General features: G+C 34.1%; 4 protein-coding genes across 15 annotated transcripts; 2 read left to right on the forward strand and 2 right to left on the reverse strand.

Moving 5' to 3' along the window:
• Nucleotides 1-32,767: 32,767 nt before the first annotated feature.
• Nucleotides 32,768-51,069, reverse strand: LOC131940446 (DNA repair protein RAD51 homolog 1). 6 transcript variants are annotated; one of them, XM_059299100.1, is made up of 10 exons: nt 51,017-51,069; nt 43,991-44,097; nt 43,161-43,298; nt 38,469-38,586; nt 37,529-37,620; nt 37,255-37,349; nt 36,774-36,887; nt 36,544-36,673; nt 33,649-33,770; nt 32,768-33,084 (listed from the first exon to the last, which is right to left on the reverse strand). In XM_059299100.1, exons 2-10 carry the CDS (start codon nt 44,081-44,083, stop codon nt 32,961-32,963), a joined length of 1,026 nt encoding a protein of 341 aa, XP_059155083.1. In that variant the 5' UTR covers nt 44,084-44,097; nt 51,017-51,069; the 3' UTR covers nt 32,768-32,960. The 6 variants fall into 6 exon arrangements, with proteins under 6 accessions (XP_059155083.1, XP_059155101.1, XP_059155074.1 ...); XM_059299118.1 differs by lacking the exon at nt 51,017-51,069 and adding an exon at nt 47,557-47,562; XM_059299091.1 differs by lacking the exon at nt 51,017-51,069 and adding an exon at nt 47,016-47,091.
• A 2,152-nt stretch (nt 51,070-53,221) lies between these two features.
• LOC131940431 (acid phosphatase type 7) lies at nt 53,222-68,608 on the forward strand. The gene is made up of 12 exons (XM_059299056.1): nt 53,222-53,447; nt 59,522-59,719; nt 60,872-61,054; nt 61,210-61,235; nt 61,479-61,576; nt 62,004-62,066; nt 62,344-62,458; nt 62,696-62,809; nt 62,970-63,098; nt 66,981-67,052; nt 67,296-67,433; nt 68,334-68,608. The coding sequence occupies exons 1-12, from the start codon at nt 53,345-53,347 to the stop codon at nt 68,403-68,405; spliced, it is 1,311 nt and encodes a 436-aa protein (XP_059155039.1). The 5' UTR covers nt 53,222-53,344; the 3' UTR covers nt 68,406-68,608.
• A 213-nt stretch (nt 68,609-68,821) lies between these two features.
• LOC131940385 (acid phosphatase type 7) lies at nt 68,822-90,800 on the reverse strand. Of its 3 annotated transcripts, none has more exons than XM_059298997.1 (13): nt 90,712-90,800; nt 84,918-85,042; nt 84,211-84,405; nt 73,704-73,886; nt 73,479-73,504; nt 73,129-73,226; nt 72,702-72,764; nt 71,924-72,038; nt 71,407-71,520; nt 70,759-70,887; nt 70,293-70,364; nt 70,057-70,194; nt 68,822-69,622 (listed from the first exon to the last, which is right to left on the reverse strand). In XM_059298997.1, exons 2-13 carry the CDS (start codon nt 85,033-85,035, stop codon nt 69,479-69,481), a joined length of 1,395 nt encoding a protein of 464 aa, XP_059154980.1. In that variant the 5' UTR covers nt 85,036-85,042; nt 90,712-90,800; the 3' UTR covers nt 68,822-69,478. The 3 variants fall into 3 exon arrangements, with proteins under 3 accessions (XP_059154980.1, XP_059154962.1, XP_059154970.1); XM_059298979.1 differs by lacking the exon at nt 90,712-90,800 and adding an exon at nt 90,547-90,703; XM_059298987.1 differs by lacking the exon at nt 90,712-90,800 and adding an exon at nt 90,499-90,702.
• Nucleotides 90,801-90,849: 49 nt separating this feature from the next.
• On the forward strand, nt 90,850-116,202 carry LOC131940402 (acid phosphatase type 7). 5 transcript variants are annotated; one of them, XM_059299035.1, is made up of 13 exons: nt 90,850-90,972; nt 91,315-91,490; nt 96,111-96,308; nt 99,690-99,875; nt 100,290-100,315; nt 100,473-100,570; nt 104,149-104,214; nt 105,179-105,293; nt 105,544-105,657; nt 105,912-106,040; nt 109,023-109,094; nt 114,704-114,841; nt 115,460-116,201. In XM_059299035.1, exons 2-13 carry the CDS (start codon nt 91,388-91,390, stop codon nt 115,613-115,615), a joined length of 1,401 nt encoding a protein of 466 aa, XP_059155018.1. In that variant the 5' UTR covers nt 90,850-90,972; nt 91,315-91,387; the 3' UTR covers nt 115,616-116,201. The 5 variants fall into 5 exon arrangements, with proteins under 5 accessions (XP_059155018.1, XP_059155008.1, XP_059154992.1 ...); XM_059299025.1 differs by having other exon boundaries at nt 90,854-90,972; nt 91,297-91,490; XM_059299009.1 differs by having other exon boundaries at nt 90,865-91,023; nt 91,297-91,490.
• The last annotated feature ends 27,977 nt before the right edge of the window (nt 116,203-144,179 follow it).

The following is a 144,179-nucleotide window of genomic DNA, read 5'->3' on the forward strand; positions in this document are numbered from 1 at the left end:
CATTGGGGGGGGGGTTCAATTTTTTCCATATATGTGTGTCTATGTGTTTGTCTGTTTGTTTGTCTTTTATGCATTACTACATCTTTCATCCTATTGCCATGAAACTTTAGGAAGTTGTTGAGAATACTCCTGGGGGGGGGGGGTATCTGCGGGAAAAAAATTCAAATTCGCAGGGGTTCTGATTCGTTATTTCTCTATATACAGTATATAAAAATAAAAGTCGATTGCTGCTTGATACCTTACATCCGATCGCCATGAAAACTTAGGGAGTTGATTAGAACATTTCTGCAAAAAATCTTTTTCAATTTCGAAAGGGCGGCGCCCCGGGAGGGTACGATTTTTCTCTATATACGGTATATTAAAAAATAAAAGTCGGATCCAGTTCGACACCGTTCATCTGTGTGCCATGAAACTTTGGGGAGTAAATGAGAATACTTCCGAGAAGATTTCTGCGGAAAAAGAAATTAAAATTTCTTATGGGGCGGAGCCCTGAAGGGTATCCGCTATTGTCTGACCCGTAGCGTCCTGGGCTCCATTCAATGTTTCTTCCAAAAAAAATGTATTTCACTCGCGTTCACTTTTTAGCCCTCTTTAAAGGCTTTGAGTGAAACCGACAGGTCTGTCCTACGGCCAAGCCATTTACCTATAAGCATGCCAAAAATTAGCCAGATGTAAAGAGGGTAAGTGCCCTAAAATCTGTTTTGAAATGACCCTCTGTTTTTCCCATAAAATACAAAGATTATATAGGGAAATACAACTGGTCAGTTTTGACCCCTTTACGAAGTTTTCCCAGATATGCCGAGTTTTTTGTGACACCCCAAGGCGTTCTCCTACCACCTCACAAAATTTCAAGAGGGGTCGTCGGAGGAAATTTTTTTTCGTAATATAGCCCATATAAGGCTCCGGTCAGTGGAAGTCAGTTTTTACCCCCTCTCCGTAGACTTTTTGCCAAACCGTCACTGGCCCACGTGTTCTATCGCCCCAAGGCACCATCGTGCCAAATTTGACGCGCCTGCGGCGCCGGGAAGTGCCCTATCGGGCACCTGACCACTTTGCTTTATATATATACTAGCGTACCCGTCCCCGCGCGTTGCCGCGGGAATAAAAGAAGGGTTTCATCCATACGTTACCAACCCTATATTCTTAGACGCGTGACCTTGTTTTCTAAAAGTTAGTTATTTAAATGAAAACAATGCCTGCGCTTGGATCATAAATACTGGGACACGGGTTTACCTACACTACCGCGTGAAAACCTTGTGTGTACATTAATCACTCACCGAAATAATATGGTAGAACACACTTCGGTGACCACCCATGTGTCAGGGACGTAGAGGGGCGCTCTCAGGGCCCCCACCCCCCGATTACACTACCGCATAGGCGCGGCGTACGACCCCTGGCTCCTTAAAACTAACAGGCGCCATCGGCCAAATAGCATCCTGTTAATAATGATGCAGATTTCGTCATTCGCTAAAGTGACACAAATGAACAGGATTTTTTTCTTTAACACGAAAAAAAATTATTTGACGTGTTTTAAATATCAGTGTGACTGATGCAATATAGGCTACTAGCGTTACTAATGGTCAATTATTAGATGCTCGATCTCAATTTCTGACTGGATGGTCTAATAATAGGTGCTTATTGCATCATTCGCAAAGTGACGAAACTCTACAGTAGGCTCCTCATATTTAAAAAGTTATTTTTTCATCTTTCGCAAGGTGACGAAACTGTACAGAAGGATTTCCTCGCGTTACAAAGTTATTTTTAGAAGCCTGTTGTAGTTTTACCGCTGAATATAGTAGTACCCCTTACTCGCTATGCAGGACGCTCGATTAACGGATGCCAAGTGCCAACATAGTCGCTCTAAAACTCTGGGCGCCAAACCGTGTATTGACGAAAGTTGTACCCTATATGGCGCCGCCCATAAGAAACTTTAGTTTTCTTTTTCGCAGAAATATTCTCGCGAGTATACTCATCTACTTCCTAAAGTTTCATGGCACTCGGATAAACCGCATCTGAGTTTTATTTTTTATATACCGTGTATAGAGAAAAAAAATCGCCCCCCCCCCGGTGGTGCGCCGCCCTTGCAATATTAAACAATATTTTTTGCAGAACCCTACCATTGAGTGATCTAATCATCTCCCCAAAGTTTCATGGTACACGGATGAACGGTGTGAAAACGAAATTTTATAAACCCTATATAGAGAAAAATCGCAGCCGCCCGTGGCGCCGCCCTTGCGAAATTAATAAAGGTTTTTTTTACAGAACCCTTCCCTGAATTGTTCTAATAAACTCCCCCAAAGTCTCATGGCTATCGGATAACGGTGTCACACCAAAATCGACTTATTTTTATAAACCGTATATAGAGAAAAATCGCACCCTCCCTTGGCGCCGCCCTTGCGAAATTAAAAATGATTTTTTTACAGAACTCTTCCCTAGAGTTTTATAATGAACTCCCCAAAGTCTCATGCCTATCGGATAAACGATGCCAAACCAAAATCGACTTTTATTTTTATATACCGTATATAGAAAAAAACAAATCGCGTCGTGTCGGGGCACCACCCCTGCGAATTTGAAATATTTTTTTTCGCAGAAATCTCCCCATGAATATTCTCAACAACTTCCTAAAGTTTCATGGCGATCGTGTGAACGGTGTCACGGCAATTCACTTTTATTATTTTTATATACGGTATATAGAGAAAAATCGCACCCTCACGTTGCGCCGCCCTTGCGAAATTAAAAATGATTTTTGTACAGAACCCTTCCCTAGAGTGTTCTAATCAACTCCCCAAAGTTTTATGCCTATCGGATAAACAGTGTGAAATCAAAATATACTTTTATTTTTATATACCCTAAATAGAGAAAAATCGGACCCTCCCATGGCGCCGCCCTTGCGAAATTAAAAATTATTTTTTTACAGAACCCTTCCCTAGAGTGGTATAATGAACTCCCCAAAGTCTCATGGCTATCGGATGAACAATGTGAAATCAAAAAAGACTTTTATTTTTATATACCGTATATAGAGAAAAACAAATCGCGCCCTGCCGGGGCGCCACCCCTGCGAATTTGAATTTTTTTTTTTTTCGCAGAAACCTCCCCAGGAATATTCTCAACAACTTCCCAAAGTTTCACGGCGATGTGATAAGAGGTGTGGTAATGCATAAAAGACACACAGACACACACACAGACACACACATACATTGCTATATATATATATATATATATATATATATATATATATATATATATATATATATATATATATTATTTATATATATATATATTATTTATATATATATATATATATATATATATATATATATATATATATATATATATATATATATATATATATATATATATATATACTAGCGTACCCGACCCCCGCGCGTTGCCGCGGGGATAGAAGAAAGTTTGATGAAATATATTAGGATTTCACCAACGCGTTATCAATTATAATTATATGTTCTTAGACGCGTGACCTTCTTTTCTAAAAATGAGTTATTTAAATGTAAACAATGCCTGTTCTTGGATCATAAATATCAGGACACGGGTTTACCTACACTACCGCATGAAAACCTTGAGTGTACATTAATCACTCACCGAAATAATATGGTAGGACACACTTCGGTGACCGCCTCTGTGTCAGAGACGTAGAGGGGGCGCTCTCAGGGCCCCCACCCCCCGATTACACTACCGCATAGGCGCGGCGTACGACCCCTGGCTCCTTAAAACTATCAGGCGCCTTCGGCCAAATAGCATCCTGTTAATAATGATGCAGATTTCGTCATTCGCTAAAGTAAAACAAATGAACAGGATTCTTTTCTTTAACACGTACAAAATTATTTGTCGTGTTTAAAATATCAGTGTGACTGATGCTATATGCTAGCGTTACTAATGGTCTATTATTAGATGCTCGGTCTCAATTTCGGCCTGGATCGTCTAATAATAGATGCTTATTGCATCATTCGCAAAGTGACGAAACTCTACAGTAGGTTCATCATATTCAAACAGTTATTTTTTCATCTTTCGCAAGGTGACGAAACTGTACAGGATTTCCTCGCGTTACAAAGTTATTTTTAGAAGCCTGTTGTAGTTTTACCGCTGAATATATTAGTACCCCTTACTCGCTATACAGGACGCTCGATTAACGGATGCCAAGTGCCAACTTAGTCGCTCTAAAACTCTGGGCGCCAAACCGTGTATTGACGAAAGTTGTACCCTATATGGCGCCGCCCGTAAGAAACTTTAGTTTTCTTTTTCGCAGAAATATTCTCGGGAGTATTCTCATCTACTTCCTAAAGTTTCATCGTACTCGGATGAACCGCATCCGAGTTTTATTTTTTATATACCGTGTATAGAGAAAAAAAATCGCTCCCCCCCCCCCCGGTGGTGCGCCGCCCTTGCAATATTAAACAATATTTTTTACAGAACCCTACCATTGAGTGATCTAATCATCTCCCCAAAGTTTCATGGTACACGGATGAACGGTGTGAAAACGAAAAAAAAACAACGAAATTTTATAAACCGTATATAGAGAAAAATCGCAGCCGCCCGTGGCGCCGCCCTTGCGAAATTAATAAAGGTTTTTTTCTTACAGAACCCTTTCCTGAATTGTTCTAATCAACTCCCCCAAAGTCTCATGGCTATCGGATAACGGTGTCACACCAAAATCGACTTATTTTATAAACCGTATTTAGAGAAAAATCGCACCCTCCCGTGGCGCCGCCCTTGCGAAATTAAAAATTATTGTTTACAGAACCCTTCCCTAGAGTTTTATAATGAACTCCCCAAAGTCTCATGCCTATCGGATAAACGGTGTCACTGCAATTCACTTTTATTCTTTTTATATACCGTAAATAGAGAAAAAGCGGACCCTCCCTGGCGCCGCCCTTGCGAAATTGAAAATTATTTTTTACAGAACCCTTCCCTAGAGTGGTATAATGAATTCCCCAAAGTCTCATGGCTATCGGATGAACAGTGAGAAATCAAAATCGACGTTTATTTTTATATACCGTATATAGAGAAAAACAAATCGCGCCCTGCCGGGGCGCCACCCCTGCGAATTTGAAATATTTTTTTTCGCAGAAACCTCCCCAGGAATATTCTCAACAACTTCCCAAAGTATCACGGCGATGTCATAAGAGGTGTGGTAATGCATAAAAGACACACACACACAGACATACATTGCTTTATATATATATATATATATATATATATATATATATATATATATATATATATATATATATATATGTATATATATATATATATATATATATATATATATATATATATATATATATATATATATATATATATATATATATATATTCTTTATATTCTAACAGTTGGGTCAAAACCCTATTTCGATGGAGGGCTGTGAAGAAATTCTGTCGGCCATCGCTAAGCCATCTTCCAAAATTAAACATCTCAGCCTCTCTGTAAGTTAAAAGGCTATTTTAGAAATAAATGTTAGTGTAATTTAAATATAGTGGGTTTTGTTTTTAATTGGAGAGAAGTAGTTTAGTCTACGTGGCGTAGAATACCAGGACTCGGTATACGCAGGTTTTTTGCGGTAGTCGGAGCAGCAGATATCAAAAGCAAAGGAAATGTATGTCCCTCTTTAATTCAAGTCCGTAAAATATTATATTTGATTAAAGAATATAACGCAAGTTTACGTAAACTAAATTGATATAAAAGCGAAGTATACAGGCCTATATTACTAATTTTGAATTGTTCATATCATTGAATATTGAGTAATTTCAAATGATCTAACCTTTTCTAGCTCAACTGAATGAAACAATCTTAATATATAAAAGCCATGTGCGCGCTCTCTCTCTCTCTCCCTCTCTCTATCTCTCTCTCTTTCTTTCTCTGTCACTCTCTCTCTCTCTCTCTGTCACTCTCTCTCTCTATCTCTCTCCCTTTCTTTCTCTGTCACTCTCTCTCTGTCTCTCTCTCTGTCATTTTTTTCGTGGCTCTAAGATCAGTACCATCAGCAATATGTATAGAACTTTAAGAAACGTACGTTTGTTGAGAAAAATATGCTGATTATACTGAACGTATAAACTAAATTTTATTTCAAGACAGAAATAAAAATAAAGGTATAGTCGAATGTAAAGACATACCTTTAAATTATACAACCTTAGAAGTGTTTATATTTGAGTTAGTCTTTATGTTATTTGTTTATTATTGTGAGAATAACACTCTAGAGAAAATATAAGTGACATAAAAACTATCACTAGCAAAGAGAATGTCGTCATATGAAATGCATAGGAAAATATAATAAAACAATGTTGATAAAAAGTTTAAACTACGGAAAGTACACAAAACGGATGACGTCATTGATTGTAGATTAAAAATGGAATTAAAAAATGAATGTCGAAAAAGATACATAATACCAATGACGTCATTGGTAATTGAGACTAACTAATTTGTCTAAAATTAGAAATTTTATTTAATTAGGGTATACCAATCAACACAAAGATCGCACTACTGGCTGCCGATGTGACGAAACTTCGTCGGTTTACAATGGAACACGGTGGAATACTTTCTACCCGTGACGTCATTGGGATTCAGCGGCGTATGTATAATGTGTCTATTGGACGTCTATTAAAAAACACGATAAAAGTCTTGCCTTTGATAGTTTTAAGTTCGGTTTTGTTTTCAAGTGGTCAAAATTTGTTACTTTTCTATCATCAATTTTTGTGTAAACTTGTCTGATTAGTGCGTTTTTTTTAAGCACAGAACATCTAATAAATCGTCCATAATATCTGCTTCCACTCACCTAATATTTTCATTGCATGTAGTTACTTTTTTCATAAGGTATAATTTTTTTCTTTATTTAAACATTGGTTCAGTTTAGTAAATATTCTTTTTTGTTATGGCTTGTCACTGGCGTTTTGTTTTTCAATTAATTATTCAAGACAAATTAGAACATCTTTAAAGTTAAATGAAAATTATTTAATAATTCTAATTCGAGCATAAATTACAAAAACAATTGTAAAATATATTTGCAATTTTACTTTTGTATGTAATTTATGAATTGGTTTTAAAAATATAAATGTTACAAATTAAAAAGATTGTTTAAATAATAAAAGGTTATGTTATGTTAGGAATCGTTTATATAAATAACACAAAGGATATATCGGGAAGGCAATCGTTTTGCCTATACGAAGTATAGAGAAAGTATTGTAATCGTGCAGAAAAAAAATCGAGATTTTTACAAATCTGGACGTTTTACACCTCACTGATACGGAAAAACATAATTTTGCAATCTTGTCCGTATGTCTGTGTGTCTGTGTGTGTGTCTGTCTGTCTGTCTGTCTGTGTGTAAACACGATTACTTGAGTACCGTTACAGCTAGGTTGATGAAATTTCATATATAAGTATTTTATCAAAATCGTAGATCCGTATCAACTTTTGAGCGATTTCCGATAACCGGAAGTGGTACTTTTTCTACTTTGAATTTTTCAAAAGCCTATAACTCGAGTACTATTTCAGATAGATAAATGTAATTTCACATGTAAGTAAAAGATCTAATTTTGTACGTTCTGTTAAATTCTGAGTAATTTGCGTTGACCCGAAGTAGTAATTTACGCTACTTCCGATTTCTCAAAAAACTAATGTAAATTTTTAAAGTACAAATAATATTGCGCACTATTATGCACTTTTTTATTTGGCATTCACTTGTTGTACAATTCTTTTGTCTACGAGATTTTATTCTATTTTAAAACTTTAAGTATTTAAAATGGATTAAAAATCATGTCTATAGCCCGAGTTCCCATCCCCTGTTATTTTATGTAAGAATATTCGAGAAAGTTTAGGGGAGATCACTCCCGGTTTATTACATATTTGAGTTTCATTATATTAAAGTTCTAAAATTGTTTTTGTGTTAATTTCTATTCATGCTAAATTTATGCAATTCTGGTCCAGTATAGTTTGCCGAATGTGACACACTTGTCGTGGACATTATTTCACCAACACATTATTAGACTTTTCGTTTATTTAACAGTAAATTAAAATAAATGTAGCGATATATAGGCCTAATAAGTGGTTAATTTTATAAGCAAACATTTTGGTTCATATTTTTATAATCTTTAGGCCAGTGCAGCTTCCCAAATGTCTTAAATGACTTATGTATAATGTCAAGTTATTCCTTAACGTTGTACTGTAGAATGAATTTAAACTGCTGGCTACTTCATACAGATGCTGGTTGTCCAGCAAAGTCGTCAGTTGGAAACTCAGTGCTAGTATTAATAAGCCGGAAGTGATCTCCCCTAAGCTTTCTCGAATATTCTTACATAACAATGCATTGCGGGGGATGGCAACGCGGGAAATAGTCATGATTTTAAAACCATTTTTAATTATTTAAACTTTATAAAATAGAATAGAATCTCGTAGAAAAAAAAAAGAATTGTGCTTCAAGTGAATGGCAAACAATATGTGTATAATAGCGTGCGGCGTCAAAACGGCCAATGACAAAACGGCCCCGTCAAAACGACCCCGACAAATCGGCCCCGACAAATAGGCACCGTCAAAATGACCCCGTCAAAAGGGCCAGCGACATATGGACCCCGTCATATAGGCTCCCGACAAATAGGCTCCCGTCATTTAGGCTACCGACAAATAGGCTCCCGTTATATAGGCTCCCGACAAAAAGGCTCTAGTCAATAAGGCTCCTGACAAATAGGCTCCCGTCATTTTGGCTCCCGACATATAGGCTCCCGTCATTTAGTTTTTTCCACAAAACGGCCCCCGTCATTACGACTCCCGACAAATAGGCTAGCGTCATTTTGGCTCACGACAGAAAGGCTCCTGTCAATTTGGCTCCAGAAAAAAGGACCACTGACACAGTGGCGTAGCTACCGTAAAGCTAGCGTAAGCAAGGCATAGGGGCCCAAGGCACATAGGGGCCCTTTTCCCTCATAAAAAATTAAAACTTTTACTATGGAATTTTAATATTTGTTACATATAAATAATTTTAAAAAAGAAAAAGGTTATAAGTTCCAAAAAGCCCCCCCCCCTCCCCCCACCGTTTCGGCATTGGGATTCAGTGTGTGTGGGGGGGGGGGGGGGGGTCAAACAGAGCCCAATCGTTATAATAACACTACAGGCGATATCACTTTGTCGTGCAAGACATTGAGAGAATCAGCCTATAAATAAACTTTTTAGCAGTAGTAGGCAAACATAATAATATTAATTATAGTATAAATACATAATCAGGACCTATAAAATACAAAATGTTGCCGTCAGAATATTTATATATTAAAAAATATCCATCGCAAGTAGAAGTTGATCTCTTCGTTTAACTCCTCTGTAGCCTAACGCAGAGGCGTAGCGAAGGCGGTGCGGGGGGTGCGGACCGCAACGGGTGACACCATTTAGGGGGGTGACACCAAATGCAAAAAATTGCAAAATTTATAGAATGAAATGCCATTTTTCCAGATCCATTAGTTAAAGTTAAATAGTCTTCTAAGTACAAATCGAAAATTATATCAAGAGGGGGGGTGACACCACGACGTAAACGTAAACTATAAAGAAAACAATGCTACATCCAACTGTATTATAAACAGACTGTAGATAAACATCATATATATATATATATATATATATATATATATATATATATATATATATATATATATATATATATATATATATATATTTATATTTATATTTTTATTTTTATATATATATATATATATATATATATATATATATATATATATATATATATATGTATGTGCTTTGTTTCCTGGGAGGGGGTGACAATACGAAGTGCCGCACCGGGTGACACCCGACCTAGCGACGCCACTGGCCTAACGGCTGACGAATGGGCCATTGATAATTTTAGCATAGGGGCCCGAAAATCCTAGCTACGCCACTGCACTGACAATACCGTTTCTGTAGAGACTAAGTCTCCCGGCAAAGCGGTCTCATTGAATATGACACCTGCCAGTGGGACCCTTCATCAATATTCTTTAGAGTTAGCTTATCCAACACTCTTATGTAATACAACGTATGCATCACTTGTTCGGCAGGCCTTATTTTTATATTAGTTTATCTATTATAAAATATAGTATGTTTTAGTTTAAGGGTCATCTATCTATGACATCCGTAATTGAAGGGTCATCTATCTATGACATCCATAATTGAGTCGGTTATAGGCTGTTCCAACTCAGTGTGTGGGGAGAAGGGTCCACGCTGTACCTTCCTAACTGCAGTATGCTTGTAGGTTATCAAAACAAAATGCTGTTATCGTGTAAGCATCATGTATATCATACATTTACATTTCTGTGATCGCTTTTAAGCAACAGATCTTTTCTGTTGTAAATTAAATATTATCGAAACTTTAGAATTGGTGGAATTTAGCTGTTAAGGGCTCGATTTGTTTGTGAATTAATGTTGATTCATGAAAAACAATTTCATTCGAACATTTAAAAGAGGTTATAGTGGTATTGGAGGTAGGACACAATGGTTACTTTTATGCCAATAGTGGTCATGCCATTCATTGGTCTGGAGCCAATATGTCGGGAGTCATTTTGTCAAAAGCCAATATGTCGGGAGCCCAATTGCCGGGAGCCAATATGTCGGGAGCCCATTTGTCGGTAGCCAATATGTCGTGAGCCCATTTGCCGGGAGCCCATTTGTCTTGAGCCCTTATGTCGGGAGCCAATATGTCGGGAGCCGCTTTGTCGGGAGCCAATATGTCCTGATCATATTTGTCAGGGGTTAATATGTCGGGAGTCCATTTGTCGGGAGCCTAAATATCGGGAGCCCATTTGTCGGGAGCCTTTATGTCGCAAGTCAATATGACGGGAGCCTATTTGACGGGAGCCAATAAGTCGGGGCCCTTTTGGCGGGTCTATTTTGACTGGGTCGTTTTGTCGGGGGTCGATTTGACGGGGCCAAATTAACGGGGCCGTTTTGACGGGCCCGATTTGTCCCGGGCCGTTTTGACAGGGCACCGTATAATAGTGCAGGATATTATTAGTCAAATATATAAAGTTGTATTATGTATGTGACCTCGGACCGCGGATTCCAAAATAATAAATAAAAATTTCATCGTCATAGTGTTATACGTCTAAAGTGCCCATCGTCTAAATTAATAATTTTAAAAATTAATATTGTAAAACAATTTTTATTTTTACTTTCTCGTATATAGGGAAACTATTGTAATGGTGCACAAAAATCACACAAAATTTTGACAGTTTTCACCGTTTTACACCTCAGTCCTTCATCACATCCGGTGTATAGAGGACTTATTTTAATCGGGCAAAAATTAATATACCAAATTTATCAAAAGTTTGGCGTTTTATGCGTAATCGAGTCAGAAAAATTTGGGTTTCACAATTATTTCCGTATGTCTGTGTGTGTGTGTGTATGTGTGTCTGTGAACACGATAACTTGAGTACCGTTACAGCTAGGTTGCTGAAATTTAGTATATAAGTATAATATCAAATTTGTAGTTCGGTATCAACTTTTCCGATAACCGGAAGTGGAACGTATACTACTTTCAATTTTTCAAAAGCCTATAACGTAAGTACTGTTTCAGATAGATAAATGAAATTTCATATGTAAATTAGAGATCTAATTCTGCCATTTGTCATATTGTGATCAATTTCGTTGACCAGAAGTAGTAATTTATGCTATTTCCGGTTTCTGAAAAAACTCATGTAAATTTATAAAGTACTTATTATATTCCGCACTATTATACACATTTTGTTGGCGTTTACTTGGTGCGCAATTCTTTTTTATACGCGATTCTATTCTATTTTTAAAAGTTTGTGTTTTCTTTGGGTTTGTGTTATGTTTGCGCTTTTTACTTTCTCGTATACTAAGTATAGAGTTAGTATTGAAATCGTGCAAAATAAACCGGGAGTGATCTCCCCTAAACTTTCTCGAATATTCTAATATAACACTACGGGGGATGGCAACTCGGGATATACACTTCTAGACATGATTTTTAATCCATTTTAAATACTCAAATTTTTTAAAATAGAATATAATCCCATAGAAAAAAGAAATGCACACCAAGTGAACGCTAAATAAAGATGTGCATAATAGTGCGCAATATTATTAGTACTTTATAAATTTACATGCGTTTTTGAGAAATCGGAAGTAGCGTAAATAAGTACTTCCGATAAACGGAAATTACTCAAAATTTGACAGAAGGTAGAGAATTAGATCTTCTACTTACATATTAAATTTCATTTATCTATCTGAAATAGAACTCAAGTTATAGGCTTTTGAAAAATTCAAAGTAGAAAAAGTACCACTTCCGGTTATCGGAAATCGCTCAAAAAATAATACGGATCTATGATTTTGATAAAATACTTATATATGAAATTTCATCAACCTAGCTGTAACGGTACTCAAGTTATCGTGTTTACACACGGACACACACACGGACAGAATTGGATAATCCAGTTTTTCCAACTCCATTACGCATAAAACGCCAAAATTTTTATATATCTGAGTTTATGATTTTTGCCCGATTAAAATAAGTCTTCTATATCCCGGATGTGATGAAGGACTGAGGAGTAAAACGGTGAAAACTGTCCAAATTTAATGTGATTTTTGTGCACGATTACAAGACTTTCTCTATACTTCGTATATACGAGAAAGTAAAAAAATCGAGAGTTTTGCAAATCTCGACGTTATACACCTCCCTGAATCGGAAAAACATAGTTTTGCAATCTTGTCCGTAAGTCTATCTCTATCTCTCTCTCTCTCTCTCTCTCTGTGTGTGTGAGTGTGTGCGTGTGCGTGCGCGTGTGCGTGTGCGTGTGCGTGTGTGTTTGTGTTTGTTTGTGTGTGCGTGTTTGTGTGTGTGTGTGTGTGTGTGTGTGTGAACACGATAACTTGAGTACCGTTACAGCTAGGTTGATGAAATTTCATATATAAGTATAAAATCAAATTTGTAGTTCTGTATCAACTTTTCAGCAATTTCCGGTAACCGTAAGTGGAACTTATTCTACTTTCAATTTTTCAAAAGCCTATAACTTGAGTACTGTTTCAGATAGACGAAAAAAAGATTTCTTGTACACATTTTATGAAACAAATCTACACCTGCAAGGCGATGAACAGAATTTAATAAACGAAAAAAAAATGTTATTCCTGCATTTGTGGCGGAAGTGTAAGACGATCTATATATATAATTCTCTTCTGGGAGCCGTTAGAAAACAAGCTGCAAGCGCACCTTAGGCCTACAGTCTCCCCTCTTCCTCTCTATCGCTATTCGCTACCACCCCCCCCCCCCACATGGTCTGGTAAGATGTGGTTCACGCTGTTTACAGTTTACAATCATAGAGACGGGTTTGGTGACGGCTATTAGGGGCAGATAATTTAGTTTGAAACGATTTTAAACTTAGAGGAGGTAACTAAGAGGAGGCTGCTTTCACGTGGGGGGGGGGGGGGGGGGGAGTTTAGTGTTTTTAAGCAAATATTTTCAGTGGCAGCATTGGTACTGTCGAATTCACAAATTATAAACTACTGAAAAGTAGAAAAAAAAACAACTAAATAGCGGCGTATGATACGCCGCGGGTCGGCTCGTATTTCTAAATAGACTATATCAAACGTGAAAAAACAAGAAATGAACTTTATCTTCCCTCCTTAGGTAAAATAACACAATTCTCATTTTGAAATAAAGTGGGAGCAGTGGCGTAGGCAGGGGGTTAGGGGGTCATAAAATATGAGTGGGGGTGTAAATCGGAAGTCTGAGAGGGGGTGCAAATCGAAAGTTTGTCCCCGGGTAAAAATTGGAAACCCCCCCCCCCCCGCTTGAGACGATCCTGGCTACGCCACTGAGTGGGAGTGATCTCTTCTAAACGTTCTCGTATAGGCCAATTTAATGTTTACAAGCGTTTACTTAACTTGCTTCTTCTGTCGTGCTTTTATCTGTCGTCATAGATTGAAACTGGCGAGTGAAATTTCGGCCACTTCTAACCGTCTCATTTCTCTCAAACTTGGCTCTTGGGTCAAGATCCGGTGACAATGCAATCTGACATAAAATGTGTCTTATTTGGGTGTTTAATCGGTATTTTTTTATAAATTAAAATTTCGGATTAAAAGTACTATTTGCCGCGTTATTATACGAATATTTTTTGTTCATTTATTGCGCAATTTTTTACAAGCTTTTATTTAACTTGCATCTTTTGTCAGTCGTGCTTCGTCATGGATCGAAACTACCGAGCGAAACTTCGATCACTTCTACCTGACCGATTCATTTCAAACTTATCACGTGGGTCAAGACCCCTTTACAATGCAATCAGACATTAAAATTGACTTAATCGTATGCTAAATAATTTTGTATGAATTAATTAAAATTAATTATATTATGTACCATTTGCCGCGCTATTATATGCGCATTTTTTTCATATTCATTTAGTGTGCAATAATTTATTAGTCATGCAACTCTGCTGTATTAAAAAAGTACTGAAAAAAAAACATTACTAAATGCATAATAACAATTTTTATTTAATCATCTCATCATCTTTTTCTCATTCGTGCCCAAGACACATGGTGCAGATAAAGTAGAGTTTATCTGCTTCAGAGACTTATGAAACAATAGTTTGGTCAGCACTATACACAGCAGCCTATGTTTCCCTAACAGGAGCAGGTACCCGTCAAAGCTGGGTGGACCTTCTAATGACTTGAACCCGATACGAACTCGAGACATTCGGGTTAGTGGTCTAGTACTCTGCCGCTAGGCCACGCCCTCCCTTTTTTATGTAGTAATGAACTAAAAATGAGAAAATAAATGACCTTCTTTTAATATATATATATATATATATATATATATATATATATATATATGTATATATATATATATATATATATATATATATATATATATATATATATGTATATATATATATATATTTATATATACATATATATATATATAGGCCTATTTATATATATATATATAGGCCTATATATATAGGCCTATATATATATATATATATATATATATATATATATATATATATATATATATATATATATCAGAGTGTATATGTGTGGGTGTTGGTTTGTTTTTTATGCATTACTACATCTTTTATCCGTTGCCATGAAACTTTGAGGAGTTAATGAGAATAGCCCAGGGTAGGTTTGTGTCAAAAATCTTTTTTTAATTTCGCAAGGGCGGCGCCCCGGGAAGGTGCAAAAGTTTCTCTATATACAGTACATAAAAAATTAAAGTTGGATGCGGTTGTTCACCATGATACTTTGGGAAACTGAAGAGAATACTCCCGAGGAGGTTTCCGTAGAAAAAAAAAGTAAAATTTCTCACGGACGTCGCCCTAGAGGGTGCGATTTTTGTCAATATACGGTTGGGTACCCAGAGCTCCGGAGCGGCTATCTTAGCACTTGGTATATGTTAATTGTGCGTCATGGTAAGGTGTACTATTATATTCAGCGGTAACATTGTAACAGACGCAGACGCTGGCGCCCAGGTGATTTTGTGACCCGAAGCGCCCGACTCCCCTATGAGCACTATGGCGCATACGTTCGTTTTTTTAAAGGCTTTGCATTAAAAACACAATCAGCGACAATAATCGTTGACTATATCGAATCAGGCGTATCCTCCGGCTCCTCGGCATAGGGCGATTTGAAGCCCCTGGTTTACCCGTGAGCACCTTGACGCTTACGTGCGTTTCAAAGGGTTCGATAGACTACTGATACATTGAGTTGCTATAATTGCTCAATAAATCTAATCAGGCGCATTCTCTGGCGCCCAATAGGGTGTTATTTGGCCTCCCCGGGCTTTCCCGCGAGCGCTATCGTTTGTAGAGTGCGATAGAAAATGGAGAAGATGTGATATTATAAACGTTCACGAAATTGAATGAGGTGCGTCCGCCGGCGATTCAGGGCCACGGTCTATCCTGTGAGCACTATGGCGCCTACATTAGTTTTGAGTAGCACCCTACAACATTGAGACGGCGGCACACAACATTCAATGATTAACTCGAGCCAGGGGCCATACGCGGCGCCCTTGTCGTAGTGGGCTCACGAGAGCGCTCCTCTACGTCCCTGACATCTGGGCGGTCACCGAAGTGTGTTCCACCTCATTAGTACGGAGCGTGATTAACGTACACTCGGCTTTCATACAGCACGCCCTGGGCGGTAGTGTATATTGCAAGAATCGTTTACGCTTGGTGCGCAGTTCTTTTTTCTACACGATTCTATTCTGTTTAAAAATGTACGAGAAAGTGTAAGAGTATGCACTTGCGCTTTATTTTTCTACTTTTTTACAAGCTTTTATTTAACTCACTTCCTCTGTCGTCGCCAGTCTGTCTGTCGTCAGTCTAGATAGAAACGCAGGAGTGAAAATTCGGACAGTTCTACTTGACCGATACGATTCACAGTTGGCACGTGGGTCAAGACATGAAGACAATGCAATCTGAAACTAAATTTGACTTAATTGGATGCCTAATTAATTTTTTATTAATTAATTAAAATTTGGACCGAATTAGTAGGCATGTCTAGCCAACCACACCACACGCGTCATCACCTTCAATAGCTGCGCCATCATGTTCAATGGCTGCGTTCAAAAACCATTGCGCGCCTACTGAACGTGATGTTCAGTAGGCGCGCAATGGTTTTTAGTCATGTAACTCTATTGTAAATAAAATATGTAGAGTACTGAAAAAAAATTCATAAAAAACGTTTTAATAACAAGCTTTTATGTAATAATGCACTAAAAAGTAGAAAATAAATTATAGACTACTATTTAAATAACTATAAAGAAAAGCGTGGGTGTCTTCCTTAACATTAGTAAAGGTATCCAATAGATACTAAAGTGAGCCACGCTTTTCTTTATAGTTATTTAAATAGTAGTCTATAATTTATTTTCTACTTTTTAGTGCATTATTACATAAAAGCTTGTTATTAAAACGTTTTTTATGAATTTTTTACAAGCTTTTATTTAACTCGCTTCCTCTGTCGTCAGTCGTCAGTCTGTCTTGATATAAATGCTGGAGTGAAAATTCGGACACTTTTACTTGACCGATACGATTCACATTTGGCACGTGGGTCAAGACATGAAGACAATGCAATCTGAAATTAAATTTGACTTAATTGGATGCCTAATTAATTTGAATTAATTAAAATTTGGACCGAATCAATAGGCATGTCTATCCAACCACACCACACGCGTCTTCACGTTCAATCAGTGTTTCTTCCAGACTTTTTTCTCCGGGGGGGGCACTTGAAATCTTCGGGGGGGGGGGGGGGCGGTAAACTTTCTTCGGGGGGGCGGACACTGTTAAAAGTATATATTTTCTATATAAATTATATAAATTTCATTTCGTTCGGGGGGGCGGTAAAAAAATTTTCGGGGGGGCTAAGCCCCCCCCCCCCCCCCGAAGAGATGCCTGGAAGAAACTCTGCGTTCAATAGCTGCGCCATCTCCTTCAGTAGGCGCGCCATCACGTTCAGTAGGCGCGCAATGGTTTTTAGTCATGTAACTCTATTGTAAATAAAACATGTAAAGTACTGAATTTTTTTTCATAAAAAACGTTTTAATAACAAGCTTTTATGTAATAATGCACTAAAAAGTAGAAAATAAATTATAGACTACTATTTAAATAACTATAAAGAAAAGCGTGGGTCACTTTAGTATCTATTGGATACCTTTACTAATGTTAAGGAAGACACCCACGCTTTTCTTTATAGTTATTTAAATAGTAGTCTATAATTTATTTTCAACTTTTTAGTGCATTATTACATAAAAGCTTGTTATTAAAACGTTTTTTATGAAAAAAAAATTTTCCTTTCTAAACGACACTTCACCTTTCGGATGTAGCAAATCACCCCAGCAGTCAGAAACCAACCTATAGCTATTTCTAGCGATTTCTATAAATAACTAATATGAAATAGCAGGTCTTCTTGATTACCTACTTAAACATGTGAAGAAAAGGGTGATTCAAATGGGAGTTATATATCGCGTTATCAATGGTTGGTTGAAAATGGCACACATCGCTTTCCTAGGTCCTGAATTAAATAGGCCTAGTTCAGGGGTCGGCAACCTGAGGCTCGCAAGCCGCATGCGGCTCTTTTGATGTTAGGATGCGGCTCTCCAGTTCCATGCACACATATTAATAATTATTTTATATTAATTTCAAAACTCATTAAAATATTATAAAGAAAAATAACTTTAAACAGGATAAAAACATCCATCAGAGAATAATGAGAGTAGGTGAGGTAGAAAGTATACGGACAGCTGACAGCAGCTTGGGCATCGTGGCGACGGTTCCTTGCTTGCAATAGCCCAAGTACCGACTTTTTCAAATATCGTTAAATGGGGAATAATATTTTTTTATTCAGAATGCATTATTTCTCTATCGGTCAGTATGTATTAGTTTTGACCTGAGTGACGTGGATTTTTAGTTATTAGCTTCCTAGAGTTGAGCCGGGTACTGGACGGCAGTGTTTCTTCCAGACTTTTTTCTCGGGGGGGGGGGGCACTTGAAATTTTCGGGGGGGGGGGGGGGCGGTGGACTTTCTTCGGGGGGCGGACACTGTTAAAAGTATATATTTTCTATATAAATTATATAAATTTCATTTCGTTCGGGGGGGGGGGGGGCGGTAAAAAAAATGTCGGGGGGGGGGGGGCCGAAGAGATGCCTGGAAGAAACTCTGCTGGACGGTGGGGTACGAGTTTACCCTGCCTTCAGTGGGGTGGAAGATAAGATAGGTGTCAACCGAAGACAGAAGCGACCGATACCCACATCAGTTTGTCGAAGTTGGTCGTGCCGACGGCTGTCTGGCTATGGGAGACCTCCTGGACCAGTGGTAAAAGAAAAACAAAGTCATTGGCTTCTAAAGTGGATTGTGGTAGTCGTATACTTATATTATTTGATTACTAATTTTATCATAGCAGAGCTAGCTAAAATACTTTAATATGTTTTGTGTGAAATATTAGTAAGTTTTTTAAGTGTAAATATTCTTTCATATTCTTTTCGTATATATATATATATATATATATATATATATATATATATATATATATATATATATAATTCGTTAAATTTCACCATTAATTTTTTGAAGACCTATATGTATATTTAGGCTTATATATTCAATGAAATACGCAAAGGTCACATATAAGAAATAATATATCTAAATTTTAGAAGATGAACTATCAGTTACAAATTTAATGTTGTCTTGTTGTGTGTCTTTTTGTTTTAAATTTTCTTTTAATAATAATATTTGACATTTTCGCCTGCCATATGATTAGCTTATATGGAATCACACGACTGATAATCTCCTCTTTATTTAAGAATACATGTAACATATGTAGTTTATTTATTAACTGAGCGATAATTAAAAAGTGCGAACTCGCCCCAATATTGACACATGATATTAACACCAATCTAATTGCAGTTCAAAAAGAAGACCCCTTGTCCCTTCTGATACGATACCTGAGTACAATGGGGATCAGGGTGATGGACTTGTTCCGTATCTTCGACAAGGACAACAAACTTTCTGTCAGTAGGGAGAAATTTATTCAAGGACTTAAGGTATCTAATGTCGTAGTGGCAAATGCATTTCACTTCCTTCTCGTACAGGGCTACATGTCGACCTGCTGAAATATAATGCACTGTGACAGATTCCCTCTAGACTAGCAGGGCATGGCGGTGAAGGGAAAAACAGTTTGTTGAGAACTTATTTAATATATGAGTTGTTTTTTCTAATACTAGAATGAAGATCAGTGAGGATGTTAAACCGAACTTAACTCGCAATTTACAGCATTTCTTTTAGATACCAGATTTTCTTTGAAATGAAGTCATCACACTGTATTTTAATTTTGTAGCTAAAAGCTTCATAAAGTTTTGTAGCTAGATATTTGCTTAGACAAAATGTGAGTGGTAGTAAAAATATATAAATACAAATCATATCTTTACTTTTTCGTATACGAAATTAAGAGGAAGCATTGTAATCGTGCAAATCGTGTGTCTGTCTGTGAACATGAATACCGTTACAGCTAGGTTGATGAAACTTCATATATATTATATCAATTTGTAGTCCTGCAACAACTTTTTAGAGATTTCCGTTAACCGCAAGTGGAACTTATTTTACTTTCAGTTTTTCAAAAGCCTATAACTTAAGTACTGTTTCTGATAGACGAAATTTCACGTTAAGTAAAAGATCTAATTCACTGTTTTCAGTCAAATTGTGAGTAATTTCCGGTGACCGAAATTGCAAAAAAACTACTACGAATTTATTTTTAACTTGATCCATCTTTGCATCATCGCGGTCGAAAAATTACGAACTAATTTCGAACACTTCTACCGGACTAAGTTATTTTAAACTTTTCACGTAGGTCAAGACTCGAAGACAATGTATTATGACTTAAAATGTTAAAATGCCGGATTGAGTCGCTACGCCTATGCCCCTCCCCCCCCCCCCCCCCCCACACACTTCCACCCTTGTCGGAATTTGTCAAATTTGCTTTTAACAGACTATTTAACTCTAATTAATCACTTAATTAAGTGAAATTATCATTTTTCTGTATAAATTTTGCTATTTTTTGCCTTGGTGTCACCCCCCAATATGGTGTCACCCGGTGCGGTCCGCACCCACGCACCCCTCGCTACGTCTCTGTATTATATATATATATATATATATATATATATATATATATATATATATATATATATATATATATATATATATATATATATATATAACGCTAGGGGGTGACACCATTAGGTGCCGCACCGGGTGACAGCCGACCTCGCTACGCCACTGCGTGCAGAGTTTCCTTCGTGCATCTCTTCAGGTAGGGGCGAGGCCCCTCCCCCAAAACGAAATATAATTTATGCAGAAAGAAACACTGTTTGCGTGAGTGAGGGTTATCGGCCAGAAGTAGGAAACTGGTCTATATTGTAGAAGTAGGCTCTACCTTTAGACTGTATGATCTACAAATGCGACCAGTATTTCTTTCAGACTTTTTCCTCCCCGAAGGGTGGGGGAGGGGGTACTTGAAATTTTCGAACGGGCTGGTGGACTAAATTTTCTGGGAGGGGGTGAACACTGGTAAACGTATATATTTTCTATTGACATTCTATTTCGTTGAATAGGTCGGTTGGCGTGCATTGGGGTAGGAAGGGGGAGGGGGGCGGAGCGGAATTAAAAGCCATTGTCCGAAATAAATGCACAATAATAATGACGTCATCGATATTTGATAATAAAGACACTAACATTACCACCTCATTTTTTTCTCTAATTTTAAAAGCGTTCTGCGTGCAGCGTTTCTTTCAGGCATCTCTTTGGGTACGGTGGCAGAGCCCCCTCCCCGAACATCTACCGCCCGCTCCCCCCGGACGAAATACGTAAAGAAAAGCTTTGGTCACTTTAGCATCTATAGGATATCGTTGCTAATATTTATGAAGAGACCCACGCTATTCTTTATAGTTATAAAAATAGTAGTTTATTATTATATATTTAAATAAAATCATTTATTTTCTACCTTTCAGTGCATTATTACATAAAAGCATGTTATTAAAACGTTTTGTATTGAAAAAATTTCAGTACTTTAAAATTTGAATAAAATAGACTTTCATGACTAAAAACTATTGCGCACCTAATAAATATTATAACGCGCATATAGTAGTGCGGAATAGTTGGATAAAGCTGCCTACTAATTTAAGAAGTTAATTAACTCATAAAAATTAATTAGGCATCCAATTAAGTCAAATTTAATGTCAGATTGCATTGTCATCGGGTCCTGACCCACGTGCTCAGTGGCGTGCAGATGGGGGGGGGGGGGGGGTCAGGCCTCGGACATCCACAACGGGGGGGGGGGCATCCAACGGAGGTGGATTTTTAAATATTTATTTTTAATTTTAAAAAGTTGCGATATGTTGTGTCATGGTGTCATCTTAATTTTTCAATCTCACCCAAAGCAAATTGTAACAATCTTCTATTACTCGTTTTGACATTACACAGTCCGCATTGCAAAACTTATATACAAAAATACTTTCAAAAAAACTTTTTAAAAACCACGTTTTTCTTGTGGACTAAAAAGTAGAAAATAAATTTTTCTTCCGACCCTAGGGGATCTACCAATGACTGCTCGTAGATTTTGTGCTTCATCGAGCTGTGCAGGTTCTTGTGATGACTGTTCATACATTTGATGACAAAAAACGTGGGTACGTTCACCATCAAATTTCCCGACCCATCTGCCCGACCCACGTTTTTTGTCATCAAATGAAGCACAAAATCTACGAGCAGTCATTGGTAGATCCCCTAGGGTCGGAAGAAAAATTTATTTTCTACTTTTTAGTCCACAAGAAAAACGTGTTTTTTTTAAAGTTTTTTTTAAGTATTTTATTTTCTCCTTTTTAGTCCGTTGCTACACATGAAAAACGTGGTTTTTAAAAAGTTTTTATATAGTTTATTTTCTACTTTATCTAATGACTTGATTAAGTATGACTTGACTAAGTGTTTTTAAATACATAAAGCTTTAGAGGATTTTTTAGGTACCCATCAGAGTTGGGTGGACTCAGGGACGGTCTACTGACTTAAACCCGGATTCGAACTCGAGACTAACGGATTAGCAGTCCAACTCTCTACCGCTAGACCACTCCGCCACTGATAAAACCTCTTAATTTTGTTTTGATAAATCTGGATTGATAATTTATTTTTGCTTTAGAAATCATGTCCTCAATTTTAGGGTCCTTGGGGCGTAATTTAATTAAGCTAATTTAGGCCTCTAATTGCTAGTTTTTATGATTGCATCTGAAATTGTTAGGCGAAAATAGCCTGCATGCCGAATTTCAGATGTCTAGAGCAATCAGAAGTGGGCTAATTTTCTTTGTCAATTTTAACAACAAACCCAAAAACAAACAAACGCGAAGCTGAGTTAAGAAAAACGTGTTAAAAAGCGGGCATCAGTGAAGGGTAGTCATATGGTAGTCATTAATGTCCTTTTAAAAAATGTGTGTGATATTTATTCAGTATAATGGAGGGACATCTTTAAGAGTACTTGTGACCAAAATTATTCCCATGCACGGTAGGGGCATCTTTACAGAAATATGCCCGTATTCGTTATACTCATTTTCAAGGACATACGTCGAGCATTTATATCCATATTTATTTTAATACACTGTATGGGCATCTTTAAATATATTATTCGTATATTCATTATAATATATGTTAAGGGCATGTAGTAATATGCCCACTTCCCTTTATAATACATTTTAAAGGCATCCATACAGTAAGTATGCCCATCTTCATTTTAAATATTGTAGGGGCATCTTGAATGTAATTATGCCCCCCTCCCCCCCCCCACGACATGTCCCCAACTATCTGCCCGCCCCGAAGTTTCACCCTTATTTTCTTGGGATTTAGAAGTAGTCAACGTTTTCATCTAGATTGAGATACGCACAATTTTTTTTTTTAAAGTAACTTTAAACACAACTTATTTGTATTTTTGTAATTAAGCTTTATATATATATATATATATATATATATATATATATATATATATATATATATATATATATATATATATATATACATAATGTATGTATGGGGGCATCTTCCCCTCCCTTGAGTTTGCCCCGGACATCTACATAGTCTGCACGCCATTGCAAGTGCTAAATTTCAAAGAAATTGATCGGATCAGCCATGAGGCACAACCAGAACAAGAAAAGGGGGAAAGAGTGGCATTTTTGTTATGGCATTAAAGCAGAAATGTTTTATTTTCCCTCACGATTTTCTTTACAACCTTATGGGTGGTGCGAAAATATGTGTGGGTTATGTAACAAAGACAGCGTCACTTCTACAACACATTCTGCACCGCAGATGGAGGGGATAAAGTCGTGAAATTTATAATTATATCAGAGTAGCTATCATAGATGTCTATGTAACAAACTCATTATTATAATATACTAGGCATACTGCCTAGCTTCGCTTAGGTTTTCAAAAAAGTTGAGAAATTGAATGATTAATTAATAGGTGATTGGCTTTTATGTTAAATGCTTAGGGCCTAAATTTATACAGTCGGGTACTTTTATTGTGCCCATAAATTGATGGAATATTCACAAACTTATTACTCGCAAGGTTATTAGAACTGAAAGGGCTTTCATAAAAATTATTAATCAAATATAATAGTAAATTACTTTTGCAATTAATTTTACAATTTCAATACAATACAAAACTTAATTTATAACAAAATATCCATTTAAAACAATGCTATACATTATGATTTTTGCTTTTTCTTAAAAAGAGTATACAAAATATTTAAAAATTGTTACATTAAAAAGTTACCGCCCCTGTTCATAGACCAAATGACCAAATCTCGTATAATGAGAATTTCAGTCGCAGTCATTTTTAGCCCTCTTCGAGGGTTTTGATGCTGACCAACAGTTTTTCCATACGGCTCAGTCATCTATAGAGGTGTATGCAAAAAATTAGCCAGTTATACAAAGAGTAAGTACCCTAAAATTTGTGTAGAAATTACCCTGTTTTCCCCATAAAATACAAAGATTATATAGGGAAATACGACTGGTCAGTTTTGACCCGTTCTGCCGATTTTTCCTGGACATGGCGAGTTTTTTGTGAAACCCCAAGGCGTTCTCCTACCACCTCACAAAATATCAAGGGGGGTCGTCGGAGGAAATTTTTTTTCGTAATAGAGCTCATATAAAGAGAATTTCACTCGCGGTCACTTTTTAGCCCTCGTCGAGGGCTTTGAGTGAAACCGACAGGTCAGCCCTACGACCAAGCCATTTACCTATAAGCATGCCAAAACTTAGCCAGATGTAAAGAGGGTAAGTGCCCTAAAATCCGTTTTGAAATGACCCTCTTTTTCCCCCATAAAATACAAAGATTATATAGGGAAATACAACTGGTCAGTTTTGACCGCTTTACGAAGTTTTCCCAGATATGCCGAGTTTTTTGTGACACCCCAAGGTGTTCTCCTACCACCTCACAAAATATCAAGGGGGGTCGTCGGAGGAAATTTTTTTTCGTAATAGAGCTCATATAAAGAGAATTTCACTCGCGGTCACTTTTTAGCCCTCGTCGAGGGCTTTGAGTGTAACCGACAGTTTTCCCTAAAGGTCAAGCCATTGACCTAGGAGCATGCAAAAAATTAGCCAGATATACTGAGCTTAAGTACCCTAAAGTCTGCGTTGAAATGACCCTCTGTTTTTCCCATAAAATACAAAGATTATATAGGGAAATACAACTGGTCAGTTTTTACCGCTTTACGAAGTTTTCCCAGATATGTCGAGTTTTTTGTGACACCCCAAGGTGTTCTCCTACCACCTCAGAAAATTTCAAGGGGGGTCGTCGGAGGAATTTTTTTTTCGTAATAGAGCTCATATAAAGAGAATTTCACTCGCGGTCACTTTTTAGCCCTCGTCGAGGGCTTTGAGTGAAACCGACAGTTTTCCCTAAAGGTCAACCCATTGACCTAGGAGCATGCAAAAAATTAGCCAGATATACTGAGCTTAAGTACCCTAAAGTCTGCGTTGAAATGACCCTCTGTTTTTCCCATAAAATACAAAGATTATATAGGGAAATACAACTGGTCAGTTTTGACCGCTTTACGAAGTTTTCCCAGATATGCCGAGTTTTTTGTGACACCCCTAGGTGTTCTTCTACCACCTCACAAAATATCAAGGGGGGTCGTCGGAGGAATTTTTTTTTCGTAATAGAGCTCATATAAAGAGAATTTCACTGGCGGTCACATTTTAGCCCTCGTCGAGGGCTTTGAGTGAAACCGACAGTTTTCCCTAAAGGTCAAGCCATTGACCTAGGAGCATGCAAAAAATTAGCCAGATATACTGAGCTTAAGTACCCTAAAGTCTGCGTTGAAATGACCCTCTGTTTTTCCCATAAAATACAAAGATTATATAGGGAAATACAACTGGTCAGTTTTGACCGCTTTACGAAGTTTTCCCAGATATGCCGAGTTTTTTGTGACACCCCAAGGTGTTCTCCTACCACCTCAGAAAATTTCAAGGGGGGTCGTCGGAGGAATTTTTTTTTCGTAATAGAGCTCATATAAAGAGAATTTCACTCGCGGTCACTTTTTAGCCCTCGTCGAGGGCTTTGAGTGAAACCGACAGTTTTCCCTAAAGGTCAACCCATTGACCTAGGAGCATGCAAAAAATTAGCCAGATATACTGAGCTTAAGTACCCTAAAGTCTGCGTTGAAATGACCCTCTGTTTTTCCCATAAAATACAAAGATTATATAGGGAAATACAACTGGTCAGTTTTGACCGCTTTACGAAGTTTTCCCAGATATGCCGAGTTTTTTGTGACACCCCAAGGTGTTCTCCTACCACCTCAGAAAATTTCAAGGGGGGTCGTCGGAGGAATTTTTTTTTCGTAATAGAGCTCATATAAAGAGAATTTCACTCGCGGTCACTTTTTAGCCCTCGTCGAGGGCTTTGAGTGTAACCGACAGTTTTCCCTAAAGGTCAAGCCATTGACCTAGGAGCATGCAAAAAATTAGCCAGATATACTGAGCTTAAGTACCCTAAAGTCTGCGTTGAAATGACCCTCTGTTTTTCCCATAAAATACAAAGATTATATAGGGAAATACAACTGGTCAGTTTTGACCGCTTTACGAAGTTTTCCCAGATATGCCGAGTTTTTTGTGACACCCCAAGGTGTTCTCCTACCACCTCAGAAAATTTCAAGGGGGGTCGTCGGAGGAATTTTTTTTTCGTAATAGAGCTCATATAAAGAGAATTTCACTCGCGGTCACTTTTTAGCCCTCGTCGAGTGCTTTGAGTGTAACCGACAGTTTTCCCTAAAGGTCAAGCCATTTACCTATAAGCATGCCAAAACTGAGCCACATGTAAAGAGAGTAAGTGCCATAAAATCCGTTTTGAAATGACCCTCTGTTTTCCCCATAAAATACAAAGATTATATAGGGAAATACGACTGGTCAGTTTTGACCCATTTCCCGATTTTTCCCGGACATGGCGAGTTTTTTGTGACACCCCAAGGCGTTCTCCTACCACCTCACAAAATATCAAGGGGGGTCGTCGGACGAAATTTTTTTTCGTAATAGAGCTCATATAAAGAGAATTTCACTCGCGGTCACTTTTTAGCCCTCGTCGAAGGCTTTGAGTAAGACCGACAGGTCTGCCCTACGGTCAAGCCATTTACCTATAAACATGCCAAAAATTAGCCAGATGTAAACAGGGTAAGTGCCCTAAAATCCGTTTTGAAATGACCCTCTGTTTTTCCCATAAAATACAAAGATTATATAGGGAAATACGACTGGTCAGTTTTGACCCATTTCCCGATTTTTCCCGGACATGGCGAGTTTTTTGTGACACCCCAAGGTGTTCTCCTACCACCTCACAAAATTTCAAGGGGGGTCGTCGGAGGAAATTTTTTTTCGTAATATAGCCCATATAAGGCGCCGGTCAGTCGAGGTCAGTTTTGACCCCTTCTCCGTAGACTTTTCGGCCAACCGTCACCGGCCTTCGTGTTCTATTGCCCGAAGGCACCATCGTGCCAAATTTGACGCGCCTGCGGCGCCGGGAAGTGCCCTATCGGGCACTTGACCACTTTGCTTTATATATATAGATACATTTTTGTTAAAACAAAGTCGACTCTTATGACAACCTCAACGTGACTTATTTTATTAACATTTAACCGTGACTTATTTTAAAAAAAAACATTTAACCGTAACTTATTTAATAAACATTTAACCGTGACTTATTTTATAAACATTTAAAAGTGACTTATTTAATAAACATTTAACCTTGATTTATTTAATAAACATTTAACCGTGTTTTATTTTATAAACATTTAACCGTAACTTATTTAATAAACATTTAACCGTGACTTATTTAATAAACATTTAACCTTGACTTATTTAATAAACATTAAACCGTGATTTATTTTATAAACATTTAACTGTGACTTATTTAATAAACATTTAACCGTGACTTATTTAATAAACATTTAACTCCTTAAAAATTGTTTTGCAAGGGACCTTCCGAGTTAGGTGGACACAACCGGCCAATCATTCTGGCCAGTCTTCGTTGGGTTTTGTTTTTGTTTTGTTTTTGTTTTTTGTTTTTTTTTTAATTATACCATTATAAAAATAGCATTCAAGGAAGATTAAGTTATAAAAGAATCTAATAGTTTTGAAAAATTATGTAAACAGGTTCAATTTTTAATCAAGCATGTATGCAAATCTCTCTTCCCCCCTCCCACACCCCCCATCCCAAACTGTCGTCACAACGGTGTGGCTAATAAATTACTAATATTTGCGAAATAATGAAAACTGACACGGTTGTGGGTTGTTGTTTTTTTTACAAATGCACTATCTAGGCAAAGCTGCGCGAAAATTTAATTTTTAAATAAAAAAAAGTATTTCTTATACGGTCGAATTTTGTAGCCTTAAAAGCCCCTTCCCCCTTCGTCACCCATTTCGGGGTTTGGTAGTTCGCCATTGACGTCAGAGAGATTGACGAAAGATTGTCAATCAGAGATCAGGTAGAGAAAAGGTGACGCCATATTATACATTTACATATCTAAGTGGTGTCATAACTTTTGTGTTGTCTGTTTTAATTTCAGTTATGGCGCCAGTAGTGAAATGGAGGGGGTGGTTTTTTAATTTGTTATATAAATTGAGGGTTGTTCTATACAAATGTTATTTAACGTTATATCGGGTGGTATTGAGGTTTTTTAAATTTCCAGTTCTTTTGTTATATAATATTTGCACGACTCCTAGTTTTTATTGAAATAAAAATATATCTTTGAACTAAACTAATATGCTTTTCAAATATGTCCCCGTCTATAGCGAGTTCGAGTACCTTTGGACGACGACGATATTCTAGTGGTAGCCAAAAGGCTACAGCTAAACAAGCATGGGACCATCAGCTACCAGTAAGAAAGAATTATTTATTTACATCAAGAATATTTTTCACGCAGAAGACGACTTCAGTTTTATTTAGACTAAGAAACTAGAAATGAGTAGAAATCTAATTTTCTACGGGCTATTTGTTAAGTCTCATTTAATTACGACGTCCACAAAAGAAACGACATATTGACACCTCCTTAGCCATGTACAATTCGTCCACTTCAAGCACTTTTTTTTCTTTTTTTAACATTGGGAACTATCGACAGTTAGTTCAAACACTTTTCTTTTTTTAATGTTGGCAACTAGCGACGATTGGTGGAACTGTTTTCTTCTTTTAATATTGGCAACTATCGACCACTGTAAAAACACATTTCTTCTTTTAATGTAGGGAACTAGCGACCACTGTACGAAACCGCATACGTGAGGACAGGCTTGAAGACAAGCGGCTGGAGAATTTACAGAGAAAGAAAAGAGAGGAAAGAAGAAGAATACTTCAGTCAGATAAACCGCTTAATGCGCCCTCGACATACGACTATCTCACAGCTTTTTACAATATGTACGGTATGCAGGACAGGGGGTATTCTCCAGTTTCCGGAAGTTACAGTAGACAAGGTTCAGTTTTCACGCCCCTTCCACCAATTAGAGGCAATAAAAGTTCCCCTGTGGATGATTCCGTTTTGGGCAGACGAACTCCAGTCACAATGGTTAGACAAGCGTATTTAAACAAGGCATCGCAAAGCCTGGACGGGTTTAGCCCAAGATTACCAGAAGTGTTGCACCAAGTGAAAACCCCTGTTGTGCCAATGTCTGGACAAAATGGAAGGACTTCCTACGTTAGCCAAATGAAATGGCAACATTCTGCCCTAGAGCTGGTGCAAAGGAACCATTTTTTATGAAATGCTCCAGCTATGTGTAGCTTTCTCTTATACCATTGCCAACCCCCCCCCCCCTCCCCCAAAAAACATATATTACGCATAGCGTTAAGTCCTAGATATATATCATCTCAAGAGCTTGTTTGTGATTGTGTACTACTTGTGTAGGCCCACTGTTTTAGTATTTTTGTTGATATTAATACTGAGTTACAAAATACGATTTAAACTAAAGAGCGAGTGAGTTCCCCTAAACTTTTCAGTATACTTGTATATGTTATAACACTTCAGTGAGATTTGGGATGGCATTTCCAGTGTAATTGGGCCATAGTAATTATAGGTTTTAATTAGTTTGTGACAAAAGCGCTTGTTTTACAAGAAAACACATTAGGAAGGTTAACGGAATATGCTACTGCGTTAAAACAACTGAAATGGTACTTAAGTTATCGTGTGCTCACACAGATACTCGCTACAGACTTGAATTTTTTCACGATTACAATAGGAGGATTTCAAAGAATGGACTGAGCTGCCCTTGAAGAACTACTTAGTGCAGCTAAGAACCGAGAAACATGGTAAAAAAAAACTATGAGAGAAAAACTGTGCAGCCCCCTCCCCCCCACCAACGACTGCAAGGGTTAAGAAAAGGTTGGTTGGCAATAGGCTTACTTCCCCTTGTACGAGAAAGTAAAAACGCACTAGTATCATAATATTGGATGTTCATAGGCGTATCATAGTGTCGAGTCATATAGTAGTCTGTTATTAAAAAAATGTTAAATAGATAGCAAACTTATTGTTTAATTATTATACATTTGTATAAGAACTATGGTTATTCAATAATTTTTATATAAAGCAAGATAAAAATAGTCCATGTGTAAATTTGCTGGAATGTCCATTAAAACATAGGCAAGTCACTTGCCTGTTCGATCAGTTACACTTACAAACTATAGGAAGTCTTCCCTTTTTTTCTTTGTCGTTATCTTAGCAGTGGCGGAACTAGAAAAAAAAAGGGCCACCCCGCAAAAAAAATTTTTAGGCCCCCCATATATATATATATATATATATATATATATATATATATATATATATACAAATACAAAATACGAACATAGAATACTCATTGCTGCCCTATTCGGATTTTTAAATATTTTTTTTAATGAATACAAATTACAACATAATTCATGTGTGTAAGTGTAGTAGTGTGTTATTGAAAATCATTTATATTTTATCTCTGCTGTTAGGCCTCTTAATATCTAGTCGGTGAAAAGAATATAGATAAATCATGAAAGCTTTGTATAAGTAGGCTAATGGTGTCTCGTGTTATGTTTATTTTAACGTTTTTTTTTTTTTTGTTTTTTTTTTATTAACTTTAAATACATTTCTTTTTTTGTACAATGTCATTCTTTAGTAAGTATTTTTTATTAAAAAATAATAATTAAGAGAAGCAATTGCTTTTTAATTTGTTTAGTTCAAATCTATTAAAAGGAGCTTATGAGCATCCCTATTCCCTATTATGAAGGGAAATAAGTCATGGAAGTGGTTTGAACATTTGATTATCTTTGATAAGTTTGAATCAAACTTTGAATTGATTGTAGGAGAAAGAGGACTGCTTTCACAAGTGGTTTAAAAAAGGGAAAAAGAATATACAAGTGCGTGGGGTGGTGTCTAAAGAATAAAGATAACCCAACCGCAGCTACGGTAATCTTTTTACAAAACAGCCATCAAGTCGAAAATGAAAGAAAATTAATTTTTTTGTTAACTATAAATCTTTTTAAAGAAAATTGATCCATACCAGATGTATTACTAGCTTCATCGGCTAAGACAGAAAATAATTGGCAGAAGTAATTTTCGCAACAATTTATTTAATGCACACGTTTACCACTTCCTTCTGAAGTTGCATTTGTAACTGAATTTTTTAGATGATGTTTAACTAGTTTAAAAGTGTTTCGTCTCCGCCCATTTCTCTGTATCTCAAAAGAGCTTGAAAATTTCCGGCCTAAGTGTTTAAGCCCTAAATCGGGGGTCTCCAAACTTTTCAGCCCGAGGGCCGCATTAACAATAAAATATCAGTTTGGGGGCCAGAGTTTCTTCCATGCATCTCTTTGGGGTGGACATGTCCCCCCCCCTACCCCCTCCCCAACGAAATATAATTTATATAGAAATATATACACATTTTAAATGCACCCCCCTCCAGGAGAAAAAGTCTGAAAGAAACACTGCCGGGGGCCAACAACACACGCGAGGTCTAAGTTTGTTTTTCTTGGGCAAACACAAAAACCCACCGCCATTTTTGGAACTTGTCTCTAAGGAAGTCATTTGCTTGCAATTCAATGACCTCCATCTGCAGTTCCTTGGGCAACTGGTTACATTTGCTTCAAATGGGTTTTGAAACAGTATCACTTCATCTGTCTTTGAATCCTGGTCAGAAAACCGCAACTGAAAGTGCAGCTGGAGGTCTTTGATGATCTCACATGCAAATGATGTGGGGAACTCAGCTGTTGCTTCAGCCATGAAGACCTTGCACTTCTGAAAGTGCGTCAAGCTGTTGCCTTGTACTTGTTCCAAAAACATGGAACAACTGTTCAGCGACTCATCCAGTGCAATTGAAAAATTGTGACACTTGTTAGCAGTTTTCACTATTCGAGTCATAATGTCTGCAACACGGAGGGCAGTGGTATTTGCACCCAAAGCTACAAATTCAAATTGTTTTGAATTTTCCGAGCAAAGTTCCTCAGCAACTTCTAAAAATCATTTTTTTTTTCCGTGAACAAAAAGATCTCCGCGGGCCGGATGAGAGGACCTCGCGGGCCGCAGTTTGGAGACCCCTGCCCTAATTGATAGCAACACAAGTCAATAGCTGTAACTTACAGTAAAACTAGTTATTTTGGGGATCCACGGTGTTTAAACCCCCCCCCCCCCCACCTGCTATAATAGATCTAGGCTTGTGATAACGTTTGTGACATTTGATTTAGGGCCATGGTGTCTTTACACTCGATTAGTTTGAAAGCAAATTAAATAGACATAACACGAAACTTAAAACTTATCGTAAATACTTTTTATTTACACAAATCAAGCATTTCAACACAGAGTATTTTTTGAAAAAGAAAACTCACCATTTAATACCCAACATGAGAGCATTATAAAATGTGTAGTTTAGTTCTTGCATGTTAAGAGGAACATTTTTAAAAAGCTTAAACCAATACCAGGAGTTTTGCTGGTTTATATTCACTGAAAACTTCTATTCTTTAGCATCTCCGATTCCATCAGCGTTGATGGCAAACATGGCTTCTGCCTCAGGTAAACAAGGAGAGTCATAGATTTTACATATTCTTGTTTCACCACGTCCTTTTCTTAATGATAACCTATAGATTGTTTCAACATTTTATATCATGATGTGGTGAAATGTTTTGATGGAGTAGTAGTTTAAGTTTATATATTTTATATTATTAGCTATACTTTAAAATGTCGATGGCAGCATACAAATACTGCAGTAGTAGTAGTAGGTTTGACAGCTAACTCAAAAGGCTCGAGTTCAGTGTTTCTTCCAGACTTTTTTCTGACAATGTTAAAAGTATATATTTACTATATAAATTCAATTTCGTGTGGGGGGGGGGGGGGGGGGGGCAGACTCTCTTCAGGACTGGAAAAAACAGTGCTCAAGCTCAGATCTCAGAATTGAGTCTGTAGGATCAAGGGTGGCTGACTACCGTTAGGGAAACTGGCTGGGCATAGAGCTGATCATACTAGTAGACCGAGGTCATTAAAATAGATGAACTCTGTTTCAACTTCCTAATGTATTTTGTGCACTAACAGGAAAAGATGATGAATACGGTACTGAATATCCAAAATAATGTGAAAATGCATTAAACTCAACCTTATTTAATTAAAATAAAATAGTAATTAGACAAAGATTTCTTTAGACTTACCTGGTGGTTGAAGCATGAGCAATTATGTTGCCACCTATGGGTTTCTTTGGGTCAGCAGCAAACATTGCTGCCCCATCTACCTGGGCCACAACTTGGTTGGTTATCACTACTGCTACACCAAACTGCAATTTTTTTTGCTAATTTGATTAAACTTATAACATTTCATAGTGTTAATTAGTAAAATGCTTATGTTTGAATTATTGCTCGGTCAACTATCAGAACTTTCTGAATACAATTTTATTTAGCAAACAAAGTGAACAGAGTGAGGTACACTATGAGGCCAGTAGTTCATATAGAGCACTTAAAGTAGTGTTGTTTCTCTAGTTATATAATAGGAATATAATAGGAAAATACTAAAGATTTGTATTTGAGATACTGTTCAAAAGGTTTTTTTTTCCACATATTTTAAAAAAAAAATGTGATTATTAGGAATCTGATTACTACAGCTGTTTATTTAAGATGTCCACACAGAATCTGTTCAATTTGAGAGAAATCACCCCTTCTCCCCCTTTTTATCTGTAAAAACACCATAATAAATTGGATCTAGAATATATATATTTATTCTCCATGAAAATTGCAATATAAATACTGGAATTTGATATTGAATCTAGAATGTGTTTTGAAAAATAAATCAAATATAATGTACCTCTACAGTGGTACCTCAAGATACAAGTTTAATTTGTTCTGTAACATTACTCGTATGTCAAATAGTTCAAATCGCAAAGCAGTTTTTTCCAGTGAAATGCTATGAAATGCCATTAATCCATTTCAGTTTGCCCTCAAATTGCTACCCGCGTGTTTTTGTTACATATTTTTAATAAGAAAAATGTGTTTATAAATAAATTTCTATAAAAGCAAAGTGGGGTTTGTTCCTCACACCTATTAGTATTAGATTGGGTACTTGCAGATAGGCTGCCGGCTGGGAAATAGTTCTTGACAAAGTTGAAAATTAGAACCGTCTCAATAATCGAGTTAGTAGTGACCGAAAACTAACCTAGACTGCTGCCTTGTATAAAGTGCTTGAATTAGATCGACCACTTGCAGATGCGACACAAATTTAATATTTGGTAAAAAAAAGAACCCCCCCCCCCCCGTTCTTGGACTAATCACAAGAATAAACAAAGAAAACATTTAAATAATAAAAGAAAAATTCCTTTAAAATTTATACTTAAGGGTTATCAAATAGGTGTGAAAATTAAATCATGTCTTATAACTGATTTTGATCTATGGCTGATGTAAACAAAGCAAATACATCTCAGATAGGTGCATTTTCTGAGGCACAAGGGTATTTATTTACGTTTAAAAAGGGTATTTCAAAAATATTTTTGACACCATGATCAATTAAAGTTTTTTTTTTTGTTTTTTTAACAAAGCATTAGAATGAAAAAACTCAAAGAAAGAGAAAAGCAAACAGTTTCGACGGTTAAATATATTGCAATCATTAATTCATTTAACTCCATCTATCTAGAATGTTAAACAAGTTAATTAAAAAGTCTAGTGACATTTAAGCGCAATTTCCTTATGTTATCTAAAAATAGCTCTGTCGTAGCGTAAATCAAGAGCAGGGTTAGTAAAACCATTGGTTAGTTATTAAAACGTTTTTTATTAAATTTTTTTTCAGTATTTTACATGTTTTATTTACAATAGAGTTACATGACTAAAAAAAACCATTGCGCGCCTAGCTACCGAACGTGATGGCGCAGCCATTGACCGTGATGGCGCAGCTATTGAACGTGATGACACGTATGGTGTGGTTGGATAAAAATGCCTAGTAATTCGGTCCAAATTTTAATTAATTCAAAAAAATTTTTGTGACCGAATGAAAGGATATTTTTGAAAACTTTCTCGGCAATATTGTTCTAAATTATGGCAGGAATCGATTGGTAAATGTTTCAAGTCGCTAAGTGGTCTGGTTGCCGAGATATGGGCCAAAAACTGCATTTTTTCGAGGTTTTTTGGCTTTTCCGGGAAATCCATGAAAGAAACCCGGAATTTTTATGACCTATGTTCATCCTCGTAACTTGCTTAACATAATTGCTTTTGGAACTAGTCATCGATATTGCTTCGTTGAGGAGGAGATACGACTTAAAGCTGCGGACACACATCCATCCATCCATCCAGAAATGACGGGTTTATAAACGCAATTCTCCAGAATGGAAATTGCGCTAAAAAACTACTGCTATTATTAATTTTTTTGGAAAATAGTTTTAAAACTGTACCATAAGTCTTTAAAACAACACGATTCCATTTTAATCGATATTTTGCTGTATTAAATTTGGTCGTTGTATGTGTGCATGTACACCCAGGTAAAGTATGTCACATTTTGGATAAAATTAAGATTGAATTTTAGTTATTTGCTTATTTTAAGTTAGGTATCAATAATATTGGCAATCCAGTGCATATTATTTAACATTTAATACGTTCTGGTTGCTTTTATTTTCACGCCACTTCCACCTCTAATTAGAGGCAATAAAAGTTCCTGTTAATGCTAAATTCTTTCGGTCACTTTAATTAACTTACTCTTTACACTTTTAATACTACACTTCATCCCTAAACTTAAAGGAACTAAAATTCACTGAATTTGCTACTTGATATTTTATTTTTACTTTTGATTAATTTTTGTGCTGGCTTTTCACTGGTCTCTGTAGTTTACACAAACTTTACTCTTTTTTACAAGAAGGCTGTTTAAAACAAAATCAGTTGAGATGGTTTTGGTTACAACTTTTTCAGGTGTTATTAGTTATGAAGTGTAAAACCAGTGGATCCAGTTACTTGTATCTCAAATTTTCTCTCAATTGCTTGTATCTCAAAAATCTTGTATGCCAGGCACTCTATGTCGAGGTAACACTGATAGTATTTCTGTATTTTTTAAAAAAAAAAATTTCCAATCCCCACCTCATCCGCTAAACGTAGAAGCATTCGTAAAAATCTAGCCAAATGCATCTGTCTTGCCGATAATTCTCCCCTTCCAGCATAGTCTGTTCTATATAAAGCAGTTGCGCTGTCCACAATCAACAAGGCATAGCTAAAAATAAAAAAAAAATCTTTTTGTCATACTGGTATTTGCATTCACACTATAACCCAATAGCTCAAATGATAATTAACAAAAAGAAAAGTATGTTAACCGAGACTCTGCCATCATGGCTGCTGCTTGAATTAAAAGCTGGCTCTGATGATCACTGTTATATGCCCGAGCATATGCCACATTGTCAAGTACATCACTGCCAGATAAACCATACCTGAAAGAAAATATCTCAAGTAATTTTAACCAGAGGTTTTAAACACCATAACTTAAAATATACAGATTAATACAACTTGTTTACATTATTCTTACTTTTTAACAAATGTAGCAGTGTCATTCCTTTTTAAATTAGATCTACATCTTGTTTATTTATTAGGGACAGAAAAATGTGTCTCATTTCAAAGTCAACATAATTCATAAATCTAATCACTTTTGTCACTAATCCCAACCCCTATCATTAAATGCCATCATAAAAAGCCAGATTAATTCATTATCCTTTCATAAAAGGGGAGCATTCACTAGATGATTGTAAAATTTTATAGTCAGTGGGCACCGCTATGCTATCATAAAAAAAATATCTGTACCTGTCTGCAACAGCTAGTAGTCTTTCTGGTCTAAATGTTCCCTCTGTATCAATATACATAGCTTTACCTTCACCTCCCCCCATGTCAATCGGAAGCTGAAATTGTTTTTAAATAAACAAAAAAAAAAGAATAAAGATTTATTTATAAAAATAAATTAAATGATCTGGTAAAGAGAGTGCTTGCATTGAAATCATTAAAAAGTTAACTTTTTAAATACAAGTGAAAATAAATTGGAGGTTATACTTGCTGACTAAACTAATAATTGTACTCTTACCTGACATGTCACAGCCAGTGTATGACAAAGCTGAGTTTTCCCAGTACGGAATTCCCCAAAAATTTCTGTAATTGATCCTGTTTCAATGCCACCTGCAATACACAAAAAAAAACAAATAAGAGACAAATCTCACCAGCAAACATTTTTTCCCAAATAAACGACAAGCTTTACGATTAATAAACATATATAAAAATTGTTACAGTAACAATCTTAAAAAAGCACTAAATATTAGAAAATGAAACATTTAAAAGCAAAAATTGTTTTAAGGGGTCATCCATTTATGATGTCCACAAAAAATTGGAATAATGGTCTTTGAAATGTTTAAAGATAAACTTGAAATACTGTGAATAGTTTTAGAAAATTTGACCCCCCCCCCCCCCATCAGTCAATTTTTTTCGGGACCCCCCCCCCCCCCCCCCCCCCCCCCACGCAGTGTGTCGACGTCATAATTGGATGAGTCCTCCAAAAAGCAAAGCACCTTTAAATTTGTGCTATCTTGCAGCTAAAACTAAATATCTACAACTAATTTACAAAATGCTTTGATATTACCTTATTATTTATTGGGCTAAGACTAATTGTAGATTTTTTTATTTAAAAAAAAAAAAAAAAAAAAGACTAAATGGCTTAGCAATGGAGGAGATATCAAACAATTTCAGTCAGTAAAGCAATATTTCCATAGCATTGGGTTGATATAGCAAATACTTTCTACTGCAACTACAGATGGACTCTGTGATCAAAGCAATGCATTTATTATCACGAGCAAATGTCAAGTACTTTTTAGAGTTACAAGGGCTCAGTGACATGATCCAAATCCAGGCAAAAAGTCTAAAAAGGCCAAATAGTTCAAAAGGAAAAATGATAAACATCAATGTGGTGGGAGGAAATAAATTTAGATTTTTTTCCTAATCAGCATGACATTTTAAAAATTCTTTTTACAAACCTTGCAACAATTTATCAAGTTCTTTGGAGCCAGTAGTCAACTGAATTATTTCTGATCGTTTCTGATGGAATTCTGTAGCAGTTGTAAAGCCCATTGGAACAAGTTTTGCAGCTTCTGCCTGTAAACAAATCATGTTTGTAATTTTTTAAGTTGCAAGAAAACAATGTATAAACAAGTGTCTTTAGTTACATTTAGTTAATAAATGGATTTTAATGTTCTCAACTATCACTTGAAACTTCCGAGAAAGGTAGGCTGTAAGAGTTTTACTGAGCAAGATCGCAAGGTGTGGAAATTGTGACATGAAAATATTTGCTACCATGTAGCAACACTTGCATTTTTTACATCTAATACATAAAGCTCAATTCTGTATGTAATAAGTTTGTCGTAGATACTTCGATGGATTTAAGTGTTAGATTATAGTGCTCACTGTCTAAATTTATGAGTTAAAAAAATTAATACTGAAAGTGTTGGGAAATAATTTTCATTTTTCAAACTGATAGTAATAATTATCGGCATGTTCATTAAACACAATCTAAAAAAAATATCATCTTTTACAAAAATTCTAATTATGTCTGAAAATTATTTATATTTAGTCCTTTAGCACTTACTTCCTTTTGATAAATTAGGAAAACACAATTACTTCCCTTTATAAAACATTGCATCAGTGGAAAAGAATTTACATTTTATTACTTTGTTTTGGTGTTGGGAAAAAAATAATTACATAATTAGCGGGGATTTATCAAGTGCAAATGTTGTAGGTATTTTACGGATAAGCTTGGAGTATTATAATTGTTCATTTGGTTTGGTTTGGCACCTACGTTCGTTTAAGTGAGTGCAAAAGACTATGAATAAGTTGGGGTACTATAGTCGTTTATTAAGCTGAAACAGGCGATTCTGCCCCGGGCTAGACTGTGAGCACTTTGCGTTTATGTTCGCGTTTGTGTTTTCTTTGTGTTTAGGTTGGGTTTGCGTTAGTGGTTGCGTTTTGATTTGGTTTGTTTTTGTTCGTTTTTTTTTTCGTTTTTGTTTGTGTTTTTTTCTTTGGGTTTGTGTTTGTATTTGTGTTTGTGGTTGGTTTGGCGTTTGGATTTGGTTTGTTTTCATTTGCTTTTTTTCTTTGTGTTCGTATAGGTGTTTGTGGTTGTGGTTGGGTTTGTTGTTAGGTTTTTGTTTGCTTTTTTGTTTGTTTTTCCTTTGTGTTTGTTTTGGTGTTTGTGGTTGTGTTTGTGGTTGGGTTTGTTGTTAGGTTTTTGTTTTCGTTTGTATTTGTAATTGTGTTAGCGTTATGTTTGCATTTTGTTGTTTTGGTTTTGGTTGGTTGTGGTTTGGGTGGGCAGTGCCGGGTTTATGATGATTACTAAACACACAGGTAATGGTCTTTAACAGAAAGGTTTTTCACAGAAGCCAGAGCAGGCTCTGGCCGGGACGGCTAGTTCTCATATAAAGTATATACTACTACTATAACAATAAAAATCAAGTGTGACATATCGTAACACCAACCCAATCGAGTCAAAATCTGCTTTCAGAAAAAAAAAAGTAAAAGATTTAGCTCCCTAACCAAGCGGAATCCACTATTTTGACTCCATTCAGTGGTGTTTCTTCTAGACGATTTTCTCTGGGTGGTGGAAAGAGGGGTTGCACTTGCAATTTTCGGGTGGGGGGCGAACACTGCTAAAAGTATTTATTTTCTATATAAATTCCCTTTCGCTCGGGGGGGGGGGGGGTTCCTTGAAGAAACTCTTACTCCCTTGCTAATAAAGTCGTAAATTATATTAAATCTGTAGCCCTAAACAGCATCTGCTTAAAGAGCTGTGCAAAGAAATGAATTCTGGGGTTCTGCTTTTGTACACTAGAGTACGCTGGCTGTCAAAAGGAAATGATGTGAATCGTGTTTTAGAATTGAAAGATGAAATCAAGTTGTTTTTGGAGCTGCAAGGGAAACAAGACCTTTTGGTATACTTTAACAATGAAGAGTGGTTGGAGAGAGTATCATACCTAGCAGATATATTGGAACATCAACATAAGTTTAACCTGAAGCTTCAGGGAAAATGAATGAATATTATCTCTTTTCATGATAATCGCGGGGCATTTTTTTCAAAGCTGCAAAATTGGCGATAAAAATATAATCTCATAAATATTGCCATGTTTGAGAAATTCTGCAGTGGGGTACATGAATCTGCTTGTGAGATAAATACAAATTTGAAACATGATTCCGGGCATCTTGAATCTCTTGAAAACATACTGCGGCGTAATTCCCCTGAGCTGAAAGAAGAAGAATCTGCATTGACACGTCCCCCATTCTCTTCTTCCTTTGATATTCCTAGCATGTTAAATGAAAAACTGCTCACACAATTTTGGTTTAGTATGGATCATTCATACCCAAAAGTGAAATTGATTGCCTTTTCGAGTTCTATTTCTTTTTGTGTCTACACATCTTTGGGAGAATGGATTTTCAACACTTCTCCAATTAAAAACAGTACAATGATATAAATTAAATGTTGAGAATGATGAAGTTCGCGTTTACAAAAACTCAACCGCGAATGTTGAGGCTAGTTAATAGCATGTAATTTCACTCATTGTATTAAAACAGTTATGAAAAATAATTCATATTGAAAGTCTACAAGGAAATCTTATTTTAGTGCTTATTAATTTCCTTATTAATTTTGACTTCTTAATTCTACGGGGTCGCAGTTCACATACTTTTTATAAAAGGGGGTCACCACTAGAAAAAGTTTGGGAACCACTGATATAGTCATCAATTTAATATATTCGCAAAACCTGGGCAGCACTAGGTATATGATGCTGAATGAACACAAAAGTCAGTTGTTTACAGATACATTTTTCACAAAAGTCAGTTAAGAACCAGGCCCGGACGGCTAGTTAGATATATATGGCAGTAACATTATGTGCAATAAGGCTAGAATAAAATTAATTAAACTTGTTAATTTTACAAAAAATACCTATAAAAATTTATCTTCCCAACAGGCCAGAGCTCCATCACTAAAATTAAATTAAAAGCAAATTCACCTATGTAACTCTTATACCGTGTTAACACTTACGACATGTCATATATAATTCTCTTCTTGGATACCCTAGAAAACACCAAGCTGTAAGCGCGCTCCCTACCACCCCCACCCCTACATGGTCTGGTGAGCTGTGGTTCACGTTAAATGTTTACAATCGTAGATGGCTATTAGGGGCAGATAATTTAGTCTGAACGATTTCAAACTTAGGGGAGGTAACTAAGAGGAGGCTGCTTTCGGGGGGGGGGGGGGGGTAGGGGTTGGGGAAAGGAGGGGGGGTTATTGTACTTAACGAGCTACTGATAGTGTTTTAAAGGAAATATATTCAGTGGCAGCATTGGTACTGTCGAATTCACACATTATGAATTACTGAAAAGTAGAAAAATAAAACTAAATAGCGGCATATGATACGCCGCGTGTCTGCTCGTATACTATACTTGGCCTACATAAGTGTATACTAAACATGTTATGTGTATATGGAACATCTTCTGAGTCGCAAGGCACAAAACCACGTTTATGTTGTTTTTGTCTTTGCTCGCTGAGTAAAAACATAGGACATGTTCTGAATTTCAGATGAGTGCTAATGTGTCGAAATGTAGTAAATGCATCACGGACCTAATTTCTAGCTCTCAGCTGATTGCAAAATTATCTTAAATATACTGAACTTGAGTTTTTGAGCACACAATTTCAAAATTCATAACTTCTCTAGGCCCTACTAAAAATTGCATTTTTTATAATTACTTATTATTTCTTTAATTAAATCTCAAACATGTTTTAATGAAAAGTTGTAATGTCTAATGCTTTACAATTTTGAGTTAAAACCAGTTTAGGTTGTAATTAAATAAACAATAATTAATTAATATAAATATAATTCAACCAAATTTATCTCCAATTTTTCCTTTACCAATATTTTGTTTTAAGTGTATCATTAGTATCAAAGCACTGTTTCCGTCTGACAGAGAAATAAATCTATAGGCCCACCAGAAGGTACTTGTGGGATCACGTTTGTACTGACTATAAAAACAGGCAGATAAAATCATAGGCTAATTATTTAGGTTTAAAATGGAACACATTTAACGTAAAGAAGCTCGATCTCAATATTTTTAATAGGCTTGGCAAATAAAAAGCATTGAAACAAAACATTTCTCTCCACCCATGTCGTGAATGGTGTTTTATTTTATTGTTTAAACTTTTTAATTTGGACCTTTTGAGAAGGTACATAAAAACTAAACACTTCTCCAGTTACTAAATATTGTAAAGTGACAGCAAGCTGGGGAAATGGCTACCATGGGTTGGGGGTAAGGAAGGAAGCGGTGATTGAACTGCGGGATAGGCGGAAGAGTAATAGGTCTTAGACCTGTGCTATTATGCATAACATTATAAAAACTTTCTAGCTCAGTTGCTCACACTCCAATAAAATTTCTAAAGTCTTGCATGTTCTAATTTTTATATAATTTATTATTTGAATTGTAAGCACAAAATGTTCTATAACATGTTCTGTAAGTGTGAACGCTAAAGTATACATGTTCTGTGAACAAAATGTTTTCAGATACAATTAACTTTTGGTGGGCTTTGTTTTCTAGAAATGTATAGTATACATGTCGTAAGTGTAAACGCTGTGTTAGAATGATAAAAGTCTGCTGTTAATTCAAGTGAACTTAATACTTACAACAATTTTATCAGCTTTAACTTCACTGATTCCTTTAATTGACAACAACATCTTCTTAGGGGCAAATGCTACAGACTCTACAGTAAAGAAACCTGCTTCTTCTAGCTTTTTAATGTCCCCAGCACTGATGCCATTGCCCTGTAAAAATTGGAAGAAAAGGTGTGCTTATAATTAGAATCAATTTACATGTTAAATATCAAATTATGCTTTTTTCAAGTTTATATATGGTGAGGAAGTTACTAAAATAGCTAATAACAGTAGAGTCGAATAAAAATAATTAATTAAAATGTTTAATAATTATGCCAGGGGAGGCAATTTAAAAAGAAATTCAACTCAAGCTAAATATTGCTATTGAATTGAACTTTAATTTAAGTAAGAAAATTTGTATTCCTTCCGCATTGATTATTATATGTTAAGGCTCATAATTAACATAGATTCATGTTCAGATTATTTATATTATTTCCTGAATAGTCGGCACAGAGTTTTATAGTTTCTTTTTTATTTCTATGGTCTCTTAAAATCACTATTTTGTTTTTGTTTTTCTGTGTTATTAAAACAGATGGATAAATTAGAGAATGTACGAAGGCTCTCTCTGGGCGTGAACGCCAAGGAAAGTGTGTTGTTTGGTGCCGGTTCTAATTGAGGGATGAGGGCAAATTGTGCAGATGCTCATGAGAGCAGTTTTGTTAGAATACATGACCGTTTGTTTGATAAAATCATTTCATAAAGTGTTAGTTCTGTTCCCAAGTTGGTTCATTTAAAAAAGATACACAAATATTTAAAGATAAATGTTCCTGAAAAACTTCACAGTAAATATATATAATGCATACCTCCAGTTTAGCTAATGGCATTGGTCCAAAAGTCTCTTCTTCTGCTGTGTGTCCTTTCTGTTCTTCTCTGGACTGTTGCATTGCTGTAGCCATTTGATTACTCCTAGCTTGGTTTACAAATAAAAAATTTACTCAGTGAGTAAAATGATTTTAAAAATGGTGATTCATACATACCAAACAAATGCAATTGTTATTTCTATTTTTTAAGTGTTATTCACAAAAACTCTTATCTTAGTAGGCTAAATACACCTTGACAAGCATATGTATATGTTACAGCCAAACCCTGAAGTACATTGGCCATCCAGATCATTGGCAGATTTTGGATGTTTGTATAACATTCTCACATGAAATTATGTTTATATTGATTATTACTTTATGTAAATGACAGAAACTGTCAAATCAATTTATTGTAATAATTTTCTTATGGCGAAAAAGGGTTTCAATTGCCCACATACCTCATGTTGCTTGGAACCTATTGTTCACTTAAAGGGCAGCACCCACCATTACATTATCTTTTGAACATTCCGTCTTTTTGCATATAATACAGACTGTCTTTGGGATTTTTTTTTATTGATGATTGTCTCACCTGATCATAGAGGTGCCTATCATGGACAGTAGTAACCCATATCTTGCAATTAGTAGGCAACTAACAAAGGTGTAGATTTTTTTTATGGTCTTTCTGCCTCTTAGTGTGTCAGCCCTTTACAAACACACATACACCTCTCACTCTTTGGCACTTGATACATAGGTATTTTCAAAAAGAGGATATTGACAAACCAAAAATGTCAAAGAGTCTTTTTAAACATGAGCTGAATATATACATTACTCGAAATCAAACTGCATGAAGTTGTGAGACTTTTTTATTAAAAAACATTTTAATGGTTAAAATGAACAACAGGAACAAATGAGTATTTATTTTTAGCCTGGTGCTCCATCTATCTATCTATCTATATATATATATAAAGCAATGTATGTGTGTGTGTGTGTGTTTGATTGTCCGTCTTTTATGCATTACTACACCTTTCATCCGATCAGCATGAGACTTTGGAAAGTTGTTGAGAATACTTCTGGGGAGGTTTCTGCAGGAAAAAAAATTCAAATTCGCAGGGGTGGCGCTCCGACAGAGTGCGATTTTTCTCTATGGTATATAAAAAATACAAGTGGAATGCAGTCTGACACCGTTCATTCGAGTGCTATGAAACCTTGGGGAGTTGATTAGAACACTTCAAGGGAGGTTTCTGTAAAAAAATCTTTTTTAATTTTGCAAGGGCGGCACCCCGGGAAGATGCAATTATTCTGTATATACAATATATAACAAAAAATGAAAGTCGATGCAGTTCGACACAGTTTAAAGTGCCATAAAACTTTAGGGAGTTGTTGAATACTCCCGAGGTCTCTAAGGGGGGGGAGGGGGGGTAATTGTGCTATTTGGGGCCTTGGTCTTTCCCGTGAATGCTATGGCGAGAACGTTCTGTCTCAACAGTGTGATAGACAATGGATAAGATGGGGCATTACAGTCGCTCACTAAATTGAATCAGGCGTGTCCACCTGCGCCCTGGTAAGGTGCGATTTGGCTGCGAACAATTTCATTTTCTGCCCCCAAAGGATCATTATAATAATCGGAAAAATTAACCAAGGTTAGATTAGTAACAGGGATGTTTCTTTTTGTCTGTAAAAAAATCCAAAAAGTTTTGTCACTTTGCGAATGATACAATTAGCATCTATTTTTAGCCGATCCAATCAGAAATTAAGATTGAGCATTAATAACAGACCATTAGTAATGCTAACATATTGCATCAGTCACACTAATGTTTAAAACACATCAAATAGCCTAATTTTTATTAAGTGTTAAAGAAAAAATCTGCATCATTTTTTACAGGATACTATTTGGCACTCTGGGTTATCCTATGAGCATGATGGCGCCTATGTTAGTTTTAAGTAGCCAGGGGCAGTACGCTGCACCTCTGCTGTAGTGTAATAGGGGCTCCCAAGAGCACCCTCTATATTCTATATCCTTAACACATGGGTGGTCACCAAAGTGTGTTCTACCTCATTGTTTCGCTGAGTGATTAACGTACACTAAAGGTTTTCCTGCTGTAGTGTAGGTAAATCCGTGTCCCAATAATTATTATCCAAGCGCAGGCATTGTTGACATTTTTACAGTTTTAGAAAACAAGGTCACGCGTCTAAGAACATAGAGGATTGGTAAAACATTGATGAAACCCTTCTTATATATTTCGTCAGACTTTATCCCCAAGGCAACGCGCTGGGACAGGTACGCTAGTTAGTTATAAATAGGCCCCCTATTACTTTAGTAAATAAATTAAATAGGTCTAGATCTAGATCTAGGGCAGAATCTAGGACTAGATCTCTAGTAGTTAGTCATAGTAGGCTATCCTACTCAAATAACTTACTTAATACTTAACCTTGGGTGTCATGTTGGTTAAGTATAAGTATAAGTTAAGTAGAATCTAGTCTAGATTCTAATACTAACTTAATACTAGATCTAGTCTTAGTAAACCAAGTTTTAGTTGCCACCCAAGACACCAAAAGTTAACTCATAACTGCCTTGCTTTACTTATTCTTAACTTTAAGAGTTTAAGACTTAAAGTTAAACTAAAAATTAAACTTACTTAGATTTAGATCTAGTAATACACTTAGGCCTACTTATTTTAAGTTACTACTGTATTACTGTAAGTACTGTAAGTGATCATGTACGACATGTAGGCCTAATGAAATTCAGGAAGATTCTAGTCTAGATCTAGATAGATGTTCTAGATCTAGAATAGTAGTATAAATATATAAATCTAGATTTCTAGATCTATCTAGATCTACAGATTCTGACAAAAGATTGAAATTAGGTTCTAGATTATTAAATAGATCAATATTTTTATAAATCACCGCCACAAGAATTTATTGCCAGAAAAATATTTCAATTTTAAATCTAGAATCTAGATTTAGATCTAGATCTAGATCTAAATATATTTCTATATCTTAAATATATAGATCTAGAATCTAGATCTACTTTCAACTCATAAATTTGTCCAAACAAAAAGGCCTGGAATAATTATAAATTGTTCTTTATGAAGCTCTCAGTGACTAATAAATCAGCCGGGGGCCAATGGACTTTACAAGACTAAATAAAAATTTTAACTTCTTTAAGAGCGGACTGTGACGTCACCTCGTCATAGTGCCACCCCCCCCCCCCCCCCCCCCCATCCCTTGGACCCCTAAGTGACTACTGCTTTGCATTAAGTTACACCTTTGACATGTGTTGCTATCATTTCGCCATCATTTAGAATCTAGGGCTTTAACACTAAACACTTAGACATGATCGCAGCCAATAGAACAACATATAGATCTAGATCTAGTATAATATTGTATAGGCCTACCCCATTGTGATAAGAATTGCCTATAGATCTTAGTTAAGATTTTTATTATCGCGCGGCGCTAAACTACAATCAAAATAATCTAGAAAGCAGTAGGCCAAAGCAAAGCTGGTATGGGGCAGTTTTCTTTTAGTGTTTGCTACTATGATAACGACATAAAGAAAATTAGCTGCATACCATACCAGTGCTCCGCCACAGTGAATCTTTTTTTAAATGTACCAACTAGAAACAGAACAAAACACAAACACAACGCAAAGGCAAACACAAACACAAAAGAAAACGCAAAACACAAACACAATGCTAACACAAAATGCAAATTTTGAGAATTGTTGGAATTTATCGTGAAAAGAAGGCATTTCAAAGAGGTTATAGTGGTTGTAGAGGTAGGACAAATGGTTACTTTTATGCCAATAGTGGTCATGCGAATCATTTGTCTGGAGCCAGTACGTCGGGAGCGAATATGCTGGGAGCCGATTTGTCGGAAGCCACTATTTCCTGAGCCTATTTGTTGGGAGCCAATATGTCGAGAGCATATTTTTTGGGGAGCCTAAATGTCGGGAGCCCGTTTAACGGGAGCCAGTAAGACGGGGCCATTTTGACGGGGCTATTTTGACTGGGTCGTTTTTTCGAGGATCGATTTGACGGGGTCATATTAAAGGGGCCGTTTTGACCCGGACCATTTGGACGGTTGACCCACTGTCGGGCAAGGCAATGTGAGATATAGCATCCAGCACCCGTAAATTAACATGCATCACTACAAACCTAACTGCCTGAGAAATTACCTACCCCCCCCCCCACCACACACAGACCTGCATCTCATACCTGCCTGCCCTCCCCCGAAATGGTCCATCCTACCCAGAGGCATAGCGAGGTCGGGTGTCACCCGGTGCGGCACTTAATGGTGTCACCCCCCCCCCCCCCTCCCGTAAGAAAAAAAAAAGAAAAAAAAAAAAAAAAAAAAAAAATATATATATATATATATATATATATATATATATATATATATATATATATATATATATATATATATATATATATGTTACGGTCAAAGCCCGAAGTCGGCCAATGCGCGGATTGGCTGGCCAATCCGCGCATTGGCCAATATCGCCTCCCATAGGTCGGTCAAAGTCCGAAACTTTGCTTGATTTCGGTCTTTGGCCGGCCAATCCGCAGACTGGCCATGGTGGACCGGCCAAAGTCTTAATTAGAAGATCATCTGGCTAGGGACGACCGGCCAAAGTCCGAATTAGAAAATCATGAGCAGATTTTGGGTTTTTAATGCCGTAAGGATCATGAAATTAACTTTTTATTGATTATTAATTAAAGTAAATGAAAAAACATTCAAATTTTTTATTGTACTATAGTCTCAATCAATCAATATTATCATTTGTTACAACAAGTTGAACTTTTATGGCATTTAGAATTACATAGCAGCTTGTTATTTTTACACTTGCAGCGATTTGTTGTGCACTTGGTTGTGCAATTGCAGCGAGTGTAGCCTTGGCCCCCAGTCAATGATTGTGAAGATGCGATGGTTCGTAGTGATTTTTCCTCGGTGCCAACTGACGACAATAAGAGCACTTTTTCGTGAAGAATTGAAAACTCACTTCTAGCATACAGTTGTTTTAGAACACCATGTTCCGTTCCTAATTTGTAGAAACCGCCCTCGACGCTCATGACAACTGCAATCACGCTTCGGTGATCACCGCGACCTCTGTCAACATCTGGAACACGGATGCGTACATTGTCACCCACTTCACCATCTTTAAATTTTGTATTTGATGTTTTAAGCATCTTAGCACCTTGATTTTGCAAGCCAGTATGAGCTGCTGACCTGTGTTCCATGATGTCTTGTTTGTTGTGACACAATCTGCAGGTAATGTTCCCTCCGTACCCTTCGTCTGCTTCATTGGGTACTCCACAAATAGCATGGACATCTTTGCCACAGGATCCACAAGAATGAGCTGTACAAACAAGAGCTAAACAATACGTTACTCACAATGAAACCGCACCCAGAATAATGAAAACGCGATCACAACTTAGTCTAGATAGAACATTGGCCAGGACATCCCGGCCAAAGCGTGCATTGGCCGGCCAATGTACAAAATACGCTGTCAAGTTTAAGTACTTCGGACTTTGGCCAGTACATCCCGGCCAGTGCGCGCATTGGGCGGCCAATGTACAAAATACGATCTTAGTTCTAAGTTCTTCGGGCTTTGGCCAAGAGAGCCGGCCAATCCGCGCATTGGCCGGCCAATCCGGGGTTTGGCCGCACTTCGGGCTTTGACCGTAACATATATATTCCATATACACTTGTAAGTATGTGTATACGCATGTGTTTATGTATTCAATTTTTTTTCTTCTGGATGTATTTAATTTTTTTACCCCTCCACCCCATACATGGATTAACATATAGTTTATTGCCGTTTTTCCTCAGGCATATATATTGCCACGTTGAGTTGATGTAACTTCCCCCCCCCCCCCCAGTCACCCGCACTGTGATTGCTTTAAACTGTTCTCAGATAATACTAACGATTTGTATCTATATTCAGTTATAAATACAGCTGGATGTTGCATGTTTTCTTTATCATTAGCAGGTTTACGTCATGGTGTCACCCCCACCCCCCCCCTTCCACCCGTGTCGGGGTCAGAGTTTTTTCCAGGCATCTCTTCGAGAAAAAAGTCTGGAAGAAACACTGGTCGGAATTTAACAAGTTTGCCCTTAAAAGACTATTTAATTCACTCTAATTAATCATTTAATTAAGTTAAATTATCATTTTTCTGTATGTAATTTGCTATTTTTTGCCCTGGTGTCACCCCCCTAAATGGTGTCACCCGGCCCGCACCCCGCCCTTCTCCCCCCCCCCCCCCCCCGCTACGTCACTGATCCTACTAAACATTCATAATTACAATCGAGCCTTTTTACTTTCTCGTATACGAAGTATAGAGGAAATATTGTAATCGTGCAAAAAAATTGAAATCGAGATTTTCAAAAATCCCTGAATCGGAAAAGCATAGTTTTGCAATTTTGTCCGTATGTTTGTGTGTATATATGTACTCACATGTGTATGTGTGTGTATGTATGTCTGTGAACACGATAATTTATGTACCGTTACAGCGAGGTTGATGTAATTTCATATATAAGTATTATATCAAATTTGTAGTTCAGTATCAACTTGTCAGCGATTTCCGGTAACCGGAAGAGGAACTTATACTGCTCATTGTTTTTTAAAAGTATATATAACTTTATTACTGTTTCAGATAGATAAACGAAATTTCACATGTAAGTAAAGATTGTTTTTGGCGTTCACTAGGTGCGCAATTCTTTTTTCTACGAGATTCTATTTTTAAAAGTTTAAGTAATTAAAAATGGATTTTTTAAAAAAATCATGTCTATATCTTCCATAGCGTTATATAAGAATATTCGAGAAATCATAGGGGAGATCACTCCCGGTTTATTTTTTCCTGTGACTTTTCCCCCCACAATCATTTTTGTTGTGGGTGTGTGTAATTGTTTTATATTTATTATGAATTGTCGTTGGACCTGTATAGCTTGATATGATCACTGAACACTCTTTACCGTTGAAAAACAATTTACGGATTCATATAAGATACAGCAAAAAAAAAAAATTAATACCTTTAACTAACCGTTACCCTTTCATGGCCTACATAGATACACCCAAGTAAATTTTAAAGCAAAAAGCGTTGACCAATGGGCACTGGTGTTGCGAGCACGAGTGAATCATACGTGATCGCCTTTGTTGCGTTTATTCACGTGATGATTTTGCCTTCGGCTGCCCCAGGGTGGTTTCGTTGTGAAACACGCCGGCTAATTCAACATAGTTAAAGTCTCTTAACTGATAAAGCCCTATATAAATAATGGCCTTGATAAATAAGGTCAACTCGAGGGGGGAGACACCATTTCACCCAAAGCGCAAGCATTTTAACCTTTTAATTTTGGGGCAGGTAATGTTACTATAAAAACAAAGCTGCGCAGAGAAAAAAGTCACAGGAAAAGTCACGAATGTTTTGAATGGAATTTGTTAATACTTTTATGAAGTATGCTAATCAACTATTATTCAACGATTAATTAAATCATGTAATTAATTATTTTAGATATATATGAATTATATGCGTGGGTTGAATTCATATAGTAGCCTATTTGAGAAATCGGAAATAACGTAAATTACTACTTCCAGTCAAGTGAACAGTAAACAATATCTTTATAATAGTGCGGAATATTAGTACTTTATAAATACATATGCGTTTTTTTTTAATTAAATCGGAAATAGCGCAAATTACTACTTTTGGTCAACGGAAATTACCCCAAATTTGATAGAAGGCAGAGAATGATATCTCATGGGAAAATTCCTTCATCTATTAGAAACATTACTCAAGTTATAGGCTTTTGATAAATTGAAAGTAAAATAAGTTCCAATTCCGTTTACCGGAAATCGCCGAAAGGTTGATATGTAACTACAAATATGATATAATACATATATATGAAATTTCATCAACCTGGCGGTAACGGTTCTCAAGTTATCGTGTTCACAGACAACATACACACACATACACGGACAGAATGGCAAAGCCCAGTTTTTCCGACTGAGTTACGCGTAAAATGCCGACATTTTGATAAATCTGGATTTAGAATTTTTTGCCTATACTCTGTATATGAAGACGTACTAAGTAATAAAGGGGCGTCCATAAATGACGTCACACTCGTAGGGGGGATGGGGGTTCCGTAATTTTGTGACGGTGTGTGATGAGGGGGAGGAGGGGGGTGGGGTTTCAGATCGTGCGACGTCACACTGTTAGAAAACGAATTTTAGACGTTGTTTCGCGTTTTAGAAAACTGTTTTAATAGGACTTAATTAAAATACTCTATTTTGACAGAGTTCAGACAAGATTTTGGAAAAATATCGATGTTTTAAGAAAAATTCAACTACAATTTTGAGTGGGGTTGTAGACTGAGGAGTGACGTCATTTTAGGGGGGGGGGGGGGGGGGTCTGGCTTTTTGTGACGATGTGTGACGGAGGGGAGTGGGCGGGGAGGTAAAAATCGTCCAAAAAAAAGCGCGACGTCATTTATGGAGGTTATAGCCCCCCCCCCCCCCCGAAAAAATTCTACCGCCCCCCCCCCGAACGAAATTAAATTTATATAATTTATATAGAAAAAATATAATTTAACAGTGTCCGCCCCTCCCCCCCCCCCCGAAGAAAGTCTAACGCCCACCCGAAAATGTCACGCCCCCCCGGAGAAAAAAGTCTGGAAGATACACTGCCCCCCCCCACCCCCCGTCCACAAAAATCCACTCATTTCCTTATAAAAATCCATACGCGTCCGCAAAAGTCAATTTTTTCGGAACCCCCCCCCCCCCCGTGTGGACGTCATAAATGGATGACCCCTCAATACTTCGTGTACGAGAAAGTAAAAAAGCAATTTAGATCTAGTAGTAAAAACATGGCAGTAACATAGCATTCACAATTTTGAAATAAAGAAATTATGTGTCATAATTATAATACAAAATGAGATAGAATGAGAATATAATAGATGAATGAGAAATGTTAAATGTCGCAATGAGTCAACTAAATAGGCCTAATTGTTGTTTTAATTTAGTTTGAATATATTTTCAGATATAGAAAGCTTAATTTTATTAGGAAGAGTAGACGAAGCTTTGTTTTTGGAAAAAATTTAATACTGGATGGGTATCCTAAACTAAGATGACTAATTTTACAACAGCAAATTGATATATTTTTTAAAACTTGACACCCCTATATTAATAATAGTCTGTTTCGGATAGTTATCTGGGTTATGACCTTCTACCTTTATGACGTAACGAAAGTCACATGATATGAAACAATTATAAACACTGGCAACTGAGTAACTAGACAATCACTTTTCTTGTCCTACGCTCGCTTAGTTTAGCTAGTGGCCTCAAAGTTAGGACCTTACACAAACATCATGAAGAGACTGGGGATTGGTGCCGTATTTCTCTTCTTTTGTGTAGAAGCAGCTCTGTCGTTCAATCCTTGCCTACCAGGTCAAGTGCACATAGCTTATGGAGGTAAGTAAAGAAAAGTACTAGGAATCTAGAATTAGAATCTAGATCTAATAAATAGTTTATAATAGTAATAATACTAATAGGCCTACTAATTACTAATACTCTAATACTAGATCTACTTTTTATTACTAGTTTTAAGTAGGCCTAAGTTACGTAACTTTTACTTTTTAGTTGACTTTACTAATAAACTAAATAGTAAATTTTACTAAATAGTAGGCCCAGAGCCAGCGTTAGTGGTACATGGGGCCTAGGGCCAACCATCCGTGCGGGCCTTATATTTTTCCATTGGTGTCTAAAACTTGTACAGTGTGGCGTTTTTTTTTTTCTTCTCAACGCGAATTAATATTTATAATGATATAGTAGGGTAATCTATCGTTTTGGCTACGTAAAATCGCCCGCGGCTATTAATGTACGAAAACGTTACCTTATTGTCAAGGCTTTAATAGAAGTATATTGTCACATGTTTGTGTCAAATATTATAGATCAATGAGAATGATTATAGATACCGGTGTCCGATAATGGAATCTTATTTATAAAAGAGGTGTTGGGCGATTTTACGTACCTAAAACGATAGATTACCTGATATATATCTATATATGGTATTTTTAAGCTGCTTATCAATGTCGTATATTAGTTTTATCATAAAGACACTGATTAAAAAATAATTTGTTTACTTAGAAGTGCTTTTGAAACATTGCTTGTTTCTGTTAAAGCTTTTTGCTTGAAAAATAAAAAAAATAAAACAGATATAAGTTCAAGACACGTATTAAAGAGACGATGAGCGTCAGCTTCCTACTTGATTTTTTTACATCAATGTTTATTTATGAAAATCTTACCAGTACATTCACAAATGAAGATCTACTTTTCTTGCCTTTCGCCAGAAAATTCCTTGATTATATCATCATAGTCCTAATTGGAGGCAATGCCTTTTTCTATTGACAGAATCGGCAGGCTGCAGGGCCTGTCTTGGGACATCGTTGTTACATGTTCCCAATTTCCCGGATCGTATATATCTTTTACGATCATTGGGAATGAATTATTTTCATCAGAATCATTTTCAGAATGGCCACTTGTTTTTTCCCTATTGTCGAAGTTCGTGGGGTTTGCAGCTGACAATAAATGACTCGAGGATTCATTATTACCGTCACCACCACAAATGGTAGTAAACTCATTGTAGTCTTTTTTGTTACGTTCTACATTTGCAACATTGGAATTCACAACCAAATCAAAAAGTTTTTGTTGTTTAACGACTTTCTTTGGATAGTGTATGTACTTGTCCAACGCGCCTGCTTGTGTTTTATTAAATTCTTCTCTTAAATTGCGTTTCCTTGCTTTTGATGCACCTGATTCATACTTGCAAAATCTATCTCTGTCTCTTGTAGCCATGGTGTTGAGGAAAAATGGTGAAATCACTTTGAAGCAACGTTAAATCGGTCCACAGTGGCGGGTGATAGTATCGATATTTTTTCAGTTTATTGAGTGTTAACAGTGGCATTCAAAGTGTGTGGATACCGGAGAAAATAGCAAAACATTGATAGATTTCGGAATAAGCTCGAATGTGAAAAACACTGTTTACGGCTATAGATATCTAAATGAAATGACTCTCAAATGTAATCACGGACGCTCATTAGGGTGGAACACTGAGGTGGGTGACAGTTGGTGGGGTGAGGTAAAGGATAACTGTACATTTAAATCTATGGGATGCCAAACCCTAAAAAAAAATCGGTTCGGGTAATATGTTACTGGATCTCTGACCGCAGCCATGCAAGAGAAGGTGCGTGTTTATAGAGCGTCAGCGTATTACATTACAGATTAAGACCGCGTTCTCACAAGAGAAGGTCCGTGTCTATAGAAAGTGAACCATGTGCTTCATGTTATTTATGAGTTTCGCGATGGCATGCTCGGACTGCCGGTAATTTAGACGTTTGAGAAATCAGGAGAACTTTACCATAAAACAGTCTCGGCCCGATATATCAAACAGTATAGACTTAATAATTTGTTTAGTATGCCTACACTATTTTAAAACAAGAATCACTATGGTCTTAACTATTATACTGAATATCCCTACAATTAATTAAAATAAACATGTGCTTAATCACTTTACGAATACCGTTAAAGTTTACCAAAATGAATATGGACATAATTACTATATAAATAACCGTAAAAAATATAAAAATAAATACAAGTATAATGTATTTAAAGATGACCTGAGAATATATAAAATTAATATGAACATAATTACTGTATGGATGCCTATCAAACATATCGTGGTGAATAAGCATAATTACACAAAAGATGCCCATACAGTGTATAAATTATGATTTTAGGGATAAATACTCTGGATGTCCGGGGCATGTCCCCATCCGCTCACTCCCCCCCCCCCCCCCCCTCTGCAAGCCATCATCAGGTCATTGACTGTTTACTACAGGCACCCCCGCTTGCTCACTAAAAAAAACGTCTTCAACGGTCCGCATACAATAGGGTATCTCATTACATGTTTTCTTGATTTTACCTCCCATGTCAGGTCGGGGGCTAATTTGCGACCGCCATCTAAATGTAGGTGATTTGATCTTCTGTAGATCTGCACTTTCTGAAGCCAGCCTGTCCATCTACTGATTGACGAATCGAGAATCCAGGCCAGTCTTTTGTTTACCAACCTTCTCATCAGTTTACTGACGCAGCTGGTTAAGTTTATTGGACAATGGCTATCGACTTTGTTCCTGGGTTTTCCTATCTTGAGAACAGGTTTCATGATTGCTCTTTTCCAACTTACCCAGATTTCCAGCTTTCATTGAATATTTGAAGGTTTTTTTTTTAGCAAGAACATATCATTTGTGATTTTGTCAGGGCCTGGAGCTAGCTTTGGTTTGAGGAGCTTCATTGGTTCTTCAAGCTTCTTCATGCTAATCAGAGCTACCATTCAAGTAAAAGGGGGAGAGACTTTCTGTAATTTCTCTTTAACTTCAGTTTCTTTAACCTCTTCTACTCTTTCGTGGCTGAAGTCATTAATAAATTCTTTAGCTGCTTCCTTTTCTGTTTTGATTGTGTTTTCTATGTCAATGACTGGGAGTAGCTTTGTTTTCTTCTTGGTTTAGCCTTTTTCCAATTCTCCAGAGTTTGTGACCATCCCTATTTACATTGAGGTGTTCCGTTTTTTCATGCCAGCTTTTTCTTACTGCAATTAGATAATTCTTTCTAATTACTCAGTTTGCTGCTTTTAATTTTATGTTATTTTCTACAGTGGAATTATTTTCTACAGTGTTTCTGGCATCAATTATCTTGTTTCTGGAGGTCTGGGAACGGTTTGGGGTATAATTTTTTCTTGCTCCCCTTGGAAAAGATTTTTTTGGCTGCTAGTAAAATTGCTTTGGAGAAGGCAGTGTACGACTTGTTCACCTATTTTGTTTTGCAGTTGCTTGATCTTATGTAGGAGTCTGAGGGTAGAGGAAAGCTCCCAATGTACATTTTTGTAGTTCTATCTAGGGAGGAATAATTTTGATTGGCCTATTTGATGTTTCTATGTGGATGAGGATTGGTCGGTGGTCACTAGTTACTAATTGATTTAAGATTTCTCTTTAACATTTTTTGGATATATCATTTGTAGCAAAAGCTATGTCAGGGGTATATGAGGTTAACCATGATCTTGAGTAAAAAGTTGGTTTGTCATCAGATTTGTTTAGAAAAATAAGCCTATTTTCTGCTTACCTTTTTTCAATTTCATTTCCTTTAGGATTGAATTCAGGGTAACCCCAGCTCGTAAGTAGCTGTTCATGTGGTCCAGTTTCAAGTCCTGATCAGGTGGACAGTAGTAATTGAAGATATTTAGGTATATGCGAGTATGTTTAGTGCCAGTTATCTCAAACGCCGTTGAGTTAGGTATAACAATATCTATTTTTGGTATGTCATTTTTGTTGAGGGCGAGGATACCTCCCTTGGGTCTGTTTTCCCTGCCTTATGCAGGTGTATCCTCTAATATAGAAGCGAAGATTGTTGTTAAGGTGTGTTTCTTGAATGCATGCAACATCTACTTTTTCATTTAGGAATACTTTTAAGGCTTCCTTTTTCTTGTGAACTCCCTCTGCATTCCACTGCAGGATGTTTTGTTGTTTTTTATCACTACATTGGCCAGTAGATTTAACCTTCTGTTCCTTGCCCATGGCTTCACAGGCAAGAATAGAGGAACCACCAGCACTTTTGTGGGCTCCTTTGAGGCGGAGAGTCCGCCGCCTACCTGCTATTGCTTTCCTACATAATATAATTAAGCACTATGTGCCAGCATGTTATGCGTCATAGAATAGCATTGCCCGTTGACTATGATTTCAGCCTGCTTTTCTTTCTGGATTTGCTTCCATAGCCTTTGATCACCCAAGAACAAACTACAAGGCAGCAGCTGATTTTGGAGTTGTCTTTCCTAGATGGGTTAATGTTCCAAGCTGACGAGCCCCATCTGCCTGGGTTTGGAGTTATAGTGCTCCATGCTGGCCGTTGGAGTCAATTTCTTGGATTCATGAGATGTTTTGGAGTGAACATCCTAAAACCAATGGATATTACATCTCATCCTTCATGACCACAAACCAGTTGGTCCTTGGCTGTTTATTTGGTATTCATAGCAAACCCTTATATCTAAGGGCCTTTCCCAAATCCGCCACCTGGCGACTTTCTTGGTAGGAGATGGTAGCTCCACCAAGATCGTAGGCCTAATATAGGCAATATAGGAGGCTAATAATATTACAGTTTTACACACTACTTAGGCCTACTATATAGATCTTTTTCGTATTATTACTTAAATAGATAAATGGTCCGTTGAGGGATAAATACAACGGGTGCTAGGTTCATAATGTTGTCTTTTTCTCTAAACTGAAACAAAAATCCCCATCTCAACCTCAAATTTAACTGGAAACAAAAAATGTAATTGAAAACAGATTTTTGTCCAGAATGGGTCTAGCTGACCTAGAAATTTTACCAGTTGGATACAGCAAGTTAGGCACAAACAGAAATTTAACAGGATACTAAATTTCATTGAAACTTAATCCAGAATCGCTGGATCCTTAAAATTAGCCGGATACAGAAATTCGGGCAGAAATGGGAGGAATTTCATTGAAAAGTATTTTTATCCAGAATTGGTATTTATCAGTATCTGGAAATTTTACTGGATCTATATTTAACAGTGTGGTTAACTATTAGCCAAAAAGACAAACAGAACATAATTTGGACTTAGATCCACAGTGAAAACACATCTTGTTTAAATGCCATGATATACAAATATTATGTGAAGGTTTGTTATGAACTCAGGCTGGTCCGCAATTTATAACAGGTAGGGCATAATGAAAGGAGGTGAACAGGGAAAATTCCTTAATGTCATTGATGGAGAACTGCTATGTTCAATCAAAATAATGACAATTAAGAATTAGTGTATGTATAACATGTTCAGAACGAATGATTATTACTATATGTCAAGCTATATATATATATATATATATATATATATATATATATATATATATATATATATATATATATATATATATATATGTATGTATGTATGTATGTATGTATGTATAGGTAATGATTCAGCTGTGTGGAGTGAGGTCCTGGGACATAGGCAACATCAGGTTCTTCTCAACACGCTGCCCAGGCCTAGATTTCCGAGGCGCTATTTTTAATTGTCTGTTTGATTATGTTAACAACCGGTATTGACAAAATTACCACAAAAAATGGCCCTGACAAATCAAATTTTGAGGGTAAATGATATTGGTAATATTTAATTTAAGAACTTTTGATGTGGACTGAGCTATTTACTTACTCTATACCAGATGGTTCTCAAGTAAATAACAGTAGGCTATTTGTCATGGGATGGCATCTTGGAGATGACACGAGTATAAATATGTTGCCTGTTATTGTCACACACCACTTGTAGAAGTTCCATGCTGCTTATTGAGGATGCAGTTTAAATCACAATCCTGATCCATTAGACAATTATACCAATGGAATAGCAACTATTCTTGCTACTTGTGACTGCCTTAGTTAATCATTCCTTCATATTATAACTGAAACTATTTATTTTGATGTTTACACAGATGATGTGTCAAAAATGATAATTTCTTGGAGTACTGTCAATGACAGCGATTCCATTGTGCAGTATGGATTATCCGTGAAAGCCCTGACATTGTCACAGCAAGGTAGCAGCACAAAGTTTGTGGATGGTGGATCTGAAAAAAGAGTTCAGTATATCCATAGAGTGGATTTAAAAGATTTGTTGCCTAACACAATATACTGTAAGTATACGTTATTGGATTTTTAAATTTAAATTTTACTGGGAACAAGAGAGTAAGCCTTGTATTTTAATATTTCCTGTCTCTCTTGAGAATTATTTCATTTTACTATCTGCAAGTTGCACCACACATCTAAAAATTTACTGATCCTACCTATACCACAAAATTGTTGATCTCTATCTTTGACTGATAAATAAACATCAGCCACAACGTCATTTGTCAATTACTAAGACTTAAAAAATAAGCTTCTTGTGATGCTTATTCATATGACAAATTAAGCCAAATATTATTTTTAATTAAATTATATCCTAATTTAACTTATTCTATTGCTAAGAAACAAAGATCTTTATGAAATAGTTCATAAAAGAAATTTATTTTGTTCATTTTTATAATTTTAGTTTTTGGCCTATATCTACTTTTTCTTCAACAAACGAAGCTCAGATTCTAGTTTAGTGGAAGATACATTCTTTGATATAAATTCTAGAATTAGAAGATTGCCCTTTTGAATAATAACAATATTGTTGGAACCTAATAGAAATACAAACATATCATTAAAGCCATAGCCAACAGAAAATAAAGCTACATAATGTTTAAAATGTTCAACTCCGATAAACATAGATAAGCTGCTATTTCTGAAATGTAGATTCTAGTTTAAGGGTAAATAAATTCATTATACATTTATTCTTGAATTAGAATTGTCAAGCATACTTTATTGAAAATTTATAATATTGTTGGAACCTAATATAAATAACAAATGCATTTTTCAATAAAATGTAGCAGAAAGATGCAAAAAACTTTTCAATCAGCAACAATCTTTTTCCATAGAATGCCATTTGCCTTGTTTGCATCATTTAATTTGAATACTGCTCTGAATACCTTATCTAAATTAAATGTACCTTATACATTCTTTTTAAAAAGATTAATCTACAAATGTGTAAACGTTGGCCACATATTCTATTCACAATCCCAGGCCACTTATTCCACTATCTCTACCTGACAAAGTGATTATTTAATTTTTAAAAATATTTGTATTTCAAATGACCATAAAGAAAAAACTCAGTGAAAGAATGAACCTTGTTGCACATTTCTGCAATCTCAGAAGAAATCTCAGACACTTGTAGATTTGTGAGATTGAAGTACTTTAATTTTTTACAGATTATATAGTTGGCAGTCAGCTTGGTTGGTCAGCAACTTTCCATTTTAAGACCATGCCAGCAGGTGAAGACTGGGCTCCGAGCCTTGCCATATTTGGTGATCTTGGAAGCTCAAATGCTCAGTCTCTTCCTCGCTTAGTTATGGATACATCCCAAGGATTGTATGATGCAATAATTCATGTTGGTAAGATAAAATGCAGCTCGAAGCATAGTATTACAACTTAAATTTGATTTTTATACTTTTATTTACTCAATTAAATTGAAGCCCTTTTGATCTTAAATGTAAAGCATTTATGTTGAGTGTATCTTAACTTTATTATATTTCACACATTTCTCCAGGTGATTTTGCTTATGATCTTGCTAGTGTGAGTACCAAGTTTTCAATAAATAAATTATTCAGACTAGTAGCAAAGCTACAAATAAAACTTAAATTGGTAAATGTTTGTTGGGTGCAACTTTTTAAATTTAATTATGAATTATTTTAATAGGCATTTAAAACCCCCTAAAGGGTCTGCCCTCCAACCACCCCCAGTTACAAGGTTTGTTACTGTGGTCCTTGTTGCTGCTTATAAACCAAAGAAATTCACTTATTTTATCTTTTAATACAGAATAATGGCAGAGTAGGGGACACATTCATGGATCAAATAGAGCCACTAGCATCAAGTGTTCCTTATATGACCTGCGTTGGGAATCATGAGAATGCCTAGTGAGTCAAAAATTCAGTAAAAATCTAATTCTATATACTGTTAAAACATCTGGATTTTTATAGAATCTACATGGATATATCTATTTTAGACTTAAGATTAGAATATCTACAGTCAGTGAGATGAGCAGGATCTTGTTAAAGGGATTGATGGGGGAGGTAGAGAGGGTTATTATATTGGGGGTTTGGCATCAAAGATCAGGGTTTGAGTGATGATGAGGGGAGGATGGAGGTTGTATGGGCAATACCTTAAGTACTATCCTGGTTAAGGAAATGTGATTCAGTGTGGAAATTTTCATTTGCTTAATATATGCTTTTTTGTTAAATTCCTGAGGTCTAGAGTAGGCTTACTTTAAAAAAAAAATTTAATTGCTAATTATTTATAGTTATTTAAGTGTAATATTGTTACATTTCTTTTTTTATTTTTCAGCAACTTCTCCAACTACAGATATATTTTCAATATGCCAAATGACAACAAGAAAATGTATTACAGGTATTAAATGTATAACATTTACAATGTTGTATCAGTATAGACTTCTTTTACATTAACTTAACAGGAGTTACCTCATGCAAACTTAATGAATTGTTTTCTGAATTTTTTGTTGTCATACTCATAGATGTTAAATATATTTAAACTGTTATAAATTAAATCCACATGGTTTTATTTCCACGTACAGGTATTTTCTTTTTAAACTCATATCCTGAAATGTTCTAGTATGTTGAGTTTTCAAATATTAGTCTTAATTTGTATTTTTTTTTTAAATTGTCAGTTTCAACATGGGTCCAGTGCACTTTGTGTCAGTGTCAACTGAATTTTTTTATTTTCCTTATGATGGAGTTCAGCAGATATTTGACCAGTATGACTGGCTAGTGAATGACTTAAAAGTAACATACCATTTAACTTTGATTAGCCTATTCATTTTTGGTTAAATTATTTTTAGTTCATTATAAAATAGTATTCATTTGATCTGTGATAGAATTATTTTCTGCATCTGATTTTATCATTACAAATTTTAAAATGTATGTTTTGTAATTGTTTGCATTTATTTTTTAGCATTAAATTTTAATTTAAGTATATTTATTTTTGAATTCTGAATGAAATGATAGTGTAACAATTTTTAGGAAGCCAACAAACCAGAAAACAGAATAAAGAGACCATGGATCATAGCATTCGGTCACCGTCCAATGTATTGCTCTAACAATGATAATGATGACTGTACTAGTCATGAAAGCTTGGTAAATAAAATTTAATTATTTAGTATCCTTTTACACAACCATTTCCTTGCATTATTTAGAGGCTAGAAACAAGCCCTGTTAATTTATTTATTTAATTACTTTATTTCTGACAAAGAGCCTTGTTTGATACTCATTTTTGTGTAATTTTTGAATCATGTAGGTTCGTGTTGGTGTTCCAAAACTGAAGATTAAAGGATTTGAAGATATATTCCATGAAACAGGTGTCGATGTGGCAATCTGGGCACATGAACATTCTTATGAAAGACTTTGGCCAATGTATAATTTTAAGGTATGTGTAATAATGGTGTATTGAGTGAAAATCATATTGAATAAATGTAATTAATGGATTGATGATCCACCATAATGTAAAATGGTACTTTGCCAAACTTACCCTGTTCAACACATGACTTTGTATAAAAAATTGCATTTAAGCTTGCCTACAATCTATGGTTCTGTCTACGGTTCTGAGATGAGGAGAAAAACACAAATAGTAAACTTCAGACTTTCATTTATGAATGCCTGTGTAGAACATTAAACATCAGGTAGCCTAAAAAAATTAACAATACTGAAGCGCTAAAAGGGATGGATTGGACATGCCTTTCGTAAACCAAATATATACATATATATATAGATATATGTATATATATGTGTATATATATATACATATAGCTATATATATATATATATACATATAGCTATATATATATATATATATATATACATATAGCTATATATATATATATATACATATAGCTATATATATATATATATACATACATATAGCTATATATATATACATACATATAGCTATATATATATGTATATATATATACATATAGCTATATATATGTATATATATATGTATATATATGTATATATATGTACATGTATATATATGTACATGTATATATATGTACATATATATGTACATATATATGTATATATATATATGTATATATATATGTATATTTATACGTATATATGTGTATGTATATATGTGTGTGTGTGTGTATATATATACATATAGCTATATATATGTATATATATATGTATATATATGTATATATATATGTATATATATGTATATATATGTATGTATATGTATATATATGTATATATATATGTATATATGTGTATATATATGTATACGTATATATGTGTATGTATATGTGTATATATATATATTTATATATGAGAAACCAAAAATGTAACACTGATGTCCTCTACCTTTTTATTGTGGTAGTAACAACAAAAAAACCAACCAAAAAAACCCAACAGACCTCCAAAGTCAGTAAAGAAATCAACAATAAATGAAGGTTAATCATTACATTTATCAGCTAGTCATTCACTCCAATAACCTATAAACGTAACAACGCACATTCACACTCAACATTCCCAATTTATCAACTAACAACATATATCCATACACAACATTCACAACTCATACACAATATTCACAATGTATCAACTAACAATGACAGCTAAGCACAATCTTATTCATCCCTAAGTCCGGTCTATTACCCAGGAAACACGTCTATTCTAGTTCTTCCTAAACTATTCTGGATTTATGCTTTGTACCATTACGAGTTTAGTCTATCGTCTTGCAAGTGCTTTCTGCTCGTACTGTCCGGTCGTGTTTTGTGGGGTCCGTATATATTGGCTACCCCTGGAGTCTTAGAATATTCATGATGTCGATAGGTCATGTCCTAGCTGTTAAAATACCATTCTGTCCTCCCCGCACATCACTCTCAATCTCATCCTGTGCGATGTAAATTATCTGTTGATGCTACTCACTGCCCCTCCCCCCCCCCCCCTTGATCAAACCCTGGTCAGTTCCAGATACTTTATGGGTGATGGCTGGTGGTTCGCTATTAAATGCTGCAGGTGTCAAGATCTAATCGGTGTCTGACCAGCGTTTCCGGTATAATTTATAGTGCTAGCCATCTTAGCACAGCAAGTACAGTCACTCTGACCATGCCCTGGTACAAGTGATGTCAGTCAAGACCGTGGGTGGTTGTGATTTTCCTCACCCCTCAGTCAAGTCCGTGGGTGGTTGTGATTTTCCTCACCCCTAAGATAGCAGATTTACTATTGTCATATATACCCCTAGTTACATATATATTAAAAAAAATTACAGTTGTGAAATGCTTAAAATTAATTAGTTTATGTTAAAATTGAAGTTTGTTTAAAATTAGGGTTCTGTAAAGAGGTGCTGTTAATTTGAAAGGGGGTTAAAGTTAATAGGGCGGTCCATTATTGGAATCACATTCTTGAAAGTTATTGAGGTCAATTTTCTGATGATCTGTGTAAAGTGGAAATTAGAACGTTAAATTCCCACTCCCCCACTCCATTCATTCATGGTCAATTACCTCCCATGCATTACTATCCTTTTGTATGATTAACATGAAGATTAGGCAAGTTGATGAGAATACTCCTGCAAAGATCTCTGAAAATGAAAATTCAATTTCAGCCCTCAAGGGGTCACAAGGACTCCATAATAATAATAAGGAATAATATTGAATTTTGAATAATCAGAGGAATTAAACATGCTAAGATTATTTTGCAGAAAAAAGTAATTTGGTTGTTTCCCTTTGTCCATAAAAAATTCTATTACAAAAAAAAAAATCAAGACCAGTTTAAAAATAATGATTAGACATAATAAATAATAATGTTGAGTTTCTTCAGACACATTACACTTCTAAAAATAGTGATTAGTCTATCTATACATATAAAAATGAAAGTATGTCTGTATGTTTGTTTTTTATGCAGTTCTATACCTTTGGGAAATTTTTACAAATACTTCTTGGAGGTTTCTACACAAAAAAAATAATTACATTTTGAAAGAGTGGTGCCCCTTTTGGGTGCAATTTGGTATCCCGGGCACCCCCTTGAGCCCTATGGCACCTACACTAATTTGAAACCGCCTGTTTCAGCTTAGTAAACAACTATAGTACCCCAACTTATTCATAGTCTTTTGCACTCACTTAAACGAACATAGGCACCATAGCGAACACAAGAAGGCCCAGGGCGCCAAATAGCACTCTGTCGGGACGCTGGAGGACGCCCGGTTTTGATTCACTTAAAGACTATAGTAACCTTTCTTATCCAAAGTCTATTGCATTGTTTAAAACAAAAAAATTATGCACCACAACGCTCACAGAGTAGTCCAGGACGCCAAATCGAACCCTGCCAGGGCAAGCTTATCTGCAAACAGAAAGAAGTAAACATAGAGGACATTTAGGAGCTGGCTTCTTAACTGTTTTGATTTTAAAAATAATTAGTAAACAGTACATTCAGTGTATAAAATAAGTAAAACGCAGTATTTAAAATACCTACCACATTGCACTTGATCAATCCCCGCTAATTATGTAATTTTTTTCTCAACACCAAAACAAAGTAATAAAAAGTAATTCCTAATTTATCAAGGGATGAAAGCAGTGCTAAAGAACTAAATGTAAATAATTTTCAGACACAATTAGAATTTTTGTGAATGGTGATAAATTTTTAAAAAATTGTTTGATTGATATGCCGACAATTATCACAAGTTTGATAAATGAAAATTGTTTTACAACACCTTCAATATTAATTTTTTACATCTTGAATTTAGACAATGAGCACTTTAGATGTTGGACACTATGGTGATGAAGTCTATTAAATTATTTTATTCCTTTGTAGTAATTGTAGTCACGGATTTGCTGTCCGCTACATACTCACATACAGAATTGAACTTTATATATTAGATATAGATATATATATATATATATATATATTACAATGTACCTAATAGCAATAACTAACCCAACATTTCTACATCAATTTATTTAAACTATTCAGTTAAAATAGCTAATAAACCATCAACCAATCCTGTTACAGTAACTCTTATTAGTTTTTTATTTTAGTGTGACATTTTTTAAATATTGTTTTTGTATCTCAGTTGTTTCTTAATTTAATGAGATTGTTGCAGTACAAATTCAGTTTGAGAAAACACTAAGACTAATAATAATAAAACCCATAAATAATATATGGGGATGGGGCCTAGTGTTAGTGTATTTTATTTAATTGGTGGATTCTGAATATAAGACTAGTACCCAAAATGAACATAGAAACTTTCAAACAGAAAAGCAATTGATACAATTTTTCATTTTGGCTGAAAAAAAAATTAACATTTCAGGTAATGAATGGCAGCTATGATCACCCCTACACCAACCCAGGGGCTGTTACTCAAATCATTACTGGATCTGCTGTAAGTTTTGTAACTAAGAAGTTTATTTTGATGGAATATACTTTTACTAATGAGTTATGGTGCATTTAATTTTTAATTCAATATTTGCTATCCCTTCAAAAGTTTTGAACTGACTCTTTTAACAACAAAATTCTTTTAAATTTTTTTTGAGTACATCAGCTCTTTTACCATTTAGCAAGCTTTTCAAATTATCCTCAATATTTTTAGATATACAAATATATACCATACCATTATTTTTATCAGGGCTGCAGTGAGCGCCATGAATACTTTGTAAAAAATCCACCAGCATGGTCTGCTGTCCGCAATAGTGATTATGGGTTCACCCGCATGAAGGTCTTTAACAAAACTCACATTTATTTTGAGCAGATTTCGGATGACATGGTAAGTATTTTTAAAGAAAGTTTATTTTTTTTAATTAATAACCTTTTGAGCTAAATTCCTAGTTTTAGTTTTTATAATTTTCTCTATTTGCTAGCAAATTATAAACTGTGATAAAAAAAATAGGTAAAGGGCATGCGCACTAATGCTAAGATATCTATAAAAGAATTTTGTGAAATTATTCACTGGCATATTTAAATGCTGATATCATATATCAGTAATTTAAGATAAAGTTTATCAAAAAAAAAACATCTAGGTCAACTTCAGATAAATGAACACTAAGTGGCTTGTTTATTGACCTCATTTTAAAATTGAAAGTAATTTATGTATGCATTATGCCAACATCATAATTTATTCATGTGTTTATAAATTTTGTTACACACCAGACACAAATTTCCAAAGCACTAACCATTAATTACTTATCTCCTTTATAAAATTATTTTAAAAATATAGTTACAATAAAATGAGTCAAATTTTAATTGAACGCCCTAGGTATTACCTATCTAGCTTTAAAAAAAATAAGGTATTTGTAAATAGGTATAATCTAGTGTGCAAATCAACGTGTCACTTACATTTACAGAGAAGAATTTATTCTCATTTTCAAGCAAAATCACTTAACAATAGACATTCAATGAACCACTTTGAGATGTCATATGTTAATGACATCTACAGAAGGGGGGGGGGGTCAGAAATATTAATGGGTATGTTGGCTATCTCTATAATTTAAGCTGCCAGGCTTACAGCAACTTTGTTTATGCCTGCGTTGGTGCACGCATTTTATTGGGAAGATAGATAGGCTGTCTTTGGGCGGATGCACATTTTCTCAACTTTTGATTTTTTGCGCTGTCCAACAGCATGCTTACAATTTGATTTAAATTTAATACCAACTACAAATTTTTTCAGAATGGCAAAATTGTAGACCAGTTTACGCTCATCAAAACATCACATGGCTCTTATCTGAAAGACAATCAATAAACATTTTATGTTTGTTTTCTAGTCTTTCATTTGTTTTAAGCATGATTTTCATTATAAAGTGTAATTTGTTATAAAATAAAAACAAGTCTTGTATAAAACAAACATTCCATTTTGTACCTTTTAATATTATTTGCATAGCAATTGAAGAAGTTAATATGAAATTTTTTAATTATTTCAATTTTCAATAAACACCTTTAAGACTTTTCAAACCTTTGTGTTTTTCATTGATGTAGAAATACAGATTTTGTTTATTAAAAGTTCAATCTTGATACAGCCATATATAACTGGCAGCTTATCTGGTCTTTAGTTGATTTACATTGAATGCATAGCCAGGAACTTACATACAGAATGTGTCACTCCTACATACTTGTGCAATAAAAATTTAAATAAAAAAAATTATATATGAACACTAAAGAGACACTTCTGCAATCAACAAGTGATTACTGCATTTTTTTATTTTTAAAGCACCACAAATTTATTTATTATTACAGAATTTTATAATCTTTAAATTTTAATGACTCATGTGTCTAATTGAATGAAAAATGAGAGATTCCTGCATTTTACCAGATACTAATGGTATCTGGAAAGTTCAAAAAAGGAAATTGCTATATTAGAAGTGGGTTACCAGATTTGCCAAACAGAAAATGGTAAACTAAATAAAAGCTTACAAATTCAGGTGTAATAAACATACTCAACTTCAAGTAGCAAAGAAAAATTTCTTAAGAAAGTAACTTTTAAAAATATCAAAAGTAAAAAAGATATTCTTTAGGCCCTGGTGGTCGATAGGATAGATGAAGTAGAGGTCATCTGTTTCAGTGACCTTGGCTAATGAAGGAATAATATGGTCTGTTGTTTACCCAGCCATTAACCTAATTAAGTTAGATCCTTACCACAGCATATCATAGCATACATTTCTATTTTAAGTTCAATGAAAACTATGGGAAAAAAATTCATCAAGTAGAAAAATGCAACCAAGCAATAAAATAAAATGGACAGGAAAGAGAAATTCTTTTAAAAAAATTGGCCAGATGACAATAAATGACTGTAATTTAGAGATTAGCTTTAAGGCTAGATTAAGGGTTGTGAGTTTCTTTGTTTAAATTATATCCAGTTTTGATCAGAGAATTAGGTAGATCCCGAGCTCTTTTCATGCCAGATTTATCAAAGGACCCATGCCAGTTCTTGATTATAGTAAATTTATCAATAACTTGGCCATCCTGAAAAGATATGAGAGAATTTTTTTAATAACACTTCCCAACTTTTTTCAACCTTGAATAAACACTAAATATTATTAGTTTAATAAGTATATAATGGATAATAGTATATTTAATCTTTATATTGTTCAAGATATATGGACAAATTCATACATAAAATCTTAAAATCCTGAATTCTTAAAAGAGCAACATAAAAAAAAGCCTTAAGACAGCTTATGAAAATTGGTTTGGCTTGCCTACTTAAATATAGATTTTGAAATTCCCTACCTCACTTTGTATTTAGCTTTAATATTAAACAATTATTTCTGCAAAGAAATAAGTCTTAATAACTGAAACTTTATTGGCAGACTTCCATTTGCAACTATCTGAGATGTTTAAAAAAAAAGGCTAATAAAAAAAAAAAAAAAAAAGCTTAAAAACAATTGTACTATATTTACCTTTATGTCTGACACCTGCTCAAGATACATATGAGTTTTATTGAGGACGTGCATTCTTGTGTAGCCATAATCCATGCTGTGGAAGGCAGACCACTCTGGTGGTGTAGGCACAAATCCAGACACATTTTCCCGGCATCCCTAGTTCCAAATTATACTCTTAAATAAGCTTAGAGATTTTAAAGAAATTTAGCTTTTACTTTTAATTATCAGGTGAAACGCAATGACAAGTCTGTTACCGCTGATCCTGTAATTATATGAATTGGAGCCTTTGCATCTGTGTAGGGATGGTCATAACTACCATTCATAACCTGTGTATCATAGTTATATGCTCTATGAGTTACAAAAGTTTATATTCAATTATATATAATTAAATATTCAGTTTATATTATTTTATCTGCAGTAAAAACATTCTATTTTTTTAAATGCTAATATTCAACAAAACATTTTTACAAGCATTTTCTTATGTTGCAATATACGTCTGTCAGTCTGTGGTCATTGTAACTAAATAATGGTTAATTTATGTTGAATCATTATCTTTTAAACTTTTATAATCAGGAAATCTATAAACACATTTTAGTTAGTTCCTGGCATTTGTAATATAATTTATAAGTTATGGTTTAATTTTAAAGTTTCAAATGGGCAAATGAATAAAACAAAAAATAAATAATTTAAAATATTAAAATGCAAAAAAAAAATGCTTACCTTTCTGTCATATATAGGCCATAAACGCTCATAGGAATGTTCATGAGCCCATATGGCCAGGTCTACACCATTGTCATATAAAACATCTTCAAGTCCAAATATATGTAATCCTGGTACTCCTTTTCTGGTCTACAAATCCAAATAAAATAATCATATCATATTTCTACTTCTAGCTGTATCTCAAAGAAAAATAAATTTTTATGTTAACAAAATTTCTTTTACAAAGTACTAAAACTTTAAGCAAAATATTAGCATCAACCTGATCTTTATTAAAATTTGTAATTATGGTAATAAAAACACCAAGTAAAACAAAAATTAGCCTGAGATTAAAAGAAACTCACATTAAAATAAATAAGATAATTACAAATCATTAAGCTTAACCATAGCCTTTTCTTCTGTTTTGAGATTAACATAAAGTCATATATGTTGATCCAAGATAAATTATACAACATGCATTTGGTGTAAAAATAGATCATTAAATCAGACTAGTTATTAAGATACATTAAAATACATTTTCAAGTTATTGAGTTACCACTGTGTATTCTGTAAGACATATTTACTCTTGGCAATTTGAAAAAACATAAAACCTAAATGATTCAGAGCATTTTTTTTTAATTTCAAGTTATAGAGAAGGGAAAAAAAACTCACAATACTTTCAAATTTGGTACAGTCATCTGTGTCATCACTAGAGCAATACATTGGTCTATGACCAAACACAACTATCCAAGGTTGCTTGGCTCTATTCTCAGGCAAATTTGCGTTCTGTAATGTAACTAATAATTTTCATTTGAACAATTGCCTTTCCAATTAACACTTTTATTTATAGAAACATGCAAGGCATAAGCAAGCAGATGATTGCACTCATTAAAAACAAAAACAATAGAAATAGAAAGGCCAAATACCCTTGATTTCCAGTTGCATTTTCTAAATCTACCCAACCTCAAAATTAAATTTCTACTTTTATACAATGAAAAATGACTACATCTGCACCTAATTTCACATTAATTCTGTCTAAAACTAATCTATAAAGGGAATAAGTACTTTATAACAACTTTATGCCAAATATTTCTAACAGATATGGTTAAACTATAAAGATTTATTACAATTTTGAGCTTTATCTTTTCCCTTAATATTCTTCATCCCAAATAACTGATTTTGGATTTACCTCAAGATCCTTCTTCAGCCATTCATACTGGTAAAAAACTTGCATTGGTCCATAGTACCAGAAAAATATGAGCTCAGTAGAAATAGACACAAAGTGGACAGGTCCCATGTTGAAGCTAAATAAAAATTCCCAATATAATTCTAAAATTAAAATAATTTATATTGATACAAATCATTTGATTTAATCTTAATCTTATTTGATTTACATATTTTGTAATGGTGTAAATTAAAATAAGGGGTCATCCAATTATGATGCCCATTGGAGCGGTGAAGGTTTAAAAAAAAATCAACTTTTGTGGACTCATAAAGTGCACTCATTTTGAAATAGACATAAACATCTTATCTTGTATTTAAAATGTAAATTTAAGAAGGCAGTGCTTGTGTTAAAAAACAATTCAGCAGCTAAATACATCACAGCATTAATACCAACAATGGGGGTATGCATTCTATAAATAGTGTCTTGATTTTTACCTTCTTCCCCCACCTTCTCCTCAGAGTCAAACATCGTAACTAAAAGCCAGAACCCAACCTCTAAAACAATGTTTTAAACAGTAATTTTTTTCTTAAATATTTACTGAGATCATTCAACATTGAATATATTAATCAACTTGGTTGCAATTTACAAGAGAAGTCTTTTAACCACATTAAACAGACTTAATTCACTATATTTTGTGGATACCATAAATGGATGACCAATAAACAGCAAATTTTTATTTTTACTTATAGCCTAAAACAAAATAAATAAAATAAAATCATTTTCAGGGTGCATAGACAGTTACCTGTAATACATTTTTCCATCATCTCCAGGCATATTAAACCTGTTTCTGTAGTGAGAAAAATTGCTGTATAGAAAAAAGATCAGGAAATTTAAAATTGCACTTTTTCTGCTGAAGTCTTGATTAATTTAAACAATTGAATACCTTTCACATTACTGGTTGCGATTTGTAATATTGAAGGGAGAATAACTGCTGGATTTTAAATATGTTTTCCTACTACAGTTTTATCTTTAATAAACGGTAGAAAAAAATTGTATTACTTTATTTTTTATTAACATGTTATTAGAAGCATTAAGCTACTCTTTTGTTCATTCTGATGATGTTCAAAACATCACTTGTATACCTCTTTCAGAGACTTTGTTTTCCAGAAATCTTCACTGTTTGATTATTTATAAATAATTATATTTTTACAAACAAGAATTAGACATACTAAGCTTCCTCGTGATTTCCTGGACATGTCATGTAGGGTACTCTTGTGGCTAATGGCTGTATCTGTCTCATAAATTCATCTCCCACAGTACCTTGAATCTGATTTTAAATAAATGAAAAATAAATTTCTAGTCATGGATTCTTATTCTTTTTAAAGTTGCATCTAGACTATATATTAGTTATAAATTAGTGTAATAATAATAGCAAAAACACATTTTTCTTTCATTTATGCATGAGAAGATTTACATTTAAAAGTTAAAAATTAAAGTTGAAAACAATGTTTGAGAGTACATATTCTAGAAAACAAAAAAGCAGATTTATAATAAATAGAAATCTTTTTATTGTACTTACATCATTAAAGTCATATGCAAAATCACCTAAAAAAAGATCAAGTCTAGAATTTATAAATAGTAAATTCACTGTTCTAATCAGTCATTTAACCCTAACATATTTAAGAGTCTCTTATGGACATCTGGTAAATGTAGGGAAAAAAATATTTATATTGTAAGCCTAATACTAAAATAAACAAAAAAAAAACAATTTAAAATGACACTATTGTATATGAAGGACACTAACCAACATGAAGAATGGCATCATATACACCACTATATGCTTCAAGCTCAAGTCTTGCCAATGACCTAGCATTAACATTGCCCATGTCACCATAAATAGCCAAACGTGGACTCCAGTCTTGGCCATCTTCCATTGCTTCAAAAATATATTTGTCAGAGAACTCAAACTCATTGCCAACAACATAAGCTGTAAACCAGAAAAGACAATTTTTGTATGCAGGTCTGAATTATGTTGAAATATGATTTATGTCATTAATTTTAAAAGCTGTGGAATATTTAGAGGTCAGTTCCTAACTTACAACATAAGTAAACCAAAAATATTTTATTTTTAACCCTTACACTGGCACCATGAGTTCATCGCATTATTTTGCAGAAACCTTCTATGGAGTTTTTTAATTAGCTCCCCAAAGTTTCATCGCACTTGGATGAACAGTGTTAAACTGCATCAGGGTTTTATTTTATTATATACAGTTTATATAGAAGAATTGCACCCTCCTGGGTCACCGCCCTTGTGAAATTTAAAAAAATATTTTCAGCAGAAACTCTTCCATGAGTATTCTCAACAATTTCATGAAGTTTCATGGCGATCAGATGTAAGGTGTAGTACTGCATAAAAGACATACACACACTTTCATTTTTTATTTTTAGATGATGTGACACAGATGCTTATCATTTTTAAATTTTAACAAATTTGGGTAATGAACAGATTTAGGGGTCATCCATTTATGACGTCCATGCTGTGGGGTGGGAGGGGTAATAAATCAACTTTGTGGACAAGTGTGGACTGGGGATTTCAATTTAAAGCAAACATAAAACTCGTATCCTGCATGTAAAAAGTGAAATTTAGACGAAATTGCTTGTGTTTAAAAAAAACCCATTGCAACATGTACATAAAGCACTGGATTAATACCTACACTGGGTTCATCCATATCATAAATGACGTTATGAATTTTAGTTATTTTTACCTCCCTTCCCGACATCAATAAGCTTCACTAAAATCTAGGACCCAACACCTAAAGTGACATCTCACCTTAAATTAACTGTAATTTTAAAAAAAAAACCATTTGCTGAGCATGTTCAACATTGAGTAGGCCTCGATTGATTTTGATTGAAATTTTAAAAATTAACTGAATGAAGCAAATGCTTAAAATTGGTTTCTAACTTTACTGCAAAAGTGTGTCATCACACTTTCGGAAATCCTCCTTTAGCCCCTCTGGAGTGTACCCTTATTTATGGACGAACCCTAATTAAAAAATGGTGAATAGAAAAAAGTCAGTTTTTGTTGGAAAAAAGGTTAAAAAAACAAAGTCACAGAAAAAGGTCACAAAAATCTTCTAAGAAATATTTTTAATTAATTGTTGGGAATTGTAAAATTTTGGTTGTTTATTAATGTGGGCAGTGATTTTTGTAGCATATTTATAAACTTTAAAAAACCTTTTTGTTTACAATAATAAGTAAAATTACTATAACATAAGTTACACAGCAACCTCAACTTTTGTAATGCATTTAGTTAAATGGTAGAAAAATTAATTATAAAAGAAATTTAGGCATATCATTGTGTTTTGCATGTTTTTTGCTGAACGACTTTCCTTGCTCAGCTTCTCCTTAGTTGCCACTGTCTATCCATAATGTGTGTTGTTCACATTATGTGTCAATGACAGCCTATATAACCGTGTTGGCTTTCTGTTTTGACCCTATGGTTTGTTATGTAATGAGCATGCTAAATATGGAGAGTACATGTGGTTGAATTATTGTTGCAATGTTATGAGGACAGCTAGTAATAACAACTATGTCTAAAGTAATTTTAAGCTAAACTAAAGTTACTATTTAAATAAACCGGTAGTGATCTCCCCTAAACTTTCTCAAATATTCTAATATAACACTACGTGGGATGGCAACGTGGAATATAGACATGATTTTTGTTTACTTAAACTTTTCAAAATAGAATAGAATCTAGTAGAAAAAAGAATTGCGCACCAAGCGAACGCCAAAACAAAATGTGCATAATAGTGTGCAATATTATTAGTACTTTATAAATTTACATGCGTTTTTTGAGAAATCGGAAATAGCGTAAATTAGTATTTACTTACATTTGAAATTTCATTTTTTTTCTTATTTTCATCTATCTGAAATAGTACTCAAGTTATAGGCTTTTGAAAAATTCAAAGTAGAAAAAGTACCACTTCCGGTTATCGGAAATCGCTCAAAAGTTGATACGGATCTACGATTTTGATGAAATGCTTATATATAAAATTTCATCAACCTAGCTGTAACGGTACTCAAGTTATTGTGTTTACACACACACAGACAGACACACACACAGACATACGGAAAAGATTCTTACTTTTTCGTTTTCGTTTGTGTTTTTTTCTTTGGGTTTGTGTTTGTATTTGCGTTTGTGGTTAGTTTTGTGTTTTCGTTTGTGTTTGTGGTTGGGTTTGTGTTATCATTAGTATTTTTGTTTGCGTTTATGTTATGTTTGCTTTTTTTGTGTTTTGGTTGTGGTTTGGGTGGGCAATGTTGGGTATATGCTGATTAATAAACACACATGTCATGTTCCTTTACAGATAGGTTTTAGAAAGCTCTTTTATAGACACTTGCACCAAACTACAAGAAGATATACAATTTTATATAATACTAGCCTTCCCGGTTTGTGTTGTGTTGTGTTTGTGTTGTGTTTGTGTTGTGTTTGTGTCGTGTTTGTGTTGTGTTTGTGTTGTGTTTGTGTTGTGGTTCTGTTGTGTTTATGTTGTGTTTGTGTTGCGTTTGTTTGTGTTATGTTTGCGGTTCTTTTTTTTGTGTGTTTTGGTTTTGGTTGATTGTGGTTAGGGTGGGCAATGCCGGGTATATGCTGATTATGAAACACACATGCCATGGTCATTTACAGATAGGTTTTTAACAGAAGCCAGTGCAGAGCCTGGCCGGGACGGCTAGTATATACATATCTAATATATAAAGTTGAAAATTCTGTATGTATGTAATTATGTTTGTCGTGCATTACAAAGGAATATAAGAAAATACAATACTTCCATGGATTCAAAAGTTAGATAATTAAAGCGCTCATGGTCTAAATCAGTGGTTCCCAACCTTTTTCGAGTGGCGACCCCCTTTTATAAAAAGTAAGTGACCCGCGACCCCCATAGAATTAAAAAGCCGAAATTAGTATGGAAATTAATAAGCACTAAAATAAGATTTTCTAGTAGACTTTCAATATGAACTACTCTTGATAACTGTTTTAATAGCATGAGTAAAATTGCATACTATTCTCTAAACCTTCGTGGTTAAGTTTTCAATTTAAAAAAATTTTTGTTAACGCCAACCTATGTCATTATAATTATCTTAATTTTGTTTTTAGTCGAAGAATTTTACGTTTTGGTATGAATGGTGAATACTACACCAAAATTGTGTCTGTAGTTTTTCATCTTACTCGGAATCATTCTGCAAATCAAAGAATTCATCTTGTAATTCATCGGGAATGCTGGCAAAATCAAGGGAAGAAGAGAATGGGTTATGCGTAAATGCAGATTCTTCTTTTTTTCAGCTCAGAGAAATAGCGATGCAGTTCGTTTTCAAGAGATTCAAGATGCCCAGAAATCGCTTCTTTCAAAATTTTAATTGTCTCACAATCAGATTCATCTACCACACTGCAGAGTTTCTCAAATTTACAATATTTTCAAGATTTGTTTTCTTTACCGATTTTGCAGCTTTGATAAAAATGCCCGAGATTATCATGGAAAGTTATAATATTCGTTCATTTTCCCTGAAGCTTCAGGTTAAGCTTATCTTGATGTTCAAACACATCTGCTAGGTATGATACTCTTTCCAACCACTCTATGTCGTTTTAAGTATACCAAAATTTGATTTTAGATTTGAATTCAAAAACACAATTAACAACATTTCGTTTGACAGCCAGCGTACTGTAGTGTAGAAGAGCAGAACCTCGTGATCTATATTAATGTTTTTGCTCAGTTCTTTGAAGGTTCCAGATTTTATATAATTTACGACTTATACTAGCAATGGACACTTGATGTCGATTGGTTAGGGCAGTGGTTAGGGAGTTAAATCTTTTCTGTTTTCTGAAAGCCCGATTTTGACCTAAACATAGATGGCGCGCCATCCGTACAAACCACCACAGCCGTTCTAACCCATTTTAATCATCCAGTTTCAAAAAAGGTATTTATTTCCTCCATGCTATCTTCACAAAAGAGCAACTCTTCTTTGCTATCATCCGCATGAATATACACAGACCATCAACTGCGAACACGAACTCACATCTGTTGATTTATCAACTTGAAAAGCAAACAATGGTGAAATCTTAATTTCAATAAAAATGTGTTATTTAACATTTACGTACATGCAGCGTTTGATGAGATTTTCTCCAGTTTTTTTTTTGCTTGGCATTTTCTATCGCGACTTCATTTGATGCTTGCACTAATGCTGGTAAAAACTTCCTGTTCGATCAAGTTTCTGGCATTTGCAACTAGCTTCTTACCGACGAAAGAACTCCATATATTTTTTGGTGTGTTCCGAATGACTCGTCTCAAATGACGTTTTAGTTTTGAAGATTTCATAGATTCGTGACTGAGAACAACTTTGTACAGTGCGCTTTGTTTCTTCTCTATTACATTTCCAGTGATGTTAATGAAGCCGAATTTTCAAAAATTCTTCTAAATATTTATGTTTTGTTTCAAATTACTAAGGTTTGGTATACCAGTTGGCGACCCCCCAGAAAGACCTTCACGACCCCCAGGGGGGTCGCGACCCCCAGGTTGGGAACACGTGGTCTAAATGCATGGTTTAAAAAATTAATACTGAAAGTGTTGGGAAATAATTTTCATTTTTCAAACTGATAGTAATAATTGTCGGCATGGTCATTAAACTTTTTTTTTTTAAAATATCATCTTTTACAAAAATTCTAATTATGTCTGAAAATTATTTATATTTAGTCCTTTAGCACTTACTTCCCTTTGATAAATCAGGAAAACACAATTACTTCCCTTTAAAGGCATTATATCGGGTGGAAAAGAATTTACTTTTTATTACTTTGTTTTGGTGTTGGGGAAACAAAGAATTACATAATTAGCACGGATAATTACTTTGTTTTGGTGTTGGGGAAAAAAAGAATTACATAATTAGCACGGATTAATCAAGTGCATATGGTAGGTATTTTTAATTCTGCATTTTATTCATTTCATACTCTGAACGTACTGTTAACTAATTATTTTTTTAATCAAAGACATTTGACGTAAAAAAAAAAAAGACATCTTTATTCCGGAACGGAAATTTGTGCTTTTTTTGCGCATTTGTTTTTGTCCTTCTTTTTTTGCGCACGAAGATAAATTCGTTTTAGTCGGTCGCACCAGAAAGCTCTTTTATAGACACCTGCACCAAACTAAAAGAAGATATACAATTTTATATATTAGATTAATATTTTTAATTAAAGAAGGGTCAAGTAACAAAGTACAACTTTATTCGGGAACAGGAATTCCCGCAGGTTATTAGTTATCTTTTTTTGCCTTTTCGTTTTTGTCTGTTTTTTTTGCGCACGAAGGGAAATTCATTTTTGTCAGTCTCACCAGAAAACTTTTTTATAGAGACCTGCTCCAAACTACAAGAAGATATACAATTTTATATAATAATAGCTGTCCCGGTTTGTGTTGTGTTATGTTGGTGTTGTGTATGTGTTGTGTTGTGTTTGTGTTATGCTTGTGTTGTGTTGTGGTTGGGTTTGCGTTTGGAATTGGTTTGTTTTCGTTTGCTTTTTTGTTTGTTTTTTCTTGGTATTTATGTTTGTGGTTGTGGTTGGGTTTGTTGTTAGGTTTTTGTTTTCGTTAGTGTTTGTATTTGTAATTGTGTTTGCGTTATGTTTGCGTTTTTTTTGTTGTTTTTTTTGGTTGGTTGTGGTTAGGATGGGCAATGCCGGGTATATGATGATTACTAAACACACAAGTAATGGTCCTTAACAGATAGGTTTTTCACAGAGGCCAGAGCAGGGCTTGGCTGGGACGGCTAGTATATATATATATATATATATATATATATATCGATGGTCTAGGTCGCAAACAGTCTATCTAAAACAAATTCAATTTTCTTTTTTTTACATAAATCGAAAGCTAGTATGATTCCCCATTATGCCTGAAAATATTAGAGAAATATGTAGAATGATTATTGAGATATAATCATTTGAACAAACCGCCTATTATTTCTAGCGCTAAAAATCTCGGCGCAAAACAAATACCGCTATATTTGTCAGAACACTTTTTATTGGGAATACGGGTGCACGCTGCAGTTACATGATTTTACACCACAGCAGTCAAAGTACTTATAGTTAGGGATATTTGATTAATTATGTTCATGTATTCTTATTACATTATATTATTTTAAAGAATAATAAACAAAGAGTATTTGTTTAATATAGCCTACTCCTAGTAAATTTTCTAGAACCAAACTATGTTTATATTTTTATTAGGCTAACACAATGCTTTGAAACTAGATCTTTATTCTAGAATCTAAATATAGAGATCAATTTAAACAACATTATTCGAATTGTATTTCCACAAGCTTTAGCAATAAATTAAATTATTGTTAATTCACTACTAGCTTTAGATTAAGGGTTTAGCTACGTGTTAAGAAATTTTTATATGGTAGGTCGCAAAATGTTTGGTGTACATATTAAATGACATGCTTAGTTGTCTATTGTAAATGCTTTTATGTTTACTATTGGTATTAATGGCCAAATATTGAGATGGCAATTCAATAAAAAATAAGCATGCTTCAATGGTTAACACACTAAAATATGAGGTTAGCAATTAGCTTACTACAGTGATGAGTATTAAATATTTAGATTGCAGATTAAACTTCAAATTATTTTATCACATGATATGAAATAATATAGACAGATGCTACCATACAGAAGGAGAAGGCTATTAAACTTAGCTAGCAATCTCAACTGTCATCTGGTGCTAGGGCCTTGTCGTGGCTTGGCAGCTTGCGTACCCTGACGACCCCCAGAGCTATACCAGCGGGAGTGTTAACTCCTGGCAGGTTCAACCAAGCTGGGAAGGTCTGCGCGGGTAGGGGTCAGACGAAAGCTAGCACCCTGGTCCTCCAGGTTGGGGGTTGAGCATAAGGTCAGCAACCTTATCTCGTAAAACAACTATCGCTACAGAAACGCAGACAGAGAGAAACAAAGACAGCTCGGACCAGGGGAAAAATGGATCTCCCGATGGAGAATTCATGAAGCCGGGTGGTGAAAGCCAATATGTATTGGAAACTACCAGGTCGACCACCATTATTTCCACTAGGACCACCATTAATATTGGAGCTTGGAATGTCCGCACGATGTACGAAGCTGGAAAAGCAACCCAAGTAGCAGCAGAAATGAGACGCTATAAAATAGCTATCCTGGGTGTCAGCGAATCAAAAGGTGGACTGGCTCAGGACAAAAAAGACTGATAACAGGAGAACTACTGCTGTACTCAGGCCATGAGGATGAAAATGCACCACATACTCAAGGAGTTGCACTCATGCTATCAAACCAAGCACAAAGGGCTCTCATCGGATGGGAGGCACACTGCCCGCGGATCATAACAGCTACCTTTAAAACTAAAATAAGACGAATAAACATGGACAAAAAAAAAGGCCTACGCCCCAACAAATGACAGCAAAGAGGAGGACAAAGACGAATTCTACAACAGGCTAATGTCCATTATCCAGAACCGCCCAAGAAGAAACATCCTTATACTCATGGGCGACTTCAATGCTAAGATTGGAAGTGACAACAGAGGATATGAAGAATGTATGGGACAGCAGGGTTTAGGTGAGATGAACGAAAACGGAGAAAGATTTGCTGACTTGTGTGCCACAAATAATTTAGTCATTGGCGGTAGTCTCTTTCATCACAAAAGGATACATAAAGCTACTTGGGTATCACCCGACCTATCTACAGAAAACCAGATAGACCATATATGTATCATAAAAAAGTTCAGGAGATCACTTCAGGATGTACGCGTCAAGAGAGGAGCTGATGTTGCTTCAGACCATCACCTACTGGTAGCTAAAGTAAAACTCAAGCTGAAGAAAAACATGTTGGAAAACAAAAGGAAATACAGATACAACACAGGCCTGCTAAAGGACCCATCTAAACTCAACGAATTTAAACTTCATATGTCCAATAGGTTTCAGGTACTACAAGAACTAATAGAAGAAGAGACGATAGAGGAAACATGGGAAAAAACTAAAAGCATATTAACATCAACATGCGAAGAAGTGCTAGGCCCTATCAAAAGACAAGCGAAGGAATGGATATCAGCAGATACCATGAAAATTATTGAAGAGAGAAAAAGAAAGAAGGCAACATTCAACAACAGCCGCACACGGGCTACGAAATTAAAAGCACTGGAAGAATACACCGAAACGAACAAAAATGTCAAGAAACACATAAGGAAAGACAAATTTTGGAACTGCTGGCAAGAGAAGCGGAAGAAGCACTGTACCATGGTAATATTAGGGACATGTACAATACAATTAAGAAGATATCTGGTAAGTACAGTAAGCCAGAGAGGCCAGTGAAAACCAAAGATGGAAAGACAATACCTGATGCGGAAGGACAGATGAAGAGATGGGTAGAACATTTTGAAGAACTACTGAATAGACCAACACCAGAGTGCACGCAAGACATACCACCAGCTGAAAGTGATCTCCCTATAGACTGCAACCCACCTTCAAAAGAAGAGATACATAAAGCTATAAAGCAGCTGAAAAATTGGAAGGCTCCAGGAATAGATGGTATACCGGCAGAAGCACTGACAGCAGATATAGAAACTAGCACCACACTATTATACACGCTCTTCAAGAAAATCTGGGAAGATGAACAAATACCAGAGGAGTGGAAGGAGGGACTACTCATAAAGCTTCCAAAGAAAGGCGATCTTAGTGCATGCTCTAACTATAGAGGGATAACACTTTTGTCCATCCCAGGCAAAGTCTTCAACAGAATACTATTAAACAGAATGAAGGAAGCGATAGATCCCCAGCTTCGAGATCAACAGGCGGGCTTTAGGAAGGAAAGGTCATGCATAGACCAAATTGCTACCCTGCGCATCATCATTGAACAGACCCAAGAGTGGAACTCATCTCTCTATATTAATTTCATAGACTATGAGAAGGCCTTTGATAGCCTGGATAGGCAGTCAATGTGGAAATTGTTGAGACACTACAGGGTGCCACAGAAAATAGTCAACATTATTATGTCTTCATATGAAGGTCTCAAGTGTAGAGTAGTGCATGGTCAACAGACTACAGAGGTATTATGGCAACGGACAAATCAACTGCCAGCTGAAGAAGAGATCCTCCAGAGAAAATGGAAGGAAGCCTGTATCCAGCATGGAATCCACAGGGCAGGAGGAGGAGAGGCAGACCAAGAAAGACCTGGAGATGTGACCAGGAAGAAGACACCAAGAAGATCGGATACACCTGGGGACAGTTGGATAGACTAGCCCAGGACAGAGATACCTGACACCAAGTAGATTGGATACACCTGGGGACAGTTGGAGAGACTAGCCCAGGAAAGAGATGCCTGGAAAGCTCTTGTCAGCGGCCTATGTCCCAGGAGGGGCAACAGGCAAACCTAAACTAACATTAGATGAACCCTTAGTGATATGTATGTACATTTTTTTAAATTGTGAAAATTTTATGTGTTACTGTTTTGAGCTTGCCTTTATGCAATACTCTTAAATTTTCCTACATTATTTTTAAACAAACATACATATCTGTGTTAACATTTAAACTAAGACATGGTTATAAATGGCTGGAACAAAGCCTAGCCAAAACCTGATAATATATAAAAATGAAAGTGTGTCCATGGGTGACTGTTTTTTTTTGCGGTCTGTGGATTTGTCTTTTATGCAGTACTACTACCTTCCAACCATTTGCTATGTAACTTTGGCAAATTGAGGATTCTCCTCAAATTAAATGAGGAATATTAAATTTTAGAAGTGTGGCGCCCCAGCTGGTTGTGGTTTCGGCGCCCAGTGCTCTCCAACCGCTATCTTAGCACCTGGGATCTGACTTTTGGGAACCCTGAACAGGGGTGAGGGGGTATTCATTGATTCAATAGTCAAACTGCACTAGGTGCAACCATTAGCCATATGACATTGAGATCCCCAGTGAGCACTATGGCGCCTACATTTGTTTCAAGGAATGCCATACACCAGGGACATGAACAGCTACTATAATCATTTACTAAATTGAATCAGGCTAATCTCCTGGCGTCCCAGTAGTTGGGTGACCTTATGCACCCTTGGCCCTCAAATGAGCACTATAGCGCCTTTGTTAATTCGTTAACCTGGAGCACCCGGGGTTCCCCTAAGAGCACTTAGCACTTACATTTGTTTTAAATAAACATGATGGGCCACTACATTTAATGAATACATGCAACCCTTATGGTAGTGTAACCAGTGGCTCCCTAGAGCACACTGCAGTGCAAGGGTAAACAGGGCTAAATTACTTACAGTAAGTTTTGCCTGGGACAAGGTCATCAAGCGTAACTTTACAAATGAACTGTGTCCTACGCTGTGTACCCCCATCCACAAACTTTGAGCAGTTGCCCATCTTCTGCTGATCAAGGTTGTTAATTCCATATCTTACCACAACAACTTCTGTTTGACTTAACTGACTCCAGGTTATAACCATCTGTTGTGGTGTTACTGTTGCAAAAACCAAAAATTGTTATGAAATTTGTATTGCCTAAAGACTGATTTTTAAGGTCAACTAAATAGAAGTGAGTTAAAACATTAGCAATAATTAGAGCCCTTTTTAGAAACAGTTAGAAATTGTGGTAGTAATCATGATAAATGAATGGTTGAATGTAATTAAAACAAATTATGTATTACAAATATCTTTCACTTTACATTTTTTTTCTAACACCTGTAAGATCAGGGTTTCTTCAGACATTTTTATCGGAGAGACAGACCCCTTTTAGGGCAGCTCACTTGAAATGTTTAGGGATGAGGTGGGGCGGGCGCTGGTTGAACTATGTAATTTCTATTTAAATTATATATTTTTTAATTTTGTCCTGAAGAACCTCTAACAACATAGTCAAGTGATCAGAAATGCAAATTGGTGGTGGATTAACCCATAGAGATGTATACATACCCCTGCATTTTAGCTATCTTAGTATCTTATGTGTAAAGTAGGTTATTTTTAAAAATATACTTACAGCCATAGGAGATATGAATCTGATCAGGCCGGACAAGTAATATGTCAGGATATGAATAGGTATAGGGAATAAATGACAGCACCAGTGACACGCCAACCAAGTTCTTTAAACATGTCATTCTGAAGCTTAAGAATAAAAGTGATATTCTTGAAAAAACAATGGTATTTATTAAGACACTATCAGGACTTACATTTACGATGTAATTTGTTTAACATTATTTCAACCCAAATCTAAAATCTAGCAATCAAGGATTTTCAACAGAAAGTGATATAAGCAGATAAAACTTGATCAAGACAGTACTGTCCTGCATACAAATCAGTGGTGTATGCAGGGGGAGGGGCTAGGGCATAAATAGACACATCTTCCTCAAATATATATATATATATATATATATATATATATATATATATATATATATATATATATATATATATATATATATAAAGCAAAGTGTTCGGGTGCCCGATAGGGCACTTCCCGGCGCCGCAGGGGCGCCAAATTTGGCACGATGGTGGCTTGGGGCGATAGAACACGAGGGTTGGTGACGGTTGGCCGAAAAGTCCACGGAGAGGGGGTCAAAACTGACCTCAACTGACCGGCGCCTTTTATGGGCTATATTACGAAATAAATTTCCTCCGACGACCACCCTTGAAATCTTGTGAGGTGGTAGGAGAACGCCTTGGGGTGTCACAAAAACTCGGCATATCTGGGAAAACTTCGTAAAGGGGTCAAAACTGACCAGTTGTATTTCCCTATATAATCTTTGTATTTTATGGGAAAAACAGAGGGTCATTTCAACGCGGATTTTAGGGTACTTAAACTCAGTATATCTGGCTAATTTTTTGCACTCAAAAAGTCGGGTCCACTCAAAGCCCTTGACGAGGGCTAAAAAGTGACCGCAAGTGAAATTCTCTTTATATGAGCTCTATTAAGAAAAAAAATTTCATTTCCTCAGACGACCCCCCTTGAAATTTTGTGAGGTGGTAGGAGAATACCTTGGGGTGTCACAAAAAACTGTCCGGGAAAAATCGGGAAATGGGTCAAAACTGACCAGTCGTATTTCCCTATATAAACTTTGTATTTTATGGGGAAAACAGGGTAATTTCTACACCAATTTTAGGGTTCTTACTCTTTGTATAACTGGCTAATATTTTGCATACACCTCTATAGATGACTGGGCCGTATGGAAAAACTGTTGGTCAGCATCAAAGCACTCGAAGAGGGCTAAAAATGACTGCGAGTGAAATTCTCATTATACGAGATTTAGTCATTTGGTCTATGAACAGGGGAGATCACTTTTTAATGTAACAATTTTTTAATATTTTGTATATTCTTTTTATGAAAAAACAAAAATCATAAAGTATAGCATTGTTTTAAATGGATATTTTGTTATAAATTAAGTGTTGTATTATATTGAAATTGTAAAATTAATTGCAAAAATAATTTAATATAATATTTGATTTATAATACATTTATATATACATATATATACATATATATACATATATAGACATATATATGCATATATATGCATATATATACATATATACACATATATATATACATATATATACATATATATGTATAAATACATATAAATATATATATATAAAGTTATATCTCTATAAAAACAAAGTGGGAATTGTCATGTTGTTCCTCACACCAATAAGATCAAGTATTTTCATGAAAGTTTCAAGTTTATTGGTCTTGCCAAAGGGCGTTATTCAATCTAAATCTAATGGGAAAACTATAGCGATCTCAATACTCGTGTTGAAAGTGGCAGAAAACTGATCTACTGACCGCAGTCTTATATAAACTTAACATAAACTTAACATATTAATTAGCACACTCGACTTTAATTATATTTCACCGGTTGAATATACTATAGTTTACAGTAACTAAAGTTTACAAAACTCTACTAACATAACCGGATACTACTAATCTATGCTTCAATAAAAAAGAATTTAAAATGTCATTTGTAATTTAATGTTATCATGAAAAGAATCTATATATTTTCTTTCCTCTTCGACTGCAGCAACCTGCGACGAGTACGCTAGAGTGAGTATATGAAAGTTGTGGGGTTTGCTGGGGGTTCAGTATCACCATAAAAAGTTAAGAACCACTGATCTAGAATCTAGATTCTACATTGGACAAATTAACGCACCCAAAGCCCAAAATGATAGACCTTGTAGTAGATCTAGTTAATCTAGTATTACTAGTTAAAAAAGCAGATAACATATCTAATATATAAAGCTGTGGCTCTGTCTGTCTGTCTGCATGCATGCATGCACGTATGTACGTATGTATGTATGTATGTAGTGGACACATGCATATAGTAAAATACTTTACGTGACGCCAGTGTAATATTCTTAAAGAAAGGGTTTATTGACTAAATTAGCGATTACAAAAATTAATATAGAAGGTTTTGTAAAGCAAGTTTCATTTTTTAAACTCATCATTTTAATTAGCTTCATGTGGAAATAGCGTAAATTACTACTTCGGGTCAACAGAAATAACTCAAATTTGACAGAAGGAAGAGAATTAGATCTACAAATTTGATATAATACTTATATATGAAATTTCATCAACCTAGCTGTAATGGTACTCAAGTCATCGTGCTCACAGACAAACATACACACACACACTGACAGGACTGCAAAGCCCAGTTTTTCTGACTTAATTATGAGTAAAACGCTGAAATTGTTATTAATCTGGATTTAGAATTCTTGTCTGATTAAGATAAGTCCCCTATACTTCGTGTATGATAGAATACTAAGAAGTAAAACAGTGAAAACTGTTAAAAATTTCATATGATTTTTGTGCACGATTACAATACTTCCTCTGTATTGACTTAGTCCTCTTTGTTGCTCCTTATGGAACATAGGGCCTCAAATCATTTCCTTCCATTTCATCCGATCCCCGGCTATTAATTTTCAAGAAGACTCCGCCTCCAGGTCTGTCTTAGGCGCCCTCTCTTCCGCTTTCCCTGGGGGTTTCACTCAAGCGCTTGGCATGTAACATTTGGATGAGCCTTTCGTAGCATGGGTCCCACCCAGTGCCATTTCCTCCTTCTTATTTGCACAGCCATAGGCTCCTGTCTCTCTTTTTTTAGCTTTTCTCCATAAGTATGTTCGGCACTTTGTCCTGCCATCTCATTTTCAATTTCTGTCTAAGGCATCTGTTCATGTAGGTCAGTATCTTTACTGTGCTTGCTTTAGAGACTTTACATGTCTCTGCTCCATACAGCAGAATTGCCTTGACATTTGAGTTAAATATCCTAATTTTTGGGGAAATGGAGAAGGCAGAACTTTTCCATATGGGTCGCAGAACTGTGAAAGCGCAGCGTGCTCTATTAATTCTAGCACGTATGTCCTCCTCTGTGCCTCCCATTTTGCTGATCTTGCTGCCAATGTAGACAAACTCTTCCACATCATTTACCTGTCTTCCATCTATTGCCACAGGGGCATCCTGGTTATTGTATACGAGAAAGTAAAAAGTGTAGAAATTACTTTCTTTAGTCCAATTACTTTCCTTGATAGATCACCAAAACAAATTACTTCCCTTAGACATTGACCCATTCGGGGGGAGTGGGGAGACTTTTTATTTATTTTGATGTTGGAAATAACATAATTATATAATTAGCATGGATTGATAAAGTGAAATGGGTACATAAAACAGGGGTGTTTTATATACTATTTTTTACCTTTATATACACTGAATGTACTGTTTACTAATTATTATGCTTAATCAGTGACAATTTAGAAGCCGTTCCTAAATATCCTCTAAGTCAACTTTCTTCGGGGGGGGGGGGGGGGCGGACATTGTTAAAGTATATATTTTCTGTACAAATTTAATTTCATTGGGGGGGGGGGGGGGGGGGCAAGCTTAAGTTTCAGTTTTGCATTTTTGTGTGCGTTTGTAATTGTGTTTGCATTGTGTTTGTGTTGGCATTGTGTTTGTTTTTAGTTTTGCATTTGTGTGTGCTTTTGTAATTGCGTTTGTGTGTGCTTTTGTAATTGCGTTTGTGTGTGCTTTTGTAATTGCCTTTGTGTTTATGTTTGTATTTGCATTTTGTGTCATGTATGCACTTGTTTTTGTGTTTTGGTTAGTTGTGGTTAAGGTTAATTTGAAAAGTACTATATTTCATAAACCCAAGCAATGCTGGATATATGCTGCTTAATAAAGTCATGGTCCTTAACAGATAGGTCCAGTGCAGGGCCTGCCAGGGACGGCTAGTAAATTATAAAATACGAGCCGACCCGCTGCGTATCATACGCCGCTATTTAGTTGTTTTTTTTCTTCTACTTTTCAGTAATTTATAATTTGTGAATTCGACAGTACCAATGCTGCCATTGAAAATATTTGCTTAAAAACACTACCCCCCCCCCCCCCCCCCCCCCCACGTGAAAGCAGCCTCCTCTTAGTTACCTCCTCTAAGTTTAAAATCGTTTCTAACTAAATTATCTGCCCCTAATAGCCGTCACCAAACCCGTCTCTGTGATTGTAAAATGTAAACAGAGTGAACACAACTCACCAGACAATGTGGGGGCGGGGTGGGGGTGGTTGTGATATTGATATAGAGAGGAAGAGAGGGGACTGTAAGGCGAGGTTGCAGCTTGTTTTCTAACGGCTCGAAGAAGAGAATTATATATAGGATCTATAGATAAATCCTTAATCTTATCTATTGCCATTCTAAGCCTAAGCCAAGGCCTAATCACTAGCCACTACTAGATCTAGATAGATTCTAGATCTAGATTAGATTTGTCTAGATTAGTTCTAATCATTGTTGTTGTGCAATATCAATAGGTCTTTCTAAAGCAGTGGTCTAGATCTAGAGCTCTAGATTCTAGATCCTTGTAAATGTAGATTCTCTAGACTTGAAGTCTTAAATAATGGAGGCGAGCGAGTTGACGAGATTCCTTCCATAATGTTGTTGTCATGGAATAAAAACGTGTTTTTTTAGATTTAGACCGTAAAAAAAATAAAAAATAAAAACTTAAGCCTAAAATTAATTTAGAAATTTTATATTCTTAGAATAAATGCTATAAAAGTTGCAAATCCAGAGAACTTGAAAATAATTTGTTGAGTTTAAGGCTACATTTCTATTTATTTTCATCAAGCCTAAGTTATAACCGGATGTTTCACTTTCGTAAGACAAATATTGATTGGCTGTACAGTAACTTAGTGATCGATAACTATTTGTTTACAAAACTTTGCAGATCAAGTTTTTAAATAACAATGCAAATTTAAAACCCCATTACCTAGTTTTCTATTTTTAGCTTACAATGTGTACAATAAAATCTATGGCAGCCTATCCAATAGCAGGATGCCATGTTTATGTCGCCATTACACGTGGAAACCAAATTGTTTTTGCTTTTTTTTTAATTTTTATTTAGTTACCGAAAATATTATAAACATCAAATACATCCAATCTTTAGTAAAGTCCGAAAAAAACCAGACAGGCAGGATTTTATAACCATATTAATTGTAAATACGCTGTGCATGATTTTTTAATGAATTTATACACCTCTCAAATACCTTTGAGACTTTTCTCGCTGGTGTCCATTAAATAAATTCTTACCGTTATTTCATTTCGCACTACACTCTACACAAATTAGAATCTAGTTACCTAAGCATTCAGACTCAAAACGCACGATAGATTTAGATCTAGATATCTATTAATCTATTATCTAGGCCTACATCTAGATTCTGGTTTGATTAATTTCTAAGACATCTAAGAAGACTAAATTTAGTAAATAATACTCTCATAATAGTAAATATATAGTAGGCCTACTAGTAGTACTGGATCTAGATCTAGATCTAGATCATCTAGATAAATAAAAAAGTAAGATCAGTTCGAGAGGAAGTTAGATCTAATAATAGAAGGGGAATACCCCTTGGCATGTGATTGCCTTCCGGCCTACGGATTGGACAAAAATAGGTCAATGGCCATACAGACGGAATCTGTCTTGATTTTGATTACTTCAATACTGATTACTGAATCAATACCCAATCAATAATAATAAAATATTTATATTCTAGTTCTAGATTAGAGGTCTAGATCTAGATTATATAATCTATAGTATTTTATCAATAAAATTTAGAGGCTAGTAGTTATCTAGGCCTAGGTCTTATATCATATAAATGATAATAGGGCTAAATACTACTTAAATAGGGCCTATACTATAGTTACTATAGCCTATAGTTAGTATAGGGCACTATGTGACTATACTATAGCCAGGCCTAATAATATTAAATATAAATAATAAATAGGCCTAGATCTATAATTTTAATTTATAATTTTATAATTATTATCTCAATATGATCATACTAGTCTAATCTCAATCTTTTGAATCTTATCAATCAATCCTCTTGACAGATCTAGATTTTTATTTAGCATTAGCTGTCTGTCTTCAGTTCAGTCTGTAGTTAGATCTAGACCAGTTCACTGGGACAAAAACACAACAAACATGCACTTCTTCAAGTGTTTAATGCTAAATGTTTTATTATTATGGAGCAAGAGTTATGCAATTGTTTGGTATGAGCCTCAACAAACACACATAGCTGTGGGAGGTACGTTTTTTTTTTTTTTAAAATTGCTCAATTTTAATAGAACTATTGTTTGTTTTCTATTTATTTAATATTTAATAACATTAGAATTAGTTATAATAATAAATTAATATTCGGCCTAATAATACAGGGCCTACTTAGTTATAAGTCAAGGCTATTTCCACAATTGACAACATTAATCATTGATTACATCACGTTCTCCGGCATCCCTTCAGGGGGCAATTTGGCGCCCCTGGCTCACCTGTTAACACTAAGGTGGCTACGTTCATTTTAAAGAGTGTGATATACTATTACTATGGATAAGATGGGGTAATATAGTCGTTCATTAAATCCAATTAGGTGCAATCACCAGTGCCCAAGCAGGGTGTGATTTGGCACCCTGAGTGATCCTGTTTGCACTATGGTACTTACGTAAGCAGAGTTTCTTCCAGGCATCTCAAGTCTACCGCCCCCCGTTTGATATGGAATTTATATAGAAAACATACTTTTATCAGTGTCCGCCCCCTGGAAAATGTTGACCCATCCCCCCCCTACAAAAATATCAATTGTTCCCCCCCCCCCCCCCCCCCCAGAGAAAAAAGTCTGGAAGAAACACTGTACGTTAGTCATAAGGAGAACCCTGCAATATTGACTCTGAGGCACAAACTATATAATGATTAAACTGAGCTAGAAAACAAGGTCATGCCCCAAAGAACTTAGGGTTGGGTAACACATTGATGAAACCCTCTTAATATTATCTGGTTAAACTTTCTTCTGAGGCAGCAGCAATGTGTTGCACGCTAGTATATATATATATATATATATATATATATATATATATATATATATATATATATATATATATATATATAATTGTATATATACACATATATATATATATATATATATATATGTGTGTGTATATTTATATATATATATATGTGTGTGTATATTTATATATATATATATATGGTTCCATGACAAATGATCTCAGGACAAAATATCTCAGACAAAATATCTTACGGACAAATGATCTCAGGAAAAATGATCTCAAGGACAAATGATCTTATGGACAAAAAATACCAGGACAAAATATATCAGGACAAATGATATGATGGACAAATGATATGATGGACAAACTATCTCAGACAAAATATCTCACAGCAAAATTTTAATAGAGGCGAGCTCTTCTTTTCTGCATTTTTACTATGTTCAGTTTTTACTATTGGTACTTTGTGTTCAACACCTGTGTTAAAATGTGCGCAACAGTCACTAAATAATGCCTGCCTTTACTATTTTAGCATTTATCCTTCTGAAATTAAAATTGAGCTGAAGTAAATTAAAATATGTAGATATTTTTAGAATTTAAAATTTTAAAATAAAAGCCCAACAGAGCTACATTGTTTACTAATTATTATTTAACTCTTTTTAGGTACCATAAATAGAATTTCAAATAGATTTGATAATAAAAATTAGTTAAAGTTGATTCGTTTATTAATTGTTATGGTCAGTTTAAATGAGAATGAATTTAAGTTTAGATGAAGATTGGGTAAGCATTTTTAAATTTTGAAATAATTAAAAATACACTTGGTTAATGATACTGCACCGTTAAGATGTTTAAGTTTTAAAAAACAAATTTTAGTGTTGCAAAGTATGGCTATTATACTGGGTGTATTTCCAAATTGTGTTAATTTTTCAAGTTAATGTGCACAATAGCTATAGTAGATTGGAGTTTGTGTTGGATAAGTTTTAAACTAGGTCAAATAAACTATTAGTAACCTGCTCTAAATTATTTTATGCATTTAGTAAGTTTAATTTGTGTTAAGACTTTAAGTCTATGTCTATATAGGTGCTATGTTTTAGATTTACACATTCAGCATATGTTAAATTCTGTTAAAATCTGTATAGGTGATATGTTTAAGATTAGGGTTCATTTAATTCAAACAGGTATTATAGTTAAGTAGGAAGTCCATAATTGACATCTTAGTCTTAAAGTAATTTTGTGGCTGTGTGTGACAAGTGTAAAGGGAAGAGGGAATAAGATTGTGTCAGGAGATTGACATTACCAACTTGTTAATTATTTCCTTCCAGTCAGTGCCAACTCCATCCAACCCGTAATTATCTCCCCATGTCAATTGCCCACTTCCAATGACCCACCGTTACAGGAATGGATATAGGTATAGGTATAGTTACAGGTATAGGTAAGGGATAGGAACAGCGACAGGTAAAAGAAAATCGGATAGGGAAATAAATTGGGGAATCTAGGGAAACTATTGGGATAAAGATATAGAAATTTGAAATGAGATAGGGGCAGAAAGAGAAACAGACAAGGATGGGATAAGGATAGCTACAGGTATAGATAAATGGTCATCCATTTATGACGTTCACAAAAATTTCGGATTTTAGACACCCCCATTGTGGACGTCAAAAAAAAATTTATAGACCTCTCAAAACTTACTACCAATTTTCTATCTCAGTAACATGTATTGTGTACCTATTTACTGATACGGTTTTATTATTTTCGATAATGTTTATTAGGCATAAATATTAAAAGTAGAATGTAGCCTGTGGAGTGAAAAATTAGTAGGTTTTATTTTTAAACGTCAAAATATAAATATTTTTTTTACATTTCAAGGATTTTCCTCATTACCAACCTAATACGCATGCAAAGTATTCAACCCTATGTGTGTGTGTGTGTGGGGGGGGGGGGTACTCGTTACACAGTATTATTTTCTGTACTTGTTGGATGTATTTTAATGATTAATATTAGCATTTATGAGATAAAAATCTCGCAAGGCCTCCTTGGATTTATGGATTCTATTCTGTTTACTCAATCGCTGGCTTTCCAAAGAGGTGCAGTCCACACGTGTCCACAAAGGTTGGTTTCCCCTTAAGTGAAAGCTATAGCGAAAATGAAATGAGATAGGGAATAGATCAGGAAATTGATAGGGATAACTATAGGGTAAATGAATTAGGATAGGGACAAAGATACAGAAAAAGCTATGTTTAAGATCATGATAGCAATAAAAATAGGTATAAGGAAAGGGATATGGATAGTGATATGAATAATTATAGGGATCGTTGTAAGGTTGGGCATTGGGATAAGGATATGTTTCTGCTTATAATTGTATTTGAGGCTGTGGTTAGGGTTAATGTAATGTATATTTTCTTTAGCATCCATATTTGAAAATAGACATTTAATTGAAAATTGTATATATCATACCCAAAACCAGGGCAGTACCAGGTGTATGGTGCTATTATTATATACATTACACAATCCTGAGATAATTTATCACATTTAAACTCTATCATGGTTAGTGCCATTTAATCATGATAAAATAATGACTAAGTGCAGTTATAAAATGTTTATCAAATACTTGACCTGTATAGCTTTCACCTGTACAAAATCAAATTATCAGATAAATGCTGAACTTAAAATCAGCTGACTTAATCTTATCTGAATATATTTTTTTATAGATGGAAGAGGAAAGTTGAATGGCAGTAAATGGTGACCAAATTAGTATCTATACTATAATTAAAGTGGCTTGGTAGATTTTCAGTTAGAGGGCACTTTGTCTTTGTCTTGGCTGTATTAAGTGCACTTCACTTTTTTTCATACAATTCTTAAGTTTGTTACCCATCAGAGACATAATAATGCAGTAGATTTAGTTCAATACAATACAGAACATTAAAAATCTATACTATGTAGCTGAAAGGAATGTGTGGGCAGAATATGTGCACTAATGAACCTATCAAAGTAAAGAAAAAGCTCTGTCTTGTTTGACATAGTCTTATTACTATTAATTCTGTGTATAAAAGAATAATGGGGGAAACTATAAAATGTAATTTTTATCCCAAGTAGGCCCCATTCAAAGGTAGAATTTAGAAGTCAAGCATTTTCAACAATTTGCAAGCAATTTTATAAATGCAGGCCAATGTTTTATACGAGATAACCCGTGGCATTTCATATGCCGCTATTTAGTTGTTTTATTTTCTAGTCTACTTTTCAGAAATTCATAATTTGTGAATTCGACAGTACCAATGCTGCCACTGAAAATATTTGCTTTAAAACACTATCAGTAGGTCGTTAAGGACGATACCCCCCCCCCCCTCCTTTCCCCCAACCCCTACCCTACACCTCCCCCTCCCTGTGAAAGCAGCCTCCTCTTAGTTACCTGCCCTAAGTTTAAAATCATTTCAAACTAAATTATCTGCCCCTAATAGCCATCACTAAACCCGCCTCTACAATTGTAAACATTTAGCATGAACCACAGCTAACCAGACCATGTGGGGGTGGGTGTGGTAGGGATATGCCTAGAGAGGAAGAGAGGGGGCTGCTAGCCGCGCTTACAGCTTGGTGTTTTCTATGATCTCCATGAAGGGAATTATATATATAGAAGATAAGGCCATGGGGAGTTTTTGGTCATTATAATTTTCCTGTGGGTTGGAGAATGAACACTATGCTTGAACGGGAATTAGATCAGACAGTACCCAATCAAATTCATGTGTTGTTAACAAGCATCCTACAATTTACTTTTATATTGAATTACTGTATATTTAGTATTGATAACAAGGATGAGGGGGTGGGGTGAGTTATTTGTAGATGTTCTAGTAGGGCCTACTAATTTTTTAAAATTTTAACAGATACTCCTGATCAGATGGTCATCGTATGGAGCACATTCAATGATACTGGAGATACTACTGTTATGTATGGTCAAGGTGGAAAATTGTCATTAGAGGCCACAGGGACAAGGACTAAATTTATTGATGGTGGACCAGAACAGAGAACACAGTTCATTAACAAAGTCGTCCTTACAGGCCTTATACCTGACACAGAATACTGTGAGTAGTTGAGTTACATAGCTTCTATAACTAAAACTGATTACATTTTAAAACTACATTAAAAGCAAGCTAATCAAGCAAATCTAATATTATTACAAGCTTTTTCTTAGGCCACAATGGTTGTTAAATGTGGCCAAATCTTGTAAGAAATAAACTGGTTTTATAAAGTGTAGGCCTAATTACTTTAAAAATGAGCTGTGTCTGTTGGTATAAACTGCAAACTTGTACTTGTAGGTCATATTTGATGTTTCTGGGACCATACGCAGTTTCTTACAGGCATCTCTCTGGGGGGGGGGGCCTATTCCCCCCCCCCCCCCGGAGAAAAAAGTCTGGAAGAAACTTTGACCATATGATATGACAGGGGACCAACTTTTAATTTTCCAAGTTTATATTGTTTCATCCTGTTGTGGTCTGTATGAGAATTATGAGTTAGTCCTGTCCTCTTTTCTATAAGTTGGACTACTTCTTATAATTCTTTGTATATTTCTTTAGGGCGTAGTGAAATTTCTGGCTGTTTTGACTTCCAAATTTTTTCAAGCTGGTCAGCAAACTTATTTCCATGTATCTTCTTCTTCTTCGTTCTTAATTATTAGTGTTGAAGGGGATCGAGATTTATCTGCCAGTGCGTTTGAACTCGTGACTTTGTTTGAATTTATCAACCATGAGCTTTTTGCCGACTCGACCATGCCTCCAACACAATTAAGCGTTACGTGTCAACTGGTTATGCGCCATTGAGGCCATTGACTCCGATTTCAGCCTGCTTTTCTTTTTGGATTTGCTTCCATAGCCTTTGTCCAACCAAGAACAAACTACAAGGCAGCAGTTGTTTGATTTTGGAGTTGTCTCTCCTAGAAGAGTGGCTGTCCCCAGCTAACGAGCCTCATCTGTCCGAGGGTTCGAAGTCTAGACCTTTTCGGTTTAGCAACCATGAGCTTTACCGACTCGACCACGCCGACCCCTATGTTATTCTCTGAACAGTAATAATTCATCAAGAAATAAAGTGTTGTAATCTCAAACCTTCAGCTAGAGTGTGATTCTTTATATGAATTGAATTTTGGTGCCAAAATGAGTTGTCCACAGCTTAGTGGCTAAATTTTAGGCTTGGATGGATACGTACACGACAAGTGTATGTATTTCGGTGATACACATCTGTCACATTAGTATTGAAAAATTAATTTACATACTACTGTATTAAATTACAAAAAGTGGTAACTTGATCATTCTGATAAGGTGGTGGTCACATTTGATGTTAACAAATTTGAGAGAAGACTAGAGAAACTATTACACTACAGAGCAGATAATTCTCATGTTGAGTTAGATCAAATATAAATCAAGTATTACACATTTTATCATAAAAACTAAAATTTAAAAAAAAAAAAATATTTGTTACTCCAGAAATCTCATAAATACAAACGATTTGTCACCAATATTTATGCAGAGATTCCTCAAGATATGAGTTTAATTTGTTCCGTAACTTGTGTGTCAAAATGCACTTGTGTGTCAAAATGCTTGTATCTCAACATTAATCCGTTCCAGACACCAAAATATCACCCCAGATATTTTTTATACTTGTTTTTTAAAATAAGAAAAGTATATTTATACATCAGAAATATTGTATAATAGCTTAGTATAGGATAATGCAAGGAAATAAACTGGTTTTATAAGTGTATTACTTTGAAAATCAGCTGACTTGAGCTTACAGAAATTACTGGTGGAGGCGTAGGCCCAGTAAGTTCACTTACTCACTGTTAAGATCTTCTGGTCTCTTTATTCACTTACTCATTACACTCTTAACGTGACATTCATCACTTAACAAAGAGCAACTTAAGTAATTGTCAAATAGCTCTGATACTCAATCAGTTGCTACTTTTTTGGGGTGTTTCTTTTTAACGGTTACTCAAATTTTGCTTGTTGTCAGAGCAAATTTTAGCTAAAATTTTATCTAAAAACTCTTGTATGTTAAACACTCATACATTGAGATACCCTTGTACTATTATAATACAAAATATTCATTTTCTTATTTTTTTATATCATTTAAAAGTTTGATGTAATAAACTTGCATAATATTAGTTTTTAGCGCAATTTCCATTCTGGAGAATTGCGTTTATTAACTCGTCAAGGATAGATGTCCGAGCTTTAAGTCGTATCTCCTCCTCAACGAAGCAATATCGAGGACTAGTTCCAAAAGCAAATATGTTAAGCAAGTTCCGAGGATGATTGTGGGCCAAAAAAATTCCTGGATTTCCTTCCTGGATTTCCCGGAAAAGCCAAAAAACCTCGAAAAAATGCAGTTTTTGGCCCATATCTCGACAACCAGACCACTTAGCGACTTGAAACATTTACCAATCGATTCCTGCCATAATTTAGAACAATATTGCCGAAGAAAGTTTTCAAAAATATCCTTTCGTTCGGTCACAAATTTTTTTTAAAAATTACATTATACATAATACATTACAGTACTATATAGCAAAGAAGGCAGTGGAAGGCGAGAGAGGACGAGGGTAAATCACGTGACCTGGCTGGCTTAGCAGCGAACTGCGCAAACCGCAGGCGAAGGAGGAGGAGCTAGGCCTAATCATTTTTCACATTTTTTAAAAACAAACTCGATCACTATCTATTTTTAGACTATTATTTCACCTCAAGGTTCTTTGGCCAAACAAACATGTCTTCCATGGAAGGTTTCATTCCTGATAGCCCTGGATAGATAATGTTTTAAAATTATAATTACTTTAGTTATTGGGTTATGGATAACAAGGAAATTGCGCTTAAATTGTCACTAGACTTTTTATTAACTTGTTTAGATTAATGAAGCTTGATAATTTATATTTTTTAGCTAATTAACGTTAATTTTTTTTTTAATAACAAAACATAAAACAACATTTTTTCCACTTCCTCTAATTTACATATGAGCAAATAAATCTTTACACAAAACACTAGTATACTTACTGATCATATAAACCACACTATACTGATAGGTACTGATATACGTGTGATTTAGTGGTATTTTCATGCGGAAATAAAACACATGAAGTTAATTTTATAATTTTTTTTTGTTAAATGCATTTTTAAACAAAAATTAATCCCTTTAAATTATGCATTTTCAAAATTATGGATACCTCAATTAAAAAATGTTGTGTTCTATGCCTAATTATACTTCAGTGAGTCATAAACATTCCCATAAGTAAATAATTTTCTTTTCCACTAACATGGGCAACACAAACAAATGTATTGAAAAAAAATATTCTCCAAGCAATTGTTTGAATAGAAACTAATAAATTAAAAGTTGCAATATATTTTTCAGTCATGTTATTGAACATTGTAAAGGAGATTTTAATGAAATATAAGTTTCTTGTATATTTTCACTGAGCTTTATTTTTCCAGCTTATGTAGTTGGGAGTAAAACATATGGATGGTCAGACTTATTTTCTTTTCGTACATGGCCTCTTGGAGAAAACTGGAGCCCTAGTCTGGCTATATTTGGTGACATGGGAAATGAAAATGCTCAGTCCTTACCTAGAATGCAAGTAGATGCTCTTACAGGGATGTATGATGCAATTCTGCATGTTGGTGTGTATTTTGTTTTACTAAAAATAATTTCCCCAAAAAGTGGAGACATTTTTTTTTATTTCAATGCTAAAATTTGATTGAATAAATCCAGTTGCAAGTTGAGAGAGTAATAAGTAAAGCAAGTCATTGAACATTAAATGAAAATAAAAAATTCCATTATCTTTTTAAGAAAGGAGTGTTACTTTATGATGGATTAAAAATTGTATTTTACCAACTGATGGACCTCATGTACCATTAATTTAAAGATTGTATGAGACATTTTCAGCAATCACATGTTCAATTTCAACAAATTAATATATAATATTAAACAATGCATTTAGTAAAGCAGTTTTTAAATATTCAGCTAATAATGACTTATTGAATATTATTATTAAGGGTAGAAATTGTTTTCAAATTAATTTTTCCCTACTCCAGGTGATTTTGCTTACGATATGGACGTGGTAAGTTTTAAAAACATACCATTTTAATTATCGTAGTTGTTTAGGCCCCTACACTAAAATAAATTCAATATGCCTGGACTGTTTAGCTTAACAGGATATCAGGCCTACTAGAAGTAAATCTCTAAAATTATAGATTATATGTTTTAATACTTTGTAGGACAACGCGAGAGTTGGAGATGAATTTATGAGACAGATTGAGCCACTAGCATCCAAGCTACCATACATGACATGTCCTGGCAACCATGAGCAGGCTTAGTAAGTAGTAAATATAAATACACAAACCAAACCCCCATGTTTAGTAAGGAAAAGTACTTTATGACACACATTTGAAAACTGGAAGTGTTAAGAGGATTTCTTTGAGACAACATTATCATTTTTAATTCTTAGAAGTAGGCCTTTAATGAAAGAAGTAATCAAACAAAAATTTACAACAATTTTTTGACCAATCTAACAATGACAAACGCTCAAGTCTTTTAGCTATTTTTAATTAATACTTTCCTATTTGTTGCACTGTATAATGATTAATTATAAAGACCAGATGAATAGTGAAAAATGTTTACAGAGAAAAACATGCAATAAAAAATGTTAGTCATGTAAAATGTTACATATTTTTACTTTAATAGTTGTGTACTTTTTATAATGGTTGCAAATAATTACAGATTTAAAACTACACCTCCCCCTCCCCATTTTCAAATGCCTGAAAGAATAATTGTCAACCTCCTTGCTCAACAGTTTTCTTAACCATCTGATAATAGTAATGTTTTTTTTTACAGTAGTCTATATAAATAAAAGACCAAAGTTGTGTCGTACAGGTGGGTGAGCGGCTGGTCATTGTCCATTAAAGAAATCTAAACGCGTGCACGAGAAAAGCATTGAGAAAGCTATAGGTTTAAGATTGGGTTAGGGATAGAGGTAGGGATATGGATGGGAAATGGGTTATGTTTTTACTTGTGTTGTGTTTATGGTTAGAGACTGAGTTAGGGTTATGTATATTTTCTTAAGCCTCCATATTTGCATATAGACATTTAGTTGACCATTTTATATATTCCCCATAATCCCCAAGTACATGCTGCTAGTCTATCTATCTATCTTCTATATATAATAAAAGCAATATATGTGTGTTTGTTTGTCTGTCCTGTATGCATTACTACACCTTTTATCCAATCTTGGGAAGTTGTCAAGAATACTCCAGGGGAGGTTTCTGCGAAAAAAAATTTCAAATTCACAAGGGTGATGCCGTAGTAGGGCGCGATTTGTTTTTTCTCTATATACGGCAGTGGCGTAGTGAGGAGGGGGGTGCGGACTGCACCGGGTGACACAAGGGTGGTGGGGGGGGGGGGGGGGGGTGACACCATGAGGTAAACCTGCTAATGATAAAGAAAACATGCTACATCAAGCTGTATTTATAACCAACTATAGATAAAAAAATCGTTAGTATTATATCTGAGCACAGTTTAAAGCAATTGGGGTGGGGTGGGTAGCTTTTTAAAGTAATAATTTTTTAAATACTTTTTTTACAATTTAAAAGAAAAACAAAAATCACAAAGTATAGCATTCGTTTAAATAAATATTACGTTATAAATTATATTGTGTATTGTACTGAAATTGTACAAATTAATAGCTAAAGTGAATTTAAAATAATATTTGATTTATACTTTTAAGGAAGCCTTTGCAGTTCTAAAAACCTTGTGAGTAATAAGTTTGCGACTACACCAATGCTAGCATGACATACAATTACTCAGACTGTTTAAACTTAGGCCCAAAGCACTACACATAACAGCCAATCACCAATTAATTAATCACGAGCCGATCCGCGGTGTATCATATGCCGCTATTTAGTTGTTTTATTTTCTACTTTTCAGTAATTTATAATTTGTGAATTCGACAGTACCAATGCTGCCACAGAAAATATTTGCTTTAAAACACTATCAGCAGGTCGTTAAGGACAATAATCCCCCCCCCCCCTCTGTGAAAGCAGCCTCCTCTTATTGACTTCCCCTAAGTTTAAAATCGTTTCAAACTAAATCAGAGGTCTCCAAACTTTTTAGCCCGAGGTCTTAGTTACCTCTCCTAAGTTTAAAATCATTACAAACTAAATCAGAGGTCTCCAAACTTTTCAACCGAGGGCCGCATTGACTATCAAATATCAGTTCGGGGGCCAGAGTTTCTAGCATGCATCTCTTTGGGGTGGCCGTAGCTTGGAGACCCCTGAACTAAATTATCTGCCCCTAATAGCCGTCACTAAACCCGGCTCTACGATTGTAAACATTTAGCGTGAACTACAGCTCACCAGACCATGAGGGTGTGGGGGTGGTAGGGATATGCCTAGAGAGGAAGAGACGGGGCTGCTAGGCTAGCTTACAGCTTGGTGTTTTCTATGGTATCCAAGAAGAGAATTATATATAAAAATTCTAATTTTCAAAAGTTTTTTTGAAAACCTAAGCAAAGCTAGGCAGTATGCCTAGTATATGTGTATATATATATCTATATATATATAGATATATTTATGGGGTTGGGGGGTGACACTCGACCTCGCTACGCCACTAATATATGGTATATAAAAATAAAAGTTGATTGCTGTTTGGCACCATTCATCCGATCGTCATCAAACTTCAGGGAGTTGATTAGAACACTCCAGGAGAGGTTTCTGTTTAAAAAAAAAATCTATTTTAATTTCACAAGGAAAGTGCCCTAAGATGGTGCGATTCTTCTCTGTATACAGTATATTGAGGGGGGGGGGGAAGGGGGGGTGAGCGGCCTCCGGCAGGATGCGATTTAGTGTCCCGGGTTATCCTGTGAGCTTTATGGTGCCTACGTTTGTTTTAAACATTGTGAAAGACTACACATAAGATTGGTTTTTAGAGTCGTTCACTAAACATAAACATACGTGTCTGCCGTTGCCCCGCAGGGTGCATTTAGGCGACCCAGGCTTTTTTAGGTGGTACTGTAGGAAACCTATGCCCCGATACATATGATCCAAGCGCAAGCAGTGTTTGCATTTAAATAACTCAGTATTTGTCTTTCTTAGCCACTGTTGTCAGCTATAGCATTTTGGGAAAAAAGACTGTAGCTAAAGTAAATGACAGTCAACAGGCAACTTTTATCATTATCTGTGTCACTTTTTTACTAGTGGCACAATATCCAATTGAGAGATAATTTTTTAAAATAGTTTCATCTAAAAAAATTAGTCATTAGTTGCAGAACTACTGTCATACTAACAAATTATAGTTTTACTGTATTTAGTATTTATTAGAAATCTTCTTTTAAAAGTATTAGGTGTTACAACTAACTTTTCCTACTGAAACCGATGGAAACCAGGGAAATTTAAACACAATTGATGATCAGCTTATATACATATATATATTAAGGGGTCATCGATTTATGATTTCCACATGGTAGGGGGGAGTTAAAAAAAATTGACATTTGTGGACGCGTGTGGGGGGGGGGGGGGGGGGGTGGGTTGGTCGGGTTCACATGTTGAACTTATGTCGAAGTATTAACATTTTGAAACAAACATAAAATTCATATCCTGCATGTAAAAAGTGAAATTAAGACGACATTGTACTTTTGATATCCGAAAGTCGAATTTTTTTGGACAATATAAATGAATGACCCCTTATATATACATATTATATAATTAAAAGCCTGATATATTTTTTTTGGGGGGGGGGGGGGGGGGGTAAATTTTCATTTGGGCTAACTCATCCACTGCAATTATTTGTAATCAACTAGGCCATACATAGATTTTTTTACAAATCAGTATCATGTTCATATTTGTAGTTTTTACTTATAAATTTAAATCATACTATCATAATATTTTTTTTAAATTTCAGCAATTTTTCAAACTATAAAGCCAGATTTTACATGCCAGGGGATTTAAATAAGCGAATGTATTATAGGTAAGTCTTTGTATATTTCAAGTAAATCAGAAGAACAGTGGGAATAGTCAGAAACTCTGTACATAATAGTAATACCGCAAGCCAGTAAATGCCTTTTCAGAATTGACACTCCATTGAACAGATGGATTAGTATTCATCTACTTCTTACACCTAAGTGTGGTTATAGATATCTGCTCTATTCCCAGCTGCTTTAACTTTCCACAATGCAATTCATGCTAAGAGGTTTGTAGGTGGTATAAAGTCATTTGCTCCACTTGACCCAGTCATCTCATATTCCTAATTAATCTACATCAGAATTTCCCAAGGTTGGCAATATTGCCTCTGTGGGTAGGTGCACGGGAATTTTCCAAAAAAGCAATAGAAACGGTGATTTCATTTGAGGGATGTTGGATGAAGCAAACATTTTGTGAAAGTCCCAAGAAGAAACTTACCTGTGCTGAAACAAAGAAGAATCATACAAGCTTGTGTTAAATTACACAAATTTGTTTACATATTAAAGAACCATATCTGTTTCTACAGATAGTTGATTATAAAAGCAAACTGTTTTAAAAATATCTATATATCTAGAGCATTTCTAAAACTTTACTTATGTATCTACTGTATTTATTAATATCCTCTGTAAAGAAAATAAGTTATTGAAATAACTTTTTTGATTATTATTAAACTTTATCAAAATAGTCTATGTGTACATATATACCAAAAAGACGTACATCAAATTTTTGAAATGGTGAATTATTTGAACATATTTAGATTTTTAAAAGTCTTTTCATAAAAAATAAAATTTTAAAAACAAAAGTATTTTAAAATTTTAAAAATATAATCTATTAGAACTGTTACCATTATGTGACTATAATCCTGTAAGTTTTTATTGAATTCGCTTCAACCATCTTAGAGTTATTTTGATTTTAAAAGTTACACAATTTACTGATGTCCCTCATATTTGTCAGTAATTTTTTTTTTCCAGTTTCACTATGGGACCTGTCAGATTCATTGCAGTATCTACTGAATTTATCTTCTTTCCTCAATATGGTCTGATTCCAATTGTTGAGCACTACAAATGGCTGGAGAATGAATTAGCTGTAAGTTCCTTAGAGTGATTATTACTATTGGACTAATCCAGCTTTGCCACATTTTTATATTAACATTATTAATTGAAATGCTGTGGATGAACTAAAAAGTTCAAACTGTTACAAGTAATCACTGAAAAAAACAATTTAAAAAAAAATAGTTTAAATGATTACATTTTAAAATTGTTTTTAAATTATCTAAAAAATTTACCATTTTAATGAATGAATGTTTTACAAAACATTTTCTGAAACATGTCTAAAGGAAGCCAATAAACCAGAGAACAGAGCCAAACAGCCATGGGTAATCACTTTTGGCCACCGTCCCATGTACTGTTCCAATGATGATAATGATGATTGCACTCACCATGAAAGTCTTGTAAGAATGTTTATTTACTAAAATTTAAAATCCAAGAGCTAGCTAGGTTTTACGTTAGTAAATATTTGTTTAGCTTAGGATGTATATTATCTAGATTATTTTTATATATCAAATATTTTCAAACTTTATACTCACAAATTACAAATATTAAATCTAATTGAAATTTTTAAAAAATAAATAATTATCTTTTCATCTTTTCATCATCTTCTTAAAATATTTTAATGAGAATTTTATTATAGCATTTTTCTTTCAAGATCCGAGTTGGAATCCCATTTCTTCACCTGCTGGGGTGGGAACCACTATTCTACAAATATGGTGTAGATGTTGCTTTATGGGCACATGAACATTCCTATGAGAGACTCTGGCCAGTATACAACAGGGAGGTAAGTACTATAGTGGATAATCAAGTTTGATTAAGATTGATCATCTCCCCTGTAAAGGCTGATAAAATTTTAAAATCAGCCAAAAAGTTCTTACTGTTACATTTGTAAGTCTATATTTAAAGGAACTTCTTTAAAAGTGGGCATGATTTCGGCTAAATTGTCATTAATTGTATCATAATTCAGTTCCATGGTAACATCGTTCCACTAACATAAACAGAATCATAACAACCGATTCTTGATGTAATTCTTTTTAGATAATGATTTCGCACAAGTTACTTGGGTAGAAGATCGACAGTAAGCTATGTTTTTTACACTAAACAAATGGTTGCATGTTTGACCAAAGAACTTGTATTTTGATTCATGGGTCGGCTCGTGATCATTAATAAACCCCAGCGATTATAGTCTCGGATGGTCTTTTTAAAAAATTTCAGATCTCCATATGCTATGTAATTAAGATAATTGTGGTAATAAAAACTGAATTGTTTGTTTTTGTCGGACGTATTTTTTTAGTAATTTCAGTAATTAAACAAAAATTGTTAAAAGCAAGGCAAGAACGATATAGTTTTTTTGCATGCTAAGGAGACATAAACAAACACTTAATAGGCTAGCATAAATTATAAAGATTGTACCGCACATGCTGCAGTAAAGTAAACAAGTTAATAAAAAGTCTAATGACAATTTAAGCGCAATTTCCTTAATTAATTTTTTGTGACCGAACGAAAGGATATTTTTGAAAACTTTCTTCAGCAATATTGTTCTAAATTATAGCAGGAATCGATTGGTAAATGTTTCAAGTCGCTAAGTGGTCTGGTTGTCGAGATATGGGCCAAAAACTGCATTTGTTCGAGGTTTTTTTGGCTTTTCCGGGAAATCCAGGAAGCAATTCCGGGAATTGTTTTGGCCCACAATCATCCTCGGAACTTGCTTAACATATTTGCTTTTGGAACTAGTCCTCGATATTGCTTCGTTGAGGAGGAGATACGACTTAAAGCTGCGGACACACATTCATCCATCCATCCATCCATCCAGAAATGACGCATTATTAAACGCAATTGCCAGTATGGAAATTGCGCAAAAAAAGCCATCCCAGCGCGTATGTTTTTAGATCAACAAAGAAAAGACAATTGTAATAAGAACGTCCATATCTCGGCAACCAGACCACTTAGCGACTTGAAACATTTACCAATCGATTCCTGCCATAATTTAGACCAATATTACCGAAGAAAGTTTTCAAAAATATCCTTTCGTTCGGCTCGCAAAAAAATTAATTAAGAACATTTAAACTGAGCATCGTGTAGGCCTAGGATGATATTTACTACTTTTTTAAACTGAGCATCTTGTAGGCCTACTCATTAAAATAAAACTATTTCTGTTGATATAGGTTAATATAGTTGTCCTTTTTTTTAACTTATTAATTCAAACGTTATTTTTGTACCATATTAATTTATTTATAATTTATATGAGAGTGATAGGGAGTTACAATTACAAGGTTTTGTTTCGCTAGGCCTAATCATTTTTTCACATTTAAAAAAAAATTAATTAAGGAAATTGCGCTTAAATTGTCACTAGACTTTTTATTAACTTGTTGTTTTTTTTTTACCTCAGCGACCAGCTTAGTGCAGGTCTGCGCGGGTAGGGGCTTATTAAACGTTGTACCCTGGTTCTCATGGTTTGGGGGTACTGGTCCACTTAAAATATAGATATAGAAACCGAATCTGAAATTAACCTAGTCTTTGGAGGAATCAGGGCTGCACATATGAGAACTATGACGCAATTCAAACCTGCGCATTAACTCCAAGTCTAATACTTACATGGAATTTCGTCAACCTAACTGAAATAGTACTCAAGGTATCTTTTTTTACAGACACACATGCGCGCGCAGACATACCAATTTGTAAAATTTAATTTTTCGGACTCGGGGAGGTGTAAAACGTCTAGGTTTACACGATTACAATATGCCTTATATACTTTCAAAATCTTATTTAGAATTTTTGCTCGTTTACAACAATACTTCCTATGTAGTAAGCAATTAAACCCTTGCTTCTCCATCCACAGTCCTCCTCCAGGACTCTTTAGAGCGCACGCTTGGGTTTTCCAGTCAGGGCATAACCGATCCATTCCCACTTACGGGCTTTTATGTTTCTGTCTATCAGCTGGTTTTTTTGTGTGTATGTGTGTGGGGTTTTTTTTTTATGAATTGCCCAGTTTGCCGTTTGACCTTTTTTTCTGGTCATATCTCTTTAAGATTCGTCTTTGGGAACTATTAAGAGTAAAACGAACCTGGCATACAATTACACATATCAAGTTTTCGTATTTTATATTCTTTTGACCGACTAGTCAGAAATGAAGAGTTACACTATTCGTAATTTGCGGCGGGCAAAAATGAGAGTTTTTAAAACTCGACTATTTCAGGCCAGAAATGAGTTTGAGCCTATTACTGTGTGGTTTGTAGTCTCATGATGGATATACTTTGCTATGAAATAGGTTACAGGGTTTCATTTATAATCTAGTGAGACAGTGCACCATCAAACCAAAATGGCCCCGTTAAAACGACCCCGACAAATCGGCTCCCGACAAAACGACCCAGTCGAAATAGCCCCGACATTTAGGCTTCCGACATATTGGCTCCAGACAAATAAGTCGTATGACCACTTTCGACATAACCATTTCGTCCATCCTTCCAAGCACACACAGTTCCTACCTCCACTGATGGGTGAAATACACTTTCATGAACCACCAACAGCTATTCCTTAAAAAAAATAGAACTCTTAACATTAAAGTTGCAGCTAATTGAAAATTATGTCGGGGCCATTTTCACGGTGCACCGCCTCAGACCTGAAATTTAGTTAAAGAACGGGGGAAATTTAAAGTTATAATATACTAGAAACAAATTTTACATGTCTGAATTGAATGTTTATATTTTAAATCATGATATATCTGTTATTATACCACAAACTCATTAGGTTTCGATTTTTATTTTAGGTTATGAATGGAAGCTATGCTGAGCCATACACTAACCCAAGAGGACCCGTTCATATCATAACTGGGTCTGCAGTAAGTCATGGTTTTTTTCTGTCGACTACATACACACCTAATTATTACCATTATCATGTTGATGAATGGTTTTGTCTTCGCACAACAGAACTTAGGAGGTCATCCATAAATGACGTCACGTTTTTTTGACGATTTTTACCTCCCCCCTCCCCTCCGTCACAAAAAGCCAGACCCCCCCCCCCCTAAAATGACGTCACACCTCAGCTTACAACCCCCCCCCCCCCCATAATTGCTGTAGAATTTTTCTTAAAACGAGTGTGACGTCATTTATGGACGACCCTTTAACCGGATTTATTATTATTATTATTTTATGTTTTTGCTGTAACGCTAACGTTTGAATTTGTTATGTTTGCGTAGGTACGTCAAACTGATTTTTTTAAAAGTCCCTAGAGCTTTTTAAATGTTGCAAGGTCCAAAAATCGAGATTCTATCATTCCTATTTATTTTAAAATGTTTTTAACTTTTTTTTTGATAACCTAAAAAGTGCCACATAAACTCAATTTATTGAACTCAATAGAAATACACAGACAATAGACCCAATTTTTTTTTTACACTTCAAGATTAGGAGCTACATCATTTAAATTAATTACAATGTGAAGTGCTTTTCTCCTTTTTATTAAAATTATAACGAGGATTAAAGAACCACAGATTGTGTACATTAAAACAATGGTCATATAGCCTATATATATATATATATATATATATATATATATATATATATATATATATATATATATATATAGGCTATATCCTAATATATAATTCCCCATGTGCGCACTTCTCTCTCTCTCTCTCTCTGTCTGTCCGCAAAATATTTTCGCCGGATATCACGTCAGAATCGGCAGCGATATATGGATACCTTTATACGGACTTTTGTTGAAAATAATATGTTAGATGTTTTAAATGTATAACCACAATTTTATGTAAAGAAGAAAAATAAAAAATAAAGGCGTATTCGAATGTAGAGAAACAGTTTTTTTATGCAACAGGAAAAGCGTTTATAATTGTGAAAAAGAATGCATAAAACAGTGACGTCACTAATGTTTATACAATAACTAATGACGTCATCTGCCGTGTTTAGAATAAAAAGAAATGAACTATTTCATTCAAATTTGATTTAAATCTACGTACGCTATAAAACTTATACAATACAATTTTGCTCGGGCTAAACTTTAAAAAAATTCTATTAGGATTCTAGATCTAGAGATTCTAGATCCAGATCTAGATGATCTAGATCTACGGAAAAACTAGATGTAGACCCTACCTAGATCTAGAATCTGTTAAAATAAAACATTTCTATACTAAATTATTTCAGGCCTTAATTACTTTATTGAAATCTGTGTTTACCTATGCAATTTGCTAATCTCTATAATATATAAAGCAAAGTTGTCGGGTGCCCGGCGCTTCAAATTTGGCAGGATCTTGCCTTGGGGCGACAGAACACGGGGACCAGTTGGCCAAAAAGTCTACAATGAGGGGGTCAAAACTGACCTCGACTGACCGGCGCCTTATATGAGCTATAAATCGGAAAAAAATGTCCACGTAGGAACCTCTTCATAACTCCTGAGGTCGTAGACCGACCCTCGGGCGAATTAATTAAGCTTTCAAATTCTCAATGTTTTCGAAAGCCTAAGCGAAGCTGGGCAGCATGCCTAGTATACATACATATATATATATATATATATATATATATTCAGCGGTGGCAGGAATAATACAAGGGTCACATATGGAAATTGTTTGTCAAAATAGTTTTAGGCTTTTGAACAAGTTGCGCATTTAAAAAAAAAGGAAATTATTTAAAATACCTCGGTCAGTGTTGGTGTATGTTAAAAATATGTACTTGCATATGGTTCTTCAATTGAGTTTGCATACATTAAAATATATTTGCATAATATATACAATTACGGGGGCTAAAATTCATTTTTTTATTTTTACATAAGTATTTTAACAGTCGTTCTTCACAACTATAATTTTTATATTTATATGTGCATACCTTGTTTTTTTTTAAAGTTATAAAAAATTCTGACTTCATTTTTAAAGTACAAATGATTTGTCGGTATAGCTGTTTTTTCACGGATATTCTTTTTTCAAGAGATTATTTCCAAGTAGTAGACTATTATTATAAATACACATAGTTAAAACAGTGATACCAATCTTCCTCCACCGCACTCTCTATTTGACGACTCTAATATTTTACTTCATTTAGCCTAGTTAAAGTTGAAATTATTCACACAAAAATAACATGCAAACTTGAAAAATTGTCGGTTTTATGGTAAAAATAAATTAAACTTCGCACTATGTAGTATTTTGCCTTAAATCATTGTTAAAAACGAAACTATCCATGATCTTCTTCGGTTTTTCTATTTTAAACTAGATCTATACCCATACATGGTTTACACCGGCAACGAAAAATTAGAGTAACCTCTGTCAGAAACAAAATAAAATAATTGAATTGAGCAATCAGAAAAACCGCTACCAAATTTAGTAAATTGGACAAAGCTGAAAATTAATTTATATATATATATATATATATATATATATATATATATTGTGTATATGTCTTTTTATTTGTTCTACTAACGTCAAATTAAAAAACCCTGGCAAGGAAGAAAAAGGTCATTTTCTGTGTGGTTCATTTTTGAAAATGCTACCTAAAAACGTATACAGTTTCAAAATTACTTAATTTTTTTTATTTGCTTTGTTGTTGTTGTTTTTTTTACATTGAAAAAAAATTAATGTGATGCAAATCTTTTTTTTCTTCTTTTTTTTTCTTTTTTTTTTGTTTTATTTAGCATTCCAGTAAAGGCTATTCAGTATTGCTTATTTTATAGATATGTATATATATATATATATATATATATATATATACACATATATATATACACATATATATATATATACATATATATATATACATATATATATATACACACATATATATATACACACATATATATATACACACATATATATATACACACATATATATATACACACATATATATATACACACATATATATATACACACATATATATATACACACATATATATATACACACATATATATATACACACATATATATATACACACACATATATATATACACACACATATATATATACACACACATATATATACACACACATATATATATACACACACATATATATATACACACACATATATATATACACACACATATATATATACACACACATATATATATACACACACATATATATATACACACACATATATATATACACACACATATATATATACACACACATATATATATACACACACATATATATATACACACACATATATATATACACACACATATATATATACACACACATATATATATATATATACATACATATATATATATACATACATATATATACATACATACATATATATATATACATACATATATATATATACATACATATATATATATACATACATATATATATATACATACATATATATATATACATACATATATATATATACATACATATATATATATACATACATATATATATATATATATATATATATATATATATATATATATATATATATATATATATATATATATATATATATATATATATATATATATATATATATATATATATATATAGCCTAATCAGGTTTCCAACATTTCTGGGTGGAATCAGGGATATCTTATTGGCTCGAGTCTGGAGGCTGCTTGAGACTTAAGCGATTAATTATGCACAACTACAAAAATAACTAGTAGTATCTCGATACACGTTTAATTCGTTCCTTAAGAATCGTTCTTTGCTCGTATCTCAGAGCAGTTTTCTCTATTGAAATCTATTAAAATGTCATTAGTTCGTTCCAGTCCCAAAATTTCACCCGTTATTTTTACGTGTTTAAAAAAAAATAAAGCTGTAGTAAACCATTAAAACTTTCTCGTATATTTTTACATAACAGTAAGGGTGATGGTACTTTCATGCAATCCAGATATAGAAATGTTTTTTATTAGGTTCTTTATAATACTCACATTTTTTGAAAATAGAATAGAGAGTAGAAAAAGGTATAAAGTAATTTCTCACCAAATTAACATAAACAATGTGTTCATAATAGAGCGAAAAATTAGTAGGCCTACTTTATAAAGAAACAATATTTTTTTTTAATTAATTAAACATCTTATAAAGTCACATTTTGTGTCACAGTGCATTGTCATCGAGTCTCAACCTAAGTGAAAAGTTTTGAAGAAATCGGTCCGGTAGAAGTTATCTGTTTTCAGAAATTGGAAATAGCGTAAAGTAATACTTTCGTTCACCGAAAATCAATTAAAATTTGAATCAAGGGATTAGGATTTTATACCTATGTCTAAAATTTTGTCCACATGGCTGAAGCGGTACTCAAGTTATCGATAATTTACAACACAGACATAGAGAATTGGAAGTCACTAAAAATGGTATAAGATTTTTTACTTATGTACGAAATTTCGTCTGACTGCCTGGAACAGTACTCATGTTATAATCTTTCACACGGAAATCGAGTAAAATACTATTTCCGTTAACCAGAAATCGTTCAAAATTCAAAAAGAAGCATGCGCATACGATGTATTACTTATATATAAAATTTCATCCACCAAACTTAAACAGAGAAATCGGAAGTAATTACCACTTCCGGATATCGTTCGGAAGTTGATACAAAACTACAAATTCGATAAAATACCTACACATTAAATTTCGTCAACATAACTAACGGTACTCAAGTAATCATGTTCAGAGACACACACACCAACAAAATTGCCAAGCCCAGTTTTTCCGATTCGATGACACCTAAAACACCGCGATTTTGAGATATCTGGATTTATCATTTGTGCCCGAATAAATAAAGTCAACTATATCCGTACATGATGAAGTAGTGTAATACGGTAAAAACTGTCAAACGTTCATTGTTGTTTTTTTTTTTTGCACGATTACACTGCTTCCTCTATACTTCTATATGAAGTAAAAAGACAAGTATATTTATAGTTATAATTTAATATATATATGACAAATATTACACAAAGAAGTAAACTGGTTTCATAAAGTGTATTTACTTTCAAAATGAGCCCACTTGAGGTTACGTAAGATGCTGGTTGAGGAGCTTCACTTTCTTCACACTCTTTGTTAAAGCTGAGCTCTTCCTGTTTCGTTCACTAATTCACTTATTCATTACATACTTTATTTCATCCCTTAACATAAAACATCGAACAAAATTGAATCTAATTGTTATTATGATCTGTTGCTTTCGTTTAATTTTCATCACTGCTTTCCTATTGAAATAACCCTGTGCAATGAGTTTTTTTTCTCTCTCTTTTAAAAGTGTCATGAACGAGATCCGATACACATTCAGCTGCAACTTTTTAGTGGTGTAACTTTTCCTCGAATTTCCGTTAATCAACTGGTAATCAACCCTGAATCTCAAATTTTGCTTGTATGTCGAAGCAAATTTTAGCTCGCTCGACAGCCCATATCTGGACACTAGTACCTCGAGGTACTACTGTATATATATTTAATAAAATATTTGCCGTTATACATGTTGAGCCTTGTGTTTTCATGCTTAATTTTCAGGGTTGTAAAGAAAAACATGACAACTTTGATAAGAAAGTTGATGACTGGTCTGCCTACCGCAGTGATGATTATGGTTATACCAGAATGAAAGTATTTAACAAAACACATCTTTACATGGAACAAATTTCTGATGACAAGGTTTTTAAAATCTATTTTTAAAGCAATACACTTACATACTATTATCTTTTATTATTTTTTATTGACATCCGTTAAAATGTATCACCCCTTGTAGCTGAATGAATAGATTGTCAGGCTCATTGTTAATTAAGTTAGTATGACTAAATGAATTAAAATCTGTTGTCTCAGTCAAAAAAAAGAAATAATCGGGTGTACAAAAAATTAGATGTTCTCTTATGACAAATTTTAAAACTGAAAATCTGAAATCTATTTTCTATCTCGATCAGCAAACTAATTACAAGTTCACCCTCTTAGCCCGCCCCCCCCCCCACCCCCCCCCCCCCCCCCCCCCCCGTATGATCCTTTATGATTGCTGTAGTTTTTGTTCTACTAGAAGGTTTACAATTTCAGTTATTTTGATACACATCCACACACCACTCCACTCCACACATATTTGAATGCAATCCACTTGCAATCCACATTTTCAACATGACCTTTCGGCTAAAATATTTTCTCAGACGTAAAATCATACTTATTAACATGCTTAAAATGTGTGTGAATATTTATATATTTATCAATGATTAACATTTAAGTTTTCTGAGATAATTGTTAGAATTTTAAGTTAATTGTATCTTTCAGGGTGGAGCCATCATAGACAAATTAATGATTATCAAATCCAGTCATGGTCCTTACACTGATTATCCAAAGCCAGTCAATATTATGGGAGATCCTTTGAAAAAGCTCTGGAAACAATGGAAATACTTTGCCAAAGAACTCAAAGACATCCTTCCATAAACATAAAAGCAAATATGTTTTTACTTGGCACTATAATTGTCTGAGTTTTTTATTTGTTAATACTTATACTAAAACCTTTCAGCCGATAAAAATAATTTTAGTGTAATTTATTTATTTTATTTAGTAAAAAAAATGATATAATAAAAGGGAAACATGGGAACACAAATTTTTGTGAAAATATTTAAAACATAGGCCTACTTTTTGGTAATAAAACGTGTCCAAATTTTTTACAATAAATTAAAAATGATATACAAAACTGTCCACAGAATATAAATTTCTATTATGATTTTAAAAATAACTGATTTATGAAACGTTTGAAAGTGAAAAGATGAGAAAAAAGTATATATTAATTCAATGTTTTTTTTCTTTTAAAATAAATAACTTAGTGGTATGTACTAATACTATGCAATGTTATGAGTATAACTTTAAAGGTTATGTAAAAAGAAGCTTTAAAGAAAATATTTTTAACCGAAAGATTTTTTTTGAAATTTTAAAGTAGAAAAAAATAACAGATTAAAGAAATTTTTAAATTGCCTTTAATATCAGTATTACCACTCAACATTCCATGAAATTTTTGTACAATAAATAATAGAAATACTTTTATTTGTTCCTGTTTTTTTTCTTCTTTCAGTTATAAAATTAAATGAAAATGACTGCTATTTGATCTGGGAAAAGTGTTTAAAAAAAGAAAAAAAAACCCCAGAAAGTTATTGGTTTATACAGACCATCTAGTCTTGTAGGTGTTGAGATTTAAGGTCTTGATGATGTCTTAAGGTGACGGCATGGTCATATGGTAGAGGTTACCTCCGCTAACCTAAAGGCTCGTTCAGTGTTAGATGGGAACCTTATGTTAAAGAAGCATAGTGTTGACCACACTGTCCTCCTAAATGCTGAGGTAATTGGAACAGATTATTAAAAGTCTTGGACACTAACGGGAAAGATTAATGATGTTTAGGAGTTAAAATATTCCGTAAACGAACAGGAAACTACTTCTGGCGAGGGTGACAGAATAGCAGCTTGTTAGAGAGGCTATTGTAGGGAAAAAAGACATGGGAAAAAAAAACCAGAAAAAGACAGAAGTCACAAATGTGTATTTGCATGAGATTTGTTTATACTTTTATGAATTAAATATTCAGAAAGTAAAAATCAACTTACGATTCATTAAATGTAATGTAATTTGCGTAGGTTATATAAGTTTTGTAATATTTATAACACTAAATTTAGTACGGCAGGTTTTATTACGTTATATAATTTAATATAGTGTTGCAAGCTTCTCGGTTTTCTTTGGGTTTTTTTAAATACTAATTTTAAATTTGCATGAAATGGCATAAAGATTGTGATTTGCTGTCGTCGACTCATTGCAACAATAGTTCATCCACATTGTTATAACTGCTGTGTTCTATATGTGTACCACAGTTATGCAGTGAGAGGGTACAACTACCTGATCCAATACCATCTTTCCATATCACTACCATTTGATTATGTTTAGCTATGCTACAGTATATCTTGAGACACGACGACATCAACGCTTACGAAGGATTTGACAGAATGACATCGGTTACTAACTCTATTTATTGCACAATAAGAAATGGACATCGGACAGCTTGGATAAACGATACTACAACTAGACAACCTAACTCTAACATAACACGGACAAGACTAACTTCAATCTTCTTCCCTGGCAACAACGAACTCACACTAAAACGTCACTTTCTTGCGTACCGCGTCACACACTCACTCGTTCAATATACGGCCACACCATCAATCATGCGCACCCATTGCCCTAGTCAAACATGCATCATAACACACATGTACTGCCTACATTTATCAAGCTCATTACTTAACAGAGCATAGGATCAAAACAAAGGCTGTAATTTGACGCAAATCCTCAAGAATACACAATATGGACGGCAATGCCGACTGAGGAGAAGCCGGCAATGCAAATGCCTACGGCGACAAATGCAAAACACAATGTGCCTAAATTTCGTTTGTAATTAATATTTCTACTGCATATTTAACTAACGTAAAAAATTAAGGCTGCTGTATAAATGATTATATATTTTTATTGTTATGTACTGTAATATTTTTACGTCTATAAATATGCTATAAAAAACCAACATTAATAAACCCCAAAATTTTTTTTACAATCCTCAACAATTAAAAAACAAGTTAATAAAAAGTCTAGTGACAATTTAAGCGCAATTTCCTTAATTAATTTTTTGTGACCGAACGAATCACCCGTAGATGTTTGCACAGACGAGCAGAGCTAGTCCCCGCCCCCTCGCGAGATCTGCGCGAGTCTGGCCAATGTTACAATTAGACGGTGAGCTTGGTTTGGAACCACCGCTTCGCTTCTTCTAGAAATATTTGTATATTCTTAGTAATCTTAGCCAATACAAATTAGAAGAAATTAATTTTTTGTGACCGAACGAAAGGATATTTTTGAAAACTTTCTTCGGCAATTTTGTTCTAAATTATGGCAGGAATCGATTGGTGAATGTTTCAAGTCGCTAAGTGGTCTGGTTGTCGAGATATGGGCCAAAACTGCATTTGTTCGAGGTTTTTTGGCTTTTCCGGGAAATCCAGGAAGGAATTCCGGGAAATTTTTTGGCCCACTCATCCTCGGAACTTGCTTAACATATTTGCTTTGGAACTAGTCCTCGTTGAGGAGATACGACTTAAAGCTGCGGACACGCTGCGGACACATCCATAAAATCCATCCATCCATCCACCCATCCATTCATCCAGAAATGACGAGTTAATAATCGCAATCCCCCAGTATGGAAATTGCGCTAAAAATATTTCTTAACATTTTTGGTGACTATTTCTGGAACGAAAAATGGCGACTTTGTACAAGCTTTTATTTAACTCACTTCCTCGTCAGATCGAAACGGCAGAGCAAAATATACGGTTCTTAGTTGGAACGTGGGTCAACACATAAAGACAATGCATCGTGACATTAAAATTGACTTAATTGGATGCCTAATTAATTTTTTACGAATTAATTAAAATTTTGACCAAATTAATAGGCATTTCTATCCACACGCGTCAAGTTCAATAGCGCATATTCACGTTCAACAGGCGCGCAATGGTTTTTAGTCATGAAACTCTATTGTAAATAAAAACATGTAAAGTACTAAAACTAATGCACTAAAAAGTAGAAAATAAATTATAGACTACTATTTATCTACTGACGGTACCACTTTGATTAAGCGCCTGTATTATTTTTAATTTGATACGAATTTTAAAAATTATTGATGTAATTGATAATATCATCTCCCCTAAGTCACAGGTAGGTGGAGAGATCGATGTCTTTTGAAAATTTCTGGTGTGGCGCCATTTTCAATCTCTACCTGTATCGGTAGTTCACAATTGTTCTGTACATATCTCACATGTGTTCCTGATTTCCCTTTGTTTTACCTTATTCTTCAATTTTTCAACGCCGAATATTTTTTATTGGCATCTTCAATAGTCAGGTCAATGTGTTTAGATTCTAGTTTTACAATTTTAATCAAATTGTCTTTATATTAGATCGATGTTTACAAGTGGACTTGTAAGTACCGTCAGGGCACTGTCATTTTTTTAGGATTTCTTGGAAATGGCAAATTTTCGATGTGGAGTGACATAAATATTATTTTGATAATTAATTTTCAAAATGTACATTTATTAGATGGTTAGCATAGGGTTAACCTCAGAAATATTGTAATTAATTGCAGATTTCTAGTAGTAAATGAATAACAAGAATAGAGGTGGCAGTTGCAGGATCGTTTACTAGTTCTAGAAGTAAGATTTGTTAGTTATATTTATTGCAAAAAACTGTTTTGTCTATAATAGCTAGCGTGTACACTTTTTGAAGAAAATAAGTTACTCCTATAGCCATATCAATAAAGTGGCAATTGAAGTAGTATACTAATTTTTGTTCAAAAAGGTATAAGCCTACATTAAAATAAACTATATAACAGTAAAAATATCAAAAGTCCTAAGAATAGTTAACCAAAAAAGAACTTAACAAGTCAATTTCTTCGAAATCAACCAAAAGTGTTTTAGCAGGTTTTGAAAGTGGACTCCTCACATGTTGACCAGTAATAGTCCATACATCGTTTTGTAAATTATTTTTAATCAGTAAACACACAACAGTAGGCCACTACGGCTATTCTAAACACATTGAGCTCACTTCTATTTATGAATTTACATTGTAGTGTAGACGTGTCATAAAATTCTAGTAGGCTACAATTATACTAGTATTACTACTAGTAGTGTAGTGAATGACTAGGCTTTCGTTTTCAAAATATTGTTTATGCTACTCATTGGAAGCTACCAGCAAAAGTAGGCTTAGTCCGGCAACTATTGCCACACCAGAAAGACGACAGAAAAATTTAAATAATGTATCAGGTATAAGGAATGAGGAGCATGACATGTCGGCACATTTTGCTGTGTTTGAGGTCTAAGATCTGTTCTGATATATCCAGTAAAAATCGTACTCAAAATATACTTTTGTGCAGTGTTTATGTTTAAAAATTATAAAAGTGATTGTTATAATGATTGCCATGTTATTAGTTATTAGCTCTATCGTTCTTTCCTGTTTTGTACATTTTTTTTATTTTTGGAAAAAACGTCGTACATTCCTGAAGACACTTATAAGTACTAACATATGTTTGGGCCCTTAAAAATTTATGAAACAAAATTTCCCTCGACATATGCTTTAAGTGTGAATAAAGCAATATGATAAAACATTGTTTAAGGGCAGGTTAAACCCAAATTGAAAACTATGTTTTAGGACATTTTTGAGTGATAAGGAAGTAGTAACAAACATACTTTATGAAAAAAATCCAAAAAAAATCACTAAAAAGTTATGGTTTTGTGAAAATATTTTCTAAAAAGTGTCATTTTTAAGGTAAAATAGCTCAAAATTAGCCCTCATTGAAATCACAATAACACAGCTTTTGTTTATCAGAATAACAAATCTTTAACGGTGGCCGGAAAGAACCGCAACGGAAAAAAGCGCAACGGAAAAAAGCGCAAAACAAAAAGCGCAACGGAAATAAGCGCACACGGAAAAAAGCGCAAAGAGAAAAAAGCGCACACGGAAAAAAGCGCAAAGAGAAAAAAGCGCAAAGAGAAAAAAGCGCAAAAAGAAAAAAGAGCACACAGAAAAAAGCGCAAACAGAAAAAAGCGCACACGGAAAAAAGCGCAAAGAGAAAAAAGCGCACACGGAAAAAAGCGCAAAGAGAAAAAAGCGCAAAGAGAAAAAAGCGCAAAAAGAAAAAAGCGCACACAGAAAAAAGCGCAAACAGAAAAAAGCGCACACGGAAAAAAGCGCAAAGAGAAAAAAGCGCACACGGAAAAAAGCGCAAACAGAAAAAAGCGCAAACGGAAAAAAGCGCAAACAGAAAATGCGCAACCAGAAAAAAACAACGAAAAATGTGCAAAAGAGAAATTTAGCACAAATACCTATATCGACTAGATGACACATTTATACATGACTGTTAGGGCTGCTGTGAGAGTGTCGTGTTTGACTTTTTTCTGTTTGCGCTTTTTTTCCGTTGCGCTTCTTTCTGGGAACCATCTGTAATATAAGTAAGGATGAACTAAAACAATTAGAAAATAATAAAAAATGGATTTTAGCCAAATTTTTTAAATGTGAGAACTAAAAATTTCCCAAAAAAAAGACAGCTTTAATTTTATAAAATGTTAAGTTTCAAAGATATAGAAATTATTTTTGTTCAACTTTACAAGCATTGTTTAGTGAACATGTGTGAAAAATTTCAGCTAAATATCTCAAGTAGTTTTTGAGTTATAGTGATTTAACTGGTAAAATTTCGTTGAAAATTTTGAGAAAAACGCTAAATAAGGAAAAATATACTAAATTTGAAAAAAAAAAACGAGAAAAAGCGAAAATGATACAAAAAAAGTCATTTTTAAAAACTTCCAGTTACATAAATTGAAACTGGAGCTTCTTAGTCAGCAATAAGAACAATTATTTTAGTTAGTTTTTAATTATTATGTTGCCAAATGTCGCTTAATATTGGTGAATTACGTCATTATTCTCTTTAATTTAAAAATTATAAAAAATATTAGCAATACGTAATTTTGCAAAATAATTATTAAAAAATTGAATTGTAGTTTCACAAACAATAGATTTTAAAAAATCAACATTTCTGACTTAAATATGTATTTTTTAGGGGGGGGGGGGGGAGGAGGGTTTAACCTAGCCCTTAAGAAATATGTCATTCGGAACCTAATTCCGTAAATAAAGGGTTAAATAACTCTAACAAAAGCGTGGGCCACTTTAGTATCTATTGGATACCTTTACTAATATTTAGGAAGAGACCCAAGCTTTTCTTAATAGTTACTTAAAAAGTAGTCTATAATTTATTTTCTACTTTTTAGTGCATTAGTAACATAAAAGCTTGTTATTAAAACGTTTTTTATAAAAAAAACAATTTCATGTTTTTTTTTTCATGTGACATTTTTCCATTCATCTTATCTACCTCGCGCATTCACGGACTTTGGAAGACTCGTTTAAATTCCAAAGAAGTTTGAACATTATTAATTTACTAAAAACAAAAGTGAGTGCGAACATTCGGGTGTAGGACAAAAGGCCGACATCCAAAAGGTCGACAGCCAAAAGGCCGACGGGACAAGGCCGAGAGCCATAAGGCAGATAGACCATAAGGCCGACAGACCATAAACAAACCTGAATATTGCGAGATGCCGTCACTGCTGTCTTTCATAGCTCCTTCTATGTAATCGAGGTGAGATAATCATCAAAGAACCAAGTCAAAAGCCGCCGGCATCATCGCCCACATGCAAAAAGGTGGAACGCCAAGAGACAATGCTAGTTGCGATCCTTATAAGGTGGACAATGGTGTCCATGCGACAGGAGATGACGGGAGTGTACAAAGAATAAACAGATAGGGTGGCGTTAGCACCATATTTTGCAAAGAAATCAAACCCAATGAAGTAGAAAAGTCGCGTGCCTTGACTACATGTTAAATACAGACAAAATTTGAATTTTATCTTAGTTTCGTCCGTCGCGAATAGCGTGAAAAAAAGTGTATACTATATTTATTAGATTCATTCTGTTGTGATTGTGATACATGTGTATCACATTGGTAAGTTATTTTTATTTTTTGTGCAAACTTACCCCTTGTGATTTCCCTATATATGGACCAATATATCGGCAACAAATAATTGGCTACATCGAGTGTTTTATTTTATCCTATTGTATGTACCTAAAAATATTTATGATAAACTTAAAAAGTCGTATATAATTACATATTTTATATATTAAACATGCATGTAATTGTAATTTGTTATTTATAAAATTTGTGCGCCTTTTGTCTTGTCGGCTTTTTGTCCATGTCGGCCTTTTGTCCGGTTCCCCAAAAAATTCACGCTGATTGAAAATAATTTATTTGTAAAACTAATTTTCAAAAGAAATTTATAATTTATTTTTTTAAATTGCTTAGTTTAAAACAATTCATTTAACGCATCTTAATCAGTTTTAAACAGCTGTATTACAAATCAGATCTATAGATATTATAAAAATTGGCAGGAAGTTGAGGAAGGCTTGAGTGTGCCTGCCGTACTACAAGTGAAATTATATTTTTTTCTTAAATGAACGTATTGAGGGTCACATATTTGGTCCGCCACTAATTTGATTGCTGGAAAAAAATGTTTTTATATTTACATGTAAAATTTTAGACAAATTGTTTAAACACTTAAATAAATTTAGTATGTTGGTTTTGATTCGGTAAAAAAAAAAACTTTTTTAATACTCGTTGGAAAACAGTTATTTCTTTACAAGTTTATTACGATACATACGCATATGCATTTCCACTAAAAAAAAATTAGTGGAAAAATCTTGGTGACAATGGCGGCCATCTTGAAAATTAACCCCTTCGTAGGTTTTCCAACATACAATAAATTCATAATCTTCTTTCATATTTTGGGATAACTCAGCTAAAAAATTTAAATGTGAGTCCATTAAAAACACGTTTTAATGCCCCAAACTCCCCCAAAATTAAGAGTTTTGAACGGACACAAATTTTGAAAATTCATAATAAATTATATTGAAGATATGCACTTAAAACTTTTAGCTCCCAAAATATGGGAGAAGATTATGAATTCATTATTTATTGGGCATAAAAATGATAAGACATGATTGTTAGGCACATAATGATTTGAATTTTGTTTTTTAAAACATAGGCTGCCTCTTCTTTTAATAAAACAACGCTTTTTCTCGGTTTTTTTTTTTCCAAATTTAGTATTTTTTCACAATTTTATTTTTAACAAAATCATACATTAAATCAAAAACAATATTTCTCTGAAATTTCGAAACATGTTCACTAATCACTGCTTGTAAATACAACTCAAATAATTTCTATATCTTTGAAACGTCACATTTATAAAAATCTTAAGTCGCACACATAAAATAAACTTTCTCCTATATTCTAATACAGGGGTCTCCAAACTTTTCAGTCCGAGGGCCGCATTAACTATCAATTTTCAGTTCGGGGCCAGTTTCTTTCAGGCATGTGTTTGATTTTTCTGGGCAAAGATCCACAGGCCAGCACCAACAAACATTTTTTCCGTGGACAAAAAGATCTCCGCGGGCCGGATGAGAGGACCTCGCGGGCCGCATCCGGCCCGCGGGCCGTAGTTTGGAGACCCCTGTTCTAATATAACACCACGTGGTATGGCAACGCGGGATGTAGACAATTTTTAAAAATCTCGAAGAATGGTGTACAACAATGGTGTACAAAAATGTGTACAACAGTGCGGAATATTATTAGTAGGCTACTTTATAAATTCATTTTCGTTTTTTTGATAAATCGGAAATAGTGTTTATTTATCCGAAACTCAAGTTATAGGCTTTTAAAAATTGAATGGAATGTTTCACATCTGCTTATCCAAAATCGCTGAAAAGTTGACACAGAACTACACATTTGATATAATACTAATATATGAAATTTCATCCATCTAGCTGTAACGGTACTTAAGTTATCGTGTTTACAGACACACATAGGCCCTACACACACACATACACACACATACTTACGGAATTGCAGTCCAGTTTTTACTACTTGAATACTTTCTCAATACTCTGTATACAAGAAAGAAAAAAATTTCGCTAAGATCCATTTTTAATCATTTTAGTTCATCCTGTTTGTATTTGTGTACATTACAATGTTAAGGATTTATGTTATTTATGTTCTAACACAACCATGTGTTATGGTGATTGCAACGAGAGCTTATTTTGTTTTTTTTTTCCAAAAATGACACTTTTTAAAAATATTTTCACAAAACCATAACTTGGGTCATCCATTTGTGACGTCAAAAGTTTCGGATTTTTTAGACACCCTCCCCCCCATCACAAATTAGTAGATCTCGCAAAACTTGTTACGAATTTACTATTTCAATAACACACATACCTAAACAACACACGGCTTTAATATTTTTGATGTTACCATACCGCCAGACCCGGGGGGTGGGGGGGCAGGACGTTTAGGGGCCCAATACGAACCAAAAAAACCCAATGAATTTTTATTTCATTAATGTTGTTTTTAGTGCACCTTGATAGTGGTTTTGTAAATAACAAACATCTACTACAGTAGCTGCGTAAATAAAATATATACACATGAGCTGTAGTGAGAAAGATAGGCAAACGTTCAAACCATTCCATGACTTATTTCCTTTTTTAACTAGATTTTAAATAGATTTCTATCAAACAAAATAGTTTAAAATAATTTCTCTTAATTATATATGGGTTTAGATATATATCTATACGTTCTGATCTATGTATCTATATTCTAAATACTGCTATTAACACAGCAACTATTATACTTGTGAAGGAGGACTGGAATCACTCTTATTTTTCGCAGACACTAATTTTAACAATGTCAAAAACTTCGTTTATGAAATAACATTAACTTTATTAACATATACTTTTGGTCATTTGCACAATATCAAAGAATAATATAGCTAACCCCCAACTAACTTCACTGCTGCGTCTTACGTCATCGGTACATTGTCGCGTCATGCTCACGTCACACTAACGCCACAAATATCTTATTCACGAGTACAATCAGTGGCGTGCAGACCTATGTAGATGCCCGGGGCAAAATCAAGCGGAAGATGCCCCCATAAATACTTATAATTATATATATATATATATATATATATATATATATATATATATATATATATATATATATATATATATATATATATATATATATATATATAATTTATTTAAAAAATGTACTTATCTTAATTGAGATGAAAACGTTGACTACAGCCAGCTAAATCCAAATGGAATGAATGGTTGGAACTTGGGAGAAGGGGGGGGGGGGGGAGACAATTGCCTTTATTAATGGGATGTTTCTCTCTTGGCCTGTTTAGGAATTCCCATAGTGTAACTAATACAGGTGAGAGTGTGCATTGAACTAGAGATGTTTCAGATTTTTCTCTCTAAACCACTTGGTCAAAACGTCAACTCTTTAAAGAGATGGGTGATGCTAGCTAGATACTCTCAAACTATCTTAACCTTGAATATAACAGAAGTGTACCTTGGTTGGCTAAGGGGTCATCCATTTATGACGTCCACACATTTTTGGGATTTTGGACCCCCCCCCTCTTCCCTGTCCACAAACGTCCACTTTTGACGGACCCCCCCCCCCCCCCCCCATCCCGTGGACGTCCACACTGACTATAAGTTTTTGCATAATCTTCTTTCACTATTACTCAAGCTACTGCATTTAGTGTGTATATACTCTGAGTGTATATAGTATTACAAATACTGGTACAAATGTGTTTTATTGTCCTTCGTGTCCCACACCTGAAAAGGGACAGCGTGCTAACCCCCCCCCCCCCCCCCTCCACCCCTCTCCCGTCTCATAACTGAACTGGGATGACCCCGCCTACCTAGAGAAGTGGTCGCCTGGTATTTGACCTGGAATGCAAATGTGGGAAACTTGTAATTGGATATCTTATTGTATTCCAGGTTAAGCCAGGGCATAGACCCAAGCTGGGTGGTTAAAGGGCCAGTTGAACTTTAGCTTCGCTAGGAAATATTTTTCTTTCACACTACCAAAAATAATGTTAGATTTAATGTGTGGACGTCCACATTGGGCCAACCCTCCCTCCCCCTGTGTGGACGTCATAAATGGATGACCCCTAAAGCTGCCAGCTTAAAAAAAACATTTCTACATCGGACTGTGTTTAAAAATCCACTATGCTATGTCAGACCCTCCCTAGGCTTGGACGCGTTTTCACAAATTTAACACCCAAGTACGTCTGTCTAGTTCAGGTGGGGGATAATCCACTAACGGCTTCCATAGCCTAAAAACCCACACCGCATCCCCACATTTCATTACATCATTATGGGCTCAATAACTCTATAGATAGCTCTATTATTAACTGAAATAAAACTGGCTCTGCATGTGCTCCCAATTACTTTAAAGAAAGCTCTACTCAGAGTTAAAAACTTTAACTTTAACACTACTTAAAGCATGCTCCTCCTATTTGTAAAAATCAATATGGGCGCAATTATTCTGAATGATATCATTACAATGTATCGAAAACAATATGTTGATTCGTATTCTTAAGATTGTCGCTACAGTGTATCAAAAACATTATATGGGCATTCTTATTCTTAAGTATGCTTATATAATGCATGAAAAAAAATATATACTAATGGCTGCCAGTGGCTTAGCTACCGTAAAGCTAGAGTAAGCAAGGCATAGGGGCCCAAGGCAAATAGGGGCCATTTTCCTTCTTTTAAAAAGTTAAAACTTTTACATTGGAATTTTGATATTTATTTTATATAAATAATTTTTAAAAAATTAATGAAATCAAGTTTTTTTTTCTACTGTAGAAATAATTTAATTTAAAAAAGGCCCCAAGTCCTTTCTTAGTGTACAGGCAGTGGCATTCAGTGTGGGGGAGGGCGGGCGACTAACATTAACATTGTTAATTTTTGCATAGGGGACCGAAAATCCTAGCTACGCCACTGAATGCTGCCCATACAATTTAACAAAAAAAAGTTATTACACTGCAAATGGCCATATATTTCACCAAAGATGCCCCAAAAATTTATAATAATAATATGGGCATAATTACCCTTTGGATGCCCTTAAAATGGATAATAATGAAGTACATTAAAAAATAGCTTTAGAGATGCCCCCAATGTTAACAACGATGATTGGTGTAATTACTGTTGCATGTCCTTCGAGTGTAATACATGAATATAAGCTTAATTACTTTCAAGATGCCCCTACAATATATAAAATGAAGATGGGCATACTTACTGTATGGATGCCTTTAAAATGTATTATAAAGTGAAGTGGGCATATTAGTAAATGCTCATAAAATATATTATAATGAATATACGAATAATTACTTTAAAGATGCCCCTATAGTGTATAAAAATAAATATGATTTAATTACTCGACGGATGTCCTTGAAAATGAGTATAACGAATACGCGCATATTACTTTAAAGATGCCCTAATACAGTGCATGGGAATAACTTGGTCACAAGTACTCTAAACGATGCCCCTACACTATACTAAATAAATATGACACACATTTATTAATGGAATATCATTGACTTCCGTAGGACTACCCTTCACTGATGCCCGCTGTTTCTATATAAGTTTTGCCATACGGACAGTGTAATGTTAAAACGGCTGACAGACGATTGAGTGTTACAATTTTTTTGAGTGAGATCGCAAAACATATGGAAAGTTACGATGACACCATGACACGACATATCACAACAGTTTTTAAATTACAAAAAAAAAAAAAAAAAAAAAAAAAAATTAATTAATTAATTAAAAATTTTTTTTTTTTTTTTACCTCCGCTGGATGCGCCCCAGTGGTGGATGCCCGGGGCCTGGGCCCCGTCCGCCCCCCCCCCCCCTCTGCACGCCACTGAGTACAATACTCTCGCATGTTGCATTTTTTTTCGAGTTCCGCCTCTGGTCCAACTTAATCACTCAAAAAAGGTCCTAATTTCAACAAGGAGAAAAAAAACAGTATAAAATTCATTTAAAATCAACCATATCACAATAATGACCAAAAGAAATAAAATGTAGTTTTATTCAAGCTAACAGTTTTGGGTGAATCATGCATTATCTAAATCAGTGGTTCCCAAAATTTTTCGAGTGACGACCCCTTTTATAAAAAGTATGTGAACCTCGACCCCATAGAATTAAAAAGTTGAAATTAGTAAGAAAATTAATAAGCACTAGAATATGATTTTCTTGTAGACTTTCAATTTGAATTGTTCTTGATAACTGTTTTAAAATAAAACTAGATCTAGTTATTGTAAACCGAATTATTAATATTTAATACTGTTACTACTATTATTATATTATAGAAATGCACAAGAACATATTACTGGAAACGTTCTTACTTATTGTAATGAACGATATTACTTGGGTAGATGAAGTAGAGTAGACTTACATACACACACTACATGATAAATGAAAGTTGCAGCTGGTTGCCTTGACGTTACTTTCTCAGACCCCCCCCCCCCGCCTCCTTGTAGGGTAAGGTGGGGTAATTCCACACACGGGGTAATTCCACACACTATATACTGGATACTCTCTATTTTTAATGAGAGTAAAGTTTAATTAAAAGTTACTATTCCCTGTTTCTAAGAGGTCATTTCTTGTACTTTATGATACTGTTAGAGAAGCGTTCACCTACATTCAGAGCAAGAATTTTAATTTTATCTGCATCTATCTTCAAACATCCTTAGGTAAGTACAACCCCTGCACTTTTTTAAAAATATTTTTTTTGTCTTATTTTTAATTGTTGTCAATTATTTATTGATTATATGAAAGCTTAATCATTTTTGTTAATAGTAACAGTTAATGATGCTAGATTCAGCCTTTAATTTAGAACAGGAAAGCATATTTTTTCAATAGTAGGTGTGGGGCAATTCCACACACATGGTGTGGGGCAATTCCATACACTATAGTTTGGAATGTCCCATGTTGCTTTTTATACTCTTTAGAGGGTTTAGCTTTTATTTAAACCATTTCAAATGGTTGTGGCTAATTCTGTAATTCACAACTCATGGTTTAATCTTAAAAAATACTTGAATAGTACTAGATCTAGTACTATTTATTTTTAAAAAAGACTCTACTATTAAAGTTAAGTAAAATTGCCACATACTTCTTTTATTTCTTTATCTATTATTATTTTTACTGTACCTATATTATTTATTATAATTTATGCAATATTTAGAGCTAAACATCCCCATACACACATTAGTAATTAGACTTTCTAACATTTAATTTTGTTTTTATTTCAGAATGGTCCACAATTATAAACGAAAAACTTCGGCCTATGACAGATGAGAGCAGAATTCACGAGGAAGAAATTGAGGCTTTCTCTTCTTCCAGTGATGAAGAGTAGTTACCCCCATGCAAAATTGTTTCCAAGGGGAAAAATGTTTTTTTTTACAAATTTTTAAATACATGAATTTTTAATTTTTCATAATGTGTGTGGAATTGCCCCACGCCTTGTTTTTGCAATAAAAGTGAAATATTTAAAAATTGTATTTTATTTTGTGAATTATCTTTATATTTCATATATCTTTATATTTCATATAAGTAATGCTTGTCTAGTTATACCCTCAATATTATATTGTGGTAGTGTTAATTTTAAATTTTTTACAATTTATTTTAGAAAAGTAGTGTATGGAATTACCCCTGGTTACCCTACTGTAAAACAGCTACATAATCATAATTAGTGTGAAGAAACATATCTAAAGTAGAAGAAATCAGCCTCGTCTCATTACGATCCCTCAAGAAAAAAAAAATAATATTAATTATCAAGGAATAAACACCCATGCCTTGAGTGAATGCTGGAACAAAAAAATAAGTGACAACAAATTTCTTGGATTAATTTAGTGTTTAAAAACAAGTTTCTAAAATATCAATCTTTAGATACAATTAGCTCATCTAAGGAAAAGAAATACATTTTTAAGAAGCGTGAGTGATCAAACTGAAAAAGAAATATGTTTAAATTGGTTTGGACCAACATCTTTGAAGCACATTAACTACTGATTTGCTGATTCAAATTAACCCAAAAAAATAAGTTTCATAATTAAAATGTAATTTTTTTTTACATTATGAAAACAAAACTTAATTATAAACATTGTTAGTGTTATATTTCAAAATTAGTTTACAATTCACAGCAATCATTTTTTCAGTAACAACTTATAAAAACACTAATGATAAAAAAATAAAGTTAATTTGCAATTATTCAGTAAGAAAAATAAGATTCCTACAAAGCAAGTAAACAATCAGTGATTCTGCAAGATGACTAAAATCCTCAGCATTATTCTCATCCTCTGCCCAGTAGCTTATGGTGTAAAGAGCTGACTTTTGTTGCTGGCACCCTTTTAATAGTCCTTCCACACGCCCTGATCACCTTGCTCCCACTTATGAGTCAGCTGGACCAATCAGATTTCCCATCAGATACCTCTCCAGCTGTCGCACCAAGAAAGACTCAGTAGAAGTCAACGACGCTTCCATGACTTTAAGAAACAAGAGTACATTTGATCGCCACATTGCGTTCTTGTGAATGAGCTTTATCAAAGGACAAGAAATCAACTTCCCAATCAGCCTGAGTGCTTGCTGCGCTGTACGAGAACCCCAGGCTTCTTGAGATCTGCAAGCAGCTGAATGTAGACTTTAGTTATGTCCCATCATTCTCTTTAAGATGAGCCTTAAATAAAGCTGGATCGCCATGAAAACTGTACCTGAAAAGAAAAGGGCAAATGGAATTAGAATTTAGCAGACCTTCACAAAATATATATTTAGCACAAAATATTGCAAGGTATATAAATAAATATAAAAATTAGAAATAAATGCAGCCAATAAATAATTCCACCTGACATTGGTTGAACATAGAAAGGGCTGTAACTAAGTTCCACCAACCCATTCCACTCACAAGCCTCTGTTCTCCTCAGCCGCCTTATCTAAGCCATCAAGTTTCTGATTACATTAGCAATCTTCCTTACACCGGGTTAGTCTTGCCTATAAGCAAATAAGATTTACAAGGAAAACAAATTTACCCAAGCTGTAGGCTTATTTTTTTACTATAAATCTAGTATTAACTTAATATTTTAAAAAATTACCAAGTACTAAAATTGGCCTTAATAAAGAGGTCTAAAGTCTAAATAATAAATAATCTGCTGAAATAATATAGGGCATAGCAATTAGCATAGGGCTTTATAAAAATTATATATAGGCCTAGTTATATATTATATATTTACATACAATACATATATTATGATATATTAGGCCTACTTGATGGAGAATTATGCCTGAACTAGTCTAAATCTAATCTTAACAATTTTAACAATTTAACAATGTCTTACTATTTTTACAAGATCTAGATCTAGTACTTGGATAAAATGGAATTCAAGTTTCGGCAAAAATAAAGGCCTACTAAACATTATTAATATTGTAACTAATCAAAATTAACTATTTCTTAATAGATCTAGAATAGATCTAGATTAGTTTTTACTAGAGCTAGAATACTCGAATCTTAGATCTAAATACTTCTTTTTTTTTTTTTTTTTTTTTTTTTTTTTTACTAAATCTAGATAAGAATCTAGATTCTAGTTACTAGATCAGTAGATCTAGATCTAGAATCGTTTTTCTAAATCTATTCTAGAATATAATTAGTAGATCTAGCTAGATCAAGATATAATATAATATTAATAATAGCCTATTTTTGTGTAAAGATCTAAAAATAAAATAAATGTAGGCCTACATTCTAGAGTAGACTAGATCTAGAACTATTCAACTGTAATAATTTAGTATGTAGGCTACTTAAACTAATAAAATTATAATTAGGCCTAAGTGACAATGAGTAACTAATACTAATATCGGAGAGCCGATATCAAGAGATGCGATATTTTAATTATGTAATAATTACTGGAAATTTGGCGCGAAAATAAGGCTCATTCGCGGGCGACTTTTCTGCCTATGTGGAAGGTTAAGACTTAGACTTGATTCAATTAATTACTTTTCACTGACTTTAAATTTTAAGTATCTAATTATCCAAACTTACCTTAAATTTGAGCACAATAATCCTTAGTGAAGTTTCAAACAAAGTACAAGAAATAAAATGCGATTAATTTTTAAAACATCTTATCGTCATTAAATGTGGACCGCGGGCTCTGCTCATTAGCATAAATTGATAGGCCCCTAAATACCCAAGGTCAAACGGAAGTTGGGAATTCAGGCTCAGGGTTCAGCCATCATTACTCGCTAATTAAAGCTGCAAAATTGGCGATAAAAATAAATATCGGAAATATTGCCATGCTTGAGAAACTGTAGTGCGGTAAATGAATCTGTAAAAAATATAAATTTAAAAGAGGATTCTGGACATCTTGAATCTCTTGAAAACGAACTGCGGCGAAATTCCCCTGATATGAAAGAAGAAGAATCTGCATTGACATTATCTTTTTCCTTTGATATTGCCAGCATGTTAAAATGAAAAAGTGATTACACAATTTTGGTGTAGTATGGATAATTCATACCCAAACTTGAAATTGATTGCCTTTTCATTTCTATTTCTTTTTGTGTCTACAAATCTTAGCGAGAATTAATTTTCTTCTCCAATTTTAATTAATACAATACAAATGATGAGAATGACAAAGTTCGCATTTACAAAAACAAACACGTAGCATGTAATTTCACTCATTGAATTAACCCTTTATCTACTGACGGTACTTATAAGTACCACTTTAATTAAGTGCCTGTATTATTTTTAATTTAATACGAATTTTCAAAATTTAATGATGTAATTAATAGTATTATCTCCCTTGAGTCGCCGGTAGTTGGATGTATCGATGTTTTTTGAAAATGTTTGGTGTAGCGCCATTTTCAATGTCTTGCTGTATCAGTAGTTCACAATTGCTCTGTAACGTTCTCACACACGTTCCTGATTTCCCTTTGATTTACCTTATTCTTGAATTTTTCATCCCCAAATATTTTTTATTGGCATCTCCAATTATCAGGCAAACGTATTTAACTTCTATGTATACAATTTTAATAAAATTGTCTATTAGATCGATCAGGGCACACGGTCATTTTTTTTTAGGACTTTTAGGAAATGGCAGATTTTTTATGTGGTGACATAAATATTATTTTGATAATTGAAATGTACTCAAAAAATGATATTTACACATTTATAAGAAGGTTAGCATATGGTTTACCTAAGAAATATTATAATTACAATTTGATTTCTATTAGTAAAAGAATAAAATAAAATACTGCTGTATTAATTTTCATCGCTCAATACTTATAAAATGTGTGGTTAAGTAGACACATATATATGCACAATTTTTAAGTCCTTGAACTAACCTGGATATAAAAATCCTGTCAATCTTGACAACAGCTGATATTCCATGTTTGCTTATCCTGTTGAAGCTTAATATAATATCCAGGGCTTCTTTAGTGTCAGTCTATAAAGATATTTAGAAAGTCATCAGGCGAAGCAATAGTTTTTCTCATAGTTCTGCTCTGCATGTTGAAATTGAACAATTCCTTTGTTGATCTACTGAAATTGATTCTTGGGTTGCTATCCCTTGATTACTTTAATCTGCTTTGCAATCCCATAATAATTAGTAATATACTATCTAACAAAATGCACATTGTATCAAGTTCCAGGTTATTATGGCACAGCTGACCTTGTAAGTATATCTAAATTTTGATTCTAATTAGACTTCGTTTGATAGTAGTTGATATCTGATCTAGAAATCTAATATTTATTTTCCACATAGAATCGAGTCTTTGCATCTGTTGCTATTTTTTTAGAGCTTTCCATCAATGTATGACACATGCGGGTAGATATAATATGAAGTACGATTATTGGGGCTCAAAGTAGACGAATAAAAAGCAATTAACCGTTTACTGCCGTATTGCAGAAATGTGACGTCTGCTAGATTTCTCCCCGTTCAAATACACGGCGGGCGAAATAGCTCGCTCCTAATTTTTTTTTATAGGTTTTGATTTTACCCAGCATGATTTTTAAAACATTAATGACAGTTTAGTAGAAAGCGTTATAATTTTCTATATTTAGGCCAGAATATATTTTCAGTATGTTTCGAACAAAATTAAATAAAGCAATTAACGTTTAGCTAGTTTTTATTATGTAATGTTCAATATTCTGCACATTTTTGTATAATCATTTTGCCAAATTTCGTATTGCTAGAATTATTTATAATTTTTTAAATTAAGGGGCCACTCCACTGCAAAAACCAAACTAGCCCACAGCAGAGGTAAGCAGGTAACAATATACTATTATTAATAGTTAGCAACTGTAAATAAAAATTCCACATTCTCAGGACCTAATTATGCATGGTTGCCATGGTAACGACGGCCATCTTGAAAAAAACACCTTTTTTACAAATCTAATGTTTCAAAATAATGATGGTTTTATTTCTGTTTATTTAACTAGAACCATTCTAGAGTGTACAGTAGCAGTTTGTTTTCATTATAATGTATAAGAAACATTTTTTCAATTTTTATAAAAAATGTATCATTCAAAACAAGGCATACAAGTTATGAAATTTCTTAAAAATAAAAATGTACACAATGCACATCATTCTCACATGTATAGTTACACCATAAAATGAATAATGAAAAAGTACACCAAGTTTCAAGACATTATCTCTGCAAACAGCTAAAACATTAGAGTTACAATAAGCAAAAATCTTGAAAAAACAAGTTTTGAGAAAATTAACTTTTAAACATTTAAAGTGCCATAAAAAAAAATCTATCAGCAATATCAGGAAGAAACTTTTAGTATTCAAAGTTCAACATAAGGAGTTAAAAAATAAACCATTGCCAACTATAGTTTGCACATTCTTCTGAAGTTTTACCACTTATAATCTTATAGTGGTTTTGTTTGCACAATTCCGCAGTTTACTTGCACTCAAAGTTAAACCTTTCTGATCAACTATTGACATGTGTAGTTGCTATTGTCTTTTTCCTAACACAAGCTTGATATAGTACATTTTAGCATTTTTGAACTATAGTTTAATACAAATTTGACAAATAATGTACAAATAATATTCACATACAACTTTAGCTTATGACGACATTCACAATTCTGCTTGAAGAGGGTGAGCTCAATAACTTGACATCATAAGTTATTTATAGTAGATGGGCACTTTGCTGCTGTATTGCTCTTAAGTTCTAGTACAAACAGCATTTATCTTGCTAATAAAAACATAAGCAGCTTTAGTGTACTTACTTAGTAGTATCGCAGCAAAACTTTGCGCAACAGTATGTAAAATGATGAGAGATTCATTGTTTTTTTTTCAAATCCATTCACCAAGTAAACATCTGAATTTTGAGAAACTAACACCACTGTCTTTATAGATAACATGGCTCTAATATTGACATCATGATGTAGGTGTATCTAAAGTGAGCTTCTTGTAAACCATGAGGTCAAATTTACATTTCACGACATCAAATTTCCTTGCGGAAAGCCCAAAGTTTTATCCACTATGCTTGCACAGTCCTAATTGTGGCATATCTTCTGGATATGTAGATGTCAGCAAGCAAATAATGTAAGGGACAGTTATATTTCTTGATTCTTGTTTGCAGTCAAAACTGATTTGGGTTCACACACAACCAGCTTTTTTGGCATTCATTGTAGGAATTGTTGGACTGTAAAATAAAAATAAAAGAACAACTTTTATTTAATTTTAAAAAGTTAATAATATACATAACTAGAATGACTAATATTAGCAGTAACTCATCCTATTGTAACAACCTTAATGTCATAGTCAACAAAATTGTATTTTGAAAAACTAATCATAATGAATAGTCAATAGTCAATAGGGCTTAGATCTATATTATTATACTGACCATAGATCAAAACACAAGGAATAAATCTAACCATAAATTTAGAAAACTGCTTATACTAAAATTTAACCAATATTTATATTTTAGTCAATACTCAGCAAACACAGATGTTAATTTCTAAATATACAACTACTATCAACTAGAATCTAGATCTAGACTATTCTAGACTAGATCTAGAAAATTCTAGATCTAGGTCTACTAGATTCGTGGGTTGTTATGACTGGGTTCTACAGTTTCATTTATTTAAAAATAGTAATTGACAAGCGTGTTTAACATTGGTAAATAGTTAACTAAATTAATTCTTATAAAGGAATTAAGCTGTACTAAACAACATATTAGTAGATTTAGAAACTAATGTCAGCGCGTCAGTCAGTGAAGTCAGTGAGATATCGCTGTGTGGTGGCATGGCGACTTCACTAGATCTAGATTTAGCGTCTAGTAATTTAAAAAAAATTACCTTCAAATTTCTTTCGCTGATGTACTCCTGTCATGGTATCTGTTATTTCGAGCAATAACTGCATTATTTACATGCCATGTTGAAAACAAATGGTTTGTTATTGCAAAAATTGATGTGAAGACAATCACGTAGCCATGTTTGTTTGTTGACAAAAATCCGTCGAACTCGATCACTGCGCATGCGCAGAAAGGTCATTACTAAGGTACGGCTTGAGAATACAAATCGGACCAATGAAATCGCTTGATTTGCGAAATCTTTTATTGAAATATCACATTTGCAAGTAAAATAACTGTATTCGAATGTAGAGTATCGTTTACGGCTCAAACAGACGAAAAAAATGATATATAATATACTATATTTTTCTTTATAGTTGCTTTATAAAAATCAACTCAAAATTTCAGATATTTGATTAAAAAGTTGATTTTTTAAGCAGAGGGTGGTGTCTTTAAAATTATAATTAAAATAGAAAAATGTATCGTACAAGTATACTTGAAACTGTTTTCGATTCTAGGAATATGAAATTTATTAAAACATCAATTTCCTAAAAATATTTTTTTCCAAGTTTAATTAGCATTTTTTACATGTAGAGGCCCCTTAATGAGTAATGACGTAATTCCCCTATATTAAGCAACATTTAGCAATATAAAAATTAAAAACTTCAGATGCAATTTATGTAACTGGGAGGTTTTAAAAATGACCTTTTTTGTATAGTTTTCGCTTTTTCTCGTTTTTTTTTTTAAATTTAGTATAATTTTCACTAGCGTTTTTCTCAAAATGTTACTTTTCAACAAAATTGTACCATTTAAATCACTATAACTAAAACACTACTTGCGATATTTAGTTAAAATTTTGCACACATGTTTACACACTGCTTGTAAAGATGAACTAAAAGAATTTCTATATTTTTGAAACTTCTTTTATAAAAAAAAAAAGTCTACTCCCTACTTTTTGGAAATTTTTTAGGTCTCACATTTAAAAAATTTGGCTAAAATCCTTTTTTAAAAAATTATTTTCTAATTGTTTTAGTTCATCTTTTTTGTAATTGCATATATTACACTATGTTAAAGATTTGTGTTATTCTGACAAACAGAGTTATTGTGATTTAAATGAGAGATAATTTTGACACTTTTTAGAACATATTTTCACAAAACCATAACGTTTTAGTGATTTGTTTGCATTGTTTTTCATGGACTATGTTAGTTACAACTTCCTTATCACTCAAGTACTACCTAAAAGTCCTTCCACCTAAATTTGAATTTGTGGGTTTAACCTACCCTTAAGAAACACTGACCGGAAAAAACCGCTTTCCAGCTTTCCTAGATGGGGAAGGGGGGGGGGGGAGTCGCTTTTTCGAAGACTAAAATCGGAAAAATATCACCGGATTCAAGAATAAATAACCGATATCACCCAGAAATCACTTATCATTTTTGTCCAAGATTAGTGGGGGGGGGGGGGGCGCTTTTTCACCAACAGGATTTGTGCTGTTTTAACACTTAAAAGATCTCTATATAAATAATTTGTAGAAAAAAATATGGGATAAATAATTTTATGGTGCGTATAGGGTTAAAATTTCAGAAGTTGCCAAATGGCAACAAACTAACAAATTTCAGTATAAAAGACAAACAAATTCTAGGGCAGTACAAATTAAAGATTTATTAAACATCAATAATATACGTATTTCAACACATATTGGTATTTATTTATATATGAAACTCATAAGAAAGAGATAAACTTCCAAAACTTGTGTTGGATGCTTGGTATTGAAATTAATTATCACATTATTTAATTGCATTAAGTACCATTATTTATCTGTTTTAGGTAAATTTAAAAATTATTATGAGAATATTGTTGCTAAAATAAGTTGCTATAGCAGTTTTCCTAATGGGATTGACACAAGTGTGTAGGGCCTATTTCTTGAACTTGCTTGTTGTAGAAAGTTTCTGGTAGCTAAGGGATTTATAAAAACATTCTAGCTGCTGGAATATTTACAAATATTTACAACACTAACATATTATTATGATGGCTAACAAAAATGTTCGTAGCACTTTTTTACGGGTATAATTAATTATATTGGTAATTCAGGCTACATATCCTGACATGCAGTGTGCCCAAACAATAAATGCATTATTAATAAATAGTGTCATTGTTAAGGGGCCACTACACCCTGTAAACCAAACTAGCCCACAGCAGAGATAAGCAAGTAACAATATACTATTATTAATAGTTAGCAACTGTAAATAAAAATTCCACATTCTCAGGACCTAATTATGCATGGTTGCCATGGTAACGGCGGCCATCTTGAAAAAAACACCTTTTTTACAAATCTAATGTTTGAATAATGTGAACAAATAATGATGGTTTTATTTATGTTTATTTAACTAGAACCATTCTAGAGTGTACAGTAGCAGTTTGTTTTCATTAAAATGTAAAAGAAACATTTTTTTCAATTTTAATAAAAAATGTATCATTCAAAACAAGGCATACAAGTTATGAAATTTCTTAAAAATAAAAATGTACACAATGCATATCATTCTCACATGCATAGTTACACCATAAAATGAATAATGAAAAAGTACACCAAGTTTCAAGACATTATCTCTGCAAACAGCTAAAACATTAGAGTTACAATAAGCAAAAATCTTGAAAAAACAAGTTTTGAGAAAATTAACTTTTAAACATTTAAAGTGCCATAAAAAAAAATCTATCAGCAATATCAGGAAGAAACTTTTAGTATTCAAAGTTCAACATAAGCAGTTGAAAAATAAACCATTGCCAACTATAGTTTGCACATTCTTCTGAAGTTTTACCACTTATAATCTTATAGTGGTTTAGTTTGCACAATTCCGCAGTTTACTTGCAATAAAAGGTAAACCTTTCTGATTAACTATTGACATGTGTAGTTGCTATTGTCTTTTTCCCAGACTAACACAAGCTTGATATAGTACATTTTAGCATATTTGAACTATAGTTTAATACAAATTTGACAAATAATGTACTAATAATATTCACATACAACTTTAGCTTATGACGACATTCACAATTCTGCTTGAAGAGGGTGAGCTCAATAGCTTGACATCATAAGTTATTTATAGTAGATGGGCACTTTGCTGCTGTATTGCTCTTAAGTTCTAGTACAAACAGCATTTATCTTGCTAATAAAAACATAAGCAGCTTTAGTGTACTTACTTAGTAGTATCGCAGCAAAACTTTGCGCAACAGTATGTAAAATGATGAGAGATTCATTGTTTTTTTTCAAATCCATTCACCAAGTAAACATCTGAATTTTGAGAAACTAACACCACTGTCTTTATAGATAACATGGCTCTAATATTGACATTATGATGTAGGTGTAAAGTGAGCTTCTTGTAAACCATGAGGTCAAATTAACATTTCACGACATCAAATTTCCTTGCGGAAAGCCCAAAGTTTTTTCCACAATGCTTGCACAGTCCTAATTGTGGCATATCTTCTGGATATGTAGATGTCAGCAAGCAAATAATGTAAGGGACAGTTATATTTCTTGATTCTTGTTTGCAGTCAAAACTGATTTGGGTTCAACACAACCAGCTTTTTTGGCATTCATTGTAGGAATTGTTGGACTGTAAAATAAAAATAAAAGAACAACTTTTATTTAATTTTAAAAAGTTAATAATATACATAACTAGAATGACTAATATTAGCAGTAACTCATCCTATTGTAACAACCTAATAATGTCATAGTCAACAAAATTGTATTTTGAAAAACTAATCATAATGAATAGTCAATAGGGCTTATATTAATTATTATTATACTGACCATAGATCAAAACACAAGGAATAAATCTAACCATAAATTCAGAAAACTGCTTATACTAAAATTTAACCAATATTTATATTTTAGTCACTACTCAGCAAACACAGGTGTTAATTTCTAAATATACAACTACTATCAACTAGAATCTAGATCTAGACTATTCTAGACTAGATCTAGAAAATTCTAGATCTAGATCTAGGTCTACTAGATTCGTGGGTCGTTGTTATGACTGGGTTCTTCAGTTTCATTTATTTAAAAATAGTAATTGACAAGCGTGTTTAACATTGGTAAAGAGTTAACTAAATTAATTCTTATAAAGGAATTAAGCTGTACTACTAGACAACATATTAGTAGATTTAGAAACTAATGTCAGCGCGTCAGTCAGTGAGATATCGCTGTGTGGTGGTATGGCGACTTCACTAGATCTAGAATCTAGATTTAGCGTCTAGTTATTAAAAAAAAATTACCTTCAAATTTCTTTCGCTGAACAATGTACTCCTGTCATGGTATCTGTTATTTCGAGCAATAACTGCATTATTTACACGCCATGTTGAAAACAAATGGTTTGTTATTGCAAAAATTGATGTGAAGACAATCACGTAGCCATGTTTGTTTGTTGACAAAAATCCGTCGAACTCGATCACTGCGCATGCGCAGAAAGGTCATTACTAAGGTACGGCTTGAGAATACAAATCGGACCAATGAAATCGCTTGATTTGCGAAATCTTTTATTGAAATATCACATTTGCAAGTAAAATAACTGTATTCGAATGTAGAGTATCGTTTACGGCTCAAACAGACGAAAAAAATGATATATAATATACTATATTTTTCTTTATAGTTGCTTTATAAAAATCAACTCAAAATTTCAGATATTTGATTAAAAAGTTGATTTTTTAAGCAGAGGGTGGTGTCTTTAAAATTATAATTAAAATAGAAAAATGTATCGTACAAGTATACTTGAAACTGTTTTCGATTCTAGGAATATGAAATTTATTAAAACATCAATTTCCTAAAAATATTTTTTTCCAAGTTAAATTAGCATTTTTTACATGTAGAGGCCCCTTAACTAGCTTGTAACAATTTTTTAATGATAACTTTTCTTTTCATGTTACTCTAATAAAATTCTCTAGAATCCATTTGTATCAGTAACTATCAGCTTCTGAAAGAATAATTTAAAAAATTTTTAAAATAGGCTAGGATTTTATTATAAATTTTATTAGCCGATAGTCAAATATAGTGTTTATAATTTATATACGTAGTACTACTACTATTCTAAATCAGTAATGTTCTTGACTAAATATATTACATTTGCAAATAGCAGTTTACATATATTTTTATAGTGATATATGTACTAAAATAGTTAGATCTATTTAGTAGTTATACTAATACTAATAAATAGGCCTATTATGAGTAGGCGGATATTTAGTAAATAAATTTTCTTTCTGTGACATCCTCTCAAAAAAGAACTTTGAGCATTATTATCTTCTTTGAAAAATCTTTGAAAAACAACAGATTTATTCAGTGATTTCTTTCTGCTGCAATATGATGTGTATGGCAACAATCCATATTCGGTCTAAATAAGTATGTAAATCATATTACATGATACATATGATAGAATATACACAACAGGATGTTGCAGCAATTTTTATTAAATCTTTTTTTTTTTTAAGTTTTTTTCGCTTTTGACTTCAAAACAAACTCAAGTTTTAGAATCAGAATTTAGATCTAGATCTAGAAATCGAGATAAATAATTGACAATATACAATCTAGATCTAGAATTTTTTTTTAGAATACAACCGACACGTTAGATTCAGTTTTAGTTTGAGAGGTAGGGAGTCTAAAGAAGAGTAAAGATTAAAGAAGACGTAGTCAAGTAAAAACTAAAGAATTAAAGACCTTTTAGTAATTACTTTTATAATTTATTATACGTCGTACACTGAGTTATAAACAGTGACAAATAGTATTTACTAAGTTTTTAGATTTTAGACCTAGATCTCTGATCTATGCCAGTTATTTAGGCCTATTAATTATTATATTTATGTAGTATAATCTATATAGTAGGCCTACGTACTGTTTTTATTTTCTTTTATAGTGAACTATTTATGAATACTTTTCGTTTTATTAGTTTAGTATTTAATAGCTAGTATCTAGGCTAGTAATAATAGAATAATTAGCTAGATTATTTACGATTGGCTAGACTGGTGCTCTTTTAATCACTAGTCACTAATACAGATCTACAAACTATGAATATTTTGTAAAACAGAAACCATTGGCTTTAGAATTTACTTTTGAATTTAGGCCTATGTAATGTAGACCTATTAATAGTATTATTATAGGCCCCTAATTTAAATTAGGCCTATTTAGTAATAAAGACTTTGCTTTTATTCATTTTAATAAATAGGCCCCCAATTTTAAATCAATACCATATTTTTTTAAAAATAATTCCATATCGTACTATGTAAGCCTAGATAAACTAGATATAAACACAGTAGGCTAGGCCTAATAACTGTAATTACTAATTAGTCGTCTGCTTAGTAGTTAGTCGTCGTAGACATTAAGTTAGTTAGATAGACAAGTGTAGTGTACCAGTACTAGAGCATTCTATATCTAGTTGTATATCTAGAAATTTGATTTAAGCACAAAGTGTGCCTAAAATTTGGATTAATTTAATAATTAGTTTAATTTTAATAAGCATTGTTTGGCTTTGTTTTACTGTCATTGGCTTCATTGAGCTTTTAATTTCATTGAAAATTATTTGCAAGATTTTAAAAAATCATCAACTTTAAATATAGCTAGATTCTAGTTACTCATACTGCAATACAAAGCCTACAGTAGAAATCAAATATGCAATAATTACAGTATTCTGTCTATATCACTCAGAATAAAAAGATATGACTAAATAGTAGTAGGCCTAATGACTAGGTTATAGCCTAATATATATTACATTGTTTTAGAATAATTTCTGTTGCTTTACAGTAAGCATGTATTTAATATTAATTTTACTGTTAATGAAAGTATTATTCCACAGATAAAGTATGTTCCACTTGTAATAATAATGTCAGTATCTCAAGCCAGTTACCCTTAATGTTCACAAGCCCTCAAACCACTTCTGGATTAACAATTGAGTTGCAATAGCTTTACCAATGGATCCCAATTTAATTTTTGTAGGTCATTGTTAAAATATATATATAACTCTTTTTATCAAGCATTAACATTTTTATTTGTAATATGTATTGAGTGTTGTTTTAAAACAAATTCAATGATTAAGATAAGCTCAATTTTTATTAAATAAATTAATAATTTATTTAATAAAAATTATTTATTTAAAGGTATTACGATTTAATGTAATATTTGTCCCGTAATTTCAGGCAATTTAATTTTTTTCTTGCATAAAATATT

This window comes from Physella acuta, unplaced genomic scaffold (genome assembly GCF_028476545.2).
Source record: "Physella acuta isolate Inbredline_101_S28 unplaced genomic scaffold, ASM2847654v3 ptg000021l, whole genome shotgun sequence".
In the NCBI taxonomy this organism is placed as follows: Eukaryota; Metazoa; Mollusca; class Gastropoda; family Physidae; genus Physella; species Physella acuta.

What these genes read in the sequence shown, in the direction of transcription:
- LOC131940446 (XM_059299081.1), bottom strand. Translation starts at nt 46,713, where the DNA reads ATGTCGTACATGATCACTTACA. An exon ending in TGCCATTAGCTAAACTGGAG is followed by an intron (nt 43,299 to 43,990) that starts GTATGCATTATA and finishes CAATTTTTACAG; the next exon opens with GGCAATGGCATCAGTGCTGG. An exon ending in GCCATGATGGCAGAGTCTCG is followed by an intron (nt 36,674 to 36,773) that starts GTTAACATACTT and finishes TTTTATTTTTAG; the next exon opens with CTATGCCTTGTTGATTGTGG.
- LOC131940385 (XM_059298979.1), bottom strand. An exon ending in TGTCCCAGGCAAAACTTACT is followed by an intron (nt 73,887 to 84,210) that starts GTAAGTAATTTA and finishes TCTGGTTTACAG; the next exon opens with CTTATGTTGTTGGCAATGAG. An exon ending in GGCTGAAGAAGGATCTTGAG is followed by an intron (nt 71,521 to 71,923) that starts GTAAATCCAAAA and finishes GTTACATTACAG; the next exon opens with AACGCAAATTTGCCTGAGAA.
- LOC131940431 (XM_059299056.1), top strand. Translation starts at nt 53,345, where the DNA reads ATGAAGAGACTGGGGATTGGTGCCGTATTTCTCTTCTTTTGTGTAGAA. An exon ending in AACAAGAAAATGTATTACAG is followed by an intron (nt 62,067 to 62,343) that starts GTATTAAATGTA and finishes TTAAATTGTCAG; the next exon opens with TTTCAACATGGGTCCAGTGC. An exon ending in GTACTAGTCATGAAAGCTTG is followed by an intron (nt 62,810 to 62,969) that starts GTAAATAAAATT and finishes TGAATCATGTAG; the next exon opens with GTTCGTGTTGGTGTTCCAAA.
- LOC131940402 (XM_059299035.1), top strand. Translation starts at nt 91,388, where the DNA reads ATGCACTTCTTCAAGTGTTTAATGCTAAATGTTTTATTATTATGGAGC. An exon ending in TATACCTGACACAGAATACT is followed by an intron (nt 96,309 to 99,689) that starts GTGAGTAGTTGA and finishes TTATTTTTCCAG; the next exon opens with CTTATGTAGTTGGGAGTAAA. An exon ending in GGCCAGTATACAACAGGGAG is followed by an intron (nt 106,041 to 109,022) that starts GTAAGTACTATA and finishes TTTTTATTTTAG; the next exon opens with GTTATGAATGGAAGCTATGC.